Source organism: Anguilla anguilla, chromosome 4 (assembly GCF_013347855.1).
Source record: "Anguilla anguilla isolate fAngAng1 chromosome 4, fAngAng1.pri, whole genome shotgun sequence".
NCBI classification, from domain to species: domain Eukaryota; kingdom Metazoa; phylum Chordata; class Actinopteri; order Anguilliformes; family Anguillidae; genus Anguilla; species Anguilla anguilla.
In genome coordinates, this window is record NC_049204.1 from 64,534,858 (window position 1) to 64,673,935 (window position 139,078).

The 139,078-nt window shown below is 48.0% G+C and overlaps 3 protein-coding genes across 6 annotated transcripts; 2 read left to right on the plus strand and 1 right to left on the minus strand.

Annotated features, from left to right (window-relative positions):
* The first annotated feature begins 18,616 nt into the window (after window positions 1–18,616).
* Window positions 18,617–82,200, plus strand: adcy1a (adenylate cyclase 1a). Of its 3 annotated transcripts, XM_035412076.1 has the most exons (20): window positions 18,617–20,143; window positions 25,212–25,361; window positions 31,028–31,146; window positions 35,153–35,264; window positions 51,272–51,399; window positions 58,383–58,541; window positions 59,256–59,397; window positions 62,392–62,547; window positions 65,730–65,924; window positions 66,873–66,970; window positions 67,121–67,205; window positions 69,395–69,484; window positions 70,295–70,551; window positions 71,411–71,561; window positions 74,324–74,440; window positions 77,325–77,471; window positions 78,206–78,304; window positions 78,688–78,802; window positions 79,858–79,982; window positions 81,688–82,200. In XM_035412076.1, exons 1-20 carry the CDS (start codon window positions 19,535–19,537, stop codon window positions 82,009–82,011), a joined length of 3,378 nt encoding a protein of 1,125 aa, XP_035267967.1. In that variant the 5' UTR covers window positions 18,617–19,534; the 3' UTR covers window positions 82,012–82,200. The 3 variants fall into 3 exon arrangements, 2 of the variants coding, with proteins under 2 accessions (XP_035267967.1, XP_035267968.1); XR_004764670.1 differs by lacking the exon at window positions 81,688–82,200 and having other exon boundaries at window positions 19,535–20,143; window positions 70,295–70,525; window positions 79,858–79,981; XM_035412077.1 differs by lacking the exons at window positions 67,121–67,205; window positions 71,411–71,561; window positions 74,324–74,440; ... (3 more) ...; window positions 79,858–79,982; window positions 81,688–82,200 and having other exon boundaries at window positions 19,535–20,143; window positions 70,295–70,429.
* Window positions 82,201–99,291: 17,091 nt separating this feature from the next.
* Window positions 99,292–112,040, plus strand: igfbp1a (insulin-like growth factor binding protein 1a). 2 transcript variants are annotated; one of them, XM_035414985.1, is made up of 5 exons: window positions 99,292–99,813; window positions 100,141–100,307; window positions 100,945–101,073; window positions 101,546–101,704; window positions 112,009–112,040. In XM_035414985.1, exons 1-4 carry the CDS (start codon window positions 99,441–99,443, stop codon window positions 101,669–101,671), a joined length of 795 nt encoding a protein of 264 aa, XP_035270876.1. In that variant the 5' UTR covers window positions 99,292–99,440; the 3' UTR covers window positions 101,672–101,704; window positions 112,009–112,040. The 2 variants fall into 2 exon arrangements, with proteins under 2 accessions (XP_035270876.1, XP_035270875.1); XM_035414984.1 differs by lacking the exon at window positions 112,009–112,040 and having other exon boundaries at window positions 99,293–99,813; window positions 101,546–102,281.
* On the minus strand, window positions 107,587–124,114 carry igfbp3 (insulin-like growth factor binding protein 3). The gene is made up of 4 exons (XM_035414983.1): window positions 123,645–124,114; window positions 119,583–119,815; window positions 116,834–116,953; window positions 107,587–107,761 (listed from the first exon to the last, which is right to left on the minus strand). The coding sequence occupies exons 1-4, from the start codon at window positions 124,009–124,011 to the stop codon at window positions 107,636–107,638; spliced, it is 846 nt and encodes a 281-aa protein (XP_035270874.1). The 5' UTR covers window positions 124,012–124,114; the 3' UTR covers window positions 107,587–107,635.
* Between the last annotated feature and the right edge of the window lie 14,964 nt (window positions 124,115–139,078).

A 139,078-nucleotide genomic window follows, 5' to 3' on the forward strand; every position in this document is an offset into this window, starting at 1 on the left:
AACACCGACGGGTATTGGAAACGTCACCGTTATTTAGTGATAATGGCGAGAAGCACGTTTTTAAAAAATAATTCGCTGGAGATGTGTGCACCTGTAAAATAATTCAGGATGGCTTGACGTAAAATGACAAGTAACCTGGCTGCCATAAAATCTTGAGGTTCGGCGAAGAATGGATTTTCAGTTCTTCGTACTTAAAAAAATAATAATAAAAAAATATATAGTGTATATATATATATACTGTATATATATGTATGTATTTATGTATGTATGTATATTCTTTTTGATGAAACGTGATCTTAAATCCATAACCACCACATATGTGAAGTTTCTTCTCTTCGGTAGCTAGGTGATGCTCGACGGGGGAGTTGCTCCCCAAAGTAGATTTCCGTGGGAGGTCTTCCATAAATAAAAAAAAGCTCAAAGGTATCGGTTGTGTGAAACGCTCTCAGAGAAGAGTGAAACACCAACCCAACCTCTGCGCGCTGCGTAACTACGATTATGAAATGTCTGAGAAACTGGTCTTGCTATTAAAGCAAATAATTTCGATTATACAGTGTTTTAAATGCCTTATATTGAAATAGTAGTCAACAACAGCACCTACGCCTAATATGTATTAATGGAATCCTGATTCGTTGTTCTGTGGGCCCTTTGCTGAAACTGCTCTCTAACAATATGTTACATTTTTCTTAAATTAACCAAAGTAGCTTTAAAGCGTGGAAATACAGGGTCTTGCAAAAAAAAAAAAAAAAAATACAGAGGAAAATAAACAACTAAATAAAAAAAAATGTTTTGTCTGAATTATATGTGTTGAGAAATATTTTCCAACATATTTTTTTATATCAGCAAATGTTTCTCTGAGAGGTAAAATACCAGTCAAAATACAAATAAAAATAGCAAATGTCAAAACAAATCACATACTGTCGAAAAATATGAAGAAATGTAAATAAATAAATAAAATAAACAGTAATTTAAAGGTTTACCCCCGAGACATATGAGCTGCCGTCATTATCCTTCGTATTATACTGCCATTATCTGAAATTGCTGTCAAGTGTAATTCCTTGAGAGGATGACGATGTCAAAACTGCTAACCGCGCATTAAAATGCCAGTGATTACCTTTCACCGCAAACTTAATTTGGTTTCGCTTTTGAAAGGTCATTTGGAGTTACGGAATTAGAAACGGTTACGCGTGCAATTATTCACACGGCCTGAACACCTCCGAGTGAAATGTCTGGCCAGCCACCGGCACGCGCGTGCTCTGCAGGCTCGTGAGCTGACAGGGAGGAGAGAGTGATGGGGTCCGCGGAGGCCTCTTTTTAGACCGGTTCCACATGCTTTCCCGCCATTCATCCTGCGCTCGAGCTCCCGGCTATTTCATTATGTGGGGGGGGGGGGGGGGAGGAGAAAAAAAGGCGCTGTGATGTTTAATTGATGGCAGGGCAGCAGTGGGCCGAGCGCATGCCGTTTGATGGTAATCAATCGCGCGTCGCTTTCCGGGAATTCGTCTGGTGAGACGGCAGCAAAAAAAGAAAAGAAAAGAAAAAAAAAGGAGCACAAAAAATAATTCCAGGCTCCAGGTTTTAGCCCAGAAATCAGGGTCAAAATAATATTTATTTATTTATTTATTTATTTTCTGTCTGAATGAGTCGAGCCCAGTGGGTGATGAACTGCAGTTCAGGGTGTTTGGCTTTAGAACCGCTCATTTTGTGATGATGATGTTGTGGCCGATCTTCTTCCTCCTTGGCCCTTGTTACTGTGGGGAGATTAATTTGCTGACTGCTAATGGATGATGAGAGCTAGACCCCCCCCCCCCCCCCCCACTGGGAATTCATAGTACTGAGGCTACCCACACACACGCACACACACACACACGCACACACATGCACACACATACTTTACTTTACTTCTACAAACACACCCTCCTGCTATTTAAAACACAACCCACCTGCTTATACACTGTGGCTTCCCTTTGAAGTCATTCTCTCGTGATAATGCAATTACCCTCTGCAGCACCGTCAGCAGTGCTGAGCAAAGTTAGCGGTTACACTGATTACTCTTTCCCCCCTTGGCGGCATAAGATGGAACAACTTTTTTTTTTTTTTTTTTTTTTTTTTTTTTTTGGCCGAACAGAAATTGTGGAATGTTTCAAAGCCCTCTCCTTTGATTTGGTTAAACCCTGTGCATACTCCATGAAGATTTCACTAATCCGGCTTTGAAAGAAAAAAAAAAAGAAAAAAGAAAAAAAAAATGCTGACTTTGGAACAGGTCTCAACACGTTCGTTAAAACCACGAGGATCAGATTTAATTATTTTGTGTTCTTGGGTGACTCTAAAACGAAAGGAGCGGGAGAGTAGGGGGGGAAAGTGGCAGAGCGTCTTTGTGGAAAATAATCCACTGGATTTTATTTATGTATATTTTTCTTAGACAATGAACGCTCGTGAGGGAAGGGGCAGAATATCTTACGCCAGAACTGCTCGCCGTAATCCCGCTTGCGTTCACGGCGAAGAAAGAGGTTTCTGGGATGTGGCAAAGTGGGGAGTCATGCAGTCGCACATCTCTCCCCTGCAGTTACTGTCCCTGTCGAACGCCATCAGTCCATTATGTTTTAATTAAATAAATGAAAAAATAAATGAGTAAAACCCTCATAAAATATCAACACTTTTTATTGTGGACTCCGCATTCTTGCTGTCACTGTATGTTTACAAATGAATGACTGAATGAATGGATGGATGGATGAAGGAATGAATGAATGAATGAATGAATGAATAATGCCCTTGGATTAATGAAGGCTGCTCATTCTCAATAAATCGTACTATCTTGTTAACTGTTCATTTAGGATCAGTACATTGACTCTCTGCATTGTGACAGGCAATGTCTGAATTTGTGGCGTACTGTTGTAGACTAAGAGAGGACACACACACACACACACACGCAAAGAGGGGAAAAAGCATTTGGACAAGCACTTCCAAGGGTGCTGAAATCCAGGGATGAAACATGGACAATTTAAGAGCAATTAGAGCGCTCTGTTTCCACTCTCATACATGCACCTGAGGGCTGGAAAAAAAACCCAAAAAAACATTCCAGATAATTAGCCTCTTTTCCCGTGCTGTCAGTGGAAAGAGAGAGGTTGTGGATATGCCCCAGATAAGACAGGCAGCAAACTCTGTTTATCACATCCTAAGTGTCATATGCTCATTTTCATAAAGCGTGTCGGAGTATGAATGATGAACAGGGATCATGACAGTACAGGCGGGGGTGGTGGTGGGGGGGGGAGGTCTCCAGGGATTTTAGGCCCTATTAAAAGATCTCACATTGGGCCCCCACCACCCCAGAAAATTCTATGTGGTAATATTTTTGAAGGCCCCAGTCAGTCAGGGTCACCCCCCCCCCCCCCCCCGCCCATGGTTCCCCTTGCCTGTCTACATGTTATAAACTGAAGGCAAAACTGATTCCAGATCAGCATGCCTTTCTCTGACAAACTCTATGACTACAGGTCAGCTCCATAATTTTGCAAAAAGCTCCCATGTGATGTGAATGGAATTAATATCAAAATAATTTCAGAGTGTGAAATTTTAGACATTGTGCTTAAAGCACGGCATTGCATCACATGGGGGGGTGGGGGGGGGGACACGGGGGTTGGCTGCTGGCTTCTGCTGTCACTCAGCAGTTGACTTGTTCAGGTGTAGCAGATGATTGCACAGTTACTTCGCCTCACCTGGTTTCCTGGGCCTGGATTGGCTGCTGATATTACGGTGAAATAAACAACAACAACAAAAAAAAAACCAGCAGAACCCTGGGGCTCTCAGAGATCAGAAACTATCAGAAAAACACAACAAAAAAAAAACAATGATCAGAGAAATCAGTATCTGCTGAAACGAGGAAATAGAAAACTAGAGGACACAATGCTGGTGTTTAATTTGTGGCGCAGCTCGAATAGTAAACAGATGACTTTTCCGTCCCCAGGACAATTCAGCACACTTCAGCAGCGTGCGGGAGAGAGAGAGAGAGAGAGAGAGAGAGAGAGAGAGAGAGAGAGAGAGAGAGAGGCAGCCATTACATCTGAAGCGATTGTTTCACAGGGATTATAATGATCAGATAGTTTACATTAATTTTTCACACGCCGCCTTTTGGAAAAGGAAGCAATCTGCCGGTGGATTTGATGAGAGGCTACAAAGTACATGCAAGGCTGCACAAAAGAACCAAATTAACTTCTTAAATATTCTCATTTATGCGTTCTTCGGTGACCTTATTTTATTTTATTTTATTCCGTTTCCATTTCCACCATCACACGGCAAGGGAGGAAGGGTTGAGTTTGGAGGGCTCTTCTTGTCTCTGGGATAGAAAATATAGCAGAAGGATGAACTAGTTTGCACTAGAAGAGCTCTAACTTCAGTCCTTAGGGGGGGAGGGGGGGGGGGGGTGTTTCACGAAGCAGGATTATTATAGTTGGCTGGATAACTGTGCAGAGTAAAATCTGGACTGAAGTAAAAATAACTGTTCTGGGTTTCATTCGATCCAGCCAAGACAGTAATCCTGCTTTGTGAAACAGGGCCCTGGACGGCCACAGTCTCTGCTGGTTTTATTTGTTGTTTTGGTTTCCCTTTTATCAGCAGCTAATTTGGTCCTTGGAAACAAGATGTGTGGACTGTTTATCCAATCCATGATTTGAATTAAGCGCTAGCAGGAACACAGCAGTGGCCGACCTGAATTTGAGGTTGAGATCCCTAGTGCGCATTGCACATTGAGTCATACCTGCGGGCAGTGAGTTTTGAGGTCTACAGTACTGTACGTCAGCAGCGGGGAGAAGGTGGAAGGAAGGGGGCGTATTCTCCCAAATCAGTTCACGTCGCTCCTGTCACGTGATCATGCTTCAAACTAGGGTAAGGATACAAATGTGGGGGGGGGGGTGGGGAGTCCCTCATCATCTTCCACATTTAGCCTCTGTGTCCCAGGGGTATTATTTCAAACACGGAAAGCTGTCGTCGATGTAAACACACGAGAAACAGACGCGTCTACTAAATGCCTCAAATACTAAATATTTCCGTGAATAAACGCCGTCCAAACGGGGTGATTTGCGGAGGACGTAGCCCGTCAGCGAACACAGAGAACAGATAATCGACTGCCATTGCCTCGCGCGGAAAACGTTGCGTAACTGTCGTCGTTGTAGCGGATATGTCAGACCGAAGGCTTTGATTTCGTTTTCTCCGTGACACGCGTCCTTAGATCAGTCTCATTAAAAGTTAGCGCTGCGCTTTGGGCTGCTGCGCGTGGTGAGAGAGGAGTCTTGCGTTGCTTAGGAGAGAGACGGGAGAGAGACAGGCGGAGAGAACGGAAGAGACGGCAGCCAGCCAGCCACCGAGTCTGGGCGGCACGATCATAAGATGCATCTGCACCTTCCTTCTGCTTTTCCTCTTTCTCGCGCACAATCAGTCCGCGTATCGCTGCTCTGTGTGCCGATTCCAGGTTAGCCACGTGTATGTGCGTGGACTATAGTTTGTGGCAACAGCTGTTGACGAACTTAAGGAGTTCAAGGGTGATGTTTGAAAATATACTTACAGGGGAACGACCCCCAAGTTCTCCTTTACCGTGCAGTCACCCACTGTTCCCCGAGATGCATATTTTAATTCGTTGTTTGGACCCACAGTTAAACATAGCACGAAAATAACCTTTTTTTATTTTTATTTTTTTTTTAAGCCAGGGATGTCCTAGACCTTGCAACTACTTACTGTCAATGTGCATACATGTCATACTTTCCTCAAAGATCGTAAAATTGAATAATGAAGAAGTCAGCTTAATACGAGTACCTCACCATGAGCAGTGCAGTTATTCAAAATCAGCCCTTTCTCCAGACGGAGAGGCTGCTCACAGGAGCTGAAACAGCAGCGCAGACTCCCAAAAATAAAAACGAGCTGTTGGCACTTGCAGCCGAGATGATCTATTCGGTTTGCCAAACCTTGACATTTCAGAGGTTTTATAAAATATACTTTTTTTCAGCTGGACTTGAATGCAGTGCTTGCGAATCACTGTTGATTCGTCAAAGGTACATGCAGTTTCTTTCACAATCGAACCAACAACGGTTATATGCCAAATGATACACCGGTCTTCGCATGCATGGCTGTCATGGAAAATATTGCACATTGATTCCATTACCTGCTTATGAAAATGCATTGCACAGCTCATAGTTTGCTTGGTGATAAAGCAAGCTTACTGTACATTCTTTTGCAAAACCTCCAAATGTGCTTTCAGCCTAGAGATAACTAAGAATGCCCTAGCCAATGACCACATTACTGAGAATGGCATAGCCAATGGCTGCATTGCTGAGAATGTCCTACCCAATGACTGCATCGCTGAGAATGTCCTGGCCAATAGCAGCATTGCTGAGAATGTCCTGGCCAATGACAGCATTACTGAGAATGCCCTAGCCAATGGCTGCATTGCTGAGAATGTCCTAGCCAATGGCTGCACTACTGAGAATGTCCTGGCCAATGACAGCATTATTGAGAATGTCCTAGCCAACGGCAGCATTGTTGAGACTGTCCAAGCCAATGACAGCATTACTGAGAATGTCCTAGCCAACGGCAGCATTGCTGAGACTGTCCTAGCCAATGACAGCATTACTGAGAATGTCCTAGCCAACAGCAGCATTGCTGAGACTGTCCAAGCCAATGACATCATTACTGAGAATGTCCTGGCCATTGGCTGCATTACTGACTTGGCGCTAGGGTAATTGCTCTTGGACACTTCATTTGGCCGTTCAGGTGAGATTCCATTAAGATTGATCACTGGACTCCGCAGAGAGACGTGTGGGTGATCTGATCGCTGTCTGTGAGGTGTTTGCCAGCTCACAGCTGGGCTGTGCGAGCTTCAGCTGCTCTTCAGTCCGGTTCAGTCCGGTTCAGTCCGGTTTGTACGGGTCATTCAGGCGGGTGTTTTTCACGAAGCAGCGTTACTCAGTCAAGCTGGATAACTGGGCTGAGTAAAACCGGAACCCTCCCAAATCTGGACCATAGGCTGCACTAAAGAGAGCTGTTCTGGTTTTTTCACTCGGTGAAGTTATTCCGCTAACTCATAAAGCAGCAATCCTGCTTTGCGAAACACCCCCCTGGTCTAGCCAATCCAGACCAGGCAGCAAACCCAACAGCACTGATGTCAAGGCAGCTTTTGATTTTATTATTATAATAAAAAAATTTTTTTTTTTTTTTTTAAACGAGGAAGTCGTTTTCAGTATTGCTCACCAGGGGGATGTCTTCTGCTGATGTAGATCCAGAAATACCGAAGCACACGCCAGTCCCCTAAGTGGCCTGGTCACCATCGTTATTGGGATGGATTACTTTCTGGGGTTTTTTGCGCACATTATTTTTTAATTGCCCCGTATGGATTTTATGTGCGATGAAGGCCGTGTTGGATAGCTGCACACTTTTCAGATGACCAGCCAGCTTTATAATGGCTGGTATAAGAGCCTTCTGGGAGTTCTGCGCTAAAACAAAAAAAAAAAAAGGCACTTTAAGGAGCTCCAGAGCTGATTGTCCAGCAATGTTTTATTCCCAGAAGCTATACATATAAACAGATTAAGTTTATTGCATTTATTTAAAGTGATACGCATAAATGTTAGTTTTTATATTTTGTTCCCGTGCGAATTTTCTTGAGTGCATGGGTCTCCCCTCTCTTATGCATCTTAGGAAATAATTCCAACTGATTATAATAAGATAGAACATAATATTGTTTTCGAAGAACAATGAGATAATATACACACACGCTCTGGGAAAGATATATGGAAAGCTGTCTGGTCCAATCAGAAACATACACTGAAACTGAAGTAGCATAATATCATGGGATGTTCATAAATGATAACACCATGAGCTTTTTAAAATGTTTTTTTTTTTTTTAATTGTTCAGTTTGGTTAGGAGTTTCCACGGAATATGAACATTTGTGAGTGAATGCTGGACTCTAGCCTTTCCCTTAGACTGGAATGTCAAAATTCATATTTTGTACCAAAAGTACCTGAGTGTGTGTGTGTGTGTGTGTGTGAATGTGTGCATTGTGTGTGTGTGTGTGTGTGTATGCATGCGTTTGTTGTGTGTGGGTGGTTGTGCGTGTATGTGCGTGCGTGTGTGTGTGTGTGTGTGTGTATTTGGTGTGTGTGTGTGTATGTGTGTAGGAGTGGGCATATGCACGCTTTTCTTGTGTGTGTGTGTGTTTGTGTGTGTTTTTGGTGTGAGTGTGTGTGTATTTGGTGTGTGTGTGTGTTTATGTGTGTGGGAGTGGGTAGGATGCACGTGTTTCTTGTGTGTGTGTGTGTGTGGTTGTGGGTGTAGGTGTCTGTGTGTCTTGTGTGTGTGCACGCATCTTGTGCAGGTCTGTGTGTGTGTGTGTGTGTGTGTGTGTGTGTGCGAGCAGAGGTGGGAGAGTGTCTGTTGGTGGTCCCTGTGGAAGTCTGTGTGTGTGTGTGTGTGTGTGTGTGTGCGAGCAGAGGTGGGAGAGTGTCTGTTGGTGGTCCCTGTGTGTGTGTGTGTGTGTGTGTGTGTGTGTGTGTGTGTGTGTGTGTTTGAGAGACACGCTGCGAGCAGAGGTGGGAGAGTGTGTGTGTGTGTGTGTGTGTGTGTTTGAGAGACGCGCTGCGAGCAGAGGTGGGAGAGTGTCTGTTGGTGGTCCCTGTGGAAGTCGGCGGTGGTGCCAGAGCGTGGGCACTTCTCATTATTTGGAGATATTTTTAATTCTGCGTGTCAGCGCCTGCTCCTGCTCCTCTCCCTCACGCACCGGCTGGCTGGACCCACGGCGGCGGGGGCGGAAAATCCCCCCCCTCCCCCCCAATGTTCCGCCGTCAACCGCCACATCAAAGCAACTATTTACTTTTGGGGAGAAGCACGGAGTAAACCACCACATCAAAGGGTTTATGTCTGTGTGGGGGGCGTGTGTGTGTGTGTGGGAGGGGGGCGATGTGTGTGGGGTATGTGTGTGTGTGTATGTGTGTGTGTGTGTGGGAGGGGGGCGATGTGTGTGGGGTATGTGTGTGTGTGGGAGGGGGGCGATGTGTGTGTGTGTGTGTGTCTGTGTGTGGGAGGGGGGCAATTTGTGTGTGTGTGTGTGTGTGGGTGTGTGGGTGTGTGTGTGTGGGAGTGGGTATAGTTTGTGTGTGTGTGTGTGTGTGTGTGGGAGTGGGTATAGTTTGTGTGTGTGTGTGTGTGTGTGTGTGTGGGAGTGGGTATAGTGTGTGTATGTGGGTGTGTGTGTGCGCGCGCATTAATGGACCCAGGTTTTGACCACGGGAACTCCCAGGTGATGCGGCAGGAAAAAATCCCCTCTTTTCATTTCCTCCCGGTTGCCGGCGGTAACCGCTGGAGGGTTTGCAAAGTGCGCTGTGGGGGCGCGGGGGGGGGGGGTGGGGGGGGGGGGCGCTGCGGAGCTGGATTTCGGCTGGAGCGCCGGCCCGCTCTGCGCTTAACGAGACTTAGAGTACCTCAAATGGTCCCTCGCCACCGGGCCCCTCCCGCGGGGGCCTGGCCTCCTGCTCCGGGGCGCCGAAGGGGCTTGTTTTCGTTTCCCAGCCATAATGGCCCTTCTGAGCCCGAAATAACGCACTAAGAGCACCGGCGGACGTTCACGAGCGCCCGCGGGGCACCGCGATACGGGCGCTCCCTATTACAGGCGGCTTCCAGTCCATTTAGACTAATGAAGGGAAAGTACCAAAAAACGTCCGTGTGAAAGATCCGTCACAGAGCTGCGTATTTGCGCAAGACCTCTCGATGGTACGCATGTGTGTTTAAGTTAACAGTTGCCATGAGAATCAACTGGTCATGTGGGGAAGAAAATGTTAAAGACCTGCAGTTTTGGTGGAGAAAAAAAAAAACAAAAAGACTGTTGAAACTGAGTTGAAAGGTGAGGAATTTCCTGACGGATGCTTCTGGGTCATTTGTGCTGCACACAGAAGAAGAAGAGTCCAATTTTCTCTGACATTTATGGGCAATGCGCCAATATATTTGGAGTACCTTGGGTTCTCTGATCTTAAGGGACAGGGTGGGACCTCTGCACCACACATCAAAGGGGAAGAAAAGATGCCTACTGTGATGTCACAATTGGATGCAATCAAAGGGGAAGAAGAGTCGCCCAGTGTGATGTCACAGTCGGATGCAATCGGATGCTTCCCTCCATCCCAAAACTCAATCTTGAAATGTCACAATGTTTTTTGTTTATTTATAGACCAGGAATATTTTTTGTTACTCGAACATAAACAGGTGATTTTATACCCAATTTTAGAACATGACCTACAAGGCTTACAAATGAAATCAAAAGAGACCAGTAACGATGTACTTCTTCTTGTCATGCATAAAGTGTATCAAGTCATGTAACTCCCCTAATAATGAAAATATCAGTGCTAACAAAGTAACATTTTCAGTCGCGAGTGAGCATATGCACCTTGAAAAATGCATGCAATGAAAAAAGAAAGTGAACTATTTCGCATTTTAACTGCTTTTCACAAGATTTTCTCTCTACTGTACATTTTGTGCACTTGCAGCCTTCATATGTTTGGGAAAATGTCCACATACTGTTGCTAATCTACCATTAATAGCTGGATGCCTGTGGTTGCTAGGTTACTAACTGGATTAATGCTTTGCTCTCTCTCCCTCTCTCAATCCATAGCTATGTAAGTACAGTATATATATATATATATATATATATATATATATATATATATATATATATATATATTTATATATATATGTATATATTCCTCGGGATAAAGCCTTGATGAGATTTTATTTGCAGTCCCAAAATGTAACTTCGAGATGATTGCAGCCAAGCTGCTCAGACTGATCAGGACAGATGGCCGTATGAGGCGCAGTCCGTGTTTCAGGGACTGTACCCTGGCACAAGCTCCACGGTAGCAGGGGTGGACTATGGTAACGGGGGATCGCCACGGTAACAGCCTGTCTGTCCATTCGTCCATCTCTCCGTCTGTCTGTCCGTCCGTCCGTCTGTGGACATGTTGGAGTGTCTTCTAAAGAGGATGAAATATGGATATCCGGTTAAAAAAAAAGAAAAAAAGTGAGGCACTTAAAAAAAAAAAAAAAAAAAACAACATTTAAATTTGAAATGCCAACAGTGGCGGCAGGCACCCAGCATATGTCTGAAAGGGCCCCTTTTCAGTGAGTCAGGTTTCATTGGCCCGGTGGGATTTCCTCTCTCCGTTGGGTCACGGCCATCAGAATGATGTCATAATCAGAGTCCGATGTGACGCGGTAGTGAAGTGGACTGCCTGTCTGGGCTGAGGTCATCCAGGTGGCGATTTGCTGGGCCTTCATTAACCAGAAGACGAAGAAGAAGAAGAAGAAGAAGATGATGAAGAAGAAGATGAAGAAGAAGAAGAAGAAAGCCGAAGCGGCATTTATAATCAAGGCGCCCGCTGAACCGTTTCACAGCTGGAATTGCGTAACTGGATATTTGGCATCGACATGAATTATGTAACATTCTCCGGCGCGGCGTGCGTTATTACAGCACGCTACCGGTCCGTGACTGATTTTTCTCGGTCCCGTTTTGCTCCCGACTGACGATCCACACCCTATTACTTCTCTTTACCGTCATTAAGCTCTCATCCACTGTGGCTAAAAAAATGCAAATGCAAAAGTTCAGGGATCAGTGCAATCGTTCCGCAGCGGGGCAAAGCGTAGTTCGCAGAGAGACACACAGAAATTGTACAGTACAGTATTACCCAAAACGGCGCTGTGTTCTCTCCAAAAATTCGGCCACGCACGGCTCTCCAACGCCCCTGGCTGCTGACCCTGTTTAAGAAATCACTACACGCAACATCGGGGCCGATAAGTGCTTTTGAGACGGCTGTGTTAAAAAAAAATAAGGGATCGCGATTGAACGGCTATCGTTTGATGTGTAAGCGAGAGTGTTTTTATCCAGCGAGGAGCCGGCCAACTGCCAAACCGCTCAGCGCTATTTTGCTTCCATCGCTTTTATTACATCTTTTTGGGGCGGGGAAGGGGGGAGATATCTTTGAAATAAAAGGTCCAATTTAATCAGGGTGCTGCTGGTTTTTTTTGTAGCGGCTCAGCAATTTAACTGACCGAATAAAGCAGTTGATTACACGGTTAAGTCACAGAGAGTTCGGTTTGCGGGTCTGTTTTTTTGCCCCGCAGAGTTTAAGGTGAAAACAGAAATCAGCAGATCCAGCAGCTCTCCGGCACCATGGATTTCAGAGCCCCGCTGCGTCAAGTGGAGCACGCATTTTCATTCTGTTTTATTTGAAATTTTAGGCTGCCTTTTTTTAAACGTCTGGCCAGGGACGGCAGATGAAAACTTAGCCCTTCGGGCTGACTCTGGCTCATTTACAGTTTGGCTGTTGATTGGTGCGCGTTGTTCCCGAAAAATAAACCAATAGTCGTGGACAAGTCAACAACCTCCAAGGCTGTTCTTCCACAATGGTTTTACTTTACTTTTACTTTTACTTTTATGCCATTTTATTTTGTCGTGGCTTGACTTATTCTGCCTTGATGCTATGCACAGGGGGTCTGCCAGTGGGGTCTAGAAACCAGTGGGGATTTCTAGCATATTCTTCATGTGCTTATGCAGTACATTCACCTGGGAAAAGTTCAAATCTGCCACAGATCAGACAATTATCGAACTCTCTCACAACAAGTTCACCGGTAAATTCTGCTCTTATTGAATGACCTGAATTACCACATCTAGCCTTTTACAAGTTGTTGCCGAATTGTGTAACCTAAATACAAAAACAAATATTGCAACCCATTATCTCTCTCTCTCTCTCCCTTTCTCTCTCTCTCTCTCCCCCTCCCCCCCTCTCTCCCTCTCTCTCTCTCTCTCTGTCTCGTCCATCTGTCCCACCCTTGCCCAGCATACAGCAGTCAAAGAGAGAGGATGATTGTAATAGCTTCAGATTTGCTTCACTGTGATGTAGTGAACAATTAGCGATGTTCTTCGTTCTGCCTGTAACTCAGAGTGGCAGTAGAGATGCTCATGTTATTTTTTTTTCATCCAACAGGCTTCCCCCCCTCCCACCCCCCCCACCCCCCATCCCCCACCCCCCCACCCAGCCCCTTCATCGCTCACCCCACCAATTTGAAAGGATGACTAATCTGCAGAAACAATTAATGAAGATGCGTATTATGAATGAGAAAGAAAAAAAACATCTGGTATTGCGGTCTCACCTGTGAATGGAAGGGCTGTCGCGTGTGTCATACTGAGCGGGGTTTTTTAGGGCCAGACTCAATTGCAAATGAGGAACGGGGAAAAGGCCATAGCAACCTGGAGATTTCATCTGTACGGTCTGTGCTGTGTCCTCTGTGTGTGTGTGTGTGTGTGTGTGTGTGCTTGTATGTGCGTGTATGTGTGTGTGTGTGTGTGTTTGTGTGTGTGTGTGTGTGCATGTGTGTGTGCCTGTGTGCTTGTATGTGCGTGTATGTGTGTGTGTGTGTGTGTGTGTGTGTGAGTGTCGCGTGCTTGTATGTGCGTGTATGTGTGTGTGTGTGAGTGTCGCGTGCTTGTATGTGTGTGTATGTATGTGTGTGTGTGTGTGTATGTGTGTGTGTGTGCTTGTATGTGTTTGTGTGTGCATGTGTGTGCATGTGTGTGTTTCGGCCTCGTATCCTGTTGTAGTGGTTGCGTTACATATTTATTTTTAGCTGATCAGTAACGTGCTGTAAACAAGGGGCTCCCTTCTCTCCCTCCCACCGTCACTGACAGGTGACATAATCACATGCACTGTCTGTTCTCCCTCATTTCCAGGAGTTCTTCTCTTTCTCACAGTGGGCTGGGGAAATAACATTCAAGTGCTCCCGTTTTTCCAGTTAAATTATCCCTGGAATTACTGCACTGTGCCACTACGCCAGTTGTGAATTGATTGGTTGATCGATCTGTGGACTGACTCGTTCATTTTAACATTGGGCTTGCTTGGATGACAGACGGCTGGATGAATGGACAGAGAGACAGACATACAGATCTTCACTTTAACATTTTTTGTTTAGTTATTTCAATAAGATTAATTTGCATTGGATCTGAGCAACTAAGGTTCTGGGTTTGTGATTACCGAATGGATAAAATGAAAGTTGATTTCTGAAGTGTATTTATTGAAAACCACCAATGACTTATTGTATGGCCTTGGACAAAAACTTCTGTCAAATAAATGTAATGTAATGTACTGTATTGAAAATCACCAACGTCTTATAAGTGTTGCATGAAACTGACGACAACAACAAAAAAACAAAAAACAAAGACAGATTGTGGCACATCAGCTGTGACTATTGGATTCCAGCCTCTGTTACCATAGAAACATTTCCTGTCTTGCATCTCCAGGGTAGTTGGACTCATTGGAACAGGAGATGTCATCAGAGATGGTGACAGCAAAGTTCACACGGTAACAGAATAGTTTTCCTTTTTACGAGAAAATCCAACTACAAAGGAAACAATTTAGTGCCAGGTGCAACCTTTGCATAGTTTTGGATGAACACACACACACACACACACACACACACACACTCATGCTCATGCTTGCACTCAACAAGCAACATGAAACAGCAGTTTGTTCAGCAGTGCCCACATTTTCTTTCAAAAATTACACAATTTAAGAACAAAGACTTGCTTTTTTTAATTTCAGGAACTGTATTTTATTTAGAATTGTTTGTCATATTGGTCAACGCCGATGCATAATATACAATACTTTTTACAACTGGGGAGTGCATGCAGTCATTGACATGGTGGGGCGGGGGTGGGGGGTGGGGTGGGGGGGACTCACACCCCCACCAATCATCATCCGGTAATTCTTTTTTATGAACCATTCTTATACCGCCCCCTCCCTCGTCTGCAATTTCAACGCCCCCCCCCCCTTTTTTTTTCTCACCCCCATGACAGGCTGATTTTTAAATCTTGGACAGGCCCCCGTTATTAAAATGTCCAGGGTTCTGCATTCAGAGGAACGTCACTGTGCGCAGTCCATCATCCTCCTTATATTCATATGAACGGAAAATACCCGAAAACTCTGCGATAGGCTATAAAAATGTAAATTAAGTAGACATAATACAAGTGTCTGGAATGACAAAAGGACAGCGTTGCAGTGAAAATATTATATAAATATATATATATATATATATATATATATATATAAATATACATATATATTTTTTTTGTCCCGGTAGATGGTGCAGGCTTCACCAAACGAGACTGGTTTGACACTAATTGACGGGTCTTAGGAGGACATGTGACCTCCAGCAGAGTCCCTGCAGGTAAAATAAAGGTCCTGTCCCGGCCCTCACTGTAGGAGCGGTTGCCGTGGCATCAGACCCGCATAACGCTGTTCTGACGCCACTTTTTGCAATTTGTATTTTTCTGGCCTTAATATTGCAGCTTGTTCTTCCCCTTAGTTTGACTTGGCATAGGCTAACTCAGAATAATTCACTGCATGAACTAGACTGTGTTCTCGGCTATAAGCAGCTGTACGAAATGAGCGTGAGCACCTTATCGAACCTGCGTTTTGTAGCTGTTCCAGTGACCCCGATATGCACTTCTTGTACGTCGCTTTGGATAAAAGCGTCTGCTAAATACACGCAATGTAATAACGCATAAATATCAGTGGCGTTTCAGTGCTGCTCATTTCTGGAAGGGGGGCGGAGAACTCGACGCGCGCGTCGCCATCTGCGCCGGGACCATCTGCTCGGTCCGGGGCGTCGAGTTCTCTCCGCGACGCGAGCGTGAGCGTGGCGCGTGGCGCGGCGTGGGGGTGAGCAGCTTCTCGGCACTGATAGGGCGAACCACCGAGAAGCTGCTCGCCCCCACGCCGCGCTGTTTCAAGATACCAAATGTACCCAAAATGGGGTCACGGACTCATTCTGACACCAGTGCACTACTGATTAAGAACAGAAGCCCAAAACCCCCCCCCCCCCAAAAAAACACGACATCATCATTTCATCTCAGACGTAACCCCCCGGCCCTCGAAACTTTCTTCACAAGTACACTTTAGCAAGTTCGTGATCTCTGCCGAACTATTTTCGGCGGAGAACAAAAATGAACACTTGCGTCTGTCTGCAAGTCCACGTTAAGGGCAAAGGCCGATCGGATCCATCCAGCTCAACGTTCCCGTTTTCTGTGCGAGATCTGTATCTGTTTCTGTTGTGTATCCATGGTGACGGGGCGTGATACAGTACTTAGAAACCAGTGAAAAGGGAAATGGGAAAAAAAAAAGAAAAGAAATTCTCTCCTCAGCTGGTCTGATAGAACCTGACAGGAATAATGATTGGGCCTTCGCCTGAACACCGTTTTTTTTTTTTTTTTTTGTCGTTGGTAAAATTAGTTTATTGATCAGCGACCAAAGTTTATTTTCTGTTCTTAATTCCCTTCTGATCGATTGTGTCAAAAGGAAGGGTCGTCCTAGCCTCGACCCGTTTTCCCTCGCCTGGCGCCGCCGGCCGGCTCCCCGTAACGAGATCTGCGAAACTGCGACTCGCGCGCGCTCGCGGTTAAATAAAAATAATTCGATAAGTCACCTCCGCGCTCCCCGCTACCTGCAGAAAGGAGAGGTGTCAAAAACCGGTAAACGGTGTCGGAGACAGCCGCGCGTTTCTCAAACGCACCGGCCCTGTGCCCGTAATGCCGCTCGAAACGTCCGCTCGGACGCGCCGCGCTCCGCCACAGAGGCGGCACGATACCGCTTTGCCCGCGTCCGAAGCGGCGATCGGCCGACGGACCCGCTGCTGCTGTAGAGTAAGCAGAGCGGTGGGACAGGTGTGTTAATGTTAACCGAAGGGGGGGGGGGGGGGGGGGGGGGCGATGTTAGCTCAGGAGGCAGAGCGATGGGACAGGGGTGATACTGTTAAAGGGAGGGGTGGTGGTGGGGGGGGGGGGTACATTCGCTCAGGAGGCAAAGCGGTCGTCTGGCAACTGGAAGGTCGTCGGTTTGATCCCCAGTCTCCTGAGTGTGTCGAAGTGTCCTTGAGTGAGACACTCGATCCCCCCCCCCCCATCGCCCCCTCTATCGCCCCCAACGAGCCAGCGTGTGGCTTGTGTGGTTGCCTTGATAGCCGTTAGTGTGTGATGAAACAGGGAAAGAAGGCAAGGGATCGTGCAAGCCAGTCAGACGTGCGGGTGATCAAGTAATTAGGTGGCCAGTTGCAGGGATCCATTTTGTAGCCAATCAGACGTGGGGGTGATCAGGTGATCAGGTGATCAGGTGCAAGGAGCCATTTTCCTGGGGATTTTACCAGGACCATGTCCAAAACAGTCCCCAACTACTGCATCCTTCAAAATACTGTACTGTCAACTGAACATACTGCCTACTGCTTAGTGCATACTCTTAGTACACGATGGGTAGTATGTGAAAAATATCCTCCATACTTTTTCTTCCCCCAACTGCTTGGTGGAAGTGTCATAAGAGTATGCTATTTTTTCACATGGGAAACCATGGAGAGTCTTATGCTGCTTATGAACCCGTCACTTTCAGGCCTGTGATGATTATTAAGCCATTTTATGGCTACAGATCGCTTAGAAGTATTGCCGCGTGCTAACCGGTGCGGAGAAGCTTGTCGATGCTGTCGGCTCTTCAAGGCTTTATCGCTGCAGCGTTAAACTGGACGAAATCTCTGCCGAGCCACTTCGGGCTTCTCCATGAATGGTACAGCTGCAGGCAGGAAGTGAGCAAAAAACGTGGAAGGACAAGCAGGTTGCGCCTGTTTTGGCCACTCTTTACTGGCTTCTGATTGGTTGGCAATTGTCATTACTGGTTCACGAATTCATACATGGAAGCTGCCGCTTCCACTTCAAAGTCTTGCTCTGCTCCCAGCAAAGCAGTGCTGATCTGTTTTAACCAATCAAAACTACTTTTATTGCTCCTCCCACTCTGGGTCTAATGAAACCCCATTCTGTTTAGACCACTCACATGTGGCATTCGTTCCTAAATGTAAACAGAGTCCTAACTACCTCCCCTTTAAAAGCTGCATAAATATGCAGTTGAATCCCGCATCGTCTTGTAGACTGTACTCGTGTCTATTGAATTAAAACATCTGTGTATACATGCAGGAATTTATTTACATATTTTGCATTGATTATTCTGTTAAACAAATAAATAAATAATTAAATAAATCTGGAGAGACTTATAACTGCTTAAAACCAACAAAGATTGAATTAAATAGCAGCAGAGTGTTTATTAATAGTACCAATTAAACAGTTAAGCAAAAGCATTATGAAAATTCCTGCACCCGGATATGAGCGCCTGTGAAAACCTAACCCGCTAATTAGACGCGCGTGGTGTCACCACTGCACACATATTTAAACAGGCTATAGGTAGGATGCATGTATGCAAAATCCACTGGGTTTCCTATTTCAGAAAGAGTGTGAGAGAGCGATAGAGAGAGAGAGAGCGAGAGAGAGAGGGTTTCAATATTGTACAATCTTGGTTTGCATTACATGTGTTTGCGTCTTGGTTAAACGATTCGGCAATAACTTGCAGAAGGATAAATGTGTATTTCAGGTCATTGAAAAAGAGCAGAATTTACTGGTGAACTTGCCCGCCGGCTGAATTTATACATATACCATTAAAATGTACCATACTCTATGGACACGGCCACTTTAGAGGAGTGTTTTTACTGTTGTATTTAACCTAGAACCAGAAGCTGCCGATTCACTGCAGCACCTTACCAGAGTCGAAAGCCAGATAATGAGCAGAATATCCCGCTAGATTGATAAACACACCAGTCCCGCACACCTGGTTCGCGATGGTCCATTTTCGCAATGCTGTCCCTTTCTCAGTCAGTTGTTAAGGGCAGAGCTTCTAGAGAACCTGATTACGGCGTCACTTCTGCCACGAGCCGTCTGCACTACTTTAAATATGTCACATAGAGAACGTGTGGCGTTTTACAGAATCATTTGATCCGAAATCATGCTCCTGATGCTTCTTCTTTCATGGAAAGGAAGAAAAACTGGCGCAAGGACATCTCGGCTACATTGGCGTGTTAAATACGCGGCGCCCATAAATATTTTCGTGTCTGACTTGGGAAAACAAGCAACCCCCCCTACCCCCCTCCCCCCTTCCCTCCTCCTCCGGTTTTGCACTGTAGACGTGTGGCTCTTGTCAAATCTTTGTTTTGTCTTGTCAATCTGCTCAGTTGCTGGGACGTGCCTTGTTTCTCAAACCTATATTGCGCAGGCGTGATCCAATCTGAGCCCAGCGAAATGCTCTTGGATATAGAATGGGATCACCCTCTCTGCTCCGATATCGTGTTAACCTATTTCTGGGAGTGAGTGAACCAAGACGCTGCGGGCGGTCTACTTCCTGGACTCATCCTTGAGGGAAATCGGAGCGTGCACGTTTCGCGGGTCACTTTTTCGGCACAAACAACGGACGTCAACCTGTGGATGACAAGGCGAGCGAATCAAAGAGATTACATTCGCGGCTCCGCAGTAGCGTTGTCACAGCCCCCTCTGCCATTAAAATCTAGGGCGCGTGGCTTGGCTGTAAGCGGCTGCGCATCCCGCGGTTTTTATGAAAGAGGAAAACGCGCAGTCCGAAAGTGAATCGATTTCGGTTTATGAATGGCCCTGACATGGAGGAAATTCCGTTTCAGAAAGTCAAAACCCGGAGGAAGAGAGGCCACTGTCCGTCCGGATCCCGTTTGAATGCCATCGCCTGCGAGGACGAGTTTGACTGCAAGGAGCTGGAATCGCTCTTTCAAATTTACAACCTGAAACTGGAGCAGACCTCGACCCTGAAGGCGCTGGCGGTTTTGATCGTCATGGCATCAACTTTGGCTCTGGTGGAACTGATGTCCGGTCCCAGCCTCACCATCTCTAAGGGATCCCATCCGGTGCACTGCATCATATTCGTCTCCTTGTTCATTGTCACCAATGTCAAGTACCTGCACGTGACACAACTTCAGCAGATCGTCAAGCTGACCCTGCTCTTCAGTTTCACCTTCGCTTTTCTCTGCTGCCCGTTCTCTCTGGGCGCCTACGGCGTGGAGCCGCCGACGTCCCCGGAGCAGGGGATGTGGCAGCTCATGCTAGTCACGTTTGTCGCCTACTCGCTCCTGCCTGTTCGGACTCTGCTGGCCGTGCTATTTGGAATTATGGTGGCCGTGTCCCACGTTATCGTAACAGCCACGTCAGTCACTGCCAAAAGACAGAGATTGTGGAGAACGGTAAGAAGTCTTTTTTTTTCTTCTCCCAGAAAACAACTACTTTTTGTGCACCGATACGTTAAGGTACCCTCAATCGTCTATGCGTCTATGCGTAGTGGGTACTTGGCTGTCTCAGTCTGTCTGAATGTTATGTTGCGTGGTGTTGATACACCCAGTTCAAGTGCGCGTGAAAAAAAAAAAACAATTAGCAGACGCTAGCGATTCTCAGTTCAGCACTCAAAAGATGGACAGCGGCGTGCAAAAAAGAGCACGAGCGCGTGGAGAAGCTCTTGGGAGTTTGTGCTGTGCCTCCACGTCGCTCACGCAGCTTAAAGTTTGCAACTCACGCGCATTCACAGGCATTTATTTCACACGAATATCCCCTCTTGTGAGTGGCATTGGATACTAGATGTGTTTTCACCACAGAAATGTGACGCTTTTGCAATTATTTTCAACGGCGTGGAGCCGTAGCGCGTGCATTAGGCGCCTTGCTGGGTCCGAACATTATTGTGATTTATACTCGCCTATCTCCTGATTCGAACACAGACGTTGTTACTTTAAAGCGTATTTGGGAATTTACCAAGTGTTAGGTATAGCGACATTAAATCAACGGTCCTTATTTGTTTATTTGGGTCCTGGGGATGTTGTTTGTACCTTTTGCCTACATTTACTGGTGTCATATGGAGTGGGAAGTAAATTATCCAAAACAAAACAAATCTCTATGTGGAAAATGTGGAATTTCTTTGGTAAAGAAATGTGAATGGCACAATATTTTAACCCAGATTTCATACCCTCCCTTGAGCACGTGCTACTCGCCTTAGAAACTGTTTTTTAATAGAAACTGCAATCAATTCAAAGGCTTAGATCAAGACCAGTGAAGAGTTCTTGTTATCTTTCTTGTTTCGAGCTACATGTCTTGCCTAGGCATGGTCAGCGACCGCGATTGTGATAAATGTGTCAAATTCGATGTCAAAAGTGGAATAAACCATGCTTTCGAATGAACTTCACTTGGCTAATATCTGAGAAATGCTTCAACATCCATGCCTTTACGCGAATTAGGCTACATACGGTAAATTAGCCTGCGCTTAAAATAAATAAATAAATAAATAAATAAAACAAGGAGAGAGAAAAAACCCAGCTAAATAAGGAAGAACTAATGTCGACATTACTCACACATTAACATTCCGAAATGCCAACGCGTGCTTAAGGGACTAATCAGCGTGTTGGACACGACTTACCCACCTGCACGCGCCTCTGTCAAGTTTCTTGAGTTTGGCCTGGCATATTTAGACAGCCCTTCAGATGTCATTTACGGTCCAGGATACTAGTGAATTTGATATCTAGTTTGACCTTGCTCAAAATGACCCCGACTGACTGTAATGTTTCAAAACACAAACTTCTGCTGCTGCTGCTACTACTACTACTACTACTACTACTACTAGTGCTGCTACTACCACCACCACCACCACCACTATTCCTACTACTACTTATAATAATAATAATAATAATAATAATAATAATAATAATAATAATAATAATAATAATAACCAATTCAATGGTGAAATAAACAATGGCATAAAATAGCCTAGACTCCATCTTAATGAAGTCAGTCACTAGGTTCACCATCTATTGGACCTTCTATTGGACCCTAAAAGTAATGGGAATATATTGACAATTGTTATGCCAATAGTGTATATCCATAAAAATAGAAATAACAGCATGTTTATGTGTCTGAAAATCAAATTCATAATAATGGACACATACTTTTCAATCACAGAATAAAACCAGCATGAAACACTATTTAAAAATAATATTCATATACCATTCATATACAGTATAAAATATATAAAATATATGCTATAGTACACAACATGGCCAAAAGTATGTGGACACCTGACATCCTAAATCTCATCCAACATTATGGGAAATAATACAGAATTGGTCCACTCTTTTCTGCTACAACAACCTCCACTCTTCTGGAAAGGTTTTACACTAGATGTTGGAGTATTGCTGCAGGAATCTGTTTCCATTCTCTCAGAAGAGCACTAGTGAAGTTGGGCACCGATTGGGCGATTAGGCCTGGCTTGCGGTTGGCTTTCCAATTGATCCCAAAGGTGTTGGATGGGGCTGAGGTCAGGGCTCTGTGCGGGACAGTTCTTCTGCATCGTTCTCAACAAAATCGTTTCTATATGGACCCTGCGTTGTCATGTTGATACAGGAAGGGGCCTTTCCAAAACTGTCGGGGAAGCACAGAATCGTCTAGAGTGTGAATGTTTGCAGTAGCGTTAGGATTTGCCTTCACTGGAACTAAGGGGCCTAGCCCAATCCATGAAAAACAGCCCAAGTCCAAGGAGTGTCCAGATATTTTTGGTCATGTGGCGTGTACAAAATAGGTTCTTAGCTGCATGTGATACCAATTGTGATGCTTGCAAATAGTGGGTAGGGGAGCAACACAAGAGCAAATATTGGATTCAATGATTGATTTTCATTAATTCACACACACACCCACACATACATACTCACACACACACACACACACACACACACACACATAGGCGCGCACACACACACACTCACACTCACACACACACGCACACATACACACTCACACACAGACGCGCACACTGGTGAGCCAAATAACGACTGTAGTGTTTATTTCTTTATTGAAAATCAATTGCTGTTCAAAATTCTATTGGACACACCAATTAAGTTCCTGATTAACCAGCCTGAAATCACTGCAATCTTTGTAATAACTCAGGGATGCATTCTGTGTAATATAATACTTATACATGTGTACATAGTGTGTGGACCCTGTAAAATGCAGTATGAGTATTTGGTTTTAGAATAATCATTAGAGTACATTGGATGGTTGCTTGGCAACCGAGTCTCAGCCCTGGGTCATATAAGACACGACTTTATTACTTCACTTTATCAACATTTTATTGATATTTTGTCATTTTATCGCAGCATTACTGTAACCTGATCAATTACATGACAGGAAAATGAAAATGCACATGTCCAAAGTCCGGAAAGCTGTCTGTGACTTCTCATTGTTTGACTTGTTCATAAAGTGATATGTTGCTGTTAATTTGACTCTAATGTCAGTAAAAAAGAACTTAATTCTACTGGATTTTGTAGCCTGTGTAATATAAGCAGTGCCGAATCACTCCTGCCTACTGTGATTGGTCAGTCAATCTGCCTGCTGAATCACTTTTTCATTTGACAGTACATTTGCCTTCCTTATGCATTTGCATATTTGTCTTTTCATTGGACCTTCTGTTCTGCCCTGCCAATCGGACAAGTCTCTCTCTCTCCTCATTTACGTTTCTCTCTATTACACTTTGAACTTTGAGCCATCCAATGGCTATAGTAAAGCCAACATCTAAAAGAACACCTACAAAAGTTTATGCAACATCAACCTTTTTCCCTATCTTTAAAAAAACAAAAAACAAAAAACAAAAAAACATCCCATAATCCCCTCTAGTACTCATAGACAATTTACAAGATAGAAGCTCGCATTCAGCAAGGCTGAGACAGGAGACACCGTGCGACGGCATCGTCCTCAAAATAAATGATGAGGACGACGACGACAACAACGACAACAACAAGAACAGCAGCCACAACAGAACATGTTCCTCAAGATTAATGACTCGGCTTCAGTCTTTCAGGCGCTCGTTTGGGGCCGTCTGGGTAGTGTAGAGGTATAAGCGCTCGTCTACCACCGCAGAGGCCCGGGTTCAATCCCCGGCAGCGGTACTTCCGGCTTGGTCAGTCGTTCCTACGAACACAACTGGCAGTGTTCGCGGGTGGGAAGCCGGTGAGGTTATATATCCTGATCGCTGCATTAGCGACTCCTACTGGTTGGTCGGGGCGCCTGTTCCGCGGGGAGGGGATCTGTGGGAGATAGCGTGAACCTCCGCGCGCGTTACTCTCTCCCAGTGAAACTCCTCGCTGTCAGGTGAAAAAGAAGCGACTGGCGACTCCACATGTATCGGAGGCTGGCATGTGGTAAGTCTACACCCTCCCCAGACCGACAGAGGGTAGCGCATCGACCAGGACTGCGATACACACAAGGAATTGGTATAACAGCTAAATTGGGGAGAAAATGGGTGAAAAAAGAGAGAAAAGTGCTCGTTTGTACGGCCAGGAAAGGTCCCTGTTAAGACAGTTTAGCCAAATGAAAGGCCTCTGGTTCTAACGCCACACGCGTAGTTTTTCTTTTTTTTTTTTTTACCGTTGGCTGCGTAACATTCACGCATTTCCCATGTCATCGAAGATTGAAGCGCAGGGAACGAGAGTCAAGGACTCCTTCACGCACCCGTGCCCCCCCCCCCCCCCCCCCCCCCCCCCCCCGGTGCTGCTGTACTACAGAGCTGTTTGTTGTCAAGTGCCACTTTTCCACCGCGGTCACCTGAGTTTTAAAAAAAACGACACCGGGACAAAAATATCGGGACACCCCCATGGTCTGGGGCTGTTTCTTAATTTGGGCTAGGCCCCTTTAGTTCCAGTGAAGACTAATCCCAATGCTGCAGCGTACAATCACATTCTAGACAATTCTGTGCTTCCCTCGACAGTTTGGGGAAGGCCCCTTTCCCGCTTCCGCATGAGAATGCCCTCGGGCACGCAGCCAGGTCCATATAGCAACGGTTTTGCCTAGAACGGTGAACTTGACTAGCCTGCACCAAGCCCTGACCTCAGCCCCATCCAACACCTTTGGGATCAGTGGGAAAGCCAACTGTGAGCCAGGCCTAATCGCCCAATCATTGCTCGACCTCAGTAGTTTTCTTCTGGCTGAATGGAAGCAAATCCCCACAACATCTAGTATAAAAAAAAGTCTCCCCAGAAGAGTGGATGTTATTATAGCAGCAGAGGGCAGAACAACTCCAACATCCATGATTCTGGGTGAGGTTTTGGATGTCAGGCGTCCACATACCTTTGGCCATAATGGTGTAAATTAATTAAACAGTATACAAATGTAACTATGACATTTGGGATGTGGATCTGGAGGCACCCACACAGCCTCTGCTATTGAACCCGCCCCCGGTCTCACTGCTCTCCCGCTGTGTTTAACTCTGGCTCTGCATTGCAGCTGGTGGCCAACACGGTCCTCTTCACCAGCGTCAACCTGTCGGGCGTGTTTGTGCGGATCCTGTCTGAGCGCGCTCAGAGGAAGGCCTTTCTGCAGGCGCGCAACTGCATCGAGGAGAGGCTGAGGCTGGAGGACGAGAACGAGAAGCAGGTAGGACCTTCATACACACGTGCGTATGCACACACATAAGCGCGCACACATATGCATGCACGCATACACACACACACAAGCGCGCGCACACAAGCATACACACCCACACACACATGCACACACACGCCCACACCCACACACTCGCACACACACAAACACATGCACACACACACACAAACAAAGCACACGCACACCTGCATGCACCAGTACACAGAGACCCTCATATGTATGCACACATACACACACACACAAACACATGCGCACATGAACACCCAAATATACAAAAACTCTGGTGCATGTATGTGCTTGTACACAAGCGTGCGTGCCAGCACACGCATGCACAAGAACATGTCCATTCATGCATGCGCGCATGCGCAGCCACACAAACACCGAAGAGACAAACACATGTGCACATGTGCAAATGTTTGTGCGTCTACACACACTCTAACACACAACCCCCCCCCCCCCCCCCCCCCTCCCTCCCCTGCTGTAATTAAGATGTTCAGGGTGCACCTAATTATTGCATAATACGTTATCATATGCCTGATTTCCTAAATGGTCATGACCCCTACGCATGCCATATCAGCACCAGCATTCCTCTTCCAGTCCGGCCTGCATATCTTCAGAGCGCATATCTCGTCACACGGCAGCGCTAACGATTACCATAACAACAGCTTTCCGTACAATCACGCTCCCTGCTCCCCGGGCCAGACGAGCCTTTCTTTCAATTAAAACCGACGTATCGAAGAATTTTGCGTTTAATGAGGCCTGTCTGAGTCTCTGAAAGCGGGCTGCAGTCGATGTAACAATCAGCCACGTGCGGACACGCTTTAATCAGCCAGCAAGCAGACCGTTTTTAACGGCAAAAATGATTTTAGCGTGCGCGTAAAAAAAACAATAAAAAAAACATACATTTCGGTTCCTCTACATGCTATCAAATTAAACGAGCCTGTGTTTTGACAGATAATTACTCCAGTAGATTGGATTCTTTTTGCTTCCGAGGCTTTTTCAAAGGTCACTGGATTAAAAAATTAAATTATATATATAATATATAATTATAAAATAAATACATGTGTATAATAAACCCGTAACTGCCTTGACCGTGATCTTTGAACATAATGAATCCAGTCCTTGTTTTAGATGAGGGGCAGGTTGTTTGAAGGCATCAATATTCATGATGCGGTCCATGCCTGCAGTTTAATTGATGTCTGGTTCGGGAAGACTGGTTGGATACGGCAATATGGTAATGCAAGATTTAGGCTTCAGGGAAAGTCTAATGTGATTGGTCCTTATGAATGCGCACACTCTTCATTGCAGAAATGTGAACACAAAGAGTTATCGGGAAATATTTTAAAGATGATCCCGTTATCTCATTTGAATATATCGTGTGTGTGTGCGCGTGCGTGTGTGTGTGAACAAAGCAATAGAAATGTGTAAGCCTGTTTCATTTTTTATTTAATTTTACTGTACTGGTACTGTATGTATATGTGTAGTTGACAATTAAGTACCCCCTGTTATAGTAAACGTAATACTTGGCACTTACTGTACAGAATGTTAATGTCGTAGTCATGGTACTTAGGTAGTAATTTAGCCACTGCATGACTGCACATATGGCTGTGTACCAGTACTCAGTATCTACCTATACCATGGGCTATCCTTTATTGCCATTTTTAGACTTAGTAAGCCAGCACCACTAAGTACGCTTCTATGAGAATAAATATGTAGTAATTTTGTTAAATCCAAATAACCATAAAATGTTTGGTTTTTTTCCCCAGTTGTTTTCACTTTCTGGAATTCAAAATCATTAACTAATTATATCATGATCCACACTTGTTTAAAAAAAAACCCTGCACAAATATTATGAGAAAAGATTTGCTTGACGGTATATCAAAGTTAAAATTGTAGAAGCTTTAAATGCCTGCATACATAATTAATGGGGCTGATGCCTGCAAGAACTCTGAATCTTTGCATCAGTCTGTCTCTGTACATAGTAGACATGAATTATTATTATTATTATTATTATTATTATTATTATTCTGCCCCTCCCAATCAGCAGTACAGATGCATGTTGCATCATGTAGACTAAGAAATGTATATTTAATTTACATAGGTGATGTAATCCCAGTTGTAACATAATGGCTGCTTCTCCACCAGATCCTCAGCAAGCAAAATAATCTAATTAAATAGCGGATTCTATTATTTAATTCGATCATAAATGACAGTTAACAGGCCACATCCAAAAGAAATCTGAACAAAAAAATGGTACAAAAAAGTTAAAATAAATGCAAAAAAAAAAAAAAAAACCACAGGTGTAGTGCCACAGTAGAAGGTTTTTGTAGAAGAGCGCCCTGGTGATGTTTTTAAAGATGGAAACAGAAAATGCCCAAAAGAGAGCAGTCCAGCGGCTTTGCTCCAGAATCCGCTTGGCTTTTTCGTACCTACGCATCTGAACTGCGCCCGGATCTGCCAGCGAGCGCTTTGCATCGTGGGTAAACAGTGTGCGGAAAGCGCGCTATGATCAAAGCGGCCGTTTCCCCCCACAGCTTCTCTGATCGCTGAAATTGATTAAGTTATTCTGAAAGCGAGGAAAGGCGAGGCGTTCGGCCGATGCTAAGGTCGGTGTTTTGGAGCGGCGCCCGAGACGATAGAACGAAACGACGGCTGTGCTGAGTGTGCGGTTTTTTGCCCTTGTTTTGTTTTTTGGTTTTTTTTTTAATTTTTTTTTTTTTTACTGCGCGCTCTGAGGGGGCGTAACCGGGCCCAGATCTCTGATTTGAGGCTTTGGATTTGAAGCTGTGGATTTCTGGCTATGGATTTGATGATGTGTATTTGAGGCTGGAGATTTGAGGCTATGGATTTCAGGCTGTGGATTTCTGGATATGTATTTGAGGCTGTGTATTTGAGGCTATGAATTTGAGGCTTTGGATTTGAGACTGTGGATGATTTAAAACCGAGAGAGAGGATGGCATTTGTCGCTCTAGTGGACTAAGTATGTTTGCACCATTAATATATCAAACTCTTTATGAATTCAGCCATATGTGCTAAAACATATGTGCTACCACTTGTGCCCACATTAATGGTATGTCTGCATCTTTAAGGCTGTCATATTCAAGTAGAAAATGTTGTGAGACTACCGGAGGAACATTTGTGCAAATTAAGATTTCACACTTTTGGAGTGAAAATCTTCTACGGCTGAGGGGCAAGTAACATTTCCCTTTGTCAGCAAGCTTTCCCAAGCTGAAGGTGTGTGTACATGTTGTAAATCTTAATTTAGTTCATCTAGCTTTTCACCCACTTCCTGAAAAAAAAAAAAACCTGTTTTACTGTTCGTTAGGGTTGTCAAAATTTACGAGTTAACACGTGATTAATTGTCAAGGATTTTTAGTTTGTTTTAAATCACATTTTTCACATTTACCTTAGCTCGTATGCCCTTGCTGACAGTTGACAGCTTTCCCTCACAGTTTGAATCCACTATAATCAGCCTGATAGGATGTTAGAAAAAGCAGCTGATGTAGTATTAGCTGGCATTATTGTGGCAATAACGGCAGTATTGCCCTTGATAAAGTTCTTTCTGATGGTAGCAAGAAGGCCACACAAATGGGACGTTTTAGAATCAATTTTGCTGGAGCCAAACACCAGATTTCAAAATGTGATTAAATATGTGTTTAGACCTACAGCCTCAGAGTTGCAAGGCCAGTTCCCTGACCAGGAAGCTGCCAGACCAACCCCTCAGTTTTTGTTTAAATATTTTTTTGGGCTTTTTCAGCTTTATTGGACAGAACAGTGTAGAGAGGCAGGAAGAACAGGAGAAGAGAGAGAGGGAGAGACGTGCGACAAAGGTCGCACGGTCGGGATTCAAACCGCCGATGTCGCGGCTCGCAACAAGCATGTGGACAGTGCTCTACGGGCTACGCCAAGAGACACCCTAGACCCCTCACTTTAATCCCTCACATGAAACCATCTAAGCAAAACAGCACCCTTAATATTAAAAACCCTGCAATTCCTTTATGGAATACAATCAGAATGCTATTCCATCACAGCATAACTAAATTAGTAATTATCTTCGTCATAAAATATGCAATACTGTCGGGATTCTCGGGAAAAAAAGGGGGGGGGGGGTGAAATATCAGTATTCTGTTACATTTTTGTGTGCTCCCAGAAGCAAGTACCATAGAGCAGTGGCTCACAAGCCTGTTCCTGAAGATCTACCGGTCCTGTAGGTTTCCATTTCAACCCTAATTTGGCACAACCTGGCTCTGCTAATTAGCAGCTGAACGAGACCTCTACCTGTTGAAATGAGGTGTGCTTTGATAGGGTTGGGAGCGATAAGGACTGTAGATCAGAACCGTAGATTTCCAGCAACATATTTGGGCAGCCCTGCTACAGCACATATACCAGGTATATAGTGCCTGGCATTATACACTGTCTGTATAGCCGGACGTACAGGAACCGCTGCTGTAGGGAACAGCCGTTTATGCGTTAAGGCCTCGGGCTGGAGCGATGGCGTGGTGTTTGGAAACGCAGTTCAGCGCTGATGGAGCTCTGGGGATAGGAATGGGCCAGACGCTGGGGGAACGGGGCGCTGGGGGAACAGTCGGCTGGTGGAACGGGACACTGGGGGAACAGTCTGCTGGGGGAACAGTCGGCTGGGGGAACGGGACACTGGGGGAACAGTCTGCTGGTGGAACGGGACACTGGGGGAACGGGACACTGGGGGAACAGTCTGCTGGGGGAACGGGACGCTGGGGGAACAGGACGCTGGTGGTTTGGGGCGCAGGGGGAACAGGACCCTGGTGGTATGGGGCGCAGGGGGAACAGGACCCTGGTGGTATGGGGCGCAGGGGGAACAGGACCCTGGTGGTATGGGGCTCAGGGGGAACAGGACGCTGGTGGTTTGGGGCGCAGGGGGAACAGGACCCTGGTGGTATGGGGGCGCAGGGGGAACAGGACCCTGGTGGTATGGGGCGCAGGGGGAACAGGACGCTGGTGGTTTGGGGCGCAGGGGGAACAGGACCCTGGTGGTATGGGGCGCAGGGGGAACAGGACGCTGGTGGTACGGGACGCTGGGGGAACAGGACCCTGGTGGTATGGGGCGCAGGGGGAACAGGACGCTGGTGGTATGGGGCGCAGGGGGAACAGGACGCTGGTGGTATGGGGCGCAGGGGGAACAGGACCCTGGTGGTATGGGCCGCAGGGGGAACAGGACGCTGGTGGAACGGGACGCTGGGGGAACAGGATGCTGGTGGTATGGGGCGCAGGGGAAAGGCGCGCAGGGGGAACAGTACGCTGGGGGAACGTGGCGCAGGGGGAACAGGACCCTGGTGGTATGGGGCGCAGGGGGAACAGTCTGCTGGGGGAACGGGGTGCAGGGGGAACAGGACGCTGGTGAGGGGTGCAGGGCAGAGAGGAGAAGCGAGCACGCTCAGATAAAACGGAGCGAATGCCTTAAATGAATGATTCATGCTCGGTTGCCATGGACTTGGTTGCAGGCGGAAGATCTGAGGTTGGCGGGGGGCGGCGGGGCGGGGGGGGTGGAGGCCGCCTCTCCCTGGTTTAGCAGTTTAGCGGGGCAGGGCCTCAGAAGTGCTAATCACACCACCCCCCCCCCCCCCCCCCCCCACCGCACCGCAGCCCTGTGCTAACGGTCGCCTTCCCCCCTCCGCCAGGAACGCCTCCTGATGAGCCTGCTGCCCAGGAACGTCGCCATGGAGATGAAGGAGGACTTCCTGAAGCCACCGGAGAGGATCTTCCACAAGATCTACATCCAGAGGCACGACAACGTCAGGTACGCCTGGCAGCCGAGTCCCCCCCCCGTCCCCCCCCCCCCACCCCCCCCAAATCATTCCCCTGAACCCCATGCGACCACCCGCACCCCCCCCCCCCCTCCCCTCCTGCCATCTCCTGTCCCACCTCCAGCACCCCTTTCTGCTTCACTTCTGCCCAGTCGGCCAAAATGAGCCACCCCCTCAGTCGGCTGGATGCTGAGGTCACTGACCGGTGCGGTCGTGCTCCATTGTGTTTATACTTCGTTGTTTTTGTTGCCTTGCCCTCCCCCCTGCGCACCCCCCCCCATCCCCTGTCCCCCCCGCCCGACCCCTGCCTCCTGCCTCTCGCGAAGGTCACGGGCCTCCTGCCTGACCTCTAAATCTTCCCCTTTGCCGTTCGAAGCGCACCTGCGTCAGGACCTGAGAGGGCATCGCCGTGGCAACGGCCTCCGTGGTCTCGTAGGCGACGGCGCGCGTGACCTCTTCCACCTCAGATTACGATTAGCGGACGGCCGGCGCGGCTGATGCGATTAGCGCGGGGTTAGCGCCGGGGATTACGCCGGCCCGTTAGCCGCGTTCCCGTGCGAATACGATTTAATAACCTGCTTACTGTTACCCATAAACCCCCCACCCTGACAACACACGGGCCAAATCACAGCTTATTAATGTTCAGGTGAGAACGCTCACCTGACGCACTGAGATAACAGCTGACCCTTTCATTCAGGGTGTACCTAAAATGGAAATGATATTACAATCAGCTGTTTTGTGATTTTTAAGAAATTTGAGCCCCTGTTGTCAACACTGTCTCATAGATACAGTGCATATGGAAAGAAACATGCAAACTTAAATAATATATCTACAGTATATATCATTTTAATGTGAATCTAATGATGAGGCAAATGACTGGATATTTGTTGCATGTGCATTGATTTTTAAAGAACATTAATCACGTATCCAAGTATTTGCGTGACAGACTTCAGTCTAACTATTGAAGAAAAAGGCTTAAAAACTTGATCAGCAATGTTGATAGTCTCTCCCACTCTCCCACCCACCGGGCTTCAAAACATTCCAGAACACACACACACACACACACACACACACACGCACACACAGACACACACTCACACACGAGTGCATTTGAACTCTTTCGCACATGCATGCACACACACACACACACACGCACACGCACACACACACACAGACACACACGCACACACAGACACACACTCACACACGAGTGCATTTGAACTCTTTTTCGCACATGCACGCACACACACACACACAGACACACACACACAATCTTGCTTGCTCACAAACACACGGACACACACATACACAAACTTGCTTCCTCTCTCTCTCACACACACACACACACACACACACTCACACTCACCTCACCAGGGAAACACTCCCACAACCACGGGGGTGGAACAATCACAAAGTCCAATCGTGCTGGCAATAACATTAACCATCTGTAATTTCAGGCCCACTGGGACCGTCTAATCTCCCTGCCAGAGAAATTAGTCCTCTCAGAGAACTTTCTCCCTCTATCGCTTCTTGTGCCATGAGGTGAATCTGATATAATTAAAGCAGTTAAATCCAAAAACACCGTAATAATTTCAGCGCGCTCTCGAACAGCGACAACTGAGCAGGACGCCGCGCCCTGGCGCTCGCAACGCGTCGAAAGGCTCTTCCTGAGGCGCGACGATTCGTGCTAATTTTAGCCCCCGCTGCTCATTTCCTGTATTTGCCCATAACCGAAATGCAAAAAAAAGAAAAAAAAATTAGTCCAAAAAAGTCCAATTAGTTGCCGTCCGTATCCGGGGTATTAACTGCCAAATGATTATATAGTCGATTAAACGCCTCCCGATTTAGCTGTGTGGGACGCTCCGCGGCGTGAGGGGGGTGTCGTCGGGTGCGATTGGGGCGGTAAATCACGGCGGACGGGGGCGTGGCAGTGGGCGGGCGTACGGGACTGCCGCGCCGGCGGCGATGTGGAGCTCCGGGGGAAAATGGCGGCTTCTGTAAACAAGCTGAAGTCACGCCCTTCCCGCCCAGATCTGTAAAGACCCCCCCAGGTTATCAACAGGGGGGTCCACGGCACAGGCCCCCTGGGGGTCACTGAAGGTACTGCAGGGGCGCCGCTGGCCAGACTTGAGACAGTATGCAATGACGACATACGGATTGGGGAAAACATTTTTAAAATATAAAACCTCTTTTTTTTAAAAATATAACAATTTTTAAATAATGACGGGGTCCCCTGGATGCTTGTGACCCTGGGTGGGGGGATGTCCCTGGATCACAAAAAAGTTGAAAACCCCCCCCCCCCCCCCCCCCCCCCCCCAACCATATCAGAGGATGGACAGCTCCAAACAAGATGGCAGAAACCTGGCCTAGCCAATCAGTACAGATGAGTGAAATGATGAAAAAAGGGAGGGAGGGAGAGAAGGGAGCGAGGGAGGGAAGAAGGGAGGGAGGGAGGAAAGGAGGAAGGATGCCACTTCAGACGGGGTACTCAGACGGGGCCGGTGCCTTTCTTACCCATGGGGGGGTAGGTGGGGGGGGGGGGGGGGTGATGAGTCTGGCGGTCTTGGTGCCCCCCCCCCCCCCCCGCGGGCTTCGCTCTAACGCGGTCTGACACACAGACCCGTGGCAGAAATTGGACGGTGACCTGAGGGACTGCCGGAGCGCTTCTCCCGCCTCATCGCGCTCGCTGGCTCTGCTTTCATAAACACGTCAGGGATTTTGGGGTTTGGTGGGTGGTGCGAGAGCTCCCCTCCTTTACTGGAATGTTCCTTAAAACAAATAAAAAATAAAAAATAAAAAACAAACAGATGGTTATCTGTTATTCTCTGAGCGGGGATGTTTAAGTACTAGGTCTGGTCATGAGGGACCAATTGGGCTGCCCTTGCATGATATCTGTACGTCAGTGTCCGCTGAATTACGTTGTATAGATTAAAGCGCTTATGCATGTTCTTGCACACGTATGCACACCTTAATTTGTGTATGCACACCATTATGCACACACGTGCATGTGCACATGCCTGCATACACATGCGTGTGTCCTCACACACACACACACACACACACACTCATATGTAGTCAACGATGCATGCTAATGCTCTGTGGTGTGTGTGTGCGTGCATCTGATTATAAACAACGTTTCTGTTATGACACCAAGAGCAAAATGTGTTCTTGCTGATTTTTGGTATTGTTTACCGCCCCCGATGCCCAAATATGATTGGTCAGGCCGGCCACACGCAGAGTTGTTCTGAATGATTATTTGCATGGGGTTCCACGCCATTTCATGCGCTGTCAGTTCCGCGAGGTGTAATTGCCGAGTGCCAGATGTCAATAGCTTCTACGTGAAACAATGATACGCTAATTGACTTTTCAACAGCATTTGAAGTGTCATGCCCGTCAACGGTGCCGTTTTTTTCTGAAATAAGCAGTTATTCATTGTGGAAAGTGCATGCCCGTTTCAGGGGGTGGATGCTTTTTTGAAGCAGTAGCAAAAGTACTTCACACAAGCACTACACACACACCTAATACTACTTCAGGCCAAAACCACTTAGCCTTTTTCTCTGTCAAATTCAGTCAAGTCCTGAACTTTCCGGTTCCACCCCGACCTTCCTATTCAGCTGTAAACAGAATTTTGTTGAGCTTGAAGAGAAGTACAATTAAGTTTCTAGAATTTTTAGTTGTATACTGCAGATTAAAAATAGCACGCACGCTGCAAACATAATACAGTTATAATTAAGTGTAATGTTTTGTCGTTACAGATGGCAGCTCGTTAAAATATTCACAGTAAATTGAATCGATAACACCTCGTTATTTTGACATCTGTGCGACGGCAAAGTGCCGTTTAATACGATCTTCTGAAGACGATTCGATCGGTGGAAATATGCCAGCTTTTGAGCATAATTGATTTTCGGGTTTTCGTTTAGGATGCTTGGACCGGCTCGTTTATTTTTGAGGAATATCCGATGTTGGGCTGACGTGATGTTTTGCTGTTTTTCCACCCAGCATCCTGTTCGCTGACATCGTGGGTTTCACAAGTCTGGCTTCCCAGTGCACGGCGCAAGAGCTTGTCAAGTTGCTGAATGAACTCTTCGGCAAGTTTGACGAACTGGCCACAGTGAGTAATTGATTTTCCACCCTTTTAAACGCTTGACTACTTGATTCCCATTTGCGTCCAGCGGGGAGTTTTTTTTGTACCTGTGGCGACGGAATTATTATTCTATTTTTGCACGCGCCCGCGGTTCACCTTGACCGAGGACAAGATGATTCAAAGTGTCTGGTGTCATTTGTTTGCTTTCATTTTGCACCTGCAACCCTATCGCGTTGGGTTTATTGAATAAGAGAAAGAGACACACGAGGGATCAAGGACGGGAAATGGAGCGGTTTTTCCGTCTGTTTTTGTTGTTTGCTTTTATTTTATCTTGCTGGCTTCTTAATGTTTCTGCGGGTGCTGACACCACCTAAATGCACTGTGTGTGAAATGGACATTAAAATATTTGCTTATAACTACGCTTTTCAACATTAAGGATATGGGGGGAAAAAAACACATTTCAGTGAGATTAACCCTAGGGCTAAATATCCGCTTTTATATGAAAAGAGCTATCGCTACCAGGGTCATAGGCCTCATTTCATGAATTTAATGCTGAATGTAGGCTACGTATGCACTAATGCACCGGAGGGCCTGTAGCCTTTCATTCAGACCTGAGCTCTGCTTTGAACAAAGCCGTGAATCCTCTCGCGGAGAAAGATATCGCCGCTGGGCCTTTTAAGATAACAGATTTGCATCGCACGAATTGAAATACGGGGGTCATGCGGTGTTCTCATGATCATAACCAAATACTGAATTAGGCATTTTGCAGCAGTCGGGAATAATATCAGTCCCGGTTGCCAGGCATGCGAGCGAGCAACAATAATATTTGGAAATTAATGAGAGCAACAACATTAATCCAAATATTATTGTTGTTGCTCTCATTAATTTCCATTCATTCATACATTTTTGTAAAAAAAAAAAAAAAAAAAAAAAAAAAATATTTCTCATAAAGAAGTTTTTCTAGTTTGATGTGCCCTTCAAAAGGCCTCTGAGCGGCCCCCGCTGGTTGCAGTGCGTTCGGTTTGTGGTGTCGCCCGGAAGAGCTGGTCTCAGATTGCAGGACACGGTATGAAATGGAAACTGATTGTATCTGTAATTCGGGAGCACAGGAGGCACTTTTTCGGCTATTCCCTGCCTTGCTAAAACACCGGCCGTGGCTGCTTGCTACCTGGACGGATTCTGCTATGAGTACTAAAAAATAAAAAAATAAATAAAATAAATACTGCAATGTTAAAGAATCCCTGCTGCTCGTTGGTGAATAGAACGTTGTAAAACAGGAAATGTACTCTGTGCAGCTGTGACCAGGTCGATGCTCTTTGCAACTTTGAGACATTTGCATTGATAGCATTAAAATTGTCCTCAAGCAGCCATTTACCCCCAGCACTCCCCACTCAAAATCTTTCAAAAATGTTTGTGTTCCTTAGTGCTTCAAAATGAGGTAGTGGTCCGGTAAAGAGGCTTTCTTTCGTAGTGACTGTCCTATGAATGGTAGTAGCTTGAAACTTCCCAAGTTTTACGCATACATTTTGTGTGTGTGTGTGTGTGTGTGTGCTTGTGTGCGTGTCTGTGTGTCCTGCTGTAACATAGTATGTGTCAACCGTCGTACATTTCGTTAGATTTACTCTTCTTCATCTTCTCCATCCTCATTTTTTCACTATATTACGTGTCAGCAGCCTCCCTCAGACCGTGGTTCTACGGACAGAGGTGCCACGTGACCGATTGATTGACTGATTGATTTATTGATTGATTGATTGATAGGATATTGAAGCTCAGAATTCTTGCCAGAGGTTGAAAGCAGCAGACTGTTGCCTTTTGGCTTATCACCTATTGGACTGGAGCTTCATCATTGCCCATTCTGTTTGAGGCTCTGTCCACACTGATTGGGCATGACCACCTGACCGCCCGAGCTGGCCGGAGAATCCTTTTTTTGTTTCTTTCTTTTCTTTTTCCGTAGAAATCCTGCGAGTCCTCCGTTGCTATCCCGGTACAAAGGGCTTTAAACATCGGGCCAAAGCCGCCGCTCGAGGGTCAGCGGACCTCCGCGTCCCACCTTGCCTCCCTTTGTACAGCTGGCTAGTTATCGAGCCGAGCAATCGGGGGTTTCGAACAGCGACGTCCCGCCCGTGATTAGAGATGTGAGCCGAAGACTCGGACTCTAGGCTTCGGTGCGTGACTTTCTGATCTCTCACTCTCTCACTCTCTCTCTCTCACTCTCTCTCTCTCTCACTCTCTCTCTCTCTCTCTCTCTCTCTCTCTCTCTCTCTCTCTCTCTCTCTCTCTCTCTCTCTCTCTCTCTCTGTCTCTCTCTCTCTCTCTCTCTCTCTCTCTCTCTCTCTCTCTCTCTCTCTCTCTCTCTCTCTCTCTCTCTCTCTCTCTCTCTCTCTCTCTCTCTCTCTCTCTCTCTCTCTCTCTCTCTCTCTCTCTCTCTCTCTCTCTCTCTCTCTCTCCGTTGCTGGATTTTTACAGCCAGTGCTTAATGGCTCTTCTCTCTCCGCCTGGTGCTTTGATTTTTTTCTTTTCTTTTTTTCTCCACGGTAGCAGAACTGCAGCCTTCGCCTTTGCACTTCCAGGGCGGCCATGTTGTTAGAGATCAAAACCGCCGTTCGGCTCCCCCCCCCCCCGGGTTCCCGTCCCCCTCGCTGTTTTGAGGGATGTTGTTCCTCCTCAGTTACAGTGTGTTCGCTTTCATGCTTTCTGGCTCATTAACTGCACCTTTCGCTCCACAAACTACAAACGCGAACGTCTGTGACTGAGTGACTGAGTGAGTGAGTGAGTGATGAAGCTGCACCATTGGTCGGCCGAGTTATGAAGTTACACCATTGGTCAGCCGAGTTATGAAGTTACGTACACCAGTGGTCAGCCGGGTCACATGTGTTCGGTCCAGCCATATGCTAGGTTTTAACCTGGTCTTGTTTATTTTAGCGTTTGAGGAACAGGTTGACAGGACTTCCTGTCAGCTGGTGCACTTTAGTGCTGGTGTAACAGACGGAGACGCCTGATGAGAACCCGGGCAGTGTTATTTAAACAAGACCTGATTAAAAACTTGTATGTGGCTGGACCTAACACACGTGATCCGGCCGACCAATGGTGTGCCTTCATAACTCGGCCGACCAATGGTGTAACTTCATCGCTCAGTCACTCAGTCACAGATGTTCGCGTTTGTAGGGCTGGCCCCGCTGTTGCAGTCCAGCCAAAAAAAGATCAGTCTGCATGCCAGTCAAGGCGCTCTGGAACAAAGCAGAGCTGCAGTGTAATTGTTTCAACTGCTGCACGATTGCAACGCCACCCATCGAATTTATCACTGCGCCGTTACCTGTCCAGGGTTCACAGGTGAAATTTTTTTTAGCTTCACAGCTAATCCTGGGACGGCCAAGTGGCTGTGCACTGTGTCTGTGTCAAACAAATACTAAGTGTATTCATATTCCACATTACAGACTATGTTAATGAAACAGGCATGAAAACAGCACTATACCTCATGTGCAATCTCCCGGTGTCATAAAGCGATGCCCGTTACTGTGCTTCCAACAGCACGGAGGATCTCTTTGTGCCGGTCAGACGTCATGAAGGGCACCACTGGCTCAAAACCGCGTTAGGAAGCGGTTTGGCGATGGCCACGAAGGCGTTGCGTACGTGTGCGCGAGTGTGTGTGTGCGCGCGCGCGGGAAAGCGAACACGCACGCGGGTGTGTGTGTGTGTGTGTGTGTGCGCGGGAAAGCGAACACGCACGCGGGTGTGTGTGTGTTTGTGTGCGGATTGCGTTGAGCTCCCAAAGTGATCTCCTTTAGTCCCTCGCATCCAAATCCAATTAAACGGACCTGGGTTCCACTCAGTGCTAACAGGGAGCTTAACGGGCCAAGACATCCACACCCTTAATTCAGTGTATGGTGCTGTCTTTTATAGTTTTGACCCTCTCTATACTCCACACCATTAGAAGTTAGCCATGTTACTCTGCTATATAGACAATACATTATTTGTTTTATTCGTTTGCTAATGAACATCTAATCGCAACATTTCTGCCATTATCTGTTATCGCGTACTGTAGCTTTCCCTGGTCTTAATTTAAATTTGAGAAATATGTAACTGCGTGATTATTAGTAAATATGTTTTTTTTTAAGTAAGATGAGAAATTAATTAAATATAGGAGCTGTGCGCTAAAAAAAATAGATTCTGTGTGTTGAAAGAATGCCACCGGGTAAGTAAGTAGTGGACCGGGCTAGACTAGACCAGACCAGACCACTCCAGGCCATACCAGGCCATACCAGGCCATACCAGGCCATACCAGGCCATACCAGGCCAGACCAGACCAGGCAATACCAAGCCAGCGCAGACCAGCGCAGACCAGCGCAGACCAGCGCAGACCAGCCCAGACCAGCGCAGACCAGACCAGACCAGCCCAGCCCAGCCCAGCCCAGACCAGCCCAGACCAGACCATACCAGCCCAGCCCAGCCCAGCCCAGCCCAGCCCAGCCCAGCCCAGCCCAGCCCAGACCAGCCCAGCCCAGCCCAGCCCAGCCCAGCGCAGACCAGACCAGACCAGACCAGACCAGACCAGGCCAGATCAGCCCAGACCAGCCCAGACCAGACCAGCCCAGCCCAGACCAGCCCAGACCAGGCCATATCAGACCAGGCCAGACCAGGCCAGACCAGCCCAGACCAGACCAGGCCATATCAGACCAGGCCAGACCAGACCAGCCCAGACCAGACCAGACCAGCCCAGCCCAGCCCAGCCCAGACGCTCTGCCCTTCTCCAGGCCTGCAGGGCGGCTGTGCGCTTTCCCTCCTGCGTCCAGCCAGGCGAACCCGACCCGGCTCCTCTCATCAGCGTCCTGATTGCATCCATTCGTCCTCCCTCTCTGTTCTGACAGGCCGTTTTCCACGGTTTAAAGATAGAGCCGGCGCACCGCCCGCCCCCCCGCCGTCCCCCCCCCCGCTGTCCCGGCGCGACGCGACGGTGTTGCGTACGCCCTGAGAAGGCCTGGTGAGGTTAGACGTGGCGGGTGTCTTTTTGCCGTCTACCCAAGATAATCATAATCGTGTTTTCCGCTTATTTGTCATCTTGACATTTATTTATTTTAAGCCGCGTGTTCTACCGGAGTCATGAATTGTGTTTTTGTTTTTTTTGAAAACTTGTTTAATATTATATTGATTTGTGCTTATCTAAGTTTTGTGCGCAGGCCCAGGCCTCATTAAAATGGAGGAGATAAGAACAGGGGGGGTTTGGGGTGGTGGGGGGGAGCGTGCAGGAAATGAGAGGAGAAGCAGAGCAGGGAGAGTCGCCCGTGCTCCTGCCCACAAACAGCTTCACAGCTCTGGGCACGAACACAACTACTACCCCAGGATCCACAGGCCCCTCTGGAGGAGGCACTCAGTGAAATGCTATGAAATGCTTCATACAGTAGAATATTATAATATGGAGTTTATGTCTTTTAGACTCTTATTAACCCTGATGTTAACTCAACAGGATAATGTCGGCCAATGAATAGGTTTAGAGCTGAACATGTTACTGCATACATGTACAGATAATTTTATGTCTGGGAACCCTCAATTGAATCAACAGGATCGTTTTACCGTCCGCAAATAATTCATTTTGGAACTGAACACGCCAGTGATACTGTACAGATACTGTAATTTTATGTCGTCTTTTTAGATTCGTATTAATCCCGAGTCCCATCAACAGGGTAGTTTTACTGGCAGGGAATAAATACGGTATGTTTAGAACTGAACATGTTAGCAAATAAATGTCCAGATACGGTAAGGGAAGATAAGGAAGCTGTCTCCCTCTGTGGGGTCACCAGGAGGTCGCCGTGAATGTCCTGCTCTTCATCTCTAATCTGTGTAGATTATTGATCTGCATATTTTGGATTAAGTCACCGGGGGAGTCGTGGAGACGTGCGGACAGTGGAAGCACCGTAGATCCACTCTCTATCCACTCCTGTAACACTCTCTCTCTCACTCTTTCTCTCCCTTTCTGTCCCTTTCTCTCTCTCTCTCTCTTGCCCTTTCTCTCCCTTTCTTCCTCTCTCTCTCTTGCTCTTTCTCTCCCTTTCTCTCTCTCTCTCTTGCTCTTTCTCTCCCTTTCTCTCTCTCTCTTGCTCCCCGTGTTGCGTGGAGATAATTAAAAACACCAGCAGATTGTGTGTTGTAGCCGGAGCATGTGACCGGGATAATCCCGCTCGGATCTGAAATGGCACTGAAACTGTCGACTGGAGCTTAGTGCAGGGAGGAGGGAGAGAGCGACACACTTACACACACACACACGCACACACACTCGCTCACACACACGCACACACACACACACACACGCACACACACTCGCTCACACACACGCACACACGCACACACACACGCACACACACACGCACACAGTCTCCCGGCTTGGCCTCCACACTGGGGGCGTGTCCTGTGACATTTGTCCCTGTCATCTGGGCGCCAGCGGCCCTGTTATCCAATCATAATTTGGGAGCAGAGCTTATTACCAGGAATCTGTGGACACCCGACTGGGTGATGGCCTGCATTTAATAAGGCGCCGCGTCCATAGTAGCGTTTTTCCAGGAGCTCAAAGCAGTCTGCCGCAAAGGGGGGGTGGGTGGGTGGGGGGGGTTGACTACCTTAACCACCGCCGTGTAACCCCCCCCCTCACTTGGGGGAGACAGGGTTAGGCATTTAATAACACAACAATAATGAATTTTATTTATAGTGCGCTGTTTGCAGCGTGGCAGTCTCAGAGCGCTTTTTCAATGGGCAGCGCTGGAGCACCGCAATTAAAAGTGACAAACAATTCAAAAGAAGAAGACGTGCAATATTCACAGAAGGAATAGCGGTTAGAGGGACAGAAACCGAGCACGCCAAAAAGAGAAAAAGAGAAAAAGAGATGGCCAATTAGTAGCAGGCTTGGGAAAGAGGTTTTCCAGACTGATGTAAAGGCCCTGTTTGAGTAGGAAGCCCTGAGGTCAGTCGTCTTATTTCCTGGTCCAGGCAGGCTGCCGCAGGGTATGCTGGGTTTTTTTTATTTTTTATTTTTCCTGCCTTAATATCAGCAATCGGTTCAGAACCAAGAAAGCCAGACGAGGTAGCTGTGTAATGGACTGCTTTAATTGATCAGTTATGTTCCAGAGTAACATCAAACGGCAGCAGACCCCGTGGTAGTCCGGGACCAGGAAGGACAGTCGCTGCTTTAGGTTATCTCGGGGGGGGGGGGGGGGGGGGGCGTTCCATAGGTGTGGAGCCACGGGACAGGAACCACGACCCCCACCCCCCCCCTTTTTAAGCGGCCGTATGTGGGACACGTTGTGCCGGTCTGGAGTCCCCCACTCTGAGTGTGTGAGAGGGACAGGTAGGGCCGACGCGGGTTACAGAACGCTCCCGCAAAAACGTCACCGGAATGTTTCGTCAGTGTTATGTCACCGTCGCTACATGGCAGCAACGTTGTGAGAATGTTTCGCGTAAGCTGGGGTGAGACCCGGAAAACAAATGTTTCAGTTATTAAAATGTTTATTGACATGACACCAGTGTCTTGGATGACAATACCCAAGTGCGGTGAAAACATTTTTAATAATGTTTTGGATAAGCTGCTGCTTGTTCAGTGAGGTAGCTGGTAAGCCACTCTGGAGCATAAAGATATGAGTGAGTTTTTTTTCGGGATGGGTTGGGGGTAAGGGCCTCGATCCTCAAATGTTTTTGCAGAGCGAAGCGACGTGTTGTGCTGATGTTGTCGGTGCTGGACAGGGAGGTGTCAAACTTCACACCCAGATCCGGGGGGGAGGATGCTCTTGACCTGCTAGGATGGAGCTAAATCGTGTCAGTGCTGGCATTCTGTTAGGGTGTGTCCGTCAGTATAGCTTCAGCTTCTACACCCCTGCCTGCAGCTGGGTCCAGAGGTCATATCATCAGTGCCTGTGTATTGCTTCCATATATATGGTTTATGGCAGTGCCTCTCCAGCTTTCTCCCCCCCAAGGCCCCCTGTGTCCACGGAAATATTTCACCCCCCCCGACCCCCCCCCCCCCCCCCACAGGAGACATGATAACCTGTCTGCCTGTCATCATTGCAACTCCAACAGTCCAGTACAGTTATGCAAGCTTATTCCATGTAACCCCATAAAACAGTAAAAGTGATTTAAAAAAAAAAATCTGTCGTTATGGTGGGGGGTGGGGGGTGGGGGTTGGGGGGTCATTGTGTAGGCTGGTTTTTGCATTCATTTGTCAGAAGAATGTTCGAGAGGCTCCTGAAACTTCAGCCAGTGAGGAACCCAAACTCGCATTGTTGAGTAATTGCGTCCCTCTAAAGATGGCCTTATTCCCGGGTCCCAGGCCCCACTGCTGTAGGCCATGCAGCCGATGACCGGCATAAGGCAAACCTTATGGAGGGGGCGCCGAGCGACCGTTTCCATGACACCGTTGTCATGGCGAGGCTTCTTTCCCCGCTGCTCGTAGTGACCCCTGGTGACCTCCCGGTGCTGGGTGAGGATTGATGCCGTTGACCGCGAGGGTCAGGGCGTGTCGCACTGTGGGTTCAGGCAGGCAGGCTGGTGCACTGCACCTGTGTGACCCCGTCTCATCTCAGCCACACACACACACACTCACACTCACACTCACACACACACGCTCACACACACACGCACACACACACACACACACACACACGCTCACACACACACACACTCACACACACACTCACTCTCTCTCACACACACACACACACACACACACACACATATGCACACACACGCACGAACACAAACACAAACACACACACACGCTCACTCTCACACACACTTACATACACACACACGCACACACACGCTCACACACACACACACACACACACACTCGCTCACATGCACACACACACTCACTCTCTCTCACACACACACACACACATGCACACACACGCACAAACACACACACACGCTCACACTCACTCACTCGCGCGCACACACACACACACACTCGCTCACACACACACACACACACACACACACACACACTCACGCTCACACGCTCACACGCTCACACACCCATGCACACACACATGCACACACACACACACGCTCACTCACTCGCGCGCACACACACACACAGTGCAGAGAACGGAGTACTGTACTGAAGGGCTGCAGATGGGAGCTTATTTTAGATTGAATTTCACGTTCCAGGCCTTTATATCAGATAATCAATGCACTACATTTACAGGGTGAGAGGGAGACCCTGTGCAATAAATAACCTGTGTGTGTGTGTGTGTGTGTGCGTGTGTGTGCGTGTGCGTGTGCGTGTGCGTGTGCGTGTGCGTGTGCGTGTGCGTGTGCGTGTGCGTGTGCGTGTGCGTGTGCGTGTGCGTGTGCGTGTGCGTGCTGTTGCAGCAGCATTATGAAGCTATGGCCAAACACATGGTAATTCAGTCCTCCTTGGGCTCTCGTTGCAAACCTCACCCTCAAACACCAATCCTCACTTACTCTGGCAAAGGTTCAGCGGTCTAAGTGAGTTATTGCATTTATACTGCAATGTGTAGTGGAGTTATCTGTATACATTGCCCTGAATCAGATTTATTGCTTTAAAAGTTATAATGAGACAGTAAGTGATGAGGGTAGATTATCCACAATGCACTTTTTTCTCAAGGTTATGTAACATTGACATTACACTCACTTAGCGGAAGCTCTTATCCAGAGCTACGTACAGCAGGAAGAGGTTCTTGTAAGCAGTGTGTCAAACGTTGTGTTTTTGTGTAGTTTTTGTGCAGCAGCTTTCTGGAGGGACGGCAGCGGTGGGTAAGGCTGGTTTGTTGACCGGCGTGCGCGGTAGCCAGGCAAGTTAGGGAATTAATTTAGAGGGCAGAGATGATGTGTGTTACTCTTGACAACAGAGACACAGACAAAATGTTTAGTCTGGTTGCTCGGATCCAGCTGGTTCTTCCGCACCGCCCCCCCCCCCCCCTCCCGGTCACCCCCGCCCCCCCCACATCCGTCGCCCGTGTGCCGGTGCTGCTGATCCATCGTGTCCGCAGCCGGGCCCCGGTGATCCATTTCGTTTTAATCCGCCGGAGACGAGACGAGAACATCTCCCCCCGTTCGCCGTTTGTCAGGACGGCACCGGGGGGGGGGGGGGGGGGGGGGACCGAGCGGTCGGAGCGCCGTCGGGGCTCGATGGCGGCTTGAGACGGAATAAATCACCTGGGCGCTGAGCTGGCGTCTCTCTCACCTGTCCTGGTCACCGTAGCGCCCTTGTGAATGGCTGAATTCCCAGGGTTTGCATCGCAGGTGTACACTGTAGTTGCTCCAGTGACCTCATGTTAGGTGCGCTCCTGCAGTTGCCCTTGACCCAAGGCACTGGCCTCAGAACTGGAGCTGGTCCCCGGGCGCTGCACTGCGGCTGCCCACGGCTCCCACGTAACTAGGATGGGTCAAATTGCGGAGGACAAATTACCCCACGGGGTTCAATAAAGTATAAAGTACCTTTAAAGTATCTTTATCTTTATTGTACGTCCCTTTGGATGAAAGCATCTGGCAAATAAATGTAATGTATATGTCGTGCACATCAACTCTGACAGTGTTCCAGTGAATCTTAACCGGGTTGGTGTGTACTCTGAGAGAGTTTAAGAATGCTCAGTAATCCGAGGCGGTGTTATGCCGAACTCCTGGTTGTGTTCAGGTCTGTAATGGCTGGCCTTGCTGCAGATCGGCTCGGTGCGTTCAGAGAGTCCGCTGCTCCTGGACTGGGCCCTCGGTCACCTGAAAATTAACCTACAACTGTGTTCCAGTCATCCTAGATAATGGATTGATGGATAGTACGGTAAAGATATATCCTCTGTGCTATTTTTCAGCCATACTGTGGAAGTTTCAGAAGATGTTCCACACTTGTGCACTCATGCTCACGTGTCGTTCTTGTTGTTGTTATAGAAGGAGAACATCAGCAAAGCTGTGCCTTATTTTTAAAGCAAAGCTAAGTGTCATTTTTGCCCAAACGGTTGTTTACTTCCTGAAAAGTATGCGAGTATTAGAATGTTCTCAGCAAAAACCCTGTAAAGTAAGTATAAAATCATTCCCGGGGTTTTAAGTACACTGCATTCAGAGAAAATTAAATTTTGAGCCTACTTAACAGCTCTTTGCTAAAGAGTTCTGAACAGCTATGCTCGGTAGTAGGTGCTGATTTCGATGTGGCCCAGGCCTCCTCTCCCTTGTCCTCCAGTTCCTGATTGGGGACACAGATTTAAGGCCTTGGTGCCTAACCACCCACTGAGCAGTCTTAAGGACAGCGCTCCATCCTACATTCAGTTCCCGAAGGGTTTTCACTTGGCAACCTCTCACCGATCTGTCAGGCCCACACACCCCCCCCATTGCCATGCGAACCCAGCTTCTGTTGTTTGACTCACAGCGCCCCCTGGTGATCGGATGACCTCATATCTAGGCTTTGGGTACGGAAACCACTACAGCAGTTACACACCTGATTCTACTAATCAAACACTAGAGTTTTTGCTTTGCTCCTTGTTTAGTGGAATCAGGTGTGTGACTGCTTGGTTGGAATGAAAGCCTGCACCCACACCGGCCCTTTCTGGATAAGATTGAGGACCTCTGCACTGTGGCATCAGTTCCCACATGACTGGAACCTGCCAGACCGAATCGCGGTGAAGATTTCAGTGCCACGCCTTCACCAGCTAATGCTACGCTCGCTCTGTCGACCCTGTTCTTTCCCTGGCACATTTTCCAAATTTACAGAATATCATGCCACACCACTTTCAAACCCGAGGGACATACTGGCGTTGATGTAACAGTTGGCCTAAATGCTTTTTCAGGGTTTTATTTGAGCGATAATATGCATATTTTAATTACATGTATTTGGGCTTTTGTGACTGGGACTTGTTCATTTAAGTTTTTTTTTTATTCATTTGAAATTTTTTTAAAACTGATTTTTCACACGGCCCACCTCACCTCGTCTGACAGCACACCTGGTTGGGAAACACACATACCTGTAGATATATCACCTGTGATGGACACACAAACACACACTGTTTACACCCCTATCATGCAAAGGCCCTTTTTATCAAGTGAACATTATGTGAAAGTTAATGTGATGTAGACACAGGTAAATTGCCCTTAAAGGTAGGATGAGATATCCTATACAGTCGCTGTTTGCTTTGCTCATTGCCTTCCTGTTTCAGCTTTAAGCTAATTTCCTGTCGCCGGTTATTCTCAACCTCATCTTCATAATAATACTATTACTGCTACCGCTGCTGCTGCAATAACGATAATAATAATTATAAAAGAATTTAAAAACTCATAATTATAATATTCCTAATAAGCGTAATAATATTGAGATTGTGGTGGGGTGGGGGGGGGGGGGGGGGGGGAGAGAGCTATGATTTACAATTCTAATATTCGGTCTGCCACAGGAACGCGAACCAAAATGAAACATCTGTGGTACCGCAGCTCATTATACCCTGTGACCAAGACGGAGTTTTGAACAGTTTTTTTTTTTTTTCTTTTTTTTGCCCGTTAAATTGGCACGCCCGCTAGGTAACAGGATCCAGATTCGGGGAGGCGGAGGCTTGTCGGTTGGCACGAGCAGGAGACAAAGGGGGCGGAGCTCCGGGAGGGTGCCTTCTGTGTTGCCGCCGGCGACGAGTTCAGACAGGGCCCCGCGGCCGGTCTCTGCTAGCGCAGGCGCTAATGGCCCCTGCCGGCGGGTGGCGAAGCTGTCGGATGGCACGGACGCCGCTGTTTTGGGGAGAGCCCGTCGTTGTTGCCGTGGCGATGATATGATATGAAGAGCACTGACAGCCCCACCAAGCTGCCTGTGCTGTGGCTGCAGAGATGAACCTGGTTTACGTCTACAGAGAGGTGGAGAGCTGGTCTGGGGGGTGGGGGGGGGCAACAGGGGGGTGAAGAAAAAGCACAGGGAAGGACTGAGTAATTTTATGTCCTGAAGTGCCAACTGACATGAGCCAAGTTTTGGTTGTATGTCTCATTCTGCATATGTGTGTGTGTGTGTTTGCTTGTTTGTTTGTCTCTCTCTGTGCGTGTGCCTGTGCTTGTGTGTGTGTGTGTGTGTGTGTGCAAATGTTATTTTTAGATGGAAAAATAAACATTATATACCTACAAGTCTTTTTCCATCATATGTTTTTAATGTTAAGTTTCTGGATGATTAACAAAAGTATAAGGCTTCTACTCCAGTCCCATTAACTCTTGACTCTTAACCGTTATTTGATTCGAAAGAGCTTATGATTTTCTGGGCTACAGGGGTTATTACTTGCCCATGTAATAACTACTGTAGTTTGTAAGAATTCTGGAAAAATTCATACAAAACTCTGAATGTAACTGTCACCGAAATGGACAGAAAGGTAAGACATTTTGGAGGATTATGAGCTAGCATTAGCCTTATGTGCTAGCATTACCCTTTCTTCTTAAATTCTCACGTGACATTTATTTTAAATGCTTTTGTAAACAGGGAATTGGTGCCACTTCATTCGTGACCCATTAATAAAGCTGTGCTACGTCTGTTTCGTGTGAATTAATTGCTAACGCTCACATTACTCGCTGCCTGTAAACGCTCATGGTACATCAGGACTGACGTACCAGCTGTTCCTCAGTGTATATTTTAAAGCCATTTGTAAGGGGTGAGAAACAGCTGCCTTAGGAAAGTCATTGCACTGTAAATCATAATAATGCTTTAATATAATACATTATTTAAAGGAGGTTTCATGGGAGCTTGATGGAGACGTGTTTACATCCAGGTGTTACAGTACGCCCTGTCCTGGAGTCTGTGTTCTACCAGTATTTGAGTATAAAAACATATATGCACATTCCCAGACTTTAGAGAGAAATGTAAGCCCAGCTTCATGTATTTGAAGATAAAGGCTAGATTTAGCTGGGCGACCGTTCAGGAAATAACTCACAGAATTTTACTGCAAAAGCATATCTGTTCTGTTTCTTTTTGTCACTGGCCTATTTTATCATGCGAGGCAGCGGGGACAGGTGTATTATGGGATTGCGGTTTGCTCTCGAGTCAATTCTTCCCCCCACGGGTCACTCGAAGGTCAGCGTGTCTATCTGCCAGGTAATGACCGAAGCACTCCTGCCTGTCACGAGGCTTATTTCTTTCATCTGAAAGCCATACGATATGTGGGAATGGCCTAGGTTTTGTTATGCCATGATTGACAGGTAGTGTCTGTTTCATGATCAGCTATAGGTGCGCTGCTGGGTGAATAAGGGCACAGGTATGTGAAGAGTGTTAAGATCTTTTTTTTTTCTTTCTCTTTTTGAAGATCTTTGCAGGCATTTTCTCAGGTGTGTTGTGAACAGAATATCCAGCCATAAATAATCTATCAACTCTTTAGCTGCTAAAGAAAAAGTAATCAGTGTAACTTTTATTATTAAGTGTAATAACATACAGCGTATGTATCCAGTCAAAACACAACATCACACAAACTTTTCCCGCAGTTCCGTATTTCATTTTGACAGACATTTTGTCATTTACGCACATATTTTTACTTTACCTGTTTATTTATTCATCCTAGGCTTAGATTTTTTTAATCTCCTTTTTTTTAGGGGGGGGGGGGGGATAATTAAGGAGAGCTTCTCCAACTTCTCTCTGCAATTAGAAATGAATGAGAGGGAATTAAACAGAGCCAAAAACGTACTTGTTCCTCATCAGGCCATATTACCATCAAGTCTTGCAGTGAGAGTGTCGTACGGTAGTGATCCTCCACTGTACTGAAACGCATCGTCAAGGAGACGAAACCAGAAAAGAAAAAAAGCAACTGCCAATTAATTCTGAAGATGCTCTTTTATGAGCGGCCTTCTCATTGGCCTACCGTCAGTGTTCTTGATGTGTGGGTTCTCTTGTGAGGTCACAGTTGAGATGATAGCAGAATGTGAGCTAAAGTTCCATTGCGATGGGGCCTGTGGGTGAGGGGGGATGGGGGGGGCAGTGTTTGTTTGAATCTGCTGAATCAGGAAGTGAGCTGCCGAGGCCTGGGGGGGGGGAGTCGGGGGGTGAGAGGGGGATAAGAGCCTCATTAACAGTGCCGACTGATCTGGAGCTCTGCCAGGCCCTGCTGCTCTCAGACGATGGCAGATTGGTGGGGAACATTACAGTGGAGATGAGAACTAGCATTATGCACTCATGCGTAGGGATGTACATACACACACACACACACACACACACACACACACACTCACACTCACACTCACTCTCTCTCATACACACACACACAAGCACCAGGACACACATACACACACTCACAGACATTCTTTCTGTCTCTCACACATGCACACACACACCAGGACACACTCACAGACCCTCTTTCTCTCACACACACACACACTCACACACCAGGACACGCACACACTTGGGGCTCCAGGCTCCTCCCACATCAGTGACTTGTCGCTCCCGGGAGTGGAAAAGCGAGCCTCCACTTCCTGTCGGCTTTCATCTGCTCCCCCCCCTCTCAGGCCCGGCCTCTGATTTCCCATCAGCCACTGCTCCCGGATCAGAGTTTTGCGTCCCCCATCCTCGCCGTAGCCGCGGGCTGAACGTGCTTCACGGGAGCGTCTCTTTGTACCGCTGGCACGTGTCGCTCGTTAATGAATGAGCGGGAGATTGCGATGCGATTCTGCCCCCCCCCCCAACAAAAGCAGAGGCACGGTTTCCGTGAGACACAGAGGACGGGTTTCTACTTCAGTACCGCGGCTCACTGATTCAGTGTGAGGTCGACAAAGCCCTCACGCAAACAGGCAAGCGAACGTACATCCATACGTGATATAAACATGCACTCATACAGCACATGCACCTACATACATGAACGCGTGCAGACGAGCATGCATGCACACGCATGCACATGCATGAAAATCATGGCCAAAATCATGAACATCATGCACCCCCACGACCCTATAGATATGATGGATGGATGGATGGGCAGTAAGCAGGCCAAAATCATGAATATCATGCACCCCCCACTACCCTATAGATATAGATGATGGATGGATGGATGGATGGATGGGCAGTAAGCAGGCCAAAATCATGAACGTCCACGCTCTTTGATTGACAGGAGAACCACTGCAGGCGCATCAAGATCCTCGGAGACTGTTACTACTGCGTCTCTGGCCTGACCCAGCCCAAGACTGACCACGCCCACTGCTGCGTGGAGATGGGCCTGGACATGATCGACACCATCACGTGAGTACGAGAAAAAGAAAGATACATTTCAGCCCCGGGCCATCTTTGCAAAAAGGAGTCGTTGCCCACGTGCAATTTGTAGTGCAACTATTTTGAGTAGCTTCACTTTTAAAACAGGTTGTGCTAAACTTGAGATCTATCGTGCTGCGAACCCAAACCCGGAACATGTCCACTGTATTTATATGTTGGGGAGTGGGGGGGAGGGGGTCACCAATGTGTTAGGGAGGTACCCCCTCTGGATGTACCAAGAGATACTGTATATGTCTTCCACTGTGGTTCCTGTTGGACTCCGTGCAAGTTGCCATAGCAGGATGTCATAGACATCCAAATGTTGCCAAATGTTAGTCATTTTTGTCCTATTCATTTAAAAAATGCTGTAACTTTGGATTTGGATTGTAGCTATCTGGCTATGGGTCTGCTATGGCCCTGGGTTTGTACACCCATACATTCGGCTGCATTATTCCGGGATTGTAAGCATCGGAGAAACTCGTTCTCAGCAGTTACAGTGCCTCACCACACGTCCGCGTGGGTGAATTAATTGCGCCTTTCACGTACGGAGCCCGTTTGTCTTGCTTTCACCGTTGCTTTCTCGTCCAAAATGATGAACAAGCCCTGCCCAAGCCCCTTCCCCCGGAGCTGACTGCATGAAAACGCAACGTGATGGAAGACGACGGCCTCGCTACGAGACGCGTCTAAATTAGCGCGAAGCCAACCGCGCCGAACCTCTGCGTGCAGCTAGCGACTCCGCGTAGCAATCGCGCGCAAATTTCAACGGGGCTTTCTGTCACGTAATTGTTTATTAGTCAGCTTGCACCTGTGCGGATGTGCCAGGAATTGCGGATTTCGTTGCGTGAGCTTTGTAACGTTGCCAGGCCGAACGGGGCCGTGTCTCCAGGATCCTTCGTTAAGCTCAGTGCCCAGATTCGGGATAGTGGAGGCACTAAGAAGCCAGGCAGATCCTGGTTGCCAGTGATGTCAGGCCTGGCAGTTGACTGAAAGGTCTGTGATACACTTGCCAGGGATATTAACACGTTCTGCAAATGTGTCATGGTTTCAGGAAGAAAGAATAAGGGGTCCAAAGGGAGTTGGGCTTGTAATCTAAAGGTCACAGGTTCGAATCCCCGCTAGGACACTGCCGTTGTACTCTTGAGAAAGGTACTTAACCTGCATTGCTCCAGTATATATCCAGCTGTATAATTGGATAGAATGTAAGTTGCTCTGGATAAGAGTGTCTGCTAAATGCCTGTAATGTAATGACATTCTGGCATTTTGTCAGTTACACTTTAACTGAAGCAGGACATCCACAGCAAGCTTATTAAGTGCATATAACGTTGTAATAAGACTACATGCTGTGCAGTACAGATGTTATAACTGCTTAATTACAACTGCTCATAATAGGTGGTTTTCACAGAACCATGTAAGTCATAATGTTGTGTCAGTAATGTGAAAATGCATGCCATCACATAGTTCATGACCACATATCAGTTCTGTATCTTGGTCAGGGGTGTGGCTTTTCATTATATTAGGTTGTTCTGAAGTCCCACGTCAAGTGAAGTGTGATCAAATTGTCTTTATGTCTGTACAACTTGTTAAAGGACGACCATTAACGCCGCATGCAGTAGCATACGGTACACGGGATTCAGCATGGCGACCTGGGTGGTTGTCATGGAAACCGAGAAACAAGGCGGATGCCGTGAGGAAGAGCGAACCCGTAGAGACCAGGGTTTCGAGCAGCCTGGGCCCCATTAAAAAAAATCCTGGCCGTCTTTTCAGACGATATTGACAAAGAGCGGTAATTAAAATGGAGACCGTCCTCTGAACGCAGAACGTTTGGGCCCAACACCGCAGGGTTAATTATTAGACACTGTTAAATAAAACAAGCAGGCGTGGCCCAATTTTGGCAGAGCTTTTGTCCTCGAGCCGGCGCACAGGGTGGAAGTAATTGAACAGTTCCCAAATCTCGGATCGCACGGATTGAGAGATTGTCAGGCTGTGAAAAGACCGGATTGATGTTTATGTCGAGTGAGAAGAATGAAAGAAAGCAACAAACAAACAAACAAAAAAAAACAGAATGACAACAGGAAAAAAGAAAAAAAAAACAGAAAGAAAGGGAAAGAAATGAGAGTTGGGGTGTGGGGGGTGGGGGGGGGGGGGGGGGTGGGTGGGTGTATCTGGAAAGTGCAGGAAAGATCAGACATCAGTAATCGAGCCGGCCTGTGAGTCGCTTCCCGAGCAGCCGATCCACTATCTCCCCATCTGATCGCGTCTGTGGCCCCCTATTCCTGCATGCTGTCTCAGTGCATTTCACCCGCCATAGTAATGGGGCCTGTGACACTCGAGTGTAATATATATTATTTTTTTATTAACATGGCTTTTTTTTTTAAGAAGGAGGACGCACTTTAAATCTTTCACGCGTGGTTTATCCCCGTTTCGTTTTGTGTCGACGCGTCTTACTGTTTTTATTTCTGTAATGCACTTCCGCGAAGCGTTACAGCTCTGTTTGAAAAAACTGATACCAAGATTTTATTTATTTGATTCAACCTTTATTTGCCCAGGGGGTAGGTTCGCTGAGCACGGATGCTCTTTTTCTTTGCCGGAACGCCCTGCTTCACACGCATGCACACGCTCACGATCGTGTTCAGACGGTACAGCGCAAAGCAGCGCGCGGCGTCGCTGCGGAACGCTAACGGGTTCCCCCGCTGGCTTTCGGCTGGGCCGTGCCTCATTTGGGCCGTGCCTCGCCTGTCCCGCGGCGTACGGGGCGGGGTAATTGGGCGGAGGTGCGGAAGGCGAGGACGACGCGCGGCCGCCGAGCGCGGCGGCTCGGCCCGGCGTTCCCTTTCAACCGCCGAGATCAAAGCGTCGGCGCTTCTGATTGGCCGTTTAAACGGATTATCCCCTCTCCCCCCCATCAGGGCTGCGCGAACGGGCCGCTCGCGCGCTGAAGGTCGCGCTCTGAAGGTCGCGCGCTGAAGGTCGCGCTCTGAAGGTCGCGGGCTGAATATTAATGCGGCTCGGGCGCGCCGCCCGTTTGAATGTCATCAAGGAGGTGCGCCGCGATGCCTCCGCCCCAAAAGGTCAAACGCCGAGGGACCGGCTCTCGCATTTCATAAATAAATAAATAAATAAATACATAAATACATGAATAAATAAATAAATAGATAAATAAATAAATCCAACTCTTTCTGTAACAGTTCTGAAAGGCAGTAACTGTAATTGTTGCCACGGTGACTAGCATTCGTGAGAGAGTTCTGTTCCTGGCAGTGAGTCTGAAAGTGATTTATTTTTTTTCAAATGAAAACAAAAAACTGGTTCAGGGTGGGAGGGTTTAGTCAGGAGGGGTAATCACAGCTCGCTGCTCGCCAGCGACTCCTGCTGGTCAGCTGGACGCAGTCTCTCGCTTGTCAAAGCTGCACACGTCAGGTCTTCCTCCGGCTCACGTCTGTGCGAGCTTGACGTGCGGACAGCGGCATGAAAACAACAGCCTCTGCGTTTCTGTGGAGAGCAGACCTGGGTCAAATACGCATTCGTTTTGGATTCAAACACTTTTCTACGCTTTACCGATCTTGTCTGGTGTATTGGAACCCATGATGTACTCTCAAAAAGTGCAAACCCCCGCCTTCTGGTCATATTGGCCGGCTCAGTTACACCAGGCAAGACCAGTAGAGCGCAGAAAAGTATTTGAATCCTGAAGAAATGCGTATTTGACCCAGGTCTGGCAGAGAGCGCATGCTGGAGAGTGCCACGTAGCGTTCTAAGCAAGCGTAAAAAAGAGCGAGAGCGAGCGTTAAAAAAACAGAGGTTTGGCGTGATGCTGTTGGCAGTCATCGGCGCGGTGCTATTCTTACTGTGTGTAAACATCTGGGTCACCTGGAACCATCCATGGATGCATTTTACATGCGCTTGCCCTGCCCGCTTGTGATGCAGGATATATTATAATCAGGATTTGGTGCGTCCGATCGGCACTGTCTGTTCCCGTCAGAACATCTGATGTCAAGTTCATTTGGCCATAACCGCTGCATTGAGATAAATCACCTCGTTGCTTTTTATTTATTTATTGTCCTGTTCGGGCACAATCGTCTGAAACATTCTGTGTGTCGCGTTCACTTTCATGATTTGAAAGGAAAAGTGCTTTGTTATCGATATCAAGGCTTATGTAAAATCATTCCTGCGTTTTTGTGCTACAAACTTGGCTAGAGGGACGTGTTTTTAATTTCTTTGCGGATAGCAGCGGAAGCTCACAAATGTTGCCAAGTGGAAAATGTTTCCAGAAATAATATGCAAATGGACTGAGAGAGAGAGCTTAAAGTTGGTAATTATTTCAAAAGGGAACTCAGGCAGGAGAATCACTTCTGAGGAGTGGTAGCCTAATGTGCCTCCCTCCTAGTAGGCAGTGTAACAGCAGTGTGGATTTTAGAATCTCATTTGACGGCGAGAAATGCATTTTAATGCTCGCCTCTAAAGCATGAAACCATTTTTCTTATTTGCATGGCGTGCTGCATAATTTGAAAATGAGCGGACCATCGCCGCAGTGTTCTGCATAGGGACAAGGCTGCCTGCACGCCAGAACAGACAACCGTTGGTCGACAACCGTTCGTTTCCGTGGCTACTGTCTGAGTGAATAGACTCAGGGGCTAGCGGGGGGGCAAGGTGTGGCTGTGATCCAGTTGACCAACCGAAGGACACAACAAGGCGGGGTGGTTTTTTCCGGCTGACCAATCAAGGACCTTCTTCAATGGGTGGCTCTTTATGGACCAAAGTGCGGTTATATTCAGTGTTTTGTGTGCAGGGGAATGCACCAATCAGTACTGTGGTCACTCCTCATAGAACCTGAGGACCTAAGTATTGTGACATCATGGATTTTCAGGTCACTAGGCAACAGTGATCTGAGTATATGAATGCCCAATGGATGCAGGCTAGGTGGGGAAATATGACCAGAAGGGTGGGGTTTTGCACTTTTTGAGAGCATTTCATTGGTTCCAGTGCACCAGACAAGATCAATAGAGCGCAGAAAAGTATTTGAATCCAAAACAAATGCATATTTGACCCCCAGCCCTGATTCCATCCCACGACAGTAGGCGAGGGGGTAGGATCGTTTTCCTCTTGCAGTGTGGTGGTATTTTCAGAAAAGGCCTTTTTTTTTTCTCGTTTTTTTTTCTCGGTGTCGGTTGGTCCCTCTTATCCGCGGCGGCAGTCGCCGAAACGCTTTAATCAGGGCCCTCTCCCTTTCTGTCCGCTCCAAATCCCCCCTTTCAGGATGATCGGCAGATTTCTCTCTCCTCCCTTTGAAGTTCCCTTCCCCCCCCCCCCCCCCCCTGCTCACAGCTCTGCACAGAGACAGCGGATAGAGGGAACTGAGGAAGTCTTTCAAATCCGAAAAGTACCCGTGATTTCCTTCCGCTGCCTTATCTCCTCCAAGCACATGTGTTTGCAAAAAAAAAAATTAAATTAAGAAATGTAAGAACTGGTTCATCATTCTTTAAGGGGAATAGGCAGAGGTAAAACCCAGCAACCCCCTCCCTTCCCCCCCTAAAAAAAAAAAATTAATGTTGAACATGCTGATTTCCAGCTGTAAACTAAATTGCAGTGGACTAAATTGATTGGGTCTGTATATTAGTGACTTCATAGAGGTCTCTGCCAAGCAGAAGGTTTTATAGTCGGTGTCAACTGCAAAAGAATTGGAGGAAACTCCCGGCAGCATTACATCTAAAAGGTCTTTCCATCTAAAACTTTTGCCTGCTAATATATACACTCGGTGGAACCCTTATCTAGCACAGGGTAGGGGGCGCCCTTTCGTATCTAGTACACAGTATCCAGTATCTAGTACAGCCTGGCTTCAGCAGGGCATGGATTCAGCAAGGTGCTGGAAACATTCCTTTGGGATTCTGGTTCATGCTGACTCAATAGGATGACACTGTCCCTGTGGTTTTTTTTTTTTCCCAGTCGCTCATTGAAGCTGCAAACCTACCATTCCAACCTAACCCCAGCTTGTGTCTTATTGCATTGAGATCTGAGGGACCTATGCAGGCGACTGGAGTCTTAAATGCAGTAAACTTTAAGTCACTGTCGTGTTTGTGGGAAATAGCCTTGAGATAATGCGTGCTTTGCGACACAAAGCGTTATCCTGTAGGAAGTATCCGTTAATAAAACGAGTAGACTATGGCCGTAAAGGGATGTACACGCTCAACGACAATGCTTAGGTGTCCTGCGGCATTCGAATGATACTCGGTTGGAATGAAGGGGTGTAAATGTGTGCCAAGAAACCTTTCGTTTCAGACACTGGAGCAGTACAGAAAATAGAGCCTTGAACTATAAAAAAAAATGATTTTCAGGAAGAATTGCGCGTGAAAGAGACTCAGGGAGGCTGTGTTGTGGACGCAGACCCTGGTCCCTAGCTTCTGCTAGCTTTGGTTCCAGCCGCACGCTTGACCCGGCTTTTAAAAAGCGAAAAGCTGACGTTGTCGAATGACCTCGTTCCCTGGATTGCACTGAGCGTTAGCCGATGATTTCAAACAGAATGTTCTGGACTTGGATACTGATAATGAAACGGGGACCAGGCAGTTGTGACATCAACACAATGGTAGAAAACCAAGAGCTTTCCAGCAGTCGAATAGTTTGTTGGTAACGACCAGTGTTACGATACAAACATTTGGTGGATAATTTGGAGTTTTGGTGGATACTTCCTGGCTCCTCCTCCTTACTCCCTTGGGGTACTAGCAGGAACTAGTTTCCTCCAATAGTTATTAATGTTCCTCAACTGATTTTTACCAGCGTGCTCTGTGATTGGTGTAACTGTACTTACCCTAATTTGGTCATTCCTGGACTGTGATCCACAGGACTGCCTGTGTGGGCCCCTCTGTAGATGATTAATCCTCCCCCCCCCCTCTCTCTCTCTCTCTCTCTGTGTGCCCGTCTCTCTCCACTCCTCTGCCCTTTCCCCTTCTCTCTCTCTCTCCGCCGCCCGCCCCCCCCCCCCCCCCCAGGTCGGTGGCAGAGGCCACGGAGGTGGACCTGAACATGCGTGTGGGTCTGCACACGGGCCGGGTGCTGTGCGGGGTGCTGGGACTCAGGAAGTGGCAGTACGACGTCTGGTCCAACGACGTGACGCTGGCCAACGTGATGGAGGCAGGCGGACTGCCTGGGTCAGTAGAGCTGTCCACCAGGACACCTACGTGATGCACCCTCCTGAAGACAGCATAATGTAATGTGGCAGTGTGGTATAGTTTAACATAGTATAATGGGAGAAGAACTGGTCTTGTATCCAAAGGGTAATAGGTTCGATTCCCAGGTAATTCGCCGTTGTACCCTTGAGCAAGATACTTAACCTGCATTGCTTCAGTATATATCCAGCTGTATTGTTGGATGCAGTGTAAATGCTATGTAAAAAAAAAAAAATTGATGTGTATGTCGCTCTGGATAAGAGCGTCTACTAAATGCCTGTAATGTAAGAAGATGCATACACCCCTGCATCAGAACATGCGTGTGATGCATGCATGCATGCAATGCATGCCCCTGCATCGAATGCACAGCAGAGGCAATAGGCATCAGGAGTATCCCTGTTGCCTCTGTGCAGAACAGCTTGTTGGGTCACACATCACAGGCAGGGCCGCCTCCCCTCTGGGGATTCTAGCCCAGGCTTGACGCGGTGTTGGACTCTCTGAGTTTGTTTTTACAGGCCAGTGAACAGGCATGTTCTTGTAATTGCGTGTTCCTGCACTCTCTCTGTGTTCTCTGCTCGTCCGAGTACATCCTGCCACAGGAACATGCACACACGCCACACGCCTGCTGTCCGATACAGTTACAGAAATGCAATTGTAACTGTATCGTACCCCCCCCCCCCCCCCCCCCAAAAACAGAAAGGTGCACATCACCCGGACCACCCTGGAGTGTCTGAACGGGGACTACGAGGTGGAGCCAGGCTACGGGCACGAGAGGAACGCCTTCCTCCAGAAGCACCACATCGAGACCTTCTTCATCGTGCCGTCTCACCGGAGGAAGGTGCTGGATGCCGTCCTCCCCCCCCCCCCCCAAAAAAAACCAGTTTAAAAAAAAAAAATTGAAATATGACCTGGAAGTGCAGTGTGTACTGTATGTTGTGCATTACATTGTACATTCATTTTTTTTTTTTTTTGATTTATTCATTCATTCATGGGGACAGATTTTTGCCACTGTGGCAATTTTATTTGGGGGGATTCCGTCTTGGTCTTTCCTGAAGGGCCTTTGCCCTCCCCCCTGCGTCGCACGGTACGAAACCGTGAGAGCAGAAGCTGAACTCAGAGCAGACGCCAGGTTGGCTCGAGAAAACAGATTTCAGGTCATTTGAGGACAGCTGCTGTGGCTGGTTGATTTTTTTCCCTCCCTTGCTGCAGACAGGGTCCTAACAGTGGGATTGTCAGAGCTTAAAATAGCCCCCCCCCCCCCCCCCCACCTTCCCCCTGTCCCCCTCTGCTCCCCGAACCTGAACCTTCCTCCCCCCGCCCCCCCCCCCCCTTGTGGCTCATCGTGAGCTGCTGCCTGTGTGCTGGACAGGTGAATGACTGCAAGCGCTTCTTTATCGGCCTGTGATTCAGCAGACTGTCTCTCCAGCGGTACTGTGCAGTGGAGTGGCTCAGTGGGTTGAGTGTGGCTGAGTGACTCAGTGGGTTGAATGACTCAGTGGGTTGAGTGTGGCTGAGTGACTCAGTGGGTTGAATGACTCAGTGGGTTGAGTGTGGCTGAGTGACTCAGTGGGTTGAATGACTCAGTGGGTTGAGTGTGGCTGAATGGCTCAGTGGGTTGAGTGACTCAGTGGGTTGAGTGTGGCTGAGTGACTCAGTGGGTTGAATGGCTCAGTGGGTTGAGTGTGGCTGAATGGCTCAGTGGGTTGAGTGACTCAGTGGGTTGAGTGTGGCTGAATGGCTCAGTGGGTTGAGTGTGGCTGAGTGGCTCAGTGGGTTGAATGGCTCAGTGGGTTGAGTGTGGCTGAGTGACTCAGTGGGTTGAGTGTGGCTGAATGACTCAGTGGGTTGAGTGTGGCTGAGTGACTCTGTGGGTTGAGTGTGGCTGAGTGACTCAGTGGGTTGAGTGTGGCTGAGTGACTCAGTGGGTTGAGTGTGGCTGAGTGACTCAGTGGGTTGAGTGTGGCTGAGTGACTCAGTGGGTTGAATGACTCAGTGGGTTGAGTGTGGCTGAGTGACTCAGTGGGTTGAGTGGCTCAGTGTCAGTGTATCACCCTCTATCACGCTGCTTAATGGATCACCCCTTATTGATTATGTGGAGTCTAAACCATATTGATAATGAGGCCAGCAGGTTAAATGACACTCAATGTGCACGTGTATGTAACACGATAAAGAGATGAACTGTAGCAAAGTAACACGGAAGAATAGGGAGGTAGTAGTCGCAGAAGTAGTCGCGGTAATGTTTGTTTTGAGGAGTATTTACAGTGCGATTGTCAGATGAAAAATGTTAGAGATCTAAAAGGGAAGATTAACCTACTGTACCAGAGTGAACGCAAGGTCAGGTTTATCAAGAAATTCATATATGAATAACCGGTATGAGACGATCTGGATTACTCTCGCTGTAGTTTTCGCCGATTTTGAATAATTCTGTTTGACAAATCCCCGCTAAGTGGCTTAGGAGAGAGACATTCCGCAGAACGAACTTCTTTTGCAGTGCATGCTGGGATTGACACCGCTTCAGTCACTCATTCGCGGGCTGTGAACTCGCTTAATTCCAGCGAAGCTGCCTTTGATGTGTCCAAATTATGATTCTTCAGACGGGGGGGGGGGGGGGGGGGGGCAAGACTCCCAAAAACCACGGGATGAGAGGTGGCACTGACGCGATTGGTTGACGGGCCGAATATTAGGGTCCCTAACTACCTTTCTCAAGCTGCTCTGTCTTTTCTTACTCTCATTAGCAAGAGTGAGTCTAACCGCACATGAAGCAATGTACCGTCACATTAGGAGATGAAACAGTGAAAATCATTTTGATTCTTTGTGTTGCTTCTTACCACTTTAAAACCAAAGACCACTGTATTCAGACAGTGGTTATGCTAGGTTATGTCCTGCTTATTAAGGGATTGCAAATTCTTACGAATCACCCTAAAACAGTGTTATCACAATGTTTCACCCCACATAGCAGCTAGAGGCTTGTTTTTTAAAAACATTTTTATACTCCGGATCTTCGAGGCCGATTATGATGAGGTGTGACCTACGAAACACGCAGCTCTGTCCCCAGCGACGAACACCTTGCAGGTGTCACCCGTTTGCTTTTCTAGCCTGAAAATTAGCTTCATGTGTGGGGGGAGGGGAGGGGGGGAGAGGCAGGTGGAGATTCGCACGATTTCATGGGCCCTAACTGACGGGGGCCCTCAAAAAAAATCAGCTGTAATTGTGCATTGGGATGGGAGACGGGGGCCCAAAGTGAGATCTTTCCATGGGGCCCGAAAACACCTGCCAAGAGGCAATCGAAAGGAAACGTTTGTGTGTGTGTGTGTGTGTGTGTGTGTGTGTGTGTGTATGTGTGTATGTGTGTATGTGTGTATGTGTGTATGTGTGTGTGTGTGTGTGTGTGTGTGTGTGTGTGTGTGCGTGTGTGTTTGTGTGTTTGTGTGTGTGACTGTGTGTCTTTGTGTCTTTGTGTGCGCGTGTTGTTACAAAATCTCATCGACTGGCTTTTCATCTGCTAAAGATCAGATAGAGTGCAGCCCTGCATGCCCGGCCTTATACTCCGATATAAGAGACCGTGCATCAGTTTGTATCGATGTCCAGATTACGTCTTTGCAAGCGTGCCGCACTTAAAAGGGAATAAATGTATGGAATTAAACGGAATTAAACATTGAAAAATGCTTTTACGTGTGCCCGGATTGACCTGATTACATGCGATCCTGGAAGCCTGATGTTGAATCCATTAACCCCCGTCTGTGTCTCTCTCTCCCCCCCCCCCTCCCCCCACCCCACCCCTGTCACGCCTCGTGCGTGTATATATATATTTTTTTTTTTTCTCTCACGGCAGATATTCCCCGGCCTGATCCTCTCGGACATAAAGCCGGCCAAGCGGATGAAGTTCAAGACGGTGTGCTACCTGCTGGTGCAGCTCATGCACTGCCGCAAGATGTTCAAGGCAGAGATCCCCTTCTCCAACGTGATGACCTGCGAGGACGACGACAAGGTGAGGGGCGGCGGTGGCACACGCGTGTACCCACCCATGCACGCGCACGCAACCCCTCTCTATCAGCGTGTACGCAGCACAACGCAGCGTGTCTGTCTCAGAGCGTGTGCTGTGTCTGCGCAGCGTGTCTGTCTCAGAGCGTGTGCTGTGTCTGCGCAGCGTGTCTGTCTCAGAGCGTGTGCGGTGTCTGCGCAGCATGCGCGTCGGTGCCCTAGGACTCTCGTGTGTGCGTGCGTGCGCGTGTCTCTCTTGTCCGTGTGCGCATGGCGTGTCCGCTTCGCGTGTCGCTGGGCGTCGGCCTGCTGGAGTAACCGTGGCCTTAGCAGCTAAAGCGTTTATTTGGCGTCCTGCGGCCGGCGGAGCGAAAGCCGCTGTGGGGGCGGCGTCCTAATCGGGCTCGGAGGGGTTTAATCCCACCAGCTGCCCGCAGCTGCACGCGCTCAGAGGGCATCGCGGCGCTACTGAGCCCAGAGCGCTACCAGGGACATCACGGCTACATGTGACCCAGCTGCAGACCCCTGCTTTTAACTTGGACTCACACACATTTACATACACACACACACACACACAGGCATACAGACATGCATACTCATGAGCACACACACACACATGCACACACACACACACACACACACACATGCACACAGAGAAATGCACACACACATGCAAGCGCTCTCTCTCTATCTCTGTCCCTTTCTTTCTTGCTTTTGACCTTCCTCAGAATCATCGCCGTTCTCTGGTCCCAGTAACAAGGATTATCTGCCTCAGCTGTTTTTTTACCCAGAGTTTGCCTGTGTGTAAAGCCCACTGTGAAACACACAGTAAGCACTGCTGACAAGCTTAGCTTTACAGGAGAATGAGAAAAATATATATATCACTGTTCACATGATGATTTTCCATATGAGCTCGGTTTGCTGTAATCTGCTTATTGGGTCGTTGTCTGATGCTGATGGGCGCATTACGGCAGCTTTGTGTGAGGAGAGGAATGGTGTGACAGCACAGAAACTAGCCATCAAACCGGTGGCATCAGTTCCCTGCCCACCTACGTTTAAAAAAATAATATTAATGATAATTTTTTATCTGAATAAAGGAAGGAAGTGGCGGAGGGGCGAAGTGATTGCCAGCAATGGAAAACGGCTCATTTTTTCAGAGATAGTTTAGGTAAAAAAGAGAGAGCAGAAATAGTTGCCTGAAAGCCCAAACGAGGCGGGATTGTGAGTTCCTGCTTTGTGACACATGGACAGTCTGTGTCAGCAGGAAGTTGGTCTGTTTAGTTTGATGTGTCGGCTGCTTTTTGCAGGAGGAGGCCGGTGCCCTTTGACCCCTGCAGTGAGCGTGTCTCTTTGATTAAACTCAAAAAGCAGCGTCCCATGCGTCACGCCCCCGCACGTGCAGCACGGTCACATTTTAATGGCTGGGAAAAGCAAAACTTCTGTTTGTCCATGATTGCTTTGCTTGGTCCGCCAACCCCCCCCCCCCCCCACACACACACACATGCACATGCACATGCACATGCACACACACGCGCACGCACACACACACACACATACACGCACACGCACACACACATGCACATGCACACACACACGCACGCACACACACACACACACACACATGCACACACACACACGCACACGCACATGCACACACATTCACACACACACACGCACACACATACACACACACACACGCACACACATACACACACATGTGCACGCACACACACACACACACACACACACACGCACATGCACACACACACACACACACACACACACACACGCACGCACACACACACACACACACACACACCACACACACACACACACACACACACGCACACACACACGCACGCGCACACACGCGCACACACACAAACACACACACACACACGCACACACACACACACGCACGCGCACACACGCGCACACACAAACAAGAGTCTACATTGACAAGCAATTCTCCGGGCTCACAGCGTTAAGGGAACACAGAGCAGTTAATTAACCACAGCTTTTACCCAGGCTTCCTCCGTCCAATGGGCATGCTCGTTCCTGCTCTCTGTGGCCAATCAGAGAGCTCGGAGTCGCCGTGTTGTGGCGTTTCCCGTGCCGCCACGCTGTCTGGCACGCCCGCTGCCCGCCGCGGGTTTTTTTTAACGGTACACTATGTGCCCCCCCCCCCCCAGACGTGCCCAGGACATTCTGTCCTCTGCGATTCCTGCCCCCCCCCCCCGTCCCGTTCCTGGTGCAGTTGGGCCCCGAAGCAACTAATGCCTGGCACAAAACAAAAAGGAGAGAGAGACATAAAAAAAGTTGGTCTGTGCGTGGGAATTTGTTCCGTTTGGAAGTTCTGATATAATGGCTTTAATATCCGCGTTCTGCTTTCAGTTAATCAAGATTAAGTTCGAGAGAGGAAGAGTTAGAGAGAGAGATGGAGAGAGAGAAAGTTAGAGAGAGAGAGAGAGAGAGAGGGGGAGGGGGAGGGGGAGAGGGAGGAAGGAAAGACATTGAGGATTTCAGTGACCTCAATTTCATTTTCCAGTGTTTTCACACTTGAATGATGAAGATTTCACACTTTAATGGACCCTTTGCTTCCTGTGACATGGGGTGGCGGGCGTCGCCTGCATCTGTACGAGTTTTTCTCTATAAAAAAAAAATTAATAAATAAATAACTTTTAAAAATAAGAACTGCACAACTGCTGTAATTAAGGAAAAGGCCCTCTGTGCTCCATTCTACCCCCGTACGCCCAGCAGTGCATTTCTGCCATCGTCACACTTATTAAGATGCCGTTAATGCAGGCCAGCTGTTCGCGCGGAATCGTTTCGCTCTCTGGAGCTGGCGGTGTTAGCTGTTTGGCCTCGTAGAGCCGCGGGGGGGGGCGAGGGGAGGGTCGGGGGGGCGGGTGGGCGGGGTGCGTTCGTTCTCGCGTACGCTTTAGAACCCGAGAGCCATTTCGAAACCCGAGAATCCGCATCAGTCGAGTCAGCTGCGTGATCGATCGCGCTGATCGATCGATTTTAAGCGCAGGGGGGAAATCCCAGAATGCCCTGCTGCTCTCTCATAGGACACCGGGGTGGAAGATCTCAGCTTTCGGTGTGGGGGGAAAAGCCTGTTGTTTTAGGAGATAAGTGCTCTCTCCTAACCTCCCCTCTGTTCCCCCCTGCCTCCCCCCCCCCCCCCAGCGGCGAGCGCTCCGCACGGCCTCGGAGAAGCTGAGGACCCGCACCTCGTTCTCCGGCGGCGCGGTGCAGCTCTCGCCCGGCACGCGCGTCAACCGCTACATCAGCCGCCTGATCGAGGCGCGGCAGACCGAGTCGGAGACCGCCGACCTGCACTTCCTCTCGCTGACGTACCGCCGCGCCGAGCGGGAGAGCAAGGTGAGAGAGCGCCGCCCCCCTGAACCCCACCCCACCCCCGTCCCACCGTCCCCGCGGCCCAATGGGATTCGGCCGTGACAGGGGGACACTACTCCCCTCCCCCTCTCTCTGACGGTCAGTGAAACTTCTCCAATATAATATTTCTGTTTACTGAGCTGTTTTCCATGTCCCACCAGCTTTACAGAGCTGCTCTTGATTGCTTTTTGAACATTGCACGATAGCGCCCCCTCTGGCCATTAGGGCACCAGCGGTCTCCCCGCCCACGCTGCCAGTGTTCTGCCAGTGTGGTCGCCTGGGAGCGTAACTGGTGGCCAGCCAAGCCGGTGTTTCAGAAGACGGCATGCGCTTGTGTGTGTCTGTTCCCAAACTGACGCAGGGACATCACGGTGGCCGCGTATCCCAAATTTAGGAGTGGGGGAGGGGGGAAGAAGAAAAAGGAGGAAGGGTTTGGTTGGAAATGAGCGATGCGGCGAGCGGGCGTTTGGGGCGTGTCGCGGGAGGCCGGCGGCGGCGGCGGCGGCGGCGGCGAGGAAGATGAGAAGCGCTCGGGGCCGCTATTTCCGCGCGGCTCGGCGAGCTGTGATCTCTCCCTGACGGCGGGAGAGAGAGAGAGAGAGAGACGGAAGCGGAGCGAGCGAGCAACGGGGGCCTCCTCCGCCCACGTCCCGCCCGCCAAAATCATCTGAGAGACCCGCTCTAAAGCTACGGCTTTATTTGTGAGGGAGGGCGGGAGGGAGGGAGGGAGGGAGGGAATCTCTCTCCCCCTCTCTCTTCCTCTCTCGATGTCATCCCCTTGCTTTACCTCTCTCTGTCTTATTGATTCAACCATTTTGTGTTTTCTCTCTCTCTCTCTCCCTCTCTCCCCCCCTCCCTCCCCATCCCTCCATCCCTCTCTCCCCCCCTCCCTCCCTCCCTCTCTCCCCCCCTTCCTCCTTTCTCCGTCCGCAGTACCACCAGATACCGGACGAGCACTTCACCAGCGCGGTGGTGCTCTCCCTGACGCTTGCAGCGCTGTGCGGCCTGGTCTACCTGCTGATAATCCCGCAGTACGTACGCCGCCGTAACCGCGGCAACCGCCCCCCCCCCCACCCCCCACCCCCCCCGCTCTGGCCTTCGCTGCCCCGCCGCGTTGCGGCCCCCAGTGCCGCCTGCCCTGCACTAACTCTGCCCCCCCCCCCCCTCTCTTCTGTCTCCAGGGGAACGGTGGTACTGCTCCTTTTGGTGCTCTCCGTTTGCTTCCATCTCGCTTGCATTATGTACCTGCATGTCACTAGCGTTCAGGTAACAACCGCTTCCTTACGCTTCCTGTAAACATGCCTTTGTTTTTTAAAATTTATTTCATTAATAACTAATTCTTAATACACTTTTTTGTAATAATCTTTAGTTTGCTAGCGTAACGTTTCCAGTGTTCCGTTGTTGTGCTCTTTTCTTTTAACACATGCACTTTTTTCAGTTGCCAATAAGTTATTTTTTAACACTGGTTTCCTTATTTGCTAAACTTAGAAGTGTTTTTTTGTACTCATGCATATGCGTGTGTGCACCTTGTAATAATGCACACAAAATAGCTTCTGCCTTCTGTACGATGCAGCGTTGACTGAAGATGGTCTTTAAGTACTTGTACATTTTCATACACAAAGCGGGAAGAATGTTTAATATTTTTTTGTTTCATATTAATTATGCAATGATTTATCTCAGCTGTCATCAAACGATATGTCATGTTTTATTTTTGCAAATATGAAGCATGCTCTCTATCAGTGAACAGCAGTCCTGTTTAAAGTGGTGTGTTTGCTTATAGATGTTTTATAAAGTAGTAATATCGCGTCATATTCATGCTCTATGAAGGCTTAATAAATGTTGAGTGCTACGTCCATTTCTCCCACTGTGTGCTGAGAGTACGTCACACGATGTATATAAACATGTCAACATCGCTCACCTGTGCATATCGAGCCCAAAATAAATAAATTAACAAAAAAAAAAAGAAATAACAGAGCTAACAAAAGGCAGCATTCATTTGGGTTCTCCAGGATAATTCCCCCATCCGCCCCCACCCCCCCCCCTGCGCTTTGGACTTGTTCTTGGCAACCCTGACTTCGAGCTCATTTCCACTGAATGCCACCATGTTCTCCTCCAGACCAGTAGGGGGCACTGTTCTCACACGGCTTTCAAAAAAAAAAAAGCCACTTTTTTTTTTTTATAACTCTAACCCTGCTCCTGCAGATCTGCCATCCTGTAGGTTTTCATGTCAACCCTAATTTGGCAACACCCTGCCACACTACTAATTAGCAGCTCAACACGATCTCTAGCTGTTGAATTGAAGGTGTGGCTTTGTTTACGGTTCGGATGGAAACCTACAGGATGGCAGAGCTCCAGGGACGGGGTTGGCCGCCGCTGGGTCAGCCCGTCGAGGGGGACTGCACCGCAGGAGAGTGGAGCCCACGCTGTCCTCCTCCATGCTGGATTACGTGTTACACTGCTCATTTGCACGCCGTCCTGTGCTAGCAGATGGTCCGTGTGAAAAGGGCTAATGGTGGGGCGGAGAGAGACATCGCAGAGAGAGATTAATGAAGTCAAGCGAGCCCGTTTTTTTTGGTCAGGAATCCCAGTCAGAGAGCCAAGCGTCTGTTTTGAAAACACGTGTGTGGGTTCACGTACGCGCCAATGGGTCAATAGCAAGAGGAAAGCAGAGAAACGGCTGTTGATCAGTTAGCAATGTATTATTAGTTAGCATAATCATAACACACACACACACGCACACATACAAATGTGCACGCACACACATACATACCCTGTGGCTGCCGCAAAAAAGGCAAGTTGAGTCTAGCCCATAAAAAAAATTAATAAGTAAATAAATAAATAAAAACTGATTCATGAGCGTTGCGGACGTGTCCGGGCCAGCGCTGTGACCGGAGGGACCTGCGCAGTGAGCACTGGGGCTGCGATGGCCTTGTGGCCCAGTAACCCGTCGCGAAGCATCGGACCGGCTGCCCGACCGTCTCAGTACTTACCCTCCCGCGTCACCAGGCAACCTGCATCGCGGATTACCTGAATATTAACGGACTGGGGACCCCCCTTTTCGATTTACGTAAGGCGAGAGATTGGGTAGAACAAAAAGAACAATGTCAGCAACAAAAAAAACCCTGGGAAGTCCCCGTTTTTGCATTATAAAATATAGAAGATTTTTTAAAAATGCATTATGATTCCAGTTAAAGTGAGCAAAAAGGATAAATGTTGCCAACAACAGATCACATTCTGTAGTGACTCTAACTGTTCAAACGGTTTACATAATCATTCGATTATGATTTCCCAGACTGTTCAATGCTTTGTGACAAAGAATATCTATATCTCTCTCTCTTTCTTTCTCTCGTTCTCTCTTTCTCCCTCTCTCCCCCCCTTCTCTCCCACCCCCTCTCCCTCTCTCTCTCCCTCTCTCTCTCTCTCTGTCTCACTCCCACCCCCCCGTCTCTCCGCAGTGTATCCCAGGCTGCCTCACCATCCGGATCAGGACGGCTCTGTGCGTGATCCTGGTGCTCTTGGTCTACGCGGTGGCTCAGGGGTGTGTGGTGAGTCCACTAGTAGTGGGCCGCGGGGGGGTGGGGGGAGGTGGCCATGAACGTCACACAGACATACATCATCGTGTGTCGCCGTGTACAGCTAGCGTTAGCGGCGCTGTCCAATCAGACGGGGATGTTAATGGAGCGGACTGCGCTGTCGCTGGTATTTTACCGTGCGGCGCGCGTGCGCGTGTATTGCAAAGGTCAGGCTCGTCTCACGGTGCTCAAAGCCCACAGTGTCAGTCCCGTCCTGTTTAAACTCGCAGGACGCACTTTTATTTAATCCTCCCAGATTATTACAATACAGCACTACGTATGCTCAGTAAAATGCTAGAATAAATGTGAGCAGCCCCGTGGAGCGGGGCCCTAAGTCTTGATGGAAGACCTGATTCGCTGGGCCCCAGTCAGCTGACTGTGACAGCCAATCAGGCGGCACCTGAAGCAGGTGCCCACTGACCTGTATCTGGATCGGGTGCCAGTGGACTGTGATACGTAGATGTGTCCATCCATGCAGTTTGCAAACTGTTGAATCTGCGTGGCCATAACTGTAATAGATGGCATCATCCTTACTCCCCCCCCCCCCCCCTTACCTCTCACCCCCACCCCTTATAGACAAAGACATGGCGTTGCAGTTGTGAACATTTCCAACATCCACTGACCCTCTGCTCCTCTGTTTTATCTGGATTGGCCGATTGTGGTCTGTGGGACAATCCGTGCAGCGTGCAGATCTTTTTTTTTTTTTTTACAATCGTCCAGCTTATTTAACAGTTTCTCGGCTGCGATTGGCCAGGCCTGACACGCGTCCCTCCCCCTGTCCAGGTGAGCTGCCTGCCCTGGACCTGGGGCGGCAACTCCAGCGCCCCGGATTCGGGGTCGGACCCGCGGGGGGAGAACGGCACCGCCCTGGCGCTGCCCTGCGAGAGCGCCCCCTACGCCTTCCTGTCCTGCGCCGGCGCCACGCTCACCCTGGCCCTCTTCCTGCGCGTCTCCTCCCTGCCCAAGATCGTCCTGCTCCTGCTGCTCAGCGTCCTGTACGTCACCGTCCTGGAGGTCAGCGGCTTCAGGAAGTCCGTTGGGTGAGAGGCGTCGTCTCCCGTGGCGACCCCGCATCCGGTTGCTAGCGTGGGGCCAGCAGGTCTGCTGCATGCTGGGAAATTGCTTTGCCGGAGAAATAGTTCTGCGCAATACATTTTAACCCTTTTGCGATGAGAGACCACAAAATATGTGCTCAGTGTGTTCTTACTGTACTCAACTCAACAACACTCTGAAGCTGATGTCACAATCTCTGCTGGCCATTTGAAAGCAGTGGAGTTCTAGAACACTGACCTGGAATTTTGAATAAACATTCTGATAAAAACCTGCTCATCAGAGGGTTAATCTGTGTGAGCCCACTGGCTGCTCAGCCACTAGCCACTGTTCAGCATGTAGTCAGCTGCTGTAGTAAGTGATATGTAAGTGGATTTAATAGATTTTGCTGCATTTCCTGTGTGCCAGTGCAGGCCGAATACCCACATTTGTTTACGGTGTGTAAAAGATTGTAGGTGCATCGTAATGTATCGTCCTGGATCTGAGGCAGATGATAGCCGAGTAATAGAGACGCTATTATGGTTGATGATATTGATATTTACTGAAGTAATACAGTCTTTGGTGCTCTGAATCAATATGCCAAGATATTCTGCTGCCAGTTTTTTTTATTTTATTATTATTATTATTTTATTTTTTTATAGTGAAGTGTTTGTACTGAAGTGATCGTAGAGTAGAGTAGAGTAGAGTAGAGTAGAGTAGAGTAGAGTAGAAGACAGGTCTTGTGAGAAGGCTGGCCTGTGAGTAGAGTCGTAGACAGGTCTTGTGAGAAGGCTGGCCTGTGCTCCCCTGGTACGGAGCGAGTGTTTTGAGATCCACACGTGTGCCCGTGTGTCGCCCGTGTGTGCGCAGGGGCGGGCTTGTCTCCCCGCGCGGGTACGAGCGCGGGTACGAGAGCGGGTACGAGCCCATCTTTGCCATCCTGCTGTTTGCCAGCGCGCTGATTCTGCACTCCCGGCAGCTGGACCTGAAGCTACGGCTGGACTACCTGTGGGCCGCGCAGGTGAGCCCGTACGCCGCCGCCGCCGCCGCTGCTCCGACACCTGGAAACCTTCTGCGTGCTGTCAGCGTGTGTGTGTGTGAGCGTGTGTGTGTGTGTGTGTGTGTGCGTGTGCGCGTCTGCATGTGAGCATACCTGTTTACACACAGTGTATGCGTGACCTCTGGGCGTATGTGTATTTCTAAGTGTGTCTGTGTGTGTGTGTGTGTGTGTGTGTGTTATGTGTTTGTGAGCTTAGCTTGTGTGTGTGTTGGTACTTGTGACCCTGTGTGTGTGAGTGCGTGTCGTGTTTGTGTGACCCGTGTTTTTGTGACACGCACACGCGTGTTGTGTGTTTTCCTGCGCGTGTCTTAGCGCATGTGAGTGCAGAGGCACACAGACGGCGGCTCCTGGCGCGTGCTCCGCGCTCTCTGTGGGGACGGGGCAGGATGGGTCAGAGTGGCCAGCTCTCGCTGTGGCCGCTCCGCTTCTATATATAGCGCCCGTGTTTGCGCTTAGGTGTCAGTGCCGTGGGCCTGTGTTTCTGCCTGACTGCCTCATCTCTTTTTCTCTCTCCCTCCCTGCTCCCTCTCCCTCTCTGTTCTCTCTTCCCTCTCTCTCTGTCTCTCCCTCTTTATTTGTCTCTCTCCCGCCCTCTCCCTCTCCCTGCTCGCTGTCTCTCTCTCTCCCCCTCTCTCCCTCTCTGTTCTCTCTTCCCCCTCTCTCTGTCTCTCCCTCTTTATTTCTCTCTCTCCCACCCTCTCGCTCTCCCTGCTCGCTGTCTCTCTCCCCCTCTCTCCCTCTACCCTCTGTCTCTCCCTCTCTCTCTCTCCTCCTCTCTCTCTTTCTCTCTCTCTCTCCCCCCCTCTCTCTCCCCCTCTCTCTCCCCTCTCTCTCTCTCTCCCCCTCTCTCCCCTCTCTCTCTCCCCCTCTCTCTCTCTCTCTCTCTCTCTCCCTCTCTCTCTCGTTACGGTGTGAGGCGAGAGGACTCCTGGCTCTCCAGTCGCCCCGAGTTCTCCCGGCTCACAGCTCCGTACCGTGCGAGGACAGGTTGCCCTGGGGGCGGATGGTAGTGCGAGGGCGCGCTCGTACGCGATTGGTGGGGACAGGCGTGCATATTTTACAGTCACATTCCGGATTGTAACCGGTCTCTTCAGGCCCGGTGCGCTCTCCCATCGAGTCTCAGAGAAAAACACACACACAAAAAAACAAAAACGTTTTTTTTTTTGTTTTGTTGTTTGTTTTGCAGAGGTAACTGGAAATTAAATTTAAAGACGTTTTTGGTGCTACAGGTGGCCGTGTGGCGGCTGTTATTAACGAGCGCGTGATTGGCGTGGCGTGGCTGGGCTCGGTCGCCCGCGGTGATCCCAGTCGCCTGCAGGGATCCGAGTCGGCGCGTTTGTGCGGTCGCTCCCGGGCGGTGAATCGGGCTAACGGGCTGAGGTAACGGGCCTGCACTGAGAGGGCCCGGCGGAGCGTTAGCGCCCTGAACCCGAGCTCCGCGCGGAGCGTTAGCGGCCTGAACCCGAGCTCCGCGCGGAGCGTTAGCGCCCTGAACCCGAGCTCCGCGCGGAGCGTTAGCGCCCTGAACCCGAGCTCCACGCTCGGGTACACACATATATATATATATATATATAATTTCATCTTTAAAATAAAAACAAATTCTTTATAGGACCACTTGGTGTGCATACTTTGTGTATTTTTGTCACAATGTGAAGATGAATTTTGAAGAGTGGAACACATTTCCACCACACAGAGGAGATGTTGCTCGTCAGTCAGCAGGTTCGGTTCGGTTTCTGAGAGGGCGTTTACCTCTCCTTGTCCTGACCATGGCCTGTGCCTGAATTAGTCACGCGTGAAATCACAGTTAGGCCTTCTTAACATTGTCAGAAAAATAGAACATATATATTTAATGGAATAATGCGTGAAGACGTGTTTGAAGATGTGTGGTTGTAGTCTTCAGAGGATTTTTGCCAGCACAGCACACTCCCCGACAGTAAAAACCTTCCGCCTCTTCATTATTGACCTCTAGTGGTCAAATTGCAATACTACAGTTCATAATCGCTCTGAAGCGAGGCTTGCTCCTGACCGAGTGAAGTAGGTTACACGTTGGGACTCAGGCGGGTTATGTTAAGTGAAAAAGACGTACCTTCACATTCACGTTGGATTTTCATGCTTATCCTTATTTTCTGTGGAAAGATACATTATGTGCTGTACAGTGCGCTCCTGGCCAACGGCCATGTCACATTATGGCCTTATCCTTCTCCATGGCAGAAGCTTAGCAAGCCTGGGCTGGGATGGGGGACAAATTGTTGCTGGAAGTGGTTTTGACGGGATTGGTTCAGGGGTCAGTCTGCCGCTCTGCGCTAGGTAGACATGCCCCAGTGCGGTGATGGGGACGCAATTTCTGTTTTTTTTTATCAGAGGCTTATAAATCAAGATGGTCACACACTGCTCATTGCGATCATGTCAGATTTACCATATTGCGAAAAGGTGAGGGTGTAATTTCCCCAGACAAAAGCCCTAGGTCTGTCCCTTTGGATCTAACTAGCAAATCGCCGCCAGGGCTCGGTTTGACTGATTGCGTCCTTGCCTCTCCGTCTCAGCTGTCCAAAATGGCTTCCAGATGGATGCTGTGCTGGCTGTGGTTTGAGCGGATGTACTTCAGTGTAACGCGCTTCGAGATTCTTGGAAGGGGGTGACACAGGCATCGTTCGTTTCGGGTCGCTTGAGGACGGCCTCGCTGGTGCCGCTGTCCTTCAGTGCGCGTTTGTCTGGGTTGCCAGGCGGAGGAGGAGCGGGACGACATGGAGAGGGTGAAGCTGGACAACAAGAGGATCCTCTTCAACCTGCTGCCTGCGCACGTGGCGCAGCACTTTCTGATGTCCAATCCGAGGAACATGGTGAGTCTAATGCCTGACCCCTGAAATATGGTGAGTCTAATGTCTGACCCCTGAAACATGGTGAGTATAATGTCTAACTCCTGAAATATGGAAAGACTAATGTCTAATCCCTGAAACATGGTGAGTCTAATGTTTAACCCCTGAAATATGGTGAGTCTTATGTCTAACCCCTGAAATATGGTGAGTCTTATGTCTAACCCCTGGAACATGGTTAGTCTAATGCCTGACCTCTGAAACATGGTGAATCTCATGTCTGACCCCTGAAACATGGTGAGTCTAATGCCTGACCCCTGAAATATGGAAAGTCCAATACCTGACCCCTGAAACATGGTGAATCTAATGCCTGACCCCTGAAATATGGTGAGTCTAATGTCTGACCCCTGAAACATGGTGAGTATAATGCCTGACCCCTGAAACATGGTGAGTCTAATGTCTAACCCCTGAAACATGGTGAGTCTAATGTCTGACCCATGAAATATGGAAAGTCTAAAGTCTAATCCCTAAAACATGAGTTTAATCCTTAGCTCCTGAAATATTGTCACTTTCAGGTATAACCACTGAAATATTGTATATGCAATGTGTAACCCTTTAAATGTCCCTAATCCCTGAGATGTCAATCTAATGTAAACAATTCCTTGAAAATCTCTGCAAAGAAAGTGCATCCAATGTATAACCCAGGTACTGTAATTTTACACCTGCAAAATTGTCTAATATATTATGCGGGAAACATGATGAATTGAATCTGTAATAAGTTGTCAAATATGCTGTTTTATGTGCCGAAATATTCATTGAAGTCCTAAAATACTTTGAGTCTAATGTATAATGTCCCAAAGTATGTACTGTATGATGGATTTAATATTTAGCTGCAGAAAATAGACAGTCTCACGTAGAACCCCTGAGGCGTGGCGAGTCTGACGGATAGCCGCTGGGGTGTGTGCACGTGAGGTTATTTTCAGGCATGACCCCTGAAATAGGCTAATGCGTTGCCAAGATGCCCCCTTTTTTTCCCCCGTACATCCCAGGATGTTGGCGGGCTGCGGTGGCGGATGCGAGGTGTTTGGGTTGGAGGGGACGGGGGGGGTTGGGGGGGGGGACGTGACGCTGTTGGCGGGGGGGCTCGCTGGATATCCCGTGCCATTGACGCTCGTCCCCCCCGTCTCTGAGTCACACTTCCCCGGCCGTGATGCAATTTTAAACATCCTGTGTCTCCCAGAGGAACCCCCCGCCCCTTTAACCCCGCAAGGATATTTTAGAGAAAAGAAAAAACAACTGCGAGAAAGAGAGAGGGACAGAGAGAGAAAGAGAGAGGGACAGAGAGAGAGGGACAGAGAGAGAAAGAGAAAGGGACAGAGAGAGAAAGAGAGAGGGACAGAGAGAGAGAGGGAGAGAGAGGGACAGAGAGAGAAAGAGAAAGGGACAGAGAGAGAGGGACAGAGAGAGAAAGAGAGAGGGACAGAGAGAGAAAGAGAGAGGGACAGAGAGAGGGACAGAGAGAAAGAGAGAGGGAGAGAGAGGGACAGAGAGAGAGAGCAGGGAAATTAAACGGCAATCTGGCAAAGCACTGACTTGTGCGGAGACATTAAATTGCGTGTTTTTTGTTTGAATCTGTTGTTTCCCTGTCGCTGCGAAGTTAACCTGCGCACATTAGCACAAACCGAAGCCCCCTCCGTAAACACGAAAAAACACAGGGCCGTTTTTAACCGTCACCGGCCGCCAGGTTTGCACTGGGAACCCGAGGTGGAACCCGAGGTGGAACTCCGTTCTGAGGCCCCGAAACAGCGCAGGGAGCGGAGCGAAGCGTAATTGTTCAGCGGGCGACCCAAAGACCCAGAGCTGTGACTGGCGCTCAGGTTTTTTTGCGGTGCGTTTCCACGACGCCACAATCACTCTGCCAGTGGAAAAATACCCCCCCCCCCCACCCCCATTTGTGCAGAGGGTGCACAATCGGGTTATTTTTTTTTCTTTTCTTTTTTTGGTTCTTCTCCTGATCTCTCTTGTACTACGAGAAAGCCACGCATGGGCTCAGGAGAAGAACCAACAGAAAAAAAACAACAAAACAAAAAAACAACCCCGATTGTGGCACCCTCTGCAAGAAAAAAAAAAAAAAAAAAAAAAATGGCGAGCATTAACACGTGCGTCCGTGAAGCTGGGAGTTTGCTGAGGCGGTCTGTGTTAAGGGGCCTGTGCTCAGTGACACAATGGCGACGCCGACCCGGACTCCCCCCCCCTGGGTTTGAGCCCAGTTCCTTAACGGCGGCGCCACAATGGGGTCTCACAGGAGGCTAACGATATATTCAGCGTTACCGGATTTCCCTCCCCCCCCCAAGTCCCCACTCCCCCAGCCCCCCCCCCGCCCCCCCCCTCCATCCCTCGCAAGTGAAAGAAACTGGGGGAAAAGGCAGCGGTCCCAAAGGGTGCCGGCTTTGACGGAGCTAGAGCCTCCATTCACATTTTTAGCACAGAAGAGTATTTTTAACCCGGCTGCGAGCGTCACGCTGAGCGCACTCGGGTTCAGAGCGGTTTCCCTCAGAGCTGGAGAGAACATGGCCGACACCGCGAACTCCAACGTCCCCCTGAGACCCGCAAGAACACAAAAATTAAGTTTTTCAATTTTTATTATTATTATTATTTTATTTTTATTTATTTATTTACATATAATGCTAGTGTCTGGGATGGCCAAAAACAGAATTTATTTGAACTTTATCGAATTTCCCTTCTACTGTAGGTCTTTATTCGAATATATGGTTCTTGGGGTTAAGACCAGAGACTCGTGGTCTTGGAGGATATGGGCTTGGAGCTTCTCCTGAATCTCTCTGAGGGTCGTACCCCCCGAGCTGTCCTGACTCGCAGTGGTGATGCGCTTGTGCTCGTTCTCTTGCGCCAGGACCTGTACTACCAGTCCTATGCCCAGGTCGGGGTGCTGTTCGCCTCCATCCCCAATTTCAACGACTTCTACATCGAGCTGGACGGGAACAACATGGGGGTCGAGTGTCTCCGCCTCCTCAACGAGATCATCGCCGACTTCGACGAGGTGAGCTCCTCGCTGAGTTTTTTTTGTTTTTTTTTTGTTTGATGGTTCAAACCCGTTTTGCACAGGCCTGATTGATTCCACACCGATCTCGACAAAACCGTTTCTGTATGGACCTCGCTGTGTGCCTGGGGGGGCATTGGTCATGCTGAAGCAGGGAAGGGCCTTCTCCCAAACTGTTGGGGAAAAGCACAGAATCGCCCAGAATGTGATTGTACGCTGTAGAATTAAGATTTCCCTTCACTGGGACCTTTAGGGGCCCAGCCCAAGCCTTGAAAAAACAGCCCTAGACCAGATACCAGGGGTGTCCAGATACCTTCGGTCATTTCGTGTACATTCATAATTATATAAACACCGGGTATGGTTGCAGATGAAGGTAGAGGTCCCTGGACATTGAGGTGGAGTGGGAACGGAGGCAGGCGAGCCAGCGGAGCGACCGTAATGGGGGTTATCATTACCGTGATTATCGTGAGCAGAGATGACCCCCGTCAAGGCGCGGCGCGGCGCGTGTAATGCGATTACACGCCAGCCCATCTTCGCATGTGGACGGCGGAGAGTCCGCCGCGTATTTTTATCTGCTCTATTCCTGGAAACGGGATTATCGGGCACGCAGACCTGCGGTTTACACCTGGGTGAGCCTGGCACAGCTTGGGCTGCGGCTGTCTCGCTGCTGCTAAATGAATGACTAATTTTTTATTTATTTTTATTTTTTTTTTTTTTTTCTTCTCCCCCTCCAGCTCTTGGACAAGGAATGCTACAAGGACATCGAGAAGATCAAGACCATAGGAAGCACGTACATGGCAGCTGTGGGTTTGGTGCCCACCACTGGAACCCAGGTGTGTGTGTGTGTGTGTGTGTGTGTGTGTGTGTTTGGGTGTATTTGTGTCTGTGTGCATGTGTCTGTGTGTGCGTGTTTGTGTGTGTGTGTGTGTATGTGTGTCTGTGTGTCTGTGTGTGTGCGTGCGTGTGTGCGTGCATGCGTGCGTGTGTGTGTGAAATCTTAAATTCCTCTCAAACTCCAGCTACAGCATGGATTGTATTGGAATGGGTGGTGAGAAGAAACTTTATAACCCGTTTTATCTTTTTGAAAAAGAAAAAGAAACAATGCAATAAATTAGGTGTGAGGTAATGATGACATTAGTTCCTGTAAAATCATGTGATTTTTTTTTTTTTTCAAATGTATGATTGTACTTATTGTTATTTTTGTCCCCAAAAACAGGCCAAAAAGTCCGTCTCCTCACACTTATGCACAGTAGCGGACTTCGCCATCGAGATGTTTGATGTGCTGGACGCAATCAACTACCAGTCCTACAACGACTTTGTGCTGCGAGTGGGTGAGTCTCCGCCGGTCGCCCGCCGAGAGAGGGAGAGAGAGGGGGACAGAGCCGCTCTCTGTGAGCGCCGGCGGGGCCACCGTAGCCAAGGAAACGCGCTGCAGGAAAGCTGATAATCTGCGCATGCCGCTGCAGCGGATATCCTGCCCTGAGTCCCGCTCAAAATGCCAAAGTTTTCCCCTCTGCTTCAAAGCGTCTTTGTGACAGGTCTCTCTGTAAAAAAAATAAAATAAAATAATAATAAAAAAAAGTGCTATACAAAATAAATAGAATTGAATTGATTTTTAATTTTTTTAATTTTTTATTTTTTTAAATGAAAGTAAAAATATCTGCCTGTTGTGGAAGTAGGGGGCTTTACAACCTTGATGGTGGGTCGGGGCCCATCGCGGCCGTATGACCCAATTACTCTGCCAAGCAAAGAACTCTGGGTAAAGCCAGTCAAGAAAGTCATGTGGGCGGCAGGGTTCATGAAGCCTAAATTGTGACCACGCCTAGTGCGAGCACCACATATATTCAATTCAGTTTTATTTGTATAGAGCTTTTTTACTGAGAACTGTCACAAAGACGCTTTACAGAGTAGCAAGGCAAGAGACAGAGCAAAAAGAGCAGACAGAGCTTGCTGGCCAGGTTCGCTGTCCTGTAGTAAAACTCCGGGTTTGCTGTCCTGTAGTAAAACTCCGGGTTTTCTGTCCTGTAGTAAAACTCCGGGTTTGCTGTCCTGTAGTATAACTCCGGGTTCACTGTCCTGTAGTAAAACTCTGGGTTCGCTGTCCTGTAGTAAAACTCCAGGTCCGCTGTCCTATAGTGAAACTCCAGATTCACTGTCCTGTAGTTAAACTCAAGGTTTGCTGTCCTGTAGTAATACTCTATATTCACTGTCCTGTAGTAAAACTCTGGGTTCGCTGTCCTGTAGTAAAACTCCAGGTCCGCTGTCCTGTAGTAAAACTCCAGATTCACTGTCCTGTGGTAAAACTCCAGGTTTGCTGTCCTGTAGTAAAACTCCAGGTTTGCTGTGCTGTGGTAAAACTCCGGGTTTGCTGTCCTTGTCCCTGCAGGCATCAATGTGGGTCCAGTGGTGGCGGGCGTCATCGGGGCCAGAAGGCCCCAGTACGACATTTGGGGGAACACGGTCAACGTGGCCAGCCGCATGGACAGCACGGGCCTCCAGGGCAAAATACAGGTACGGAGTCAGACAGCCGGGAGGTTGCCAGCTTGCGTCCGGCATTTTCAGAGGCACAGCATTGACAGCTTGCGGCGAGGGCAGGCCCAGTGGTCAGGCCTGTGGCCTGTATGACGCACACTTGCTGCTTCACGATCACCACCATGGAACATCATGCGAGTCGCTGGCTCCGCTGCAGACTGAAGTCGAGTTAGAGTTCGAGCAGAGATCTCCCACTCCAGTCCCGGAGAGTCTGCAGCTCTTTCGTGATTTCCTTTGAATTTGGCAGCCAGCTTAGGGTTCCGAAACAAGGTCTACGAACTCATCAGCCGGTCGGTTGCTTTAATTAGACGTTTAAGAGCGATAACACTCCAAATATATAATACCAGACATCATGGCCCTCCGTGACTGGTCTTCAGGGGGTTACTAGGGTTACACAGGGTTGAGAAAGGGCAGTGCTTTTGAATGTCCTGGAAAGCAGTGGACGCACAGATGTACACACAGTCTGCTGATCCAAGTCTCATTAAATACAGACGGGGGAATACGAGGCTGTTAATAGCCCTTAATGCGAGTGCTTTTTCAGCAGCTGCATCTGAACGCTGTGGGGCTCTGTGGCCGGGGTTAGGACACGGAGTTCGCTACCTTCCGCAACCTTGTGCTTCACAACTTGTTCTGGACCGAATGTCTCTCCCCCCCCGCCCCCTCCACCCCCCCCACCCTCCACCCCCCCGCCCCCTTAATTACCGCTGAACTCATTAGTCAGACTAGTTCACTATGAAAGGTAATGCCACGCGTTTTATGAAAATGCATTTGTTCCGGAACATGTTTGGTGAGTGGAGAGCACAGTTGCTGGAATGGGATTCAGTGAGCATGGAGGGGGGGCTAATTTGGAGCATTCAGAAACAGGGGGGGTGTGTGTGCGACCCCAGTCCAGCAGGGCCGGTGCGAACAGGAAAATACACCTTTCCAGGAAGTAGGCCTCTTCTGATTGGATGCGGGCATTCCACGTGTTCGGTGTGGGGGGCTGCGATTGGCTGGAGGTGTTTTGTCTTTGGTCCAGAACACCAGCACATCCTCGGCACGCTGGTCTCTTTTATCTCGGTCCCGCAGCCGGCCCGATTTCGGCTGCGGTAACGCGCCTCACGTGGTTTCCCCGGGCAACGTGGTACCCATGTGGCGAACAGACTGTTTGTAATCCTCCCGAATGCCACTCCCAATATTGAGGGCAGTGCCGCACCGTGAAGAGAAACCTGTTGTCTTTTTGTTGTTGTTGTTGCTGCTTGTGCTCATTTTACAATTGCTTTGTTCTCTGTTTTTTTATTTATTTGTGTGCGCTTAAGTAGTTTGAAGCACAAATAGTGTATTTCATTTAATAATGACTGTAATGACTCTGAGTCACCTCACACGATGTTTTACATTTTCTCAGTTAAAAGTAATACTCTTTGTGTGTGTGTGTGTGTGTGTGTGTGCACTATACCTATGTGTGTCTCTCTATGTGTATGTATACTGTACCTGTGGGTGGGTGTGTGTGTGCATGTGTACTATACATATATGTGTGTGTGTATGTGTGCGGGTCTGTATACTGTATGTGTATGTCTGGGTCTGTGTGTGTGTGTACTGTATGTGTGTCTGTGTATGTACACTATGCTCTGTGTGTGTCTGTGTGTGTCTGTGTGTGTGTGTGTATGTGTGTGTACACTATGCTCTGTGTGTGTGTTTCCCGCAGGTCACGGAGGACGTGTACCGCACGCTGAAGGGCAGCTATGACCTGGTGTGCCGCGGCAAGGTCAGTGTCAAGGGCAAAGGGGAGATGCTGACTTATTTTCTGGAGGGGAAGTGCCCGGGGCCCGGCTCCCACAGCCGATCAAAGGGCCTGCAGCGCCCGGGGCATCCGTGCGGCCGGCCCGGCGTCCGGACGCAGCTGGGGACGGGCTGCCCCAGCACCAGCCCGGCCACCATACAGACCACGTCCACCATGGCGAACAGCGCCGTCCTGTACCTCCCGTCCGTGTCCCTGTCCCTCTCCGTGCCAGCAGGGAAGGAGGCGTGAGAGAAGACCCCCGTCCCGCCACCCCACTCCGCCCCCCCCCCGACACCCGCACCCCCACACCCACCCCAAAACAATCGAACGAGGGTCTTAGGCAAGCGGCTTCATCGAGGGCCCCCCTGCAGTGCAACCAAAGAGAACCTTGAGTTCTGTTACGAAAATCACTTTAGAAACGTTTTTTTTTTTTCTTTTCTTTTTTTTTTTTAAAAAAAGGAACTTGTTCAGAGAGGTTACAAGGGCTAACGACTCTGTTAGGACTGGTTCCCGAGTGAAATTTTTGGGAAACGTAAATCGCCACAATGTTGTGCCAGGTTCTTCTTCTTCTTCTTTGGATTTTACCCACGGGTGGTCCACGTTCGACGCTGAGTGTAATTAACGAGGGTTCTGCACCTCAACCCAGTCGACAGCGGTTGAGAGAACCTGCGGGGTTCGTTCAGGGGTTTCGAAAACCGACCTCGAATAAGAAGGAGGAGGATTTTTGAAAGACGATCGCAGACGACGACGAGGAGATATCCCATGAGCACCAGTATCATCTCCGAAGGAAGAAAATATGTCTTCCCTCCGTGTTTTCCAATGTTGAAAAGACTTCTTCTTTTGGCCTCCTCAAACTGCAACGGTCTGTGCTGGCTACGGGAGACCGGCACATTTATCTTAAAGAGAGCTCTGAGTTGCACAGGATTCTTGCGGCTTTTCTTTCTACAGTTCAGTGACCTTTCGCTGTTGTGTTGATCATTTGGCTTTAATTTAAATTTCTTCGTCTGTGGGATTTAGCGGGCATGCCTCTTTAAAAAAGTCGATTTGTCTTTTTTCCTTTTTATCCTTTTTTTTTTTGCTGTTGCCCTGGATGGACTCAAGCATGCAATCACAACGCCAGTATCCACGAAGTTACGATGTATTTTTTTAACCATCCTCCAAGTGTGCCATGGTACAGTAGCTGTTTATCTTTCCAGTCGTTTGGAGTCGGGGAGTATTTTGATACTACTGTTATAAAATTGAATAATTATAGCCGTCTCAACAACAACAACAACAAAAAGAAAGATTCTATTTTTATGTCGGTGTTTGTGGGTTTTTGAACAGCCTTAAACTGTAATTAAACATCACAAACAGGATTTTAATGGCGGATGACAGGGGGGTTGTCTGGTTTTGGCCGTCCTCGCTTCCCTCTCTGCGGAAAGAACCGGGTCGAAGAAGGGATTTTACCGCCCAGCTGCACGTCAGATGCTGGATTCACCCGTACCTCCGTTTCGCGGTCGCGTTTTTCCCCCCCAAAAAACTGCGCCGAGCCTCTCGGTGCCGGCTGAGCCGTCCCGCGAGCAAACATGCACAAACAACGCAGTGAAAGGAACAGGACCAGCGGGTAAAAAAAACTGCAAAACTAGGGCTGCTGGTTCTTTCGGGGTCCCTTCCTATACCCAGTTTATCATCCTGTAACAATAGTATCCGTATGCCTGTCTTTAGCATTATCTCTTAGCAGGCTGCTGGTTGGCGGTTAACTGCCATTCTCAGCACAGAGATTTCTTTACTTAAAGTGTGCAGTAAAGTCTCAGACAGTACAGGGGTTTTTTTGTTGTTGTTTTGTTTTTTTTTCTGCACAGAAATCAAGACAGCTGGTGGTTGTGCTCCGTGTTATCTCTAATGGGGGAGGATTATCACGCGAGGGAAGTGGCATGTTGTGTCAAAGGAACGAGTTACCCGCTCTCATTTTCACACACACACACACACACACACACACACACACACACACACACACACTTCACACACACACACACACTCTCACACACACACACACACACACAGACACACATTTCACACGCACTTCACACACACACTTCACACGCACACACACACACTCTCACACACACACACTTCACACGCGCACACACACGCACGCACACACACTTCACACTTCACACGCACACACACTTCACACACTTCACGCTCATCTCAGGTCCAGGGGTGTGTGATTAGTGGATGTTAAAATGTGTGTGTGTGGGGGGGGGGGGGGGGGGGGGGTCGTCTGAAACGAGGGATGGACAGGTGAAGGGAGAAACTCTCTTTCTGAGTTAAGGAGGAAGGTAAAGATTGATGCTGAACCCAGCTGATAGAAAACTCTAGAAATAAAGAAAAAAAAGCAGATCATGCCAACTTAAGCTGTTGCATGGCTTTTTACTAAACTGAGCATTTGTACAGTAGATATGTTCTTCCAGGATACTGGCACATGGCCCTGGGAGTAACAGTATTGTAGTTTTAACCCTTTAGGTTTTAAATCTTTCATTAAATTGTATCTTTTTTTGTCCTCTGGATATTTTCTCAGTTGGGAGTAGTTAAAAAATTTTTTTTTTTTTTAAATTTTCATTAAATGGCCACAGTTTGGCAGTTTGTAAACAGGAGTTCTCGCCTCCCTGTTCCTGGAACGTGGCAGCGCTGCTCGTAACTGTTGCTTGCGGCTCCGTTGCAGTACCCAGTGAGGTCATCGCCTCATAGGGGCGTGGCTTAATGGCTGAACCGCCCTGTGGCCTGGCGCACAAACAGGTGTTAGCGCTGCCTCTGGGACTGGCTCCGGTCGTTGTCTCCGATTTAGAGCTGAAAGGTTATGTTTTTTTTTTATGCCCGCTTGTTGACATACAGCACCTCAGATCAGTTACGCGAGGTTCTCCGGCAGCGCATTGTGTTATCAAACGCAGCGTAAAAGGGCATGTTTGCGCACAGGGATATATGTTCAGTCCGCCCGACCTTTCATATCTGAACCTAGCTATTCAGTTCAAAACACTTTAACCACCTGCCATTAAATCAATTACCCACCCAGTTCCTTCAGCGGTTGCGTTTCTGTTTTTGAAAGGCAGAGGGACAAGCCCTAAAAAGCAAACCACTCCCGTGTTGATTCGCTGGTATCGTACAGTAGTTTCATAATGGCTCCTCGGCTGGTTTGAACGGTGTAGATAAGGACACCCGTAACCTAAGCTTCTCACTGGTGGTTTCACATTGTGCTGAAGGTTTACAAAAGAAGCCACCAGGTATAAGGATGTCTTTTCATCCGAGCAATCTGAAAGAAGGCTGAACATATCGCATGCTTTAAGGGGTGGATGTGTCCCAGAAATAAATGTATTTTAGCACAGAAGGGTAAACCTCTCACTGCCACCTGGGCCTACTCTCAGTAGATCGCACAAACCTGCTAAGACAAGCTAAACGTTATTGACTTTTAGGTTCATAATCTATACAGACCTACATTAATAACAATGTCATTTTTCATTTACATTTATTACTAGCTAAATTTTAAAATGTCATTGCCTTTGAAGCATTAAGGCCTTTATATTATTATTATTATTATTATTATTATTATTATTATTATTATTATTTACAATAATTATTATTAACGTTACACGGACTGACATTTGAGAAAGCAGTCCAATCTGATGTAGAAACCACCATACGGTTTCAGACATTCTTTTCACTGCCTGAACCCTCTCAACTCTGGAGATAAACATCTTGACGTTGCTTCCGAAACAAAACAAAAACATTCGACAGGCAAAAAGAGTACATGGCCTTATTTCTATTGTTGTGAAAGTGAGGTTTCATGATTCTCACAATGGACAGAGCTGTAACAAGCCATTATAACCCTCCAGTCACTGACCCATTTGACCCAATCAAAAGGTTATGCCCTCTATAGCAATGCAGTGCAGAATGAGTGAGTCAGTGACAGCATATCGTACTTCTGTCCATTTTTGGTTTCTTGAAGCTTCGCTCTCTGATCACTACCGAGTGATTTCTTTTTCTTTAATCTCGTTGTGTCCGGGTTTCAAGTATTTGCCTTTTGGATTATCGCATTTTAGTATTCTGTACAGGATTAATTTTGTAAATAAACTGAGCGGCACCATGTGGATTATATACTCTGTAAAAACAGGTTATTTTGGGTTTCGTAATCAATACATCTTTTATAACAGTAAGTGTAAAAGTACAATATGTCAGTTATTACCCAATGATAGGTATTGCTTTGTCTTTGCATCTAATAAGCCTTCCAATACATTGTGCGTATTGATTATGATGTTTGATGACAATGATGCTTATTATTATTATTATTATTATTATTATTATTATTACTATCATTATTATTTTAAGCCCCATTAGGATTAACAACTGTTCAACAATTCACTTAATTATTTTTGAAAAGTAACCATCGTAACTGAATCACCTTTTTATTTAAACAGAAATAAATTATTTTTAGTAAAATAAGTTGTAGAGGACATCTCAGTGTTGCCAGTTGCAACTGGCATCTTTATTTCGGTAAGTGTTGAAGGATTTTTTCGGTGATTCCTAAATACTTCCTTAGCTGATAATCAGTAGCAATAAAACTGCACTTAGAGTTTCAAAAAAATAATAATAAATATACATTTGTTAATAAGACTTAGCTGGATTCCTAAAACCCTTTTATTCTGCACATAGGAGACCTATTTTTTCAAGTTTCAAGGCATGCAGGTATACGGTATTAAAAGTCTGTGTGTCTGTTCAAGAACAGCATGCCACTGCATGCTTCCGTTCACTACACTTGTTTCTTTTTTTTTTTATTTTTCTTTTTTTTTTTGATTTGTCAAAATATATGATTTAAAAAAAATTTCTGTACGATTTTGTGATTACAGTTTTAATACTGCACAGCTCCTCCCTTTGGCTGTTTATAATGTGGTTTTATGACAGTAATAATTGATGTATTAGTTATTTTTTAAGTAATCTTTTTTTAAGAAATATAATCTAAATGATGGAAAGGCCGGTGCAGAACCCGGGGGGGGTGCTCTCGGATACCGTTGTCATGGATACGTTCCGCAGGGCCCCCCTGGGGGGAACGCGTTGGTTTTTTTTTTTTTTGGCTAAAGCATGTACCTGTACCCACCCGCCTTACTCTGGGATCGGCCCTCTGCCCTGTGACCGTTCTCAAAGTGGTGGTGGTGGGGGGGGGGGGAGTCGCCTCTGTCCTGCAAACCCAAACCCTTCTGTCTTGTATGCATGAACCGGTCAAAGAAGAAGAAAAAAAACAAAAAACGAACTCCTAGCTCTCAGTTAAATGCATGATGAGGAAAACTGCCTACTTGAATGTAGTCTATAGCTTTCCAGGGTATCCATACTCACCCCCTTGTTCAGTGCTTTGTGTTGTATGCAGTTTGTGACTGGGGGGGTGGGGGGTGGGGGTGGGGGGGGGGGGTGTGAGGCCCTCCTTCCCTTCTACACCCAGATTTCCAGTATTTGACATGTGCGCAGTGCATCGTGGGATACTTTCAACGTGCCAACGCGCCGCCACCGTCGGAGCTCAGCCGCAGAATCGAGAGTTTCTGTTTGCGCGCTCGCTAGCTTTATTTCGATAAATTATTAATCACATTTTTTTTTTTTTTTTTTTTTTTTGAAGATAGGCCCTCTAGAGAAGCCCGTTCGTTTAAAAAAAAGAAAAAAAATCCGGTCATCCGTCCCGTGGGAGGGAGCGCATCCGAATTCTCATGGCAGCGACGCATCCTGCAGCTCCGCGGCCGAACCAGCCCCCCCCTCCCCCCCCCCCACCCCCCCAGCGTGTTTACACTCACAACAAACACGGCACTCCGGCGGGCCCAAAGCACAGCGTTCCCAAAACCAATCCCAGGTCCCTCGTTTGCTGAGAGCCCTCCACCAAAACAAAAAAAAAAAGAGAGAGACCCCCTGGAGTCCTGTGGTGGTTTTGTAAGACCAGCCTGCCGACGCAGTTCCTCGTCTTCAGCTGCCCTGCTGTAAACAAACTGTGTCGCAACTTTAAAAACCGACAATTTAACATTCAAATAAAAATAAAAAAATTTTTTTAGAAAAAAGGCTGCTAGGGCAACGGTTTGATTCCTTCGCTGAATCGGATGCGATTTCTGAAGAGCGGATTTTATTTATCGTTCTCGAGAGGTTCAAGTACTTCCCCCCGCTGTTATTTTCCCGACTCTTCTGAGCATGAATCATATATCGGCTGCGTTGTGCTTCTCTCCGAGCTGTGTTTTCAGGGGCCAAATCAGATGCATACTGTACTATCGCTTAAACGACCACAAGCATTGGCTGAAAGGGTCATATTTCATAAATATGAGCTACTTCGGCCTATCTACTTAAGTTTTGAAACATAACTGTACGCATATATCTCAGTATACAATCACAGATAAACTTAGTAGGCTTTTCATGTGGATTAGATATTTTCATAAATAATACGGGTCTAATTTTGTAAGTACATACGATATTGTAGAGCCACATCCAGTCTTTTACAAAATTGTTAATCTTATCTGAGCAACTAAAATCTGTGTCCTATTTTTTGTTACGAGTGAATTGATTGAAATGTTAAATGTGAATGTACATTTCTTATTGCAACTTTTATACTGAGTGTTTGCACTGCTAATTATTGGCGTATTACTGAAAAAAATAAATAAAGAAAGAAAAATCCATGCTTTGTTTTTTTGATTTTGTCTTATGTTCGATGCTTTGTTCTATAGTAAGTTACCCAATGGACAATGGGGATGTCGTTGCTTACAATGGCATTTGCATATCACCGCATATAATACCAAAACAAGACCAGGATAAAACCTAGTATATGGCTGGACCGAACCAGCCGACGCCACAGACATGCACAGTGTAACTTTATCACTCAGTCACTCTCACTCAGTCACTCAGCCACTCAGTCACTCATTAATCAGTCAGTCAGTCAGTCACAGACATGTGCGGTGTAACTTTATCACTCACTCACTCAGTCAGTCACAGACACCCGCTGTTGCGGTCCAGCCAAAAATTCATACTACTTATCTGATTGTTACTATTTTTTTTTTAATAATCTAAAAAGTAGTGTGACAGTTAGATCACTGAAAGGCAGGAGGCGGCGTTCACGTAGAGAGGAGGCCTGACACAACCCCGCCATTTTACTACAGTTTGATTCGGCCGCTGCCCTGCGTAGTTCAACCTTACGCTGAGGAGGGGGTCAAAGGGTCACGCGTGGAACAAGAAGACCTGGGAAACTGGAACAAAGGGTTCGAGTGTGCAGAGGTCCCGGGCAAAAACCGGATCCTTGTGGGATCGGAGAGTCCTGCCAAAAAAAAAAAACAAAAAAAAAAAATCGGGGGGAAGGCGTTCTGGAGCGGACGGCTGGCGGAGGAGGGTGACCGGCAGTGGAAGGGGCAGTGGAAGGGGCACATTGTCTCGCTTTCCTCCTGCAAAACTCACCACAGTCCCGGAATTGCCCTGTCAAGCAGTACAAAAACACACACATACGCGCACACACACACGCACATACGCACTCTCACACACGCACATACGCACACACATACACACACGCACATACGCACACGCACATATACACACGCACACACATACACGCACACACACACACACGCACACGCTCGCACACACACACACAAAAACACACTTTCAAAAACAATTGGCCTTATCAGCCTCCGCTGTGTGTGTGCATACGTGCGTGCGCGCGTGTGTGCATACGTGCGTGCGCGCGTGTGTGCATACGTGCGTGCGCGCGTGTGTGCATATGTGTGAGAGTGTGTGTGTGCGCGTGTGTGAGTGTATGTGTGTGTGTGTGTGTTTGTATGTTTCAGGACCTTCCAGAGGAAGCCCGTGCGTTTTGAAACTCCACTCCCGAGTTGCGGGGAGGTTGCGGCTTTGCAGTTTGTACTGCATGTGCCTGCAGAAAAGGTCAGGAGCAGGCAACTGTTCATCCTGTACAACGATGATGTTTGGAGAAATGTAGTACACACACACACACACCGTAATTTTAACATGACTAATTTTAACTTTAATACTAACTCAATTGCGCACGGCTGTCGTGGTGACCAGAACTGCTGCAGCTGGAAGAATGGTTGCTGTGACATCACATAGTGTCATCGAGTCTTGCAGGTTCTTATTTTAGCCTGCAATTAAGCTCGAGCCCGATGTCATTTTGAGGACTAAGCAGCATAAATAACACTGACCTCCGTGTTATTTATACGTGAGTAATAAGCAAAGTGTACGTTTCTCTGGGATTAATGTCTCGGTGACGCGGGCTGGCCGATTGCTCAAGAGACACTGCAGGAGGAAAGGAAACCCTCATGAATGCTCCTCGTGTAACTTGCGTCATACGCTGGCCTCGCAGTCATGACTTCCCACGACTTTCCCTTGACTTGTTTTCTTTTTTTTTTTTTTTTCTTTTCTTTTTTTTTTGAAGATGTTTGCATAGCGCGATGCACTCTGCTTTTCCGGCGCGGCGGACGCATTCGCTGAAATTATTCGTACAAAATGTGCTTCCCCCCCCCCGTTCTACTCCGCACGCGCCCCCCCCCCCCAACCCCCACCCCCACCCCACCCCACCACCCAAGGTCTTCTGTCTGTGAGCAGCATATCTGCCCCCCCTCCCACCCCCCCCCCCCCCACAAACTTGATTCCCAGAGAAAAGAAAAGAGATCTGCTTTATGTCAGTGGAGTGGAAGAGCTGCATCTGCCCTGAGTTTTCAAAAATAGGAATGGACCCCTGCTAACCTCCCCTCCACCCCCCCCCACGACCCATAGCGCTAATCTTATTATTAGAGATAAAAAATGTTCTGGCTACGGGCATCCCGAGTGCACAGAGAACATACACACGCCTCGTATGGACCGAGAGCTGGCGATCCGCCCTGTTCTATAGCGTTCTGCACATCTGGTCATTTTCAACTCTTCATTAAAATAAATAACTTAAAGAAACACTGCGGAGGGGGGGGGGGACACAGCCTTGCACAGCCTTCCCAAAATGCCCTCTGCAGAGGATGGCCGACTGTAACAATTCAAGGGTTTTTATGCACACACACACACACACACACAACACACACATTTTATAAGTATGAGCAGACCCAGAGGTACTGCCAATCTCCCAAATCAGTCATTTTATCTGCCATCATGCAAATGCAAAAAAAAAAAAAAAAAGATACAGGGTAGGATACTAGCAGACATCTTTTGAGAGACCAAAGCTATGGCTCTCTTCGGGAATCACTTGGTGTGCCCGATGAACGTATTCCGTGCGGTCAGTTTAAAGTTGCCCCGGGACAGGAGAGCCTGTGAACAGTGCGTTTCTACGGTCTGCGGTTGAAGGTATTTACCGCTCGCGTTACCAGATTTCCGGGTCAACATTCCATTCAGGTTCGTTCCTTTCATCTTCCTTCCGCGCAGGTAATCGTGGGCAATAAAGATTTACGGGGAAAAACAAAAAAAAAAAAAATAAATATTGAGTTTTTGTATTAGGTGTTGACGCAAATCGATCTTGTGAAATTCCCGTGAAATATGCGTCACCTCCAGCCTGGTGCTTTTCAAAAAGGCTTCACAGCTTGGATTGCTTCGATAACGGAGAGTTGGAGGGAAAAGCCTGTTAATGGGCCCTGAAACGTAAACTTGTTGTTGACCAACTTTTTACCTCAGAAGGAACGAACGAACTCAGCGAACGAAGCTCGACCGGGGGGGTCACCCGCGCCCGACCGGGGGGGGGGGGGGGGGGTCGCCCGCAGCCCTGCTGGGTCCGGAGTGAATGATTGATTTCCATCGCCGTTCACAACAAGCCCTTATCTGACAGATCTGCAGCGTCACTCGGGGGTACTTTGACCGCTTACTGTACGTGACGGAAGCGGGTTGGCCTCTGAAACGACCCTATTGGGCGAAGGGATGAAAAAAACAAGCCGCGTTGCCAAACACCTCGCCCATCGGGGTCGTGTTGGGTGCGTTGACATAACCCATTCAACAGAGCGCTGGACTCAGTGTGTCATGCAAACACACATTGCCCACGCAGTAATCTGACAGCGAATGGGGATTTTCCTCCTCTTGCAAATACCCCTGTACAGTGTCAGCGCTCTTGCAGTTTCCAAAAAGTGTACAAACATGTTATGACATGACATAACTCTTTAGAAAACTACACAGCGGGAAAGAAAATTAATTGCTGTACAAAAAGTAACAAATTGAAGCAGGGGAGTCATTATCATAAACCTGATTACAGCTTGCGCTGGTCCACAGAAACCTAAAACAGTTCTTAAAACGATCACCGCGCAGTAAACACTGCCAGTGGCGCTACCTTGCCCTTGGTGCTCCTCCTAACCTCATAAGATCCACAAGATGGACATTAAAGTAGACGCTAGTTACGGGTCAGACGTCCGGCACAGAGGAACGCGCCATAAAGGTCCCAATAGAGGAGCCACGGGCTAATAACACTCCTGATTTGTGGGCGGCCGTTCAGAGAAGGCAAGTCTGTGATACAGCTGAGATTCACGCGTAGCGTATGTCTAGTTGGATTCACTCATTTCCCCCGAGCGATTGCAGTTAATATCCACATTAACCCAAGCCAAAATGCAAAAATCCCTACACTGTCAAGAAGCTTAGCTTTCCTGCACTCACTTTAACTCTTAGAACAGCGCTTTCTTTTCTTTTTTTTTCAAATATTTTCTAAGTCAGTGTTCTAGAACTCCATTGCTTTGCAATTGCCAGTATCTACTGTTACATCATCATTAGAATGTTCAGTTGGGAAGATTCTAATCACATATTAAAAGCGCTGAGTTATGGCTGAGCTGCCTGTTTGCCACACTATGATCATTATTATCACTGATGATCACGATTGTATACATGATTTTATCATTTCTTGTGATAATTATGATCTTCTTGCTTTTCATTCCCAATGCAAGTTAAAATAGTCAAAACCTAAACTGCACATACTGTTATTATTATTATTTATTCACATTTATTGACAGTGTTTTAAAGATACCTTTAGCATGCACAAAACCTTGTAGCACGTGCAAAACCAATAACAAGACGAATGATTTGTCATGGTGTTTGTTTTGCACCGAATCATCGGGTTGCGTTGTTAGTTTTGCGTGCGGCTAAAAGGCTTTGCACGTGCTGAAGGTCTTGAGTGAATCAGGCCCAGAGTACATTAAGCGTCTAAAACTGGCCTGGCCCCCGATGCAGAGTTTAATTCCCAAATCATGGAAATGGGCAAGAGCGAGCGGATGGCAGGCAGGAAGTGGAACAATGGAAGCTGAGTCGTGGGATCAGGTGTTTCCTGTCTTTCTCACACATGCGACCATTTGTTTGTTTTGTTTTTTTCTTTTTTTTTTCAGCCGTGAAAAAAAAAAACCCCAAAAAAAAAAAAAAACAATGAGAAGTGAAGATGTCGAACACAGAATATAAACATTGCGACGGGCCAAGCAAAACCACGTTTGGGAAGAAGCTGGTTCGTTCCCTATGAGCTTAGGCCTTGAGTCTTCATGCGTGCTGATATCAGCCAGTGGAATCAGGTTTTTTAGACATTGTGTACATGTCGCCTTGGACTCCTTGCGTTTTCCCACTGCCGTCTTGCCAATGACGTCTCGTTAAGGCCACGATAAGAAAGCTACTAAAGTTACTTTGACTGAGATCAGGAAAAAAGACATGAGCCACTGGAAGCCGGCGGATGGCATCGCTCCCATTTAGCGGCTGAAGATTCGGTCCGTTGTGGTCCATGTGCTGGACCTCATCGGTCATTAGTCAGAACCTCATTTAGGATAAGGCTTCTTTAGCCTCGGGGCTGGTGCCCTTACCTCAATTACTCCAGTTTATATAAATCATTTTCTTCCTTTTTTTTTTTTTAAAACATCATAAACTGGGCCATCACACGTACGTGTCTGTGAACAGCCTATTGGTTGCATGTTGCTACTGCGGGAACCGCTCACCCAGTGTGGGAAACTATGGTTTCCCAGGTTTTCGGGCCAAAGATTTTTTTTTTTTTTTTTTAAAAACAACAACATTTAAAAATAGAATTTTAAAAGCAGTGGGACATTTGCGAGCACTGCAAGCTGATAAGGGGTTCCTCTGATAAATGAAAAGAAAACCCCACACAGCCGACCAGTGCCCTCGTGTTGTCACGGTGATCCCGGTTATGGATGCATGCAAGGACAAACCATCCATCCATCCATTATCTATACCCGCTTATTCCTGAGCAGGGTCCATCCATTATCTATACCCGCTTATTCCTGGGCAGGGTCCATCCATTATCTATACCCGCTTATCCTGGGCAGGGCCGCCCGGAGTGCTGGAGCCTATCCCAGCATGCATTGGGTGAGAGGCAGGAGTGCACCCTGGACAGGCCACCGATCTACTGCGAGGCACTCACACCTATGGGCAATTTAGAGTCTCCAATTAGCCGACAAACCAATCAGACTCACTGAATCAGGGGTTTTCAAATGAAATTTAGGTTGGCAGCACTTTGTTGAGTCTCTCACACAAGGTAGGTACTAGCTTCTCACAGATAGGCTGCTTTTAAAGCAGAGATCCTGTCCTTCTTTAAACACCGAGTGTGCCAAGATCCCAGGAAAGGCATTGCCATTTCATTCATTTTCTTCTTTGAGCTGACTGGTCCAGTCTAGAATATGCCCGAACATTTGGTACACACATTTGCCTGTAGAATATGCCCACACATTTGGTAAACACATTTAAAGGATTTTTCAAAATGTAAATTATACTTTTTTGCAATATTTGTAAACAACTGAAAGTTGCATGAGGCTGATTTTGAATTTTAAACTTTGTATTCAAAAGCATTTAAAATCTGCTTTGAGTTTACAAGGATTGTTGGCGGTTATGTTTCATTAGTGAATAGCATTTAAACATCTGATGACAGTTTAACATGTGCGTGTGTTTAAAAAATAAAACAACAAAAAACCTAATAAAACCAGCTTCAAACATCCCCTTACCTACAATTAATCTGGTGCAATACATGTTTAACTAATTTTGTAAAGCAGACTGCAAAAACAATTAGCTTCATCAAATAAATATTATTGACAGGAAATGGCCAGTTAAGTCTGCATATCCATAACTGCAGCACACTGTACAAAATCACTTCCGCATGACTCATTCTCTGATATTATATGACTTCTTAGAAAGTCTTTCAGAGTAAATGTTTATCAGAGAAATTCATAGAAAAACCACAGGATGTCATGACCACAGACGCAAATAAAGCGTTTCCCTTTATATTATGATGGTGATCCCGTGACTTAAACCCCAGGTTGGAGCCGGTAACTTCCACGCATACGACCTTTGACCCATGACCCCATGACCTACACCAGCAGTGCTCAGTCTCCCTGAGCCCATGGCCCGTTTTAAAAATATTTTTTTTCTCTCCATTATAATATAATTCATACGCCCCAGATTGTGGCCTGATAATAGCGAGAGAGGGAGAGAGAGGGAGAGAGAGAGAGAGGGAGGAATGTAGGGTTCCAGCTTGGGCACGTCCGATTTAGGAAAGAAACTGCTGACGCTAGACACGAGCCGACTCCGCCGCAGGCGTGCGGTTTTTGGGCAAGCCCGTAATCTGCGGCACGGTGACACGATGTCACGGTGACACCCGGGGGACGGGCGACCCGCTCGGGCGCTCCAGCTGAGGCCTCTGGTGATTTCACCAAAACGTGTGACTGCGCTCGAGATCACAGCAGCAGGGCAAACGCCAACTCACTCCTACCGTGCAACAATATTTACCGCCTGTGTGTGTGCGTGTGCGTGTGTGTGTGTGTGTGCGTGTGTGTGCGTGTGTGTGTGGGTGTGTGAGTGTGTGTGCGTATTTGTGTGAGCGAGTAAGTGTGTGTGTGTATGTATGTGTGACTGTGAGTGAGTGTGTGTGTGCATTTGTGAGTGAGCGTGTGTGTGTCTGCGTGTGTGCATTTGTGAGTGTGTGCGTATGTGTGTGTGTATTTGAGCGAGTGAGTAAGTGTGTGTGCATTTGTGAGTAAGTGTGTGTATGTGTGTGTGTGTATTTGTGTAAGCGAGTAGGTGTGTGTGTGCATGTGTATGAGTGATATTGAGACAGAGATATTTTTACCTCATCCCCAATTGCACAACTCCCACCTGTCATATTTTCAAACGATGGATAGTGTTGTTGCAGGCCACATACATTAAGCTCTTCTCATTGGCTGGTTGTTGATGTGCCCCGCCCCCCACTATGACAGTTGATATGATGACAGTGACATGGGCCAGACAGTAGACTCACAGCCAGTCCAGACGAGATGGATTACATCATCTCTATTTTTCCTCCCCGGTGAGCTCACCTGTCACCTGTACAGTATGTGGCTCAGGAGGCAGAGAGGAATCAGAAAAAAAAAAAAAAAACCCAAAACCCGGTCAACGAGGGAGCAAATATAAGGTGCCCTTAAATGGGCATGTTGCCCTTGACCCTGTACAGCCGCAGGAGTCCATGACCCAGCGCACATTGTGAGGCCAGAGTTACGATGGGGGTCTTCTTCGGTAGTAAACAGGAGGGAGCTAGATGAGCGTCAAAGGACGTGGGTTCGACTTTCGATCCAGGCATGTGATCATAGACCAAATGAGAAAAAAATGTAGGCCCTTTACCCTCACCGTGCCTCTCCGACACCCCCGCATAACCGCCCCCCCGCCCCCCCTCCGCCCCCCGACCGCCCCCCAAGTGCTTCTTCTATTACAGCATGAACCGTAAATTTAAACAACTGTCCAAAACAACTTCCTTTTTCCCCTTTGATCTTTCTCAACTTTCAGTCCATCTGCAGACAATGATACGATGTCAGCGGCAACTTATGGGACACAGTCTGGAACCTTTTTTAAAATTCATTTAACTCCCTTTCCCCCTTAGGGGGACTTAAAATGATTAAAATTAGACACCGGTATCTAATTTAAATGTCCATTGGGGTTATAAAAACTTTTTTTTTTTTAAATAAACAAAATCGCTGACTCTACCCCAAAAAAAAAATTATCTACGGCATGTCTTAAAAACGAACATTATGACCTGACATGCCCTTAAAAACCATCCGGGCGAACGCTCCAATTAAGACCTAATATCCCCCCGTTCCTCGCTGATGGGAGGAACTCGTTAAACCGCGGGCAGATCGAGCCGTCAGGGAGCGTCATCACCGAGCGCCGAACGAGGACGTCCGCAGAGGCGTCGGCGGGGGGGATCTTTTCGGAGAGCGCCTCGTTATCCGACAGTCCCCCTGCAGCAGCTTAGCGCCTTCGTGCTAATCCTGGAGAAGGTTTCTGTACGTCGAGTCACCTCAGGTCAGGGCAGAGGAGCAACTGCCGTCTCGGGTCTTCCTCAAAACGCGTGATTGCGCTTCGCATGTGAACACGCACCGGTACATGTGAATATGACGGGATTAGGGGTCTTTCAGTCAGCATACCGTGACCGTGGGTTTTTTTCTTTTTTGCCTTTGCTATTAAAAACCTCTAATCTTGCTCTCACTTTAATCCTATTATGATTTCTTGTCACTTTTCATCTGTAGCGTAGGATGGGGGGTGGGGGGGGGGGGGGGGGAATGCATGTCTGCTGGTGAATGCTTTGAACTTAATAGACCTGCGACAGACTACGCCTGTCAAACTTCATCATAATCCGGTCCTTCAATCAAACGCGTAAGCGTCGGTGAACTGATGGTATTCAATTACGCCGCTGCCTTGGATGTCCTGGCAGATGCCATTCCTACCTCCTCCCGCCCAACTATGCAACGCTGGGGGCTAAATTAAAAAAAACTAGCGCTCGGAAAGCTCGAGGGGAAAAAAAAGTGTTTTTGGCTTGCCTCCATAGTGGAACACTTTTTTTAGTTCTGCATGGAACACCCTTTGATCAGTGTTAAAAGTTTGAAAAGCTCCCAGATTTAACCTTTTTTTTTTTTTTGCCTGGCAAAGAACCCTTGGACTAGATAGGGTTCCTCCATGGAGACAGAGAGGTGCTTTTAGGAGAACCCTTTCAGTCCGAGAGTGTACGAAAACTGAGGTAAATGCACCTCGAACCGACGGGGTCAGAACCGCAGGGTCAAGCTGATGGATGCGAGCGCACAACAGAACCTTCAGGGGCAGGAAACAGGAGTGGGACTGGGGGGGGGGGGGGTGGGGGGCTGCAGCTGACATTCGTCCACAGAATTTGTGGATCTGCTCCTCTCAGCCTTTCTTGTCTCCGGGGTGAATGGTAAATGGACTGCATTTATATAGCGCTTTTATCCAAAGCGCTTTACAATTGATGCCTCTCATTCGCCAGAGCAGTTAGGGGTTAGGTGTCTTGCTCAAGGACACTTCGACATGCCCAGGGCGGGGTGAGAGAGAGAGAGAGGGGAGCACGCCTCGGGAAGCACACCCCTGCAGGCACAGGACGGGACGGGACAGGACGGGACAGGACGGGACATGACGGGACGGGACGGGACGGGACAGGGCAGGGCAGGACCGGACGAGCCAGTGAGCGAGAACGTGCCCGTCTTCATGCCAGCGTTGACTTCTGGGTAACGCTGAGAACCCCAATGACAGCTGACACAGGAAATGAGTAATTAAGGGGGGGGGGGGGGGGGGGGGGGTGGGGGGGGGGGGGGGGGTGGGGGGGGGGGTCACCCAGAACTGAATCTGGCACTGTTCTGCTGAGAAAGGTCAGCCACAGCCTGAGAGGGAAACTGCAACATGACTCAGTGGAATGTGTGCTGACCCCCCCTCTTAATGCAGCTGGCACAGGATCTGCATCAACCACCATCAGCCCAAAAAATAATAATAATAATAATAATAATAATAAGCTTTGAAATGCTTGAATGACGGCAGGCACAGTGGAGTGTTGCAATAGATAACTGAGGACAGTGGAGAACGTAATTTGGCAACGTAAATGATTGCATGTGTTTGGAAAGTTTGCGGGGAAGAAGGGAGTTGCTATGAATAGCAGCCATTGTTCTTATCAATCGACTGCGCGGATAATCTGTGCACTCAGCAAGGCATCACAAAACAAATAAAATACATTTACTAACCGAGCGACGCATCATTAAGATTTTATTCAATCTTAATCCTTTAGAAATTCAAGTTATGTATTTACTGGGAAAAAAAGTGAATGATAAATGATGGAACATGCAACAACAACAAAAAGAAAAAAAAACAGTAGAGTGTAGAAGAGCAGAACATCCTGGTTTGAGTCCAAGAGAAAAGAAAATGACTACAGGATGACCAGAGGCCACCCCCAAGAAACACACACACATACATACAGAGAGAGAGAGAGAGAGACCCCTTCCCCGCCCCTCAGACCCCCCCCCCCCCCCCCCCCCCCCCCCACCCCCCACAACCCCCCCCCCCCCTCCTCGCCCCCTTTTTTATTTTTTGGGAAACAGTGTTGTCGTCACTTACCAATGTTGTGTTTTCCCACAAAGCAAAGTGCCGGTACTGTCTGTTCCAACGTAAACACTGACGTCGTTTACATGCTCGTTCAAATAAGCCCCTGACCGGATCTACGCAAACCAATCAGAAGACATCGAATCATGACACCTTCTTTTAAGAAATCATTTATATTACCAATGCGTCAAACATTAACATACATTGGAGGTCAAGCCACGGTATAAATACCGCTGCGCGCTGAATGAAGTTAGTCATCCTCCAACAAGAGAAACTTAGCGAGATACCAAGAAGCAACTTCTCACTTGATTTTTTTAAACAGCTATTCGTTTGTGATGAGTGGATTATTTATGAATTACTTCTGGGTGGCGGCAGCCTTCTCTGTCCTTCTGACGCCGGCACTGAGTTCGCCCTTGCTGGCACAGGAGCCAATCCGCTGCGCCCCGTGCACGCCGGAGAGGCAGTTGGAATGCCCGGCGGTCGCGCCGGAATGTGAGGAGGTTCTCCGGGAGCCGGGCTGCGGGTGCTGCCTTGCTTGCGCTCTGAAGAAGGGCGACTTTTGCGGAATCTACACGGCGCACTGTGGCTCGGGCTTGCGCTGCACGCCAAGACCCGGGGACACCCGACCCCTCCATTCACTCACGCGGGGGCAAGCCGTCTGCGTGGAGATCTCCGAAGCTCAGCGAAGCCAAGCAACTCCAAGTGCAGGTAGGCGTACGAACCGTCAAACCACCGTCAAAAAATGAACGAAAAGGAAACGTTTACATTAAATCGTAATAGTACTATTTTAAATGGTTAGTTTTAAAAATGTCGTTTGGTGATTCGCGTTTGATTGCATTCAAGAAATCGGTTATTAACTTCATGCATTTAGATACGTTGTATAAAAGCCGGCATTTATTCTGCATGGATTGAAACTATTTTTTAAAATATTTTTTTTTTAACTGGAGCTACACTGACGAATTACCTGATATAAATATCATGTAGACTTCGTTGACTTCGCTCATTTTTAACATTCTTTCTCCCTCGCCCATGCAGATCAGAGTGAGTTAGAAGCAGAAACCAGAAACGGCGCCGCCACACCTGACCAAGTACCAATCTACCTCTCCGGAAATAACAAGCCCTTTGATCCGAAGGCTGTTGCGGATGCTCAGGAAAGCATGAAAGCCAAGTTCAACGCCATCCGAAAGAAACTCGTGGAACCGGTAAGCGCTCAAAAAAAAAGACACTCAGTGTCATCGCTCCGCTGCCTTTATAACGTTAAAGCAACTGTATTCCCACCTCGCCAGGGAAGGGTAAAGACGGTGCTACAAAAAAAAAAAAAAAAAGATTGAAGAGAAAAGCAGGAAAGCTGCTAATATTTGAGTGTGAGATTAAGCGGAAACCACAGGGGGGAGCCCCCGTGCTTCCAAATATAAACGAACTCGATCGGAATTGAGGAAAGCCGCATTCGACAAATCTATTTGTTCTGCTCCAGACCTCCATTTAGCGCGAACGCGTGCTGCCTTTTGGTCCCCTTCATTAGTAATGATCAACCATTGAAGGTGATCTTTTTTTAATAGTCAACGCAACGCGTGTTATGAAAAAATAAATGGACGGCATAGATTGAATATTTCCCAACGAAACTGCAGCGTATCTTTCTATGACAACCAGTAAGGGTCTGTATGTTGGTCCAAATGCAGGCCATTATTCGAAGTGGTTGCGTTACGCACTATACAAATAATCCAGATCTGTCATGCCATGCCGGTGGTGGTTGTTCATCGTGGCCCATTTGCTGGAATGTGAAATCAGTCAGGTAAATCAGGTGCTAACTCCTTCTGTGCGGGACCTGTTTGTCCACAGGGCCCCTGTCACATCGAGCTGCAGCGAGCCCTGGAGAAGATAGCCAAATCGCAGCAGAAGCCGGGCGACAAGCTGACCAAATTCTACCTGCCCAACTGCGACAAGCACGGCTTCTACAAGGCCAAGCAGGTGAGTCGCCGCGGCGACCGTAACTCGACTCGGCAGTGCCGTCACCGCGAAAGAATCTCACCTGCGCTCACCTGCGCTTACCTGCGCTCGCCCTAATCACCAAGCGTAACCTCCCCCATCCGCATCCCCACCCTATCCCCACCCCCACCACCACCCCATCCCCATCCCCATCCCCACCCCCATTCCCACCCATCTAATCCAGATCTGTGTAACTCTAGCTGTGCACCCTGCTTGCCCCGCCCTGATGTCACCCCCCCCCCCCCCCTGTGGGGTGACTGTGTTTGGGTTGGGGGGGGTGGGGTGAGGGGGCGTATTTTAAATGGATAATAAATCCTGTGGGGGGAACGGAATGGACACTATGAAGAGGGTAGTGGGAGTGTGTGGAGTGGCTACAGCATTCTCAACAGTCTCTCTCTCTCTATCTCTCCCCTCCTCTCTCTCTCTCCACCCCTCTACCCCTCTCTCTCTGCAGTGTGAGTCTTCACTGGATGGCCAGAGGGGCCGGTGTTGGTGCGTGTCTTCCTGGAATGGGAAGAGGATCCTCGGGTCCAGCGATCTCACGGGGGATTCGGAGTGCCAACAAGAACTCACACACTGACAGCACTCATCCATCCTACAACACACACACACACACACACACACGCTCACCTGCAGGCACCGACACGCACAGGCACACTCTCCTTCGCGTGCACCGATGGATCTTCTTTTGATACCTTTCTTATTTATTTAATGTTCATCCTTGATTCAGGTACACTGTCTTTTGATTGTTAACACTGTGGTTCCCGGAAATTAAATAAGAAAACTATTTTTCTGAAAGGAAACAAAATAATCAAAATGTATTTACATGAACTATATGGCCATATTTATTTTAAACGTAATGTAAACATTCTAGTATTTAATATTTGTAATTATTTTAAGGATATTTATATATACATGTTTGCTTTATTACTTTTTTGTATGGATGTATATAGGAGAAGTGTTTATTTCTGGGTTCTGACTACGTAACTCCGTGAGTGGGCATACCTCATGCTGTCCTATCTCAAGGTCTTTTCGGTTTTATTCTTGAATGAATGATTACAGAGCCAAGCAACTGCAAGGCATCAAACTCGGGTTTCGATGGAGTGGAGTGTCTTTGTTATGCTGTACTGATGTGCTGAAAGAACTGAGAATTTCTCAGTACTGTATGAATACACCATTGAAAAAAAAAATATATATATATATACACATATATAATTTTTAATTATAATAATTTTTTTTTTTTTTGCGAACGAACTTGCCATCGTCCGATCGAACCTGTGGCGCAGACTAGCTGATCCTAGGCCTGGACGTTAACTCTCGAGCGGGTATTGACTTTTACCTACCTCTGTTTTACGTTGTATTTTATACTTTTTTTTTTTCTTCCTTGCAGGCCATTTTAAAAACTCTTTTTTTCCCCCCCTAGCTGTATGAAGAAAAAGCACTCGATCGGTTTGCTAGCGTTAGCGCGTCACTTTGACGTTCAGAAGCGGCCAGAGCCGCAGTAGCTCGATTCTGGTTGCTATTGAAACATCTGTGCAAAGTGAGCGCGCTGTCGCCCACCCCCCCCACCACCACCCACCCAAACCCCCCCCCCCCCACCCGACCCCACCCCCGCACTGTATTACACAGATTTCTCCTTGTTACTGAATGCTTCACAGAGTGCTGCTATTTTGTTGTTGTTGTTGTTGTTGTTGTATTCCAAAAGCAACTATCCAATCACCTGTATGTATACTTTTGTAATTACAACATATTGTAAATATATATATACTGTAGATATATATATATGCATATATATATATATTTAATAAATCTGTAAACCTCAGTACAGTTGTGTGCTCTTTCTCTTTGCCTTCTCTGAAAAAGCGAATGTGTTCGTGTTTTTCTGTGTGTGTGTGTGTGTGTGTGTGTGCGTGCGTACGCGTGTGTGTCTGTGTGTGTGTGGGTGTGTATGTGTGTGCGTGCGTGCATGCGTGTGTGTAGTTCTATGGGCTGGGGAGAGGCATACAGATAGACGAGGAAGTGTTCTCAGAGAAATCTCTAATGAGCTGCACACCTGGCTTTTTTGGGGCACCTGGCTGCTCTCCACACCCTCTGCCCGCCCGCCTGGCCCCATTCAGGCTTCACAGAGCCACCTGGTGGCAGTGTAATATAATTGGGAAGGAGCTGGTCTCATAACCTGAAGGTCACGGGTTTGATTCCCAGGTAGGACACTGCCGTTGTACCCTTGAGCAGGCACTGCCAGCAGCCATACCACCACGCACTCTGCTCCTGCCGACTGGTTGAAGCTAAGCAAGTGTGGGCTTGGTTTGTACTTGGACGGGAGACCACCAGGGAATACTGAGCTGCTGCTGGAAGTGGTGTTGGTGGGCCAGCAGGGGGCAATCTTCCCTCTGGTCAAATAAACATCAATGCCCCAGTGCAGTGATGGGGACACTGTGCTGTAGGAGATGCCGTCTTTCGGATGAGACGTTAAACCGAGGTCCTGACTCACTGTGGTCATTAAAGATCCCATGACACTATTCGCAAAGAGTAGGGGTTTCCCCGGTGTCCTGGCTAAAATCCCAGATCCTGCAAAAACTTGCCACCTAATCATCCCCTGATTTAATTTGCTAAAAATGTTCTCTCCCTCCAGTGGAGCTGCTCATTGGTCAACAATAGAGGATTGTGGTTGTACTGGGCAACTCTCAGGTGTGAATGTGTATGAGTGTGAAGCAGGGCATTCTTGCAAAAGAGCATCCGTGCTCAGCTAACCTACCCTAGGTAAATAAAGGTTAAATAAAAATAAATGGATAAAAAAACTTAGCCTGCATTGCTCCAGTGTATATCCAGCTGTGTAAATGGATGCAATGTTAATGCTATGTAAAAAAAAAGAAATTTTTTAAAAAGCTGTGTAAGTCGCTCTGGATAAGTGTAATGTAATGCACAACTTGCCACCAATAAGTCACTTATTTCTAGTATGCGGTTTCTGAGGAAACGCAAGTTTCATTTGAAAACCTGATGAATGTAAATCTACACCTCGGTTTCAACCCCGACCCTAACTTCTGGATGTGGATTAAATTTTTGAACAATATTGATTTTTGGAATTCCTTTTTATTAAAATGGGGGAAAAAAAACTAGATCACTGTATTCTCCACTGTATTCATGATGTTTCATCCATGCTGTAGAGATGTCATAGGTCATAGGTCAGAGGTCAGAAAAATCTGAAAAGTCTATTAAAGAGTCCCTGAGCTGTAATTGTTAAATTATTATTATTATTATTATTTTTTTACAAAAGTGGGTTTATAATCAAGAATAAAGAATGCTTCAACTTCAATAGTAAATTAAAATAGTGTTTATTCTTTATTTTTTTTTAAAAAAGAACATTAAATACAAATTATACTTTAACAGAATCATTTCCTTTCTCAAAGAAAAGAACAGCTGTGATTTCTAGTTTAGTAACATGAAAGCTTCAAGAATCAAAATTCTTTAAAATGATACCTTTAAAAAAAAAAATACACACACAGACGCTCACACGCACACAGACACGCACACACACACAATTACCCGTGAAAAGAGATATCTTTACCAGACCAGCAGAAAAGTGACTTAATTAATTACATTGTTCAGATGCACTGCTACACGTAGACGTGACTTAAACGCTGCACAACAGGAGGCGGGGTTACAGAGAAACGAGAAACGAATCTACAGGTGTTCTGTGAAACGAGTGCAGGTCATGCCACAAATCTACACGATTATCCGCGTGAACCTTTGTTCTGCCGTACTGCTGAAAAATAAATGAAGTATTAAATATCTATTAGTGATTATATTCCCAAAATTTGCTGCTGTTGTCGTTTTTTTTTTCTTTCTTTCTTTCTTTCTTTCTTTCTTTCTTTCATTTTGTTTGAATTTGTTCCGTTGTGCAATTAATAAGTCACGGTACCGTTCTTAAGAAAATGAATAGTTTGGATCAGCTTATACGTCTTCTGAGATAAATATATGTTTAAGTACTGTATATATGTCCATCCAGACACACAGCTGGCCAAGGAAAAAAAAAAAAAAAATACAAATAAAAATAAAATACAGGAGGGCCACCAGTTCGACAGATATGTCATCATCTTCCCCAACAGTCAAGTCAACGAAACTAGACAGAAATGGCAATAGCACCAGCATTTTTAGAGCAAGCGTGCAGCCAATTATATGCTACCAAGCTACTGGGAAAGCTTTCCAGATCGGCACCCTCCACTTTTCAAGTCATTACACAGGATGTGGCAGAAGAGGTCTCAACCAGAAACCACTGCTGACGATAATGAATGTCCTTTCCAAAAAAAAATTATAATAATGATTAATATCACTGTTGTATCACTGTTTTTTTTTCGTTTTTGTTTTGTTGTTGTAACTTTTTTACTTTTGCATTTTTGTGAATCCACATCTTCGTTAGTATCCCCCGTGGAGCGCGTTTGCGTGAAGCCGCACACGCGTGTGTGTGTGTGTGTGTGTGTGTGTGTGTGTGTGTGTGTGTGTGTGATGAAAGGCTCAGCCTCAGCTGCATCGCTGCAGGTCGTGGGGTGGGGCGGGGGGGGAGGGGGCATGGGGAGGGGGGGGGGTTTGGGGTGGCGGCTCTGAGGCTACAACAGGGGGCCGACAGGAGAGAAGCCGGTTTGGAGGAGAGACAACCAAGCTGCTGCTCGGCAGGTCGAGACCACCCACAGACACTGACTCACTAGCGCTCTCTCTCTCTCTCAGACACACACCACACACACACACACACACGCAGCAGGCACACACTCACATGTGCACAGTGACTGTATGCATACGGTATGCATGTACAGACACACAGACACACAGACACACACACACACACACTTCCTGTGGCTGTAGATATCTGAGCACTGTAGATGTGTAAAGGTATAAAAGGCAAAAAAGAGCGCATTTAAAATAAGGCACTGATATTAATGGCCCTCAAGCTTTTGAGCTCACACTTCCATTCCTGCCACACAGGCCGGGATATAAAAACCAGAGGATATCTCCCCCCCCCCTCTTCTTTTATGAAAAAGCACCATGACACCGCCTGTGTGCTGTCACCATGACAACTCCTGTGTGCTGTCACCATGACAACTCCTGTGTGCTGTCACCATGACACCGCCTGTGTGCTGTCACCATGACAACTCCTGTGTGCTGTCACCATGACACCGCCTGTGTGCTGTTGCTGTGATACTGCCTGTGCTCTGTCACTGGTGAGTCACACCTTTTTTGAGCGGGATTTGTGAAAACCTGTTTAATTAGATGATGGACTGCACACGGTGTGTTTGTGTGTAAGAGTATGGGGGGGGTTAAAAGGCTCTCTACAGCAGCCCCTATCCCCGACCCCCACCACCCCCCCTCCCCCCCCCCACTGAAGCCACTGCTTGCACTGCTGGGCCATGATTCAAAAGCACCATTCTCTGTCTCTTTTTTCACCGCCTAAAAAATAGCATATATATGGTTGAACGTACATGCTCTCTCATTCACACACACACACAAACTCACAGACACACACACACACGCACTAGCTTAACACACACAGTAACGCACAGATAAAAAAATCCACCTGCTGGTTTGTATGTTTCTATGCGCACTGCGTGGATTTCGATGCTGAGCATTTAGCCCCCCTGGATCAAGTGGGTCGCATGCAGCTCTTATAAAAGCGAGTGGAAAATCCCTCCTTCTGTTTCAGAAGTGAAGTGCCTTCTCTCTCCCTAAAGAATAGTGCAGATCATATATATATTTATATATATGTGTATAAATATATACATATATATATTTATATATATACATATATTTATTCAAATCATCATCATCTCTCTCTCTCTCTCTCTCTCTCTCTCTCTCTCTCTCTCACACACCTCTCGTTCTGTCTGAGAATTCGAAGCTCCCTGTGCGCGGTACAGAAAGCCGTAAGAAACGAACGGCTTGGCCGAGCGGCGATCTCCAGACTCCGCTGGACTCCGCGGCACTCTCCTCGCAGGTCACACGGCTCGGTCGCCCGGACGACGACCCGATGGTGGGTGTGGCCACGGAGAACCGGCACCTTCAATGTCTTTGTGCGCTCAGTCCTGTGCGCACGATCCGCAGAGCTCACGGCAACACGGTCTCTCTCCCTCCCCCTCTCTCTCTCTCTCCCTCCCCCTCTCTCTCTCTCTCTCTTTCTCCCTCCCTCCCTCCCCCTCTCTCTCTCTCTCTTTCTCCCTCCCTCCCTCCCTCTCCCCCTTTCTCTCTCTTTCCCTTCCTCCCTCCCTCTCTCGCTCCCTCTCCCTCCCCCCTCCCTCTCTCTCCCTCCCCCTCCCCATCTCTCTCTCTCTTTCTATCTCCCTCCCTCCCTATCTCTCCCTCCCTCTCCCCATCTCTCTCTCTTTCTCTCCCTCCCTCCCTCTCTCTCTCTCTCTCTCCATCCCTCCCTCCCTCCCTCTCCTTCTCCCTCTCTCTCTCCACCCCTCCCTCCCTCCCTCCCTCTCCCTCTCTCTCTCTCCATCCCTCCCTCTCTCCCTCCCTCCCTCCCTCTCTCTCTCTCTCTCTCTCTCGTTCTGCCTCACTTGCTCTCCAGGTTGTAGCACTGGGCCTCGCCCCTCTCCTTGCCGTCGTAGCCGGGCATAGGCTGGCCGTACTTGTCCACGCACCAGCAGTACCCGCGCTTCCTCCCCTTGGACGGGCGACACTGCGGAAGAAGGAAAGGGGGGGGGGAAGGAAGAAAGGAGAGAAACGGCAGGAGAGGAAGAGAGAGATAGAAGAAGAGAACAAGGACAGAGAGAGAGAGAGAGAGTGAGACAGAGAAAAAGAGTTGAGAGGAAGAGAGGAAATGGACAGAATGAGCAAGGGAAGAAGAGCAAAGAGAGAGACTTTTATGTTAATATGTTAAGTAACAGAAAAAAAAACCCATTCTGTTTTCACACTGCCACACCAACCCCCCCTCCCCCCCACCTCCCCCCCCACCCCCCGCAAGCAAACCTGATCCTTTCAGGAAATGTTTCACACTGTTCATTTGCAACGGCAGAAGCTTCTGGAAACTTTCTCTCGCAGCCTCAGAAAAAACGGGCTCTTCGGCTAGCCTCCACACGGGGCACCCGTTTTAGGACTTTACGGAACCCCTCCAGGCTAAGTGTCAAAAGCGCGAAAGCTCCCGGACTGAACCATTCACCGTTCTGCGGGACGTGACCCAGACGGGGGTTCCTCCGTGGAGACACAGAGGGGGGAGCGGTGCACCTAAGGGTGCTTAAACCCTGGCTGGCAGGCTGGCAGGGTCCCGGACGATGCGTGTGTCTGTCCAAGCGCCAGGCATACCTCCCCGTCACAATAACACCGTGCCCAAAACATGCCAAAGGGGTGTGTCCCCCCCGCCTCTGGATGTCACCGTGAGGGACAGGGTTAAATTCTAAATGGGGGGGGGGTGCGGGGGGTATTTCCTCCCTCCTGGGAATGCTCCCAAGCAGACGCCAGTCATACCTAAGTGCAGCTAAACATAGCGGGGGGGGTTTGGGACGTTTTGGCGGGGAGGGGGCCAGAGAATCAGGCCGCGCCGTCCCTGATGCGATCTCCAGATGAGCGCACCCGAGCAGCCAAAAACAATCTATCTACCCTGACGTGCTTTAACCCAACCTCCCCCCCCCCCCTCCACCCCCCTGCCCTCCCCCCCCCCCCCCCCCCCAAAATGATCCGTTCGGAAGGAGGCCGTCGGACCGCAGACCCGGAGCTCACGGCATCGCCAAAGGACTGAGGTTTTTGCGTCCCCTCCCCTCTGCCAGCGAGCGAGAGCGGGACAGGACGGGACGGGACGGGACGGGACGGGACGGGAGCGACCGCGGAGCCCGAGAGAGCAGGGTGCCAGCAACCAAAACCCCCAAACTTCTGTTCCCGGGGCCTGGCTCCCATGCCCTGAGGCACACACACACACCATTAAACGTCCCGCATGGAACCTTCTGGAAGGGCCGCGCACTCCAGGCGCGGGATACCAGTCCGTTTGGGTTTCCGATTCTGGGATAGAACGGCCATTGAGACGAAGGGGGGGGTGGGGGGTGTGTTTTGTGTGAGAACAACTCCCTTCACAGAACACAAAAAAAGTACGAATGTATCCAAAAAAACAAACAAACAGACAAAATAAAATAAAATAAAAAATAAAAAACCCGGATAAAATATTTGTGCAGCCCCATCAGGAAGAGCACTTGGACCACAGTTCTATTTTTAGAAGCTGGCACACAGTCAAAATCATCTGCTACTGATTATACTCTGGAGCTCCAAATTATGGGAACAACAAATGATTTACAGACTGACTGGGGCGAGGGGGGGCCGGGGGGGGGGGATTTTATTAAACCCACCCTCCATGTTATTTTTGTATTTATTTAAAAAAAAAAAAAAATCTGATCAGCCCCCCCCCCCCCCCCCCCCCCCCGCCCATTATCAATCCTGGCCATCCAAGAACAGATAAGCACCAAGAAGGCGGTGATGGAAGTGGGTACGGGGTACAGGGGTGGGGGGGGGGGGGTGAGGGTGGCACATATGGACACCCCCTGTATAAGGAGTTTGACATCCAGAAAACAGCGTCAGTATTTCGGTTCAAAAGAAGCTTTCAAGAGAGGAAGCCATGGCTAAAATAAATACAGCCTGCCGCATCCCCCCCCCCCCCCCCCCCCCCCGACCCCCTAACCCATCTCTCCCCCCCACAGGACCGCCATCTCCGCGCTTGTCGTTCGCATCCTTCCTCCATGCCTTCATTCCAACCTTCAGTCGTTCTTTCTCCTCCTCTTTAACGCTGTCTGCCATCGCTGCGACCGGCTATTTCTGTCTCATCGGACCAGTTCACTTCACAGAGGAGAGAATAACATTGCGTTCCAGTGAGGCTCTGAGCTGGAAGACTGTCCACTCTGCGCGCGTGCTCGAGTGTGTGTGTGTGTGTGTGTGTGTGTGTCTCTGTGTACTTGTTTTTGCTTGTGTGTGTGTATGTATGGGTTTGTGCTTGTGTGTGTGTGTGCGTGTGCGGGTGTGTATCTGTGTGCGTGTGCATGTGTGTGTGTGTGTGTGTGTGTGTGTATCTGTGTGCGTGTCTGTGTGCGTGCGTGCGTGCGTGTGCATGTGTGTGTGTGTGTATCTGTGTGCGTGTCTGTGTGCGTGCGTGCGTGCGTGTGCGTGTCTGTGTGCGTGTGTGTGTGTGCATGTGTGTGTGTGTATCAGTGTGCGTGCGTGCGTGTGCGTGTGTGTGTGTGTGTATCTGTGTGTGTGTGTGTATCTGTGTGCGTGTGTGTGTGTGTGTGTGTGTGTGTATCTGTGTGCGTGTCTGTGTGTGTCTGTGTGTGTGTGTGTGTGTGTGTGTGTGTGTGTGTGTGTGTGTGTGTGTGCACCCGCGCGCGTGTGTGTAACTTGGCAGTGTATCATAATGCCTGGGGACACCTGGGCTCACGGCCCCACAGTTAGAGGTTTGGTAGGTGGGGCGCTGCTGCTACGCCCTCGGGCGAGGCACTCAACTCAAACTGCTTCAGCGAATATCCAGAGATCCCTTTCGTGCACGAAGAACCGTTCGTCTTTTCCCTGTCCATCCCTAGCGACGGCGCCCAAACAGCACGTTTCGCAAAACATTCCCCCATCTCGAATCTGCTGTTCTAACTGCCCGGGCTGATCTGTTCCTCTACAGCACCGTGCGCACAAACAGACAATCTGAAAAGCTTTTCCCACAGGATGTATCTTAACACGTTCTAATTCAGATAGCGCCTGATTAGCCCAGAAATCAACACTCCCAACTTGGTGACAGGACTCTCCATTACATTTAGCATAACATTTCTCTGTTATTGTTTTTCTTCCAAATTCCTCGGCAAAAACGTCGTTTTTTAAGTCTTCATCAGCAGCTTGTTTATGGACAGCTAATGTTCACAAACCTTCTGGCCCCCAAATGTGCCAAGTCCTGAGAGAAATCTCTCCATTGACGAAAGGTTACTTGGGGGGGAAAAAACAAAAAAGTACAAAATCGTGATTCCTAGGAAGGCGATCTTCTCTTCATCCCTTCCTCTTTAAAAAGCTCCGGCCAAGGGGCAATAAACACAAAGTCAAGTTTTTTGAGTTTCGAAGCCGAGTATTTTTTTTTTGACTGACACAGGATTGTTCAATTCTTCCCCTGAATGGCTCCGACTACCTGCCTATGACACATTACCGGCTAGTTCTACACCCCTCCCCTCTGTGCTCTCACTCTCGACCCCCCCCACCCCCCGCATCTTTTAAAACTGTGAAGTGGGCAAAGACAAGCCAAAAAATAAAACCTGGCTTCGCTGTACACTTTAAATATTCACGGCTCAATAGGTTGTGTTTGTCGGTGGCGAACATCGACGAAACGTCCGCGTTTGGCTGCCTCGGTACTAAGAAGAAAGCGCGAAAGAAAGCGTGGAACTAAGAGTTTAAGAGGTGAGCCGTACAGGTGAAGGAGCCTTTTCTCCTCAGCCAGACGGAGGATATCGCCCTCCTAAACCAGAGCTGGAGGAGAAATGAGGTAATACGAGCTTGCGCATCGGTTAACAAAAATGATTGCAGGTCACGAGAACTCACATTAAACACAGAGGCCTGCGGAGTATAAATATTACTCTGGTAATTCTACACCACAGGAAAATGAGTACATACACATGTACAGTATGTTATATATACACTTACGCACACACACACTCGCACGCGCGTGCATACACACACACACACACACACACGCATACACACACACACACACACACGCGCGCATACACACACACACACACGCATGCGCGCATACACACACACACACACACGCATACACACACACACACACACACACTCGCACGCGCGTGCATACACACACACACACACACTCGCACGCGCGCGCATACACACACATGCGCGCGTGCATACACACACACACACACACACACTCACGCACACACACACACACACACACACACTCGCACACACACACACACACACACACACGCACAGAAAATAACTGACTGTGCTTCTTTGGCCTGCCATTTATTATAAACCAATTGTGGGGAAGCGTATGATTTGAAAAATGCCTTCAGATTTATTTTTGCACGGCTTTTTCAAATGAGCTGAGCAATTACAGGAGTGACCACCCCGACGTTTGTTCGTTCTGGGGGGGCCGGGGAGTGAGGGGAGGAGGGGAATCATGTGTGTGTGGGGGGGGGGGCGGGTGGTAGAGGGGGGTTTAGGTAGTTAGTCTTCTTGGCCCTTCCTCAGGCCTACACTCTACTCGCACTGGGCAGCCGGCATAGACTCCACTTGCCAAAAAATCCAGCCCGCCTCCCTCCCCCGCCCCCCCCCCCCCCCCCCATTTTACAGTTTTATTCTCGCTTTCTTAATAAGGTCACCCTTTCTCCGTTTACTCAGAACTGCCAAACCCCCCCCCCTGTGCCGCACAGCACAATGCACAAACATTTGGAACGTCTCGGCAGGCTCGGGCGGGCGGGCGGGGCAGACAGTGAGGACCGGGGCCCTGGGACTGGCAGGGACTGGCACTGCCAACGGCCGCCGCGCCGATTCATATAATTACGGCTATAATTAGCCCTCGCTGCGACCTCGACAGGTACGGCCGGCCCGGATCAGGCGCCCGCCCCGCCGCGGTCCTATTTCACAGCTTATTTCGGGACGAGAGGACGCCCCCGGCCCAATCAGCCCGCTCTCCGGACACCGTTCTCTGTCAGCGCCCTGACCCCAAAAAACTCGCCAAGCTCCACCCTTGTTTTTGGGGTTTTTTTTTTTTTCCTGGTCGGTTTGTTTGCTGTTTGTCATGTAAGCATGAATTAGTAGCTGTTCCTTCTGCGCACAGACAAAGTCTGTGTCCCAGGGTTGTTTTCAGCTGAAATTCTACCAAGCCGCTATGCTTTATGTGTCTGTGCACCTATGCATTTGTGTGTGTGTGTGTGTGTGTGTGTGTGTGTGCATATTAAATATCTATCTCTCTTGCTGTCTGTACACACGTATGTGTGCGTGTGTATCTTTATCTCTCGCTGCCTAAATGCATGTATATGAGCGCGCACGTGCACGAGAATAAAACATTGAAATAAACTGCAGGTTATATTTAGACGTGTAAAAATACGTCTTAAAAATATATTTCAACACCAACGTATAAGAAGCCCCACCTAGGCTTCGGAGCCCCTGGAGCGATGAGTGCTTGGCACGCTCCTGCGAAGCCTACACTTATGTCCTTAAGCAGGAAAGCCACCCTAAATGACGTGCAGTGATCTAAACAAATGACTTACGCTCGCTGACTCTCTTTCAAAGCCAGCTGGATGCGGAGGAGTCAGGCGAGGGGGGGCGGGGGGGGGGGGGGGGAGAGAGGGGTAGGAGGAGGGGGGTTAATTATTCGGTGAGCTTGCCAGCAATCAAGCATTCGACTCTGGCCAGAGGTGCCGCCCGGAGCCTTTGGCATACGTTAGCGTTTAGCATACCTTAGCATTTAGCATATGTTAGCATTTAGCGTCCTTTAGCATTTTATCATACGTTAGCATTTAGCAGATATTAGCATTTCGTTTCCTCTCTTCCTCTCGAGACTCAACCCACAAGTGGCCGCTCGTTCGCTCCTTCAAAGCCATTCTCCAGCGGATGTCTCCCAAAACAGAGCTCGGTTCTGAACCGCTCCATCGTTGAGTCACAGCATTTTTATTTATTTTTTGCGGCTGCGCGTGATGAGATGGTGCGTCCGAGTCAAAAAAAAACAAAACCCCTGACTTTCAGAAGTGACCTTGGTATGCCAACGTTGCCACTTTTTATCTCCTTGTCTTGCAGCCCAATGGCTGAATAAAAAATATCCAAAGATAAATATTACTAAAAGTAGTGGCCTAAAATAAAACATTGCACGCTACAGCGTAACAAGCAGCAGAAATCTTTCCGTTAACGGCATACACAAACAGTGGAATGCGTGCCTTGATTTGACACATTGAAGACGCTCAGCGCTCGAGGGCCAATGAGGAGTAGCGGAGTCGCACGCGCGTGGCTCGCCTGCAAGTGCGGGCTTCCCATGGTGACGTTCTCCCCCCTCGCACCCCCGTCGCAGCGCACCGAGCGTACACACGGGCCCATGAGTTACATCACGTTAGCCGGCTCCAGGACGAACCGAAACGACGGGAGGGTTTCATAACTTTCTCTTTTTTTTTTTTGGAGGCTTCGGCGATAGTGTGTGACGGCACCACGCGAATAAATGGACCAATCAAACTGAGTTTTACAGCAAACGGACCAATCAAACTGGGGTTTACAGCACTGCTGCGGTGCTGAAAGGTCCACAAGCCATGCAGTCTACTTGCATGCAATCCATTCCTACATACATCCATCCATCCATTATCTATATCTGCTTATCCTGGGCAGGGTACATCCATTATCTATATCCGCTTATCCTGGGCAGGGTCCATCCATTATCTATACCCGCTTATCCTGGAGCAGGGCCCATCCATTATCTATACCCTCTTATCCTGGAGCAGGGCCCATCCATTATCTATACCCGCTTATCCTGGAGCAGGGCCCATCCATTATCTATATCTGCTTATCCTGGAGCAGGGTCCATCCATTATCTATACCCGCTTATCCTGAGCAGGGTCCATCCATTATCTATACCCGCTTATCCTGAGCAGGGTCCATCCATTATCTATACCCGCTTATCCTGAGCAGGGTCCATCCATTATCTATACCCGCTTATCCTGAGCAGGGTCCATCCATTATCTATACCCGCTTATCCTGAGCAGGGTCCATCCATTATCTATACCCGCTTATCCTGAGCAGGGTCCATCCATTATCTATACCCGCTTATCCTGGGCAGGGTCCATCCATTATCTATACCTGCTTATCCTGGGCAGGGTCCATCCATTATCTGTATCCGCTTATCCTGTGCAGGGCTCATCCATTATCTATTTCTGCTTATCCTGTGCAGGGCTCATCCATTATCTATTTCCGCTTATCCTGTGCAGGGTCCATCCATTATCTATACCTGCTTATCCTGGGCAGGGTCCATCCATTATCTATACCTGCTTATCCTGGGCAGGGTCCATCCATTATCTATCGCTGCTTATCCTGGGCAGGGTCCATCCATTATCTATACCTGCTTATCCTGGGCATGGTCCATCCATTATCTATACCTGCTTATCCTGGGCAGGGTCCGTCCATTATCTATACCCGCTTATCCTGGGCAGGGTCCGTCCATTATCTATACCCGCTTATCCTGGGCAGGGTCGCGGGGTGCTGGAGCCTATCCCAGCGTGCATTGGGCGAGAGGCTGGACATATTTTTATTGAAATAATCCAAAAACCACGTTCAAGGGTACAACGGCAGTGACAACGCCCGGGAATGGAACCAACAACCTTAAAATCCCAGTTACCTACCCATTATACTACAATGCCATCCACGACCGGCGCCATCAAACTATCTGTGTGAGAGGTCACATCAGATCCCAGGAAAAAAAAAAAGACTCCATGCTTTTCACAACTAGACCAAAAAAAAAAAAAAAAAAAAAAAAAAGCCCCTAAGGGTTTGGTTTTATTTCTTTTTCTTCTTTTACCCGTTTTTCCAGGAATCCTGCGAGCGAGTTGTTTGGCGAGTCACCTTTCTTCTCAGAACCGCGACAGGAACACCGGCGGCCGCGTCACCGTATTTCTGAGAAGTCTGCTGCCGGCGCTTTATCTGGGGTGAGTCACGCTTTTTTTCTTTTTCGCGCAATTACACAACGGCAGGTTCCAGGGAGCGCGAGAGGAGGGGGCCGGCCTCCGGGGGGCGCCAGTGAGCCACGGGGCGGGGCGGGGCGTTGGCGGTAACGCGTTCAGCACCTCGGACAGCTCTCGTCAGGCGGAGGGCCGCGCCTTTGTTTTCGTGCCCCGCCCCGCCCCGCCCCGTCCCGTCCTGTCACTCTGCGCTCTGTTGACTGATCCTCTCTCCCTCCCTCTCTGCCAGCGGGTCCGATCGAATCGGCCAAACCCCAAACTCAAAGAAGTTAATGTAATCTGTGTGTATGTGTGTGTGTGTGTGTGTATGTGTGAGTATGTAATTTACATTGTGAGTTACTCTTGCTAAGACAATCTGCTAAATGAATGTAGTGTACAGCACCATAAATATATTTACCATTCCCATTATTCTGCTGCTATTCTTCTGTGATGCGCCATATAGGCTACATATTTAGCATTAGCATTTTGTTAAGGGAACTTCCAGAGCCAGACTCTGCCGTGCGCAGTGTCCATCCCAAACCCTCCCAAACCCTGCAGCATGGCGCCTCCTCTCCTGGGGCCTGCAGAGCTGTGCATGCAGTACAGCACTGCTCCTTTCGGACGCCAGCAGCTGCCGGCTTTTCCCAGCATGCATCAGGAGCGGGGAGAGCCGACGATGTGGGCGGAGCCCGGCCACAGTCTCCAAAAAGACAAAAACAAACAACCAGGGAGATCGCGGGGGAGTTTCTCTTTTCAAGGCCAGGCAGAGGAATGCTTCCTTTAAATAAAAATAACCGCCCCCCCCCCCCCCCCGCCCTCCCCACCACCACCTCCTTCTTCTAATCTGTGGTTCATTTCAGGAGAAGAGGAAAAAATAATAAAAACGTTAGCGCGGGAGACAATAGATGAGAGGGACCTCAGAACTGCGACGGCGTCCCCGGCTTCCTCCAAGGCGCCGAGAGACCCAGCGGAGTACGCGTCCCGCGCGCTCGCTTGTTCCTCGCGGGGGAGGGGACGGAGGAGGGGACGGAGGAGGGAGGAGGGAGGGGGGGGGGTGAGGGGGGGGAAGAAAGGCATTTCCTTACCTGCTTTTTCTTGTAGAAGCCCTTTTTGTCGCAGTTGGGTATGCGGAAACCCCGGGGATTCAGGACGTTCGTGATCTTGAGGCTGTTCAGGATGCTCTCCATCTCTCTCCGGCAGGGGCCCTGCGCAAAGCGAAAACCAGAAGGCCCGATTTTTTATAAAGCGGGGGGGGCATCGCCATGGGAATCTTGGAGTGGTGGCGGGGCGGGGTGGGGTGAGGGAGGGGGGGGGGGGTAAGGGGTGCAGGGGAGGAAGGGGGTGGCGTGGTTGTGATTTCTCATACTGCCAAAAAGCCAAGGTCGGGAATGTGTGTGAGTGCAAGAGAGGAGGAGGAACGTGAAAGGAAACTTCCACGCACAGCAGGACAGCAGTGCGGTACCTTCTCTACGCTGCCCCCTGGTGGACAGATGTTGGCACGCACGTTTAAAGGAGACGAGCTTTACAGTGCAGGACCATCGCCCGAACTACACCCTAATCCCTCACCCCTATTTCCCCTCACACACACACCCCCCCCCCCCCAACCCTGCCCCGGCCCACAATTCCCGAATGTTCCTCCCCTCACTAACGACCTCGCGAAAGCGAATTTGTGCCCCGTGGACTTAATGGCAGCTCTCTTTCAAACCCCCTCTCAAAACTTACAAAAAAAACCAAAATTACCTGTGGTTAAACCCAAACTGATTTATGCTTTACGGCAACATGTAATTATTCTTTTCTTTTTATTGCATGACAACAACAAAAAAATGAAATAATTACATTTTCTTAAGAAAAAATAAAAAATAAAAAATAAAAAATTACCCACAGGCACAGTGCTGACTCAGCAAAAAAAAAACCCGTCGTTCTTTTTGGAAACGGAACAGGAACTAACCGCCACTTGGAACTCGGAGTTACATTCAGAAAGTCCCGCGCTGCTGCTTTCACGGGCACCCCGGGTGGGGGGGGAAGGGAGGGGGGGGGGGAAGTTCACGGAGGACTCAGGGGCCACCTCCTCCAGCAGCCACGGTGATCAACAGGAGCCCTCACTGCCGTCTCCACGGAGACGACTCGCGGGACGGCGGTGTTGGGGGGGGGTGATCGGGGGGGCGGGAAGGCCCAACACGGCCAGCACACTCCAGCCGCCCCAGAAAAAGGGGGAGGGGGGGGCGGGGCATACGGGAGGCAGTTAGTGTTTACACAGGGCGGGGCGCTGATGTGAATTTCATTACCAACACAAGGAGGCTTCCCATAATTCATCAGCAAAGGGTTGGGGGCGAGGAGGGGAGGGGAGGGGTGGGGGGGTGGGGGCGTGAGCTTAACCGCAAAGTCACATCAAACGGACGGGCCCTGCGGTTAATACATTAGACGAAACATGTGTTTCGCTTCCAGGAAGGCCGACGATAAATACGATTAACCCTTCAGTTACTGGCACTCGGTTAGCGCCGTAAAACACCGACTGCACAGACGCAAACACATCAAACACATATACAATACACACACACACACACACACACGCATATACGCGCACACACGCTCTCTCACACACATACACAGTGCACACGTACACACAAACACACACACATACGTTTCACGCATATCTGTTTTATGAATATCATACAAACAGGAGAAAGCAGATAGGGGTATAGGGTTATATATACAGATGGGATTGCAGTATAAAAATGTGGCAAGGTGGGGAATTGAGCCCTGGGGGGTGAGGGTGGGGTGTGGGGGGGGAGGGGCAGCGGGTGAGTCTGCCTACGGGTGGGAAGACTGCCAAACACACACTGCACGGCATGGACGGTCTCCCATGTGTGTATATTCTGCTCTTTCTGTAGCGTGGATCCGACAGCGGACCACACAACACCGGGAGCGCCGGTGGCTTCACATCTGTTGCGGCGGGGGGGGGGGGGGGGGCAACCCTGATGCATTGTGGGTCCATGCAGAATCACGGAAGCCTGCACTGCTGTTTGCACAACGGGCGTGATGGTTCGGCACATACGCACGCTCACACACACACACGCACACACGCTCACACACACGCTCACACGCACGCTCACACACACGCTCACACACACGCACGCACGCACGCTCACACGCATGCCCACGTGCACGCACACTCACACACACACACACGCACACACGCTCACACACACGCTCACACGCACGCTCACGCACACGCACACACACACACACACACGCGTGCACGCACGCTCACGCACGCGCACACACACACACACACACACACACACACACACACACGCACGCGTGCACGCATGCACGTTTCATCTTACAGCGCAGGCACACGCTACCTTAAGGCACAGACAAAAGAACAGAGAAGGTCAGGGCGTGCCACATTCTCTGCAAATCCTGCTCTGAGCTGCAGCTCTGGGTTTCCTATCCAAGCTGGTTTTACAGCACAGGGCTTCTGTGTACTCCTCTAATCTGGCCAAAAAGCAAGGGGGGGCGGGGGTTATGGTGGGGTGCGAGGGGTGGGGGGGTGGGGGGGTGGGGGGGGATGGGGATTGGGGGGGGGTGCCACGGCGCACATAATTCATCGTTTGTGCGGCACAAGCAGGCGGAACGACCTTGCAGAAATATGACGGGAATCTGTGGAGGCTGCTCACCCGTCCATTCCCCCCTCTCCACACTCCACACGCCACACTCCACTCCCCCCACTCCCCCCACTCCCCCCACCCCCCCCACCCCACCCCCCCCCCACCCTCCCCCCAAAACCTTTCAACAGCTCCCAGAATCCCCGGCATGACTGTCGATACTCACATACTCCGTCTCGCGCTTGGACTCCAGGGAGAAGTTGTGCATGTCCGCGCTGAGGCCGCTCGACACCGACTCCACCCTGTGGCTCTGCGACTTTCGGGACAGCTCCTTCAGGATCACGTCCCCTTTGGCGTGATGGGGGGGCCCCTTGGTTTCGGGGACCCTGTGGGCGCTCTCCAGGCCTTGAGACCCCGTGCCGTTGGTGCCCCTGTCCTCCTCCGAGCCCCTGCTGTTCTCTAGGCCGACACAAGAGGAGCGCCTGTGTTATTTTTGCTTCTTCTTCTTCTTCTTTTTTTTTTTAAAACAAATCTTCTGCTTCACGAACGTTTTCTCACCGCCAGTTTAAACTTCAGCATAAATTAAAGGTGGGTTATTATTTTGTTATCTCTCTCTCTCCCTCTCCTACTTCCTGCTGCAGTTCTCATTGAGATCTACATACACTGCGTGCCTATACTTATATGATTTATTACATATACCGTGTATATATATATATATATATATATAAACAGTCACACCCCACTGGAGTCTTTTCAAACCAGAGAAGCAAAGTACTCTGAGTCACCCAGCCAACTAATAAACAGTAACATAACTATTTAACATCAACAAATCCTCCGTTCCAGAAGGCACATTTCCAAGTGTACTGAAAGAAATGAGGAAAGTTATTTATAGGCCACTGGCAAAGGGTTCTTGACAAATCGTTAAAGACAGGGCATCGACCACCTGACCGGACAGTCGCAAATACGGTGCCTAAAAATAGGAAAGAAGCAGAACCGAGGAAATTACAGACCCATTAGCCTTACGTCTATACCATACAAAATTATACAGCCAGGTCTATATGGGCCCCTTGTGAATGCCACTCGGGTAGAGATATTTCTAAGTGCGGTCTCTAAACTTTAGAATAAGAAAAAAAAAAGGACAGACACACGCAAGGTGAATGAGTTTGCAGAAGACGTTGCTGAATGTGAACGGAAGCCCGGCGGGGTCAGATCGACGGGCCGGGCCGGGAACGCGCACTACCCGTGAGCTAACTCAGCTCAGCCGGCTGAACTCATAGCGCGGGCCAACCGGTGCCTCAGCTGCAGTTGCTGTCCTTAACCGACTTCAGCGAACGACTCTGCCCGCGGCACTCCGCTCAAAACAAAGGAGAAAGAAAAATAATTAAGATGACTTTCTGCGCACGGAGGTAAAAAAAAAAAAAAACAAGGTTGTTGCCAAACAACACCTGTCATGACACTCAACCGCATATGATGAATTTTCATTATTTATTTTATTGAAGATTGATGTCGAAGAAAAACCATCAATCAGGCCTGCTCCACAGTGGGGTGGAATTGTCTGTGACATTTATGAGCGAACACCTGGAACACTGTGGAACACGAACACCTCTGCCCGTCCTTCGCAATGCAGGACAGAGCAAAAATGCAGGGGTTTGCACGGAGGACCCAAAAAAGGACCCCCTCCTCGGCCAATTGGCGGCACCTGATTTTCACGAAAGAAAAGAGAAGACGGCACAGACACAAAGACTCATGGGAGATGAGACATGTGACCTGGGCCTGGGACGGTGGGGGGGGGGGGGGGGGGGGGGGGGGGAACCTGGTACAGCCAAAGCTGCTGCTGCCTCCAAATTAGCCCAGAGATCAAGACGGGGGATTTTTCTGAATAAGTAGAACCAGATTTCAGACAAACAAGCCGACGGGGGAGAGGCAAGGCTGTGGGACATGTGGCCAGCAGCGCAGCTCTGCACTCCAGCTCCATCAATTAGTATCCAGGCAACGGACCAGCCCACTAGGGTCGAACGCCCTCCGATTGTCACCCTTACCGCTCCCCACTTGAAATAAAACTACATCGAAAAACAACAACAACAACAACAACAACAGTGTAAACGCACGGCTGTTCCTCTTACTTTGAAAACGTAAACGAGCAGCGCGAATAGACAGAGGTCCACAGAATTGGATGTATTTGGATGCCTCGATGGTATCAATATTTATTTGCAATGTAAACTTTTTACATGTCTGCTTCGCCATTTAAAGGTTTTTAACTTCTTACTTCATTTGTTTGTATAATATGCGCCAAGTAAACAATTTGAAATTCAGCGGGCAAACTCATTAAAAAAGATGGGAGTAAGTAGAGGCCTCTGCTTGTTGGCAAGAAGTCTTGAAACCACTTGAGGTGCAATTATCTACTTCCACCAGAGGGGGGAGAAAATTTGAGCGCTCTGTGGTGAAGGTCTGACAGTTTCAATCATCAATCTATTCGCTGGTTCATTCATCTAGCCTCCCAGCTATACAGCAGGAGGCCGTAACGCTGATCTCAGCGGGGGATGACTTTGTTTATGTAACTTTTCCAACAACCATTACAGAGACAATTTACAGACAAGACTATGCGCATACTACATAGGATACAGTTATCGGGAGATACGCCATAAATAGATATTACACGTCACACGAGTAAAAAATAAAATAAAATGATTTAAATATAATGCAGCCCACGATCCCAGACTGCGGATGGAAACCAGTGGAAATGATGCACACACCAAAATAAAAAAAAATCAACAAGTGGTCTAAGAGAAATATAAATTACTAGGTTTGCGAAAATGCTTTTTTAAAAAGGACGCTGCTCACTGCCAATAGCCACTGTCACAGACCTGCATTCAGCTACTTCGGCTCATTATTGTGGCTACTCTAAATTGCTAGGGGACAAGTCGGTGTTGACGTCACTGACATCTGAAAACACAGTGGGACCGAGTCGCTGATTCCCCCCCGGTGCCGCCATAAGATCGCATGATCACGGCCCTGCTAAGGCCCTTAAGCCTAAAGCATCCTCGTGCACATTTCCACCGCTCTGTCATCCTGGATCGCAGCGCACGCTCTCACAGACACGCGCTCCTCGAACCCTCGCCTGACAGCCATCCCACGCGCAGCAGCCAGAAGATATGGCTTTTAAAAGGCACGCTTGTTCTTTTCTCTTTTTTTTTTTATAGAGGAAATGTTATGGCACAAAACCACAAGCACACTGTGTCAATGATGCAATTTTTGTTCTTCGCCTGCACCTCTGCCTGCCTGCTTGCACAGGGAACGTAAACTGTTTGTTAATAATTCATCTTCTGGCGAGAAATGGGCCAGAGAAACGCAATTCAGAAATACGAATCTTCATGCGTCTGCCCCCTGCTATATTTAACTGAATGTGGCACACACTAACGATTGGTTAGACAAAGCCAAAATTCAGTGCACACCACACATTCAATAGCGTGTGTACGCTGGTGTGTGTCCATGCACTATATATATATATATATATACACACACACACATATATATATATATATATATATATATAAACGGACTAGTGTAGTGGCTGAAAACACTGACATAACTATCATATCATTTTCCCACGCCATTTTGCACATTTTTTATTGTTGCAAGTTGTGTTTAAAATGGTACGTTCAATTATGCCAACTTTTATGTACAACAGGCGCCCTGCTAGAAAGTCAATGTAATTACTGCAATATATATATATATTTTTTTTTTTTAATAACGCGCCTAGATTCGCTGGGTGCTATATCGTCCAAGAACCTTAGTTTTATTTTCAAGACATTCCTATTTTGCACTGCTTCTATGAAGGTCTCTCTCTCGTTGGCACATAAGAATTTGAGGATAGCAAAACGTTGCCATTCAAGTTCTATATATGCTGTTTCTTTCTATTTAATTCAACAGCGCACAGCACTGTTAGAGATACTTCGCCGGAGGCACAAATCGCAAGGCAATTATCTTCCTCATAAAGTCTGTTCATAACTGACACGCTTCCAACTTGTAGCTATATATTACTCTCTTTTTCTGGCCTGTCTAATTAATATGCATCAAGCCATTAATTTCACATGAGTAATTCCCATGAAAACAAAAGCAACATTCTTATTCTAGTGACGCAGCACAGTGCCTCGCGCATGCAAGATCAGCTACAGCTAACTTGGGTGTCAGCACGCACGAGCTAGCGCATTGACTCTATTTCTTAGAAAACCACTGTATACAAATATTAGCTGTAACACTATGACCGTAGCGAATATGAGCCGCCTACCTTGTTTATGAACTGGCAGCAAAATGCCGCTGAGTTTTTTGGAAACTGCGCTGGAGCACACTCCCCGTCCGTCCAGTAAAGCTTGCAATGGCTTGATCTCACCCGGCTGGTGTTGGCAAGTCAAACCAGAGCCGCACCTCCCCGTGTACACTCCACAAGGCTGTCCCTCGGTAAGTGCGCAAGTCATGCAGCAGCCGCAGCCGGGCTCGCGGACGATCTCGGTACAATCTTTGGGCAACGGTTTGCACTGTCCCAGTGCTCCCGCGTTACAAGGTTCACATCGCACCACCGGCCCAACTGCCTCCGCCAGCCGGGAGAGTATTGCCAACGCGGCCGTCAGACAAAGAACGCACAGCCTGGATATCATGGTGACAGGTTAAACACAAAGGGAATAGTATGCGAGTTGTCACGCGGGCTTAAGTGGACTTTTTCTACCACAGAGCGCAGGCGAGCCTTCTCCATCTGTATTTTCTTGCGCTCGAACTTCTCGTTATATACAGCCAGAAAAAAAAGCGGCCGCAAGTCACACCCCTCCGTATGAATAATGTAAATCGAAGGCTCCGGTTTAGGGAGCACTTGCATCTTCCGATAGTTTGTGAAATGTGAACAAATTAATGTAATTTATCGTTTTGGAGTGCGTCAGCTCTGCACCTGGTGTCTTTTTACAGGCTATTGTTTCGGGAACTTAGAAATGGGAGATGTCTGCAATATTGTAGTTTTATAATCAGTTGAAATTTCTCGCCATTGGAACAAATAAGTGATTTGCAACTATTGATTTTGCAGGATGTTTATAATTATGAGCATGTTTCCAATATACAATGCAACATTTAGATGCAAATACATGACGTGTAGCAATCAAGCCAAATTATATTATTTAATTCATTTCCATATTTACTTCGACAAAGCTAAAACAAACAAACAAAAACGTAAAGTACATTTATGAGTGATTAACCTCGATATTATCATTATGTGCGAACATAGTGTGAGCAGCACGTTTGGATAAAACCACGATTTATAAAAGGTGCAGTTTTTTTTTTTGCGTTGCAAGAAGGCAGGTGGAAATTAGAAACGACCCCCTGCATATACTACCGGTGAACAAGCTCGTTTTAATAAAATGCAAACGGCATCTGTCATCTCGGGACAGAAGACACGGAGGTTTCCCACGTGGTTCTTGCAAGTCATTGCTTCATGAAATTCAGTTTCACATAATATTATTATTATTATTATTATTATTATTATTATTATTATAACAATGTGATTCATTTATTTGTTGTCCTTTATGAATCTCAACAGTTCTGATAATATAAAAAATCACAGAGTTTGGTTTGTCAGGCGCTAGTCTCTGATTTGTTGCAACCTGTAGTGGACCAACCCCAGTAGAAAGGCACAGGTAACTCAAGGTGTTCTAGCTGCTGTTCCTAGGAGGTGGCCTGGCTCTGGATCGGATTGGTCCGGTCTGGCTCATGGGATAGCGCAGTCCTTGTCATCATTTTTGGGCTGAACCAGGTCAACGCTGAACAGATTGATTCCGATTTCCAAGTGTGCCAAGTGCAAGAGCAGAATGAGGCCCGAAACTCTTGAGATACATTTTTCTATTACAGTGACGAGGTGCCAGGGGAGTCGTTTCATTTTAAAGTCTTTCTGAAAGAGATACTGTTTATTTTTTATTTTTTTATTCCCCCCAATGCACTGGAATCGTGCAAGATCATAGACGTGGATTCCCAACCAGTGCAACCTATTACCCAAAATGTCAGCCAGCTTATACAACCCCCCAAGCCCCCGCCCCCCGCCCCCCACCCCCCCCCCACTCCCCGGGTCAGGAGCTGCTGCAGGAAGCTGCTGACCTTACTTACCTGTTCCTGACTGCTGGCCGGCACTAGCCGGGTTGAAAAGGACCCTCACATTTCAAACTATTAGCAAAGTACACCAATAGATTTCTGCAAACCCCAGCAACAGTCTGTCCTGCAAAGGTAGCCTACCCCGTACCACCTTCCCCCCCCCCCCCCCCCCCCCCCCCCACCCACCCAACCCCGCACCCCACTGCAATAACAAGCACAAGCGGGGTTATAAATTGAAAAAACAAGGCAATCAGTGTTCGCCATTGTGCGATTTCCACCGGTGTGGCGGAAAAGTGTTGAGACTGCGAGATGAATAACAAGCGGTGAGGTGAGGGAGGCATCACCCCAGGGCAGCGATGGAAAATGGCCGCCGTTGATATTACCTTTCCTGTTACTCTGCAAATTCTTTTTCGTTCAAACATAGCAAGTCGTGTTATGTCTTCGTCCGAAAAAGAAACACATTCTGTCTTTTTTCTGGGTCCCTAAAACAACTTTCCAGCGAAGCTGCACTTTTCTTTTTTTTTTCTGCCTTTAAGAATAAATACTCTATATCTGGCAATCTAATCATCGCAATGCTCATTTCCTTGCTCCGCAGTCAGACGCACAATGAATTTTTTATTCTAGAACCACAGTCGCTAAATGGACAGTTATGTTTTTCCAGCTGTAGAATGAGCTGAACGAGAGCTGGCCAAAGCAGGATGTTTATGGGAGAGAGAGAGAAAAAAAAGAATAGAAATGTAGAAAAACAATCTAAATTACATGCCAACTTCTCCCTCCAAGCCTCAGATAGAACTCAGTTGTCCATTCTCATCCAATTTTTCATAAAGGAGCAAATTTTCACTAAATTTTTCTGTTTTTCTTTTGTTAATCATCAATTCGAAATGCAAATTCTGCAAAGTAATGCCTTTTTGTTTTTTTATAAGCGAACAGGAGCTTCACCAACATTCACATAATACAAGTTTTTTTTGTTTTGTTGTTAATATGCGGTTTCTGGCGAGTGTAAGGGACGAAGTGTACTGTTGCAGAAAGCTGCATTGTGGAGACGGGCAAGCAAGCCAGACGCCACGCACACGTCCCCCCCCCCCCCCCGTCCCGTCCTGTCCCCTCCCTGTCCTGTCCCCGTCCCCCAGTGGCACGTCACACCGTTCGGCACGCGTTCCAAATCCGCACACACCCCCGCACACACCCCCCCCCCCCCCCCCCCACCGTGTCATCGCATCAGCCTTGACCTCGTTGCGCAACCTCTGCTTGGCGCGGGCCACGGTAACCTCCCTCTTGATGAATAGTTTTAATTTTATCTTCCGGCATAATCCAAGGAGCCTTTTTTTTTTTTTTTTTTTTCTTCTTCAAATAAAAAAAAAGACATTAAAAAAAAAAAAAGAAAAACGTAACACAACCGCCAACAGGCAGCTGCGGTCGCGGCTGCAGGGAGACGAATGGGCCTTGCGCTAACGACTTTTCCCGCTGGTGCTGCTGCCTTCTCCGGGGCGGCCTGCAGGAGCCCAGGTCAGCAGCGAGGGGCGGTTGAAGTGCCCCCCCCCCCCCTCCTTTTCGGCGACCGGGGCGGGGGGACCCCATGATGGCCTGGCTCTCGGGTACATTAGTACGGGTTGGCAGAGCGCCCCCCCTCCCCCTCGCCCACTGGGTGTGTACCTGGGGGGGGGGGGGCACTTTGTGATGATGAAAGTCTGGAAAGAGGTCACCCTGGGCACCCTGACATTTACAGGAGACAGGAAACAGGACAAGATGACAGTCGGGGGTTAGGGGGAGGGGTGGATATCATGATTTTGAAGATTCAGGAAGATGCAATGCAGGGCTCTGGTCTGTTGGTTTTCAACGGTGCCCAGCACTTGATGAATTGATTTTTTTTTAAAAACTCGATTACACAGCTAACTCACCTAGCCTGGGTTCTTGGGTTCGAAAAACAGTAAGTTGCCACAGAGCAGCAGACTCTGTGGCAAATGTGGTTGGCAGGCCCCTGGTACAACAGTTGTCACAGTTGTGGGGCAGCAGTGTAGTGTAATGGCTAAGGAGTTTGTCTTGTAACCTAAAGGTCACAGGTTCGATTCCCCGGTACCCTTGTACCCCGTTGTACCCTTGAGCACGGTACTTAACCTGCATTGCTCCAGTATATATATCCAGCTGTATAATTGGATACCATGTAAGTCGCTCTGGATAAGAGCGTCTGCTAAATGTAATGTGATGTAGTTGATGTGGGGTGTGTGCTATCAGGAAACCAAGGGGTGTGTGACGGAATTATGTTGTCAGTGGCACAGTCGTTGTGAATTTGGGGGTGAGGGAACCTCTCTGGTCGTCGCCGTTGGTGGTGATGTAATGTACAGCAGGGGGTTCCAGGCTGAGGCTCAGGAGACTCGTAGATCCTTCGCATTTTTTGTTGTTTTCTTTCTTTCAAACTGGCAGCCAGTTCAGCTGGTCCAGGGAAACAAGATTGTGTGGATAACCAATCATTGACTTCAACCCTCGTGTTGTCCTCAGGGTCGAAAATGACCCTGTTCTGAGTTTAACGGCAGAGAAGCTCCTGAAATTTAATTTTTTTCATCATGAAATTTGATTACTTTCCCTGCAGTTGACCCTGCCATTAGAGAAAGTTAAACATTTTTGTTCATATTTTTTATAAAAGTGCTCTGTCAGGGAACATAGATTGTCTTATGAGTCTTTTTTTTAGCCTGCAGTTATAAAATCAGAAGCCATAACAAAAGTTAAGCACCACAGATCTATTACAGCAAAAAATCAATAATGATGTGTGTTTTCTAGTAAAAACAAGTGGTGTGGACTGAAGAATGTCTCTCCAGACTGTGAAGTAGGAAAACAGTTATTCATGGATTTATTGATGAGTGACAGGTTGTTTCTGCATGAAAAATATTGATTTAGGGTTTTTTTGCCTTGTGGACAAGGGGTGCATGCATAGTATGAAGACAACACAAGAGTTCAATGCATCTCATAGTTACTGAAACACAGCAAAAGCCTTCCCAGAAGAGCGGAGGTTGTTACAGCGGCAAACTCCATATTAATGCCCATAATTTTGGATGAGATGTTAATATGCCAGATGTCCACATACTTTTGGCCACGTAGCGTAGTTTTGTCTCATCACCAGGCAAACGTCCTGTTTAAATAAATTGACCACGGTTGCCTTTGGCTGGCACTGCATTAGTTCAAAACCAAACAAGAATTGATCTCAATTTGATCTTATTGACAACTTATTGACAACTGAATTAGCAGGTTGAGGTCCCCTACGAATTGTGACACCACCCCCTCTCGGCGAAGAGAGAAATTAGGTCTTTCAGCCGGGGACCGTGGCATTTTCGCTCGGGTTTGTTAATTGTGCTTCTCGCAGTTCGGAAAGAGGCACCTGCTCAGGCTTACCCGCGCGTTGCCGTGGCCACCCCGACCCAGGTCACGTGACCGATTCCCACGCGTCGGCCGGACGAGAGTGTCTCAGGACTCAGGCTGCATTCCCGCCGCGCTTCGGAGTGTGATGACACGTCGGGAGAAAGCAATAAGAGTGTTATTACTGTGCGCATATTTGCGTCTATTTCTGTTCCGGATGCATCCGGCCAGGGAGGGCCATGGCTTTTGAAACCATGCAGCAGACCTCCACCCCCACCCACCCCCCCCACCCCCCCCCACAGTATAGAGTTGCCTATAACCAGCTCTCGATGGTTTATGAACGTTAGAAATTCACGCAGAGACAGACGCGGCTGCGTTCTCATCAAAGTACGTGGAGCGGAGAAGAAGGGCAGTGGAGAGGTGGTTTTTAAATTTTTTATTTTTTAACGCCAGTGCTGCGTTAACGGCGACCATAAAACTGTGGAAACACAAGGGCTGTCCTTCTGGCCTTTTGACCCGAGATGTTTGCCTCAGTGTGAACAGGAGCTGTTTTTTTTTTTTTTTGACGTTATCTCTGACCTCCTTCCCGTGAGCTGAGGCCACAGCGCAGCCTCTGATTGGCTCGTTTTCTGTTTCTCCTGCACAGTGACGCCAGGAGAGGCCGTCTACCGTGCAGTCTGTAAGTATTTGGACAGCGACACGGGTGTTGTTGTTTTGGTAATCAAACGGGCCGTAATTCCTGTACGTTTCACCCAGAATGAGTCTGAAGACCTTCAAATTGAAACTGGTTTGTGTGCACTTTAACCTCGTATTCATTGTTTAATTCCAAATCCAACGTGCTGGAGTACAGAGCCAAAAAATAAAAATAATCACTGTGCAAATACTAATGGACTGTGCTGTATATGCATTGTGTTGTTATTGGTCTTTATTGGCCTTTATGGTCAAAGCCAGTGACACATATTATACTGTATTATACCTGTGTCTATGCCTACATATTGTATACGTGTGTGTGTGCATGTGTGTGTTTTCGTGCGTGCATGCACGCACGCATGTGTGCATGTGTGTGTGAGTGTGTGTCCGTGCGTGAATGCTTGCATGTGTAGAGTATGTGTGCATGTTTGTGTCTGTGCGTGCATGCTTGCATGTGTACAAAATGTGTGCGTGTATGTGTGTGTCCTTGCGTGCATGCTTGCATGAGTACAGTATGTGTGTGTCCTTGCGTGCATGCTTGCATGAGTACAGTATGTGTGTGTGTGTGTTTGTGTGCATGCTTGCATTTGCACAGTATGCACAAGGAGGAAGATATTGGCTCTTCTCTTTACCTGCTGAGGTTTTGCGATTACGTCACAGGGCTTGGAAAGCACGACCGAGCCCTCTGACACGAGAGCGAGCATTAAAATCGGGGATTAAAAAACTGGATTCTGGCAGCCAACTGCCTCACACCTCTCGGCAATCCACCAGCTCGGTTGCAAAATTGTTCTGCGGGAGGAGCGCTGTTCGTTGCACGGACACCACAGGGCAGCGCACAGGTGACTGCTGACTGCGGTTGGGTGGGAGAGACGCTCACCTGTCTTACAGGTAATGCTGTTGGCGGCTCGGTCTCTGAGGCTCCAGGCCACAGCCGAGCGCTGCTGCTGTGACCCAGTTTCAGGTGTTTTTGGGTGGCGGGGGGCGCTGAAGGCTGCTGGCCACCTAGGGGGGTCCCCACATAATGCTGATGTGCGTGCGTTTTGCACCGAGAACTTGTCACGACACAACGCAGGCCGCATGTCCCCTCCTCTTTTGCGCAGAAAGGCAGCAGACCAAGGATCCTCTCCTTCTCCTCCTGATCTATTAACCTTCACTTAAAGACAGTCGGGATTCATTCTGTTTTTTCATCGTTTGAGGGAGGTCTTTTTAAATTTATTTTGGCCGGTTCCCACGGCTTAAGAGTCACAGGTTCCACTCTCGGCTACGCTATGTCGTTTGTCTGTTATAACCTGGACATTTGCATTAAATAGAGCAGATTTAAGATCGCGTCCGTTCTGCACCTTCCTGACTATGGATTGCATTTGAAAAGTCATCTTCATTTCTTCTCTGAAGTCCAGACAATGTGCTTGAAATGTATTTTTTAAAATTAACTAGTTAACTAGCAAAAATAGTTTTCTTTATAGCGCAACCATACTTGCCATGGATCATTGTGTCATGGCATTAGCGTTTAATTTATAATTAGGCCTACAATAAATATTATCTTTTGTTTTTGTGGAACTAGATTGTGATAACTCACGTTGCATTACATTCAGTTGTGCCATTAGAAGGTTGCCTTGTTCACTGAGGCGCTAAATTTCACAATTTAAAAAAACCTCTTGCACAGATGCTGTGAATCTGGCACTGCTTTTCATGCGAGTTTTCACAGTTATTTATCGGTTGAGCACTCACAGAGAACGGCGTCAGGTTGAATAACCTCCCCCCTCCCCCCCTCCATTAAATATAGATAATCACAATGCTTTCATTAAAATTATCGAAGGCCTTGTGCCTGCCTTTCAAGCAAAGCCATTAATTATTGATTTTCGGCAACCCCCCTGCTTTTTAGGAAAGTGATATCTGCTTTCGCCAAAATCGATTTTGGCGGCGAACACGTCCTCCGGGGGCTCCTTTCCATCGCACGACACCGTTAACAAAACATCTGGAAGGATGTTCCCCCGAAAAACCTCCAAACATCCTTTAAGCCGGCCCGAGTCAGGGGGCGGCGGCGAGCACCCGCTTGCAGTTGCTCTTTTGCTCATGTGTTTCGTCTTACAAGGGATCGCCCGAAACATCTGTCCCGAGCTCCCGGCCTGGAGGGGGGGGGGGGGCGGTGGGGGGGGGGCTGACCAGAACAGGAAGACGGAAATGAAGAAAGGATGCGGACAGACACCGAATGGAAAAAGAACAGACGACGTACAGTATGGAGGGAGAGGATAGAGGGAGAGGCAGAAGAGAGGAAGTAAGCATGAGAGCGTGAGGGAAAACAGGAGGAGGAAAAGATGAATTGAGGGAAAGAAAGTGAGAGGGGTGGGTGAGACGGGGATAGGAAAAAGAGAGTGAGAAGTACGGTAGAAAAAGGAGAGGAGAGGAAACAAATGTTTGGAGTGGTTGCAGACACAGCAGAAGAGGAGGAGAGGAGGGAGAGAGAGGGGGATGGGGAAGAGGCAGAGCGAAAGGAGGCGCACGGAGAGAAAGATGGTGCTGATTGTTTATTTTGTGTTCTGGGAGGAGCTTGCACACGAAGAATACAGATAACAGCTAATCTCGGGGAGGTGGGGTGAGGGGCAAGAACAGCCTGTGCAGCCAACACAAACTCTAATTGGTCAAATATTCAGTGGAGTGATACAAGTTGGGTCCCAGTTTGGTCCTGGGCAGGCATGCGTCTATGTGTGTGTCTATGTGTGTCTTGGTGTGTTGTGTTTGTGTGTGCATGTGTCTGTGTTTATGTGTGTCTGTGTGCATGTGTGTCTAAGTATGTCTGTATGTGTGTGCGTGTGTGTCTAGGTGTGTCTGTGTTTGTGTGTGTGTGTCTGTGTGTGTGCATGTGTGTGCACTGTAAATGTGTCCGTGAGTGTGTGTGTGTGTGTGCATGAGTGCATGTGTGTGTGTTTGTGTGCATGTGTTTGTGTATCTGTGTGTGTTTGTGTGCAGTGTGTGTGCACTGTAAATGTGAGTGTGTGTGTGTGTTTGTGTGCATGTGTTTGTGTATCTGTGTGTGTTTGTGTGCAGTGTGTGTGCACTGTAAATGTGAGTGTGTGTGTGTGTTTGTGTGCATGTGTTTGTGTATCTGTGTGTGTTTGTGTGCGGTGTGTGTGCACTGTAAATGTGTGCGTGAGTGCAGACTGTGGGTATTTCTCACATATAAACGTGTGCTCCCCAGGTGTACTCCCCAGGTGGCTCGCCATGTCAGCGCCTGGAGGCCAACAGGTAACACCGTCACCCAGGGAAACGCTTTCAGGCCCGCTGACACTTCCTTGGGCCCGCGCCAGCCCCAATCTGTCAACGGGAGCTCTCCGGGACACACGCACAGGCTGCCACAGAGCCGGGCTGGGAGCAGCTCCTGCAGGCTGGGTCCCACGTGATCGGCGGGAACCGAATCCAAGCACATTCCATCCCGGAAGGTGGGTGGGAGGGAGCTGTGGAAGCCGCTCGTGTGATTGACGGACGCAGCCTAGAATAGGGGGGGGGGGGGGGGGGGGGGGGGGGGTCCTTCAGCCCTGGCGTTGGAAGGTCACTGGGTGTGCTGGTGCTGGTGTTCTTCACTGTTAATCAGCCCTTGCTTGAATCAATTAAAGCAGTCAGTTACACTGGTTTAACTCACCTCACCAGGTTTCACCAGCCCTTAACCCATTTTAGGAATGTTATTTCAAAGTTTTTACGATGTTCTAGGAGCTCCACTGCTTTCAGTTACCAGCAGCGATTGTTACATCACCATTAGAATGTTCAGTGAAGAACATTCTAGTCGCATATTTGTGACCTCTCACACTTCAAAGGGTTAATCGGTTGTTGACTCTTAAAGTGATTAATTACAAAAATCAGTGGATTTCTCAGCCCTCCATAACCTGGGCTGGGGACCCCTGGTCCAGAATCAGCTCAGTTCCAGCAGCCCTCTTGGAACACGGTTAGTGGCCCCTAAGTCTAGAACGGACCACTGGCCCAAATCCCTGAGTTCATCGCCAATACGCACGGCGGTGAGAGCGTGTTGCCGGCTTCTGCCGCGAGTCGCCGGTAATGCCACCCTGCGTTTTTTTTTCCCGTGCGGCTGCTCTCGAGCCTCGGTGGCGGAGCGAGAGCGTGTTTTTATTGCGTGCAACAAGGCCGACCGCAATAATCCCTGTGTGAAACAGGATTGGATAGCCACGAGCCAGAAAGGAGGCGAACGGACCGTTTTTGGGTGATGTCACCCCGCTGGGGACTTGTTAAGTGCTTGCGTCTTTTTTTTTTTTTTTTTTTTTTTTTTTTTTTTTTCAAATTGCATGGGTCTGTGCAAATCCCCTGGAGACATTCCCTAAGAGGAACATTCTTGCGAAAGGTGGAGAACATTTGGAGCGTTTGTGCCAGAGGTTTAGGGCATTGAAGTTCTAATCAATTTGCTTCACACGCACACGCGCCAGCACTCCCCAGCGCCTGCCGCGGCTGAGGCACTACCGCAGTGCTCTGCATTCAACGGTAAAATTTAGGGAAAATTACAAACGATGCTTTGCACATATTTTTTCTTTCCAGACAGTAATTCTTTTGCAAACATGTGTGCTCTAACAGTACATTTTCATAGCCTAAATTAGTTATTTGTCAGCAGATATTTTAAAAGACAATTAAAAAACTGTAATATGCTGCTTGCATGGGTAATCAAACTCCACATATTAATCGACGGCAGAGACACCTTTTTCTGCGATAACAGCTTTAACAGAGGTAAGTATCTACCAGCTGTTCCAGTGCACACTGTCTGGGAGTGATTCACTGCAGGGAAGACGTTTCTAGAGGCTGGACTAATAACGCACGGGCCCAATACTCGCTGTGAGATGGAGAACAAACAAAGCAAATAACTTGCTTGTTGAGTGGAGTCTCAGTCCCAAAACGCAAAATAAAAATAAAAATGACATTAAAAAAAAAAACCAAAACAAAAAAAACATCAACGACCGTACACAATAATAGTTTGCAACTGAATACAAAATTTGATTTGGTTCTTGGTGAGAGATTTGAAGTGGCCAATCAATGAAGGCGTTGCCTGCAGGTGGCAAGCGCGTGCAAGTGACCACAAGGATCGATTTATCCTGAACTCCGTTCGCCTAGTCTAGCTATGGATTGACCAAGTGGAGCTGCTAAAGCAAATTATTGAACGAAAAGGACGTGAGGGAAGTCGCCATTCTTAAAAATGTGCCTTCAATCCATGACCTTTTTAAAGCACAGTCACACTCACTGGATAACACCAGCGTTGAAGAGGCTAAGGTAACCGTTAGCAAAAGCACCACTCCCGCAGCAGAACAACAACAGCAGGTTAGCAGTAGCAGCAGCAGCTACACCACAGCGACCTGCACACCATAGCCTGTTACCCCACCAATATCGGCTGGCGAGGATGAGGATTATTATCCTCATTATGCCGGTGCACCGTAGCACCCTACCCAGTCATGGACGATCTGTAGGCTGGCTAGTCTGCTAACTAGCCCAGCTGAATTTCCAGTGCGACGTGCAAGTAAGAACTTTAGTGTTTGGATAAGTTGCATATTTAAATAAAATTGGCTACATAATTTATTGTACCCCCTCTAATTAACTTATTGTATGATACTATACTGTAATACGCACGTTATTTGCTCTGTTTTCTTCCTCTCAACCTCACCGCAAGTTTCCAAAGAACTAGCCAGCTGTAGGTAATGTTGCTACTGACTTGTTAGCTGTGGTTTCAGTAGCCAAAAGGCAGCATGTAAAACTAGTTTAGCTAGTCACTTTTATTTATTTATTTATTTATTTATTTATTTATTTATTTATTTATTTATTTAAACAAGTTAGGCATAAAAGACAGTCGCTGATAACGTTTTTGCATTTTTACTAGGCTGACCAGACGTCATCTTTCCCCCGGACATTTCTACTTTTTGCGACCGAAAATATCCGTCCAGGTGAGATTTCTAAATTCCTAAAATGTTCGGTTAGGTTTTGCTTGTCCCAAAGATCGTATTTATACGAACATATAGCCTAATTTTATTTTCATGATGCTCGCCCGCCCTTGTCCTCTTTTTTTAAGTCCAATATTTGTAGAAGTAGAAAAGGTCATAGTGTTTGACAGAATTAGGAATGCCGTTGCCCAGCGTCTGAGGAGGGCATGTTTTGCCATTGGAAGCATGGGCAGTGTCAGGTTTGTAACACGAATAGCGCTTAGAATTTTGGCCAAAAAAAAAAAACTGTATCTTGGTCTCATCTGGCCACAAAGCCTTTCCCTATATCTTCGCTGGATCGCTCACGCTTTCTGGCAAACTTCAGACGTGCTCTGTGTTAGCTTGTAGCTTCGTACTGAGTAATGGCTTCTCTCTTGCCACCCTCGCACACAGGCCGGTTTTATGCAGAGCTCTTGATGTCCTTGACTGGGGCACCTTTATTCCACGGAACTAGAGTGATTGATGGCCTCTCCATGGCTGTACTCACAAGTCTCCTTCTTGCTTGAATGCTGAGCTTTAAAGGACTTACATTTTCCATGCAGTGCCTGGGTGGTGTAATGCTGCTCCCACTTCCTGATTATTGATCCAACAGTGCTCATTGGGATATATAATCCCAACACTTGGGATACTCTTTTCCTAATTTAGGCACTTGCATTACTCCATCTCTAACTTACACTGAATGCTCTTTTGTCTTCATTTTCACACGTTCCCTTTGGATTCACCGACTGGCCAGTGGCACTGAAACAGAGTTGGTTTGGTTTTGGTTCAGAAAAATGGGACTGTAACTTCAAAGGTTTTGCAGGTCACTTGTGGCTTGTGGGGTCTGGAGGAAAGGAGGCAAGCTTTTTTCTATCAGTTTTTGTTTTAGCAGTGGTCCTGCGTAGGTACGTGCATAACCAAGGCGGCACTAAGTACAACCTCATTTTACTCCTATCCCATGGTATACGTCACCCCAAAATCCAAAACATTTTTGTGTGAAATTCTTTGGAAACCCAGAGTTTCCACACACACTGAAACCCAATAAATGACGTGATTTTAAGAGCAGATTTTCTCCAATTCTCCTGCCACACTGTCACACCGGCTGACGCCAGGCTCAGTATGCTGGCCAAATAACACACATGAGACACTAGCGTTAGCCTCGTAGCCAGATGTGAGTGTTCATAGTGCTAGGCTACTGCTGCCACCCCCAAGGAAAAATCTTAAATGGGGCATGCTACCAACCAGGCCTGCATTATCGACTATCATGATGCCTGACAGTAGATAATGCTACTAGGCTGGCCATCTAGCCATCTAATTTTAGAAAAGCAAGGTTGCCCAACCCTGATTGAAAATGCACCAAAAATTGGCTAGCCAACTAGCAAACGTTAGCTAGTAACTTAAATTTTTTTATTTAGCATGCTCACCCATTTTACCTTTTGGTATGTTGATCTTAATAAATAAAAACAAATGACTTGATCTAAAATGTGTTCAGGTACTTTTAGGCACTACCTAAATACAAAGAAATGTTGAATGAAATGGCACAATATTTATTATTTCTTTATTATAAATTTTAAATGTAATACATTTTCGCTGCAGCTTACCTGAGCTCACCTCACTCATCGCTGATTTCTCAGTTGGAACTGCTTAACATTAGAAAGAAGGGACTTGCATATTTAATTGACAGCGCTGTTGTTCGGTCTACCGTGAGTCATAGCGTGACTGTTATTTTTGGCATCTGTGATTGGGCCAAAGCCAAGCAGCTGAAAACGGGCTACGTTTTTGAAGTTCGCTCCCTGTTGTTGTCGTCGGGCGGCGTTGCTCATTACGGCTAGTGCGGTTGGCTCCGGTGCTGGTCTCTCAGCCACCCACGTCAGTGTAAGTCAGCGGTACCAATACGGTAAAAATATCAAGTCGGTAATTTTTTTCCCCCCACAGGAACATAACGTAACCAACATAACATAACGTAATCAAAATAGGCGGTTTTTTTTTTGGCTGGACCGCAACAGCGGGGCCAGCCCTACAAGCGTGAATCTCTGTGACTGAGTGAGTGACTGAGTGAGTGATGAAGTTACACCATTGGTCGGCCGGTCCAGCCATGTACTAGGTTTTGACCTGGTCTTGTTTTTTTTTTTAGTCTAATGTCTCCCCATATGTCAATTTGTTAAATTGTTGTGTTATTTGGAAAATAATTTCAATGTTTTGTGGAAGAATCAGTGACGGTTCACGTCACTGCCGAATTACACTGGGTCGCTGTGTCTCAGGTGCATGGTGGGGTGACCCGAACCCTGCCAGGTCTTCACGACCTTATAAGGTTCCCCCCGTTTCCCTGGTGCGAGGTCTCTGCCTCCATTTTGTACAAAGTGGCGAGATGGCACTTCCGCCATTTCAAAACGCGTGTGAAAATCAAGCCCATGGAAAGTCAATGGGCAAAATGACCCATTCACTTTGTCCATGTTTTTTTTTTAATTAAAAATTTTTTTTTAACACAGTCTATGGCTGAAGTGCTACTTCTTTTCATGTGATTAACATTACTACTGAACTCAAAAACCAGGAGCCTCTGATCTTTAACTCAAACCTGTAATGGCCGACTAGCTCCTAGTGTGGCAAGTTTTAGATTGCCCCTGCGGAGAGAGTTTTTACACTGTTACCCTTTTGGGCCAATAGAGGTCACTGCTTCCACCACAATTTATTGCTAAAAAATATGATGCAATACAATAACCACTTCTCTCAGATTGTATTTGTTTTTATTCATTTGATTGGTTATGCTTAATTAGGTGTTTTTTTTAATGTATTTTTTTATTTTGAGGAGGCAGTGCCTCCTTTGCATACCTGGAACAGTAGGCGAAGGCCGCAGGTAGCAGCTAACGGTAATGCTACTGCATCAATTATTTTCATCTGTGTGAACTGACAGTGGAGTTTTACTCACCAACCCTAAGCTGAAATCAGCCCCTGCCCCCCCCCCCCCAATTTATCCCCCACATTCTGATCGATTGCAGACTCTTTTGTTGCATGTTGTTTGTTGTGAAGCGATGGACTTGACAGCTGTTTAAAGTCACGTGTAAAGATTTTGGTCTCAGTGCCACTGTCTGACAGAACCACATGTTAAAAAAAAAAATAATAAAATAAAAAAAAAACCAAAATCAGTGCTACATGTTTAATAAGTGTTATTCGACAGAGATGGAAATCGTCCTTAAGGTAAAAAACATTTTACCTTAAGGACTAAAAAACATTTAGTTTTTTTTTTTTTTTGCGAGCAGTTCTGAGAGAGAGAGATGAGGAGAAGAAGGAGAAACGGGGAAGAAGTATCGGAGAAAGCAAAAAAATACAGGGCGTGCCCGTATCTGCCATAACCAGATTAAAACGTTTGCCCTGGCCTGCAATAAAGACTTAAAAAACCCCACGCGTCAGCAGAACAGAAAAACGTGAACAATTGACTTAAGAACTACGCTGCGGGCCCTGTCTGAATGCTGCACATCAACCTAACACTGCACCCTAACACTGCACTGCACCCTAACACACTGCCCATCAACCTAACACTGTACTACACCCTAGCACAACACATCAGCCAAACACTGCACTGCACCCTAGCACACACTCACATCACCAAACACTGCAC

What these genes read in the sequence shown, in the direction of transcription:
- igfbp3 (XM_035414983.1), bottom strand. Translation starts at nt 124,011, where the DNA reads ATGATATCCAGGCTGTGCGTTCTTTGTCTGACGGCCGCGTTGGCAATA. An exon ending in GCTGCCAGTTCATAAACAAG is followed by an intron (nt 119,816 to 123,644) that starts GTAGGCGGCTCA and finishes GTGTCGGCCTAG; the next exon opens with AGAACAGCAGGGGCTCGGAG. An exon ending in GCTTCTACAAGAAAAAGCAG is followed by an intron (nt 107,762 to 116,833) that starts GTAAGGAAATGC and finishes CTTCTTCCGCAG; the next exon opens with TGTCGCCCGTCCAAGGGGAG.
- igfbp1a (XM_035414985.1), top strand. Translation starts at nt 99,441, where the DNA reads ATGAGTGGATTATTTATGAATTACTTCTGGGTGGCGGCAGCCTTCTCT. An exon ending in CCAAGCAACTCCAAGTGCAG is followed by an intron (nt 99,814 to 100,140) that starts GTAGGCGTACGA and finishes TCGCCCATGCAG; the next exon opens with ATCAGAGTGAGTTAGAAGCA. An exon ending in GAAAGAAACTCGTGGAACCG is followed by an intron (nt 100,308 to 100,944) that starts GTAAGCGCTCAA and finishes GTTTGTCCACAG; the next exon opens with GGCCCCTGTCACATCGAGCT.
- adcy1a (XM_035412076.1), top strand. Translation starts at nt 19,535, where the DNA reads ATGAATGGCCCTGACATGGAGGAAATTCCGTTTCAGAAAGTCAAAACC. An exon ending in GACAGAGATTGTGGAGAACG is followed by an intron (nt 20,144 to 25,211) that starts GTAAGAAGTCTT and finishes TCTGCATTGCAG; the next exon opens with CTGGTGGCCAACACGGTCCT. An exon ending in GAGGCAGGCGGACTGCCTGG is followed by an intron (nt 58,542 to 59,255) that starts GTCAGTAGAGCT and finishes CCCCAAAAACAG; the next exon opens with AAAGGTGCACATCACCCGGA.